We start from the raw sequence: 144,179 nt of genomic DNA on the forward strand, positions 1-144,179 counted from the left end.
CAATTAGGCAAAATTCTTTGATGGCTTCATGTCTATGCTATTGAAAGAAGGACTTAATAGGTGAATTGGGTAACACTAACATACATAATTTTAGAATCAAGCTTAGTATCTGGGAAAAGTGTTTTCTTAAATTCAAGGGTGATCCTAAGATTTCATTTGGAAAAGAATAAAAAATAGAGAAAGGGATGATTATTTCTATTTTATTTACTGACAGGAATTAATTAGCACTTTAAAAAACTCTAGTCAAGACAAAGCTAGTTGCAGAGAAAGTGACTTGAGTCAATACTGGAACACAGGATCACTCTAATATGTGACAAAAAGCTACTTGCCTTATCTTGACCACAGTTTCAGAAGGCTTTCATTGGATTCAGTTCTACACAGCTTTTGGCTGCACTGGAAGATTGTCTGAGTATAAATCAAGATTTAAATGCAGTGTGAAATGCCATTTTAGTCCCAGAGTAAGTTTCCTTACTGTGGTTTGGCTACCTGTTTGCAGTTTCGCTATGGGAAAAATTAAAAACAAACAAACAAACATAACTCCCTCCATATTGCACAGGAAAATTACAGTTAATATGAAGGCCTATTTTTTCTGATGCGTAAGTTTAACTGTACTTGTGCATCACAATAATATACTTAGCAAAAAATTAATGTATAGACCATACTTATATGAATACCTTTACTTTTTCATGTACTAAAATAGACAACTGTAATACTACAGTGAGTTGTTAAAAGTTTTCTATAAAACTGTAGCATTAAAAAAATAAGAAAAATAAAAAATGCAATAGACAAAAAAAGGCCATGTTAGTTATCTGAGGAAAAGCACTACACTTGCAGAAACATTTCTTGGCCAGAACAAATGTGTCTGGTTTTGCCAGCATAGCAGAGCTGGATAGATTTTTCTGATTTATTTTTCATGCTTTATCTGACATATGCTGCAAAACTTTCTGGAAGAGTCCAGGCCAAAGTCTTCCCAGAGTCTTAGCTAGGATAGTTTAGATCTCTTTTACTCCTCTGCCTTCTCTTTTCTCCCCATGTATGTTCCTTTTACTTCCAATTAATTTAAAACTTGAGTCTTGCTTATATATAACCATGATCTTATGGTGAGTATTGTGGTTAGTATTTTGTTTTAATGATTAAATTGGTGTATTATCTATCACTAGATTTTTTTTAAGGCAGTAGAAATTTAGATAAATGGATTTACAGTCCTTTATCCTGCAGGAACTGCCTCTCTACTGGTAGTGCTTCAACAGACATGTTTCAAGTGGCACAATTCAGGGAGATGACAAGGCTTTACGTAGCTCACTTGGCAAAAGAGCAATTTACCACAGGATAAGAGTATGAAATTACAGCAACGTGGTAGCTGCCAGGTGCATGTTCTTATCCCACAGAAAACATGATGGAGCTTACCTCTTACCCGCCAACTTGTCAAACAAGGCACCAGAGCACAATGCACAGTGTGCATTGGATATAAAAATCTTCCCAATAGAAGGGAGAGCAAGCACCTCAGATGAGAAAATCCTCAATCATTACAAGTAACTACAAAACTGCTGGGCTTGCAGCTATCTACAAAGAGGAATGTGAACCAGAGCCTTTTCTTATTTATAAACCTTATGCTTGCTCCTCAGCACACAACTTCTATCACATTTCTTGTGTTGACTTTGATCCAGAAGTTCTTACTGACTGCATAGGAGCTTAAGGAGGCAAACACAAATATGTTTACTCAGGAGTACAGAAGGTATAGCAAGAAAACCAGTTGAATACTATAAAGCAGTCATAAAAGGTCTATTCCCTCCTATAAGTAATATTTTCTCACACTTCCAGCTCCTTCACGTCCATCACATCACTCTACACTCCATTTCACTGCCTTATACTCTTGTAAGTGAGTGTAAGTGGTCTTAAGGTGTCTGACTGAACATAAAGGACTCTAAATTACACACTCTATGCATCACCTCTGAACTTAGCTCATAGTTTTTAAACAAAAGCAGAGTAATAAATCAATAGTTTGGAAGAGGGAGGACATTAAATATATGTCCATTTTGGTTTCTCAGGGTTATCTCTGTATTTCATCAAAATTATAAAATGCTCCTTCCTTTTTGCTTGAAAGATTATTGAACTCAAATTGAGATATGCACAAAATTCTTTAAGAAATTATTTAAGCATTAAGAATCAGAAAAACATGAAGATGCTAAACAAATCAACAGTTGGGTTGTTTGTCTAGGTTTTTTTTCCTTTGTTGGTTTGGATCTGGCCCTGAAAAGAGAAGTTTCAGTGAAAAGCATGCTGTTTTCTGTTTTGAACTATGTGATTAAATTGCTATTGTTAAAACAAATTCTGTTTCCCTGTCAATTTTACAATGGAATACGCATTTAAGTAAATTGCTGATGAGGTTTGTGGCAAAGCTACCAGCCTATGAATAGCATGTCACATTCAGTAAAATACTATTTAGAAACAGTGGAATCTATTTATTACCAGATGACTTACTCCTGAGGTCAATTATTGCTACAAATATTTAAGTTAATGGTGATGTAAATTTGATGAGTCTACTGTTCCTCACTTTGAAACGGTGAATAACAGAACCTTCCCTCCATTATTCCAGTTAAAACTAATTGGTCTTTTAGAAGTCTAGTCATAAAGAGCATGCAAACTCCTCAGTTCATCTTCCCCAGAATATTACCTTCACCAACTGAAAAATCTACTGAGAAGGAGCTTTCTCAAAGCAGAACAGAAGAGCAATGTGATTTACTTTACTAATGGAAAAAACCTGTGGGGGTTATATTTTGCTAAGGAGGGTTCAGGGGGCGGGTTTTGCTTTTGGGGTTTTTTTTACTTTGCTTGAGGGAGGGTTTCTTTAAGGTATGATCAGGTGCTAGAAGGGAAATAGTATTTAAGCTGAGAAACCTGTTATTATTAGTGCTCCACAGTTTTAAAACCAGATTCTGGTATTTATAAGAACGGGAATTACACTGCTCCCTGATAAAAAATTAATTAGATGCCAAGTGCTAAATATCAGATTCAATGCATTCAAAAGGACACTTATGAAACCAAAAGTTTGGCATCCAAATAACCTGTGTTTGCTTCCAGAAACAGTTATTTATTTCAAGGCTTCAAAATAATGACAATCTGTAGAATATAGTACTTAGGTTTTAGAATTCCTATTTCCTCACAAAGATCTTTTATTTCAATTTTAATGAGATTCATTCTTAGAAATGATAATTATACACCAAGTTCACCCTGCCAGCACCACACTGTATAGCTATGAAAATCAAGACTTGCTTTTATGCATTTGCTGAGCCAGAGATTTTCTTGAAATCCCTTTGTTGAAAGCCTGCCTAATATTATGAACCACATGACCTTCCAGTCTTCATTCAGACAACATTTTCAGCTAAATAAAGACATTTTCTGCTATTACAACACACCCCATCAATTCACCCTTAGTTTAAATCACTTCAGCTGGTCAGAGTTAAGAGCAGTCAGAAGAGATGCTGGGAGTCTTGGAACCAGAAAGACACTATAAATTACTTGAATTCTTGAAACACAAATGTTGCGTATGCATCTATTCTGTTTAGCATCTATAAAAACAACCTAAAGGAGATGATGAAGTTGTCTTTCTTCAAGTTTGCAGGTGACATCAAGAAGGCGGGGAAACAGTTGATACAGTTGAGGGTAGAGGGACCCAGACCTGCCCTATCAAATTCAGTAAAGAAAAATGTAAAGTCCTACAGATGGGAAGAGCCTTTTGCAGTGTTACAGGTTGGAAATGGACCGGTTGGGGGTCATTATGATGAAAAGGTCCTGGGGATCATGGTGGGCAGCAAGCTGAACATGAGCTAGCAGTGTGCACCTGCAACAGCAAGGGCCAACTGCATTCTGAACTGTAGGAACAGGAGGAGAACACATTCAGTAAATCAAGAGAAGCATTTATTTCCTTTTACACACTACTCATTAGTCCACTACAAGACCACTTTGCCCAGTTTTGACCCACTCCATACAGTATTGATAAAGATGAATGAGTTCTTCAGGAAGCATCAACATTACTGCGGCTGGATTGCTTGCCCTGTGAAGAGTGGTTGAGGAACCAGGACTTGTTTAGCCTGAAGGATAAAGGGGCCTCGGAGTGACTTAACACCTACATAGAGGGTGTTGAGAAGACAGAGCCAGTCTCTTCACGGTGATGTGTGGTGGGAGGATGAGAGACAAGAAACATAAGCTGAAAGAAGAGTGGTTCACATCATACCTGAAAAAAAAAAAATCCCTATGAGAGCAATCAAGATGAAACAGATTGCCCAGAGAGGTTCTACAGTCTCCACCCTTGAATGTTTTCAAGTTCTGATAGGATAAAGCAACTTAATCTGGCAGTACATTGACCCTGCTTTCAGCAATATGTTTAACTAGAGTAAAGCAGTACTGCAGTAACAGTGGAAAGAACAGCCCAGGAAGAGATAGCCTGGGTGTCAAGTTGTCTCACTAAGGATTTAGTTCTGAACCCCTGTATACCTCTCTAGCAATTCTTCTAGGTACTACTAGAGGTATTAGGCATCATTCTGAATAAACTCTACTTTTCCTCTTCTGTTTTGTGCTCATTTCCCACCAAGAAAATAAGCTAGTCCAGTCAGATAATATTTTGGAATGACTATATCAAAGACATTTGTGCCAGCCAAGCTGTACACATTGGTCAGTCACTTCTTAACATCTCTGTCCATCAGAAGCATATTTAACAAATCTTTGTGATTTCTGGTCTCAAATCTCTGTCTCACTGAATTTCCATTGAATATAACTCTTGCTCTTTTGAGACAGTTTTGGGGGTTTTTACATGTGATCTTTCTTAAAATTTTATTTATCCTTAGTAAAGAGAGTGAGTTAAATTACAATAAAGCCTTGGTTATGAATTTTCAGCCTATTTCTTTTCCATTAGAATTAAAGGGGACATTATTTAGGGGTTAGATAATAATTGCTGAAAATTCCTATCAATCAGCCTGAGTCTCCCAGGTAAATATACCCAGGAAACTCATTTAAATGTCCTTACTAGTAATTAGCATATTTTCCCCATGACGCTATGAAAATATTGCTAGAATGCTTTAAGAAATGAATTTTATTCACCCAGTAGACCAGAAAAATTTCTATGGAATAATTATTCTACTTGGTGTAAATAAATACCTAGTCACATAATGATATTCCTCTTTTTGCCCACATTACATATTTACAGGGTTTTAAAATTCTATTTATCCTTCCACTGCAAGTTAAGCATACCTATGAAAGACAATGTTAAACCTGAGTATTGCTAAAAACGTACAGAAATGTGAATGTACTTCCAGCAGGTACACAACCACTGGATCTGCTGAGATCACAGCAGCAACTTGTTCATAATTCAACTTTTTGCTTACTGTTTCCACTGGCATGCTGCACTCATCTACATGTTTTTATTAAATCTAAAAACTAACACAGTTTCTATCAATGTAAACCCTTTTCTGAGATGTGAAGGATGCAGAACATCTGCCATCTACTTTGTAAGAGGAAGAGCTGAAACTGAGGATTAAATCAGTGAAAACAACAACTGCCTACTTCACAGAAATCCACAACAGAAGGTGAAGGAAACAGCACAGGTTTGGCCATCCCTGAGAAAATATCAAACCTATGCAACATTATTTGTAAGGCTTTCCTGGCTTTTAAGAGATGATATCATGAATTGCTGCAAAAATACTTACTGCTTTTAAGTTCGACAGAAAACACAGGGGAAAAGCTAGTGAGCAATCAAACTTGATCAAATTTTTAATGACTCAAGAGTTGAGATCGTGCAAAGAAACTTGAAGTTTTTGAGGTTTCAACAAAGCAAGCCATTTGTTGCTAGCCTTAATGACTTTTGAGCTGCATGGGGTCTTTTGAATGACTGGTGACTGTAAGGGTTTACCTTCAGCTAATCTTTGTCTTCTGAGAAGACAGAAGACGGGGATTTTCCATTGTGACAATAAGCAAAAGACTCTTTCCCTAGCCAGCATTCAGTGATTCACCACTGAGCAAGACATCCAGAGTAGATGGTCTGACTCACACTGGCTCTAAAGGGCATTACTCTTTCACCATTGCCTAGATGGATTTGAGATAAGTAAAGGACTGACATAATTCCATCATTTCCACTAACCTGAATGCAAGACAGTCCTGTGGTGAGGGGATCCCTTTGCAGAGCACTAACACCAGGTAAGCAAGAGGAAAACATGCCAGGAAGTGATCTTTCCTCTTCTTAGCACTTCCAAAGCCATCTCCCAGATATGCCAGCTGTGCAAGGTGGGAAAGGAGAGCATCTGATCTATTATTAGAGAGCTGAAGACTTGCTTGATCAAAACACACAGGCAGACAAGTTGTATAAATACTGAGTGTGGCTTAAAGATTGTTCCAGTATAGGTAGATCCCTGGCTATACAAATATATTTATTTGTGTGTGCATCCATTTGTACACATGTATATACACATACATTTGTATGCACGAAGATCCCTGCCTATGCTAAAAAGAACCACTAAAAAATTATTTCCACAAAATATTGCATTGGAAAAGGTAATAAAGCACACAATTTTAATTTACATTTAACACTGAAGAGTGATTGGTTTGTCCTGTTGTTTCATGGTTTGAGAAGTACATAGAAACAAAGAAACAAATGGCAGTCTGCTGAATAACAATACACCAAATCTAAATGAATATGAAATAAGTTTTAAATATCCATTGCTCCTAAACTTTCCTCCATCCCTACCTCACACTTTTCAGTTTTAATATCTTTGACTTTCCTTTCAGCCTTCCTTTCACACATCCACTGAATGTTGCATGAATAGTGTAAACTATAGACTGTTCCCTGTATCTATTTATTTAGGGGATTAATTTTGTTAATAGCTTTCAAATCAAGTCTGGTACCACCAGTCATCTTGTCACTCTTTTACCCGAGAGGCAGGAGCTGATCAGGAGAGAGAGGTAACAAACATGCAGTAAGTACAATATCAATCAGATGAACTATTTGGTTGAAGACATCAGTTTGCCTTGTTTTAGAAGGCCCTCATAATCTTATCTTAAAACATGACTAAAATATGGTCACTGCATTCCCAAAATGTAAGATGGGTCACATCCTTCCTTTTTCCACAATGCTTTTGTGCTCTGGTGGATGACCAGAAAGTATTTATTTTCAGTCACAGCATAGGCTTATTGTTACTGGAAGACAGGGAAGGACTTGAGGATATGTGGCCTGAAACACTGTTGGACCCATTCAAAAAAGTCAAAAGTTCTTTCCCCTCAATTTGATTAATGAAGAAGACTCTAAGCGGCAACTCCACAGAGTGGCAGACCCTACTTCTTGATCGGGAATTGCACCACAAGTTCTCTAATACAGTCACAGACTACCCCTGGCTTAGTATCTCTTTAGCTTACAACTGTTTCAGGCTGGTTCCTCTAATAAGCCTCAGTGGCAGTAGTTTGGCACAAATAAAACAGCCAAAAAACATTGAAATTGAGCAGTTACTGTTAGATGGAAGTCTGTAACAATAACCAGCTGAGTGGAGATCAACTCTACACGATGCTGTCAGTCATATAAGCTGGAACAGAATTTTTGCTTTCATCTGCTATTGCTAAGCAGAATTGAGAATGAAGACTGTGGTGGTCCCTAGTACGCCATGTGCTCTGTTTAGGCATAACAAAATACTGGTGGCAACACAGGAGGAGAAAATTTTAAGGGAAGATACATATTGTGGAGAGGATATAGAAGGAAAAAGAAAAAGAAAGAATGCAATTTCTAGAAGATATGTGTGTCTACGGGGCATGGCCATTTCATCTTCCACTTTCACATCGTCTTTGCATGAGGGCAAGTTGGGACAAAGTTGAAAGTTGTTAGCGTTGCTACCTGTCCTGTAGGGGTGAAAATACAGGAGCAGAGATTAACTGGGGGTTTTTCCCTGAGCCTTTTTCACTTCGTTTAGTAAGTTATAACAGCACAGTCTCTCACGCTTATTATATTGCACTTAGTGATTCAGGGCTTGATATTCCAGGATAAGATAACAGGAAGTTAAGAAATGCAAGGGCAAGGAAAGGAGGAGACAAAATGAGTACAAGAAGAGAAAAGTAGGCAGCATAAGAAGAGTTACATCTTTTGAAGCAATAAATAAGTCAAAGTTAAGAACTAATAGTAAGAACTAATAGTAAGAAGTAATTAATCCACAGTATATCTCAGCATAGATGAAAAAAATAACAACCTCAATTACACAAGTGGCAGCACTGGAACAGTCAATCCATTGGCAGAAAGTAGGTGAAAGCTAGCAAAGGTGATCACATGGCAGCAAAGTCAGTCAAAATGTGCTATAGCATTTAGCAAGGAAAATTAAATGGCAGGAACAAACAAGCTGTGAAATGGCTAGATGAGAAAAAACAACAGAATTCGTGATAGAGTAGCAGAGAAGCAGAGAACATGGGAAGCCAGAGGTAAGGTCCTGTCTGTGGTACTGAGGGCCAGGAGAATGGAGGTCCTTCTGGCTGCTGAAGTTGGAAAATGAGTTTTTAACTGGCTACCTATGCAATACCACAAATGTGTTCTATTCCCATTGTGTGGCTAGCTGTTTCTAGTGGAAGTTCAGAAATTTCTCCAGAGCCATGTTATGCTTTATGCTGATGAAGATCAGGAAATATACTAGAAACATAATTCCTCAATCTTTCTAAATTGGATGGCTTCCAGGAGTCTTGGATAAGTACCTATTTCTTGACTGTTTCTTGAGAATGAATTGCAGTACTGATAACAGGTGATGTATTTTGCTGTTTCAGAAGAAAAATGAGACAGTGGCAGTTGGGATGTGTGGGTGGGTAATGCTGTAGTTGACAAGGAACTGGTAACTAACAAAAGAGATGAAAAGAGGAAAAAAAATATTTCTTTACTTAAGAGAATTAAGGAGTTTAATCAATTTTGCTTGTGAAGAGAAGGTTCATGTGTCATTTGATCACTGTTTGTAAGTAGTAGCATGAAGAAAATTATGTACTATCAGCAGTAGGAACCAATGGCTGAAGACAATTAACCAGCATGATAGACTGTCAAGAGTTTAGTTATCTTACTAACCTATATGTTCTTTCTCTGTTAAAATTTAATAGCTTAATACATTTTTAAATCAAATTAAGCATACTCTAGCAATATTATATAGACCTCTCAGATGATTACATTGCTACTTTAAAAATATAACACCTGTTAAAGATTGTTTTGCTTAATTTCATTACACAAACTCTATAAAGATATAAAGTATTTATGGTATTTATAAAATTAATTGAAATTAAAACAGTATATGAAAAGTTGAGAAGGCTAATAAGGTATTTTTCACATTTGTGACAGGGTCTTCTCATTTTAATACTACTTAAGAGTTTGCAAATACTAATTTCTGTTTTAGTTAAAACAGAAAATTAAGTACAGACAGATATGAAATTAAACGGTCTCAGCAGATTTTGAGCAGCCTGGTACTATTTCTAGTCTAAAGTATTACTAAGCACCAATTAGTGTTTGGTTCACCTGAACTCAAGTAAATAAGTTCCCAGGCCTCTGAAACCAGCCTGTATGATGTAATGATACCACAGTGAGATCTGCCTGAATCTCTGTTAAAAGTAAACAAATAAAATCCCCATGGACATTCATGTATTCCTTTAATATAAACCACAATAGTTTCATTGACTTCATTTAAGTTATACCGATGCACATCAGTTAAGAATCTGAAACATGAAGTATATACTATTTTATACTTCTACCGGAAACTTCTGTCTGATAACCTTCAATTACTCATGGAAAAAATTTCCTTGTGAAGGAAATAATGCTCATTTGTCCCATTTTAAAGATAAGGAATACAGTATCTTTACAGCCCATAATGGTTTTAACCTTTATTTCTTTCAAAGTATACCTTTGAAATTTGTGTTCTTCATCTAATTTGCAAATCAGTTTTTAGGACCAATTTTTGCCCGGTATTGCGTATGTGTGAAAAGACAGCTTTGCTGATAACAGTACTGTTTTTTTTTTAACAAATTATGAAACAGGTACCAGGCAAAAGATCTCAAAGACAAGCATAAACACCTACATGGAGAGGAAAAACTAAGGAATCATTTTAATTAAATAAAAATAAAACACAATGCATAATAAAATCAGGAAGGAATCAAAGCCATTAGTAACAGCTCTTACCCACTCCCAGTCACCAATTATCAGCTGTCAATTTTACATCACAAAAGAACCACTAACAACAAGGAATTTGGAGTGCTTTTGAGCTTTAGGCTGTGTCAAGGATGGTGTCCAGACCATAAAAGAGAGACTAGGAAAAAGTGTATAGAGAGCTGTGGCATATAAGAGGTTTTCAATCCTGAGATTTATTCTGCCTTGCTTTGGCACATTCATCTTGTAGACAAACATTAGTGTTAAGAGTATAAACAGTTGTTAAATGTGGAAAAAAAAAGCATTACCAATATTTCTGGGTTGAAAATGCTAGACTATTATAAATACAGCTGGTAATTAAAAAATGTTAAAAGCAGAGAGCAGAAAGCAGCTAGCAATCAGTAATGGATGGTCGAGGAGGAGTAAATAATGAGAAAGAATGCAGACAAGTACAGAAAGACATATAGAGCATTCAAAATGCTAACAGATGACAGACAGTTCAATGCAGAAGAATGAAATGCAATTATGACTTTGATGAGCCCTCATGGTACAAGATTACTCTTTGTTCAAGATAAAATATGACAAATATAGATGAAAACAGATGAAAAAAAAAAATGGGAGACAAGTTATTGTGCATCATTTATGGCTGATAAGAAAAAGAAAGAAGAAAGACAAATCAATGCTTTTAATGAATTTTATTAGTCCAATCATGTGTGTCTGTGGATTCGTATTCACATACTTAATAAAATATGAGTATTTAGAAACATAGTGAGAAACAAAAGCAAGCTTCTTCATGTAAGGTTAAACATAAGGTGTGTCTATCTGAGCACTCAGCTAGAAAAAGATCATCAGTTTCCCTGACTTCTGCTTCTTCATCCATAAATTTTTTAATCAAGATATGTAACTTGAACAATTGGCCAGGTGGTTTATGAATTTTTTTGCGCATTTCTCTAAAATGTCAAACAATGTCATGGCCAGAAGTAGCAGGTTGTTGGCATAGCTATACCAATTTTTTGATTCATGGCATCAAAAGTTGCGCAGTCAGTGTGATATGACCCAGCTGACTTTGCTTTACAAAAGCAGATGACATTTTTTATCCATTTATCTTTCAGAAGTATAGAAACCCAGATTTGTAATCCATACATACGAAATCCATACGAAGAAATTTCATGCCATCTTTTTTAGTACAACTACAGAAGAGATATTCCCAAAGTATCTACTCACGTGTCTCCAAAGACAGATTTCCTAGGAGGTGATAAATTTCTTAATATTAACCCCTGTCAATCTAGAATAAGGCCAGCTGAGCCAAATCAGTTCCATGAAACATATGTGACAGCAGAGCAGGCCTTGAGGCTACAGGCAATGAAGAGTGCACAGGTACTGCAATATGCTCCTTAATCATATGACATAAACATGATTCAACATCTCTAGCCAGTTTAGAATATGAAAAGATAAAAAAAAAGAAAGAAAAAAAAAGGCTAACCAAACAAACTACAACATATAAATACAATCTTAGCAGTAACAAGAAGTGAGATAAAAACAGAACTGCTAGGTCCAATTTTTTCTCAGTCACACAACTGAAAATCATGAGATTCAAAACCTGCATATCTAGAGGAAATCATGATGGCAATCAACAACATGATGTGGAAATATAAAACAACATTGATTAGGAATTTCTTTTTTTCCAGTCTTTACCTTAGCAACTAGTTTGTATTTGCTGGTTGGTGGGTTCATTGGTTTTTTGAATTTTTTTGCAGTCTGGGGATTTGCATTCTTGAAAGTTAGAGACTTTTTTTCCCTTCAAATTAGAGCTGTGACTACTGACTCATTTGCAGTGGGGGATCAGGAAGGTCTGGTTGTTGTTGTTACCTCCCCCGCTTGTCCGCCCCGTTCTTTCCTCATTTTCCCTCACTAGGAAGAGCTGTCCTAAACTGGCAGCAACTCCTGGTAGTTACCAGTTTACAGCCTAACATAAAAAAAATCCCAAAGCTGAAAACTGCCCCCGGTCAGTGCTAGTACATCTTTTGCTGTCAACTGCAGAGGTTCAGGAATACATCTCAGTATTAACTGCTGTGTAAGAAGTACCTACAGGAGCACAGAAAAGAGCTTTGTGCTATAATTGCTTAAACCACCTTAGTTTAAGTGACTACAAAGATCTGAGTGCCTCAAGCAATTGCCCTACCCTAGAAATTAGCTTTGTCAAATTATCATAAATTATAAGGAAAATCATAATACAATTGTTCAAAATTGTAATAATATGTCTCCTGTGTGAGACAGTCCAATCTATGTACAGCAATGAGAAAGACTAAGAAAATACTATCTTCAATAAGCTTAAAAGCTTTCTCATGTGTAGATAAAACAGATCTTTCAAACATTTAATGGAATATACTATCCAGTACAGATTGGTAAAATAATCTCGTTTGAGAAAAGAGCTGCCACTTGTTTGTGAGCTTATGAAACAGCCCTTCAGACAGTTGCTGTTATGTATTAATGAAGCAGTGTTTTTAGTAAGTCAGGTATGCAGTTGTTAGTGGTTATCATAAATGTTAGAGTCCTGGGGGGATCCATAGGCCCTGACCAGGTCCATCCTTCCCTGGGAGCCCACACCCCTCATCTGCTCTTGTGCAGGAGTTCCATGTCAGTTTGGGGCATCCAGACCTAGTTTGATCACTACTGGAGGTGTGCAGATCTCCAGTTTTGATGACTAGGTACACATTGGACAGATATGATAGCCTTCATTCTGGTCCTGTCTCTGGTTTTGAGCGGATCGTGAGACTGACTCTCCACCCTAATGTGTCCAGGACTGTTAATGGACCCTGCCCCCAGCATCCTGCTCTGCCCATCCTACCTCCCTAATGCGAGCCTGGCTGAGAGCACTGCCCCTGCTTAGGGTCAACCTCAGCTTCCAGCTCGTCCTCCCTTGTGGAGCAGCCTTGCTCTTGTTGCTCCCTGACAATAAGTCCAACAATAAGCCAGTTAAGATAAGAATGCCAAGACAGGCCATGCTTAATAGTTAACAGAAAGTCAGAGACCAGAGAAATTCAAGAACAATGACAGTGGGAGTATATAATTAGCATATTTTGTTCAACAGTGGTTGAGGCAAATTGTGTTGAGTGAAAGCACAAAACAAACTACATAGGTGTTCCTATAGTGAAAACCTAGCTTGTCCCTGAGCTTGCAGATATCTGTTCTTCTGCTCAACAAATGGTGACAACTATGCGTGTGCATCAAAAATAAAACACGAGTCAAATCCTTAAAACTCTTCCAAGCTCATTTTGTTTGGAATCACTAAAAGTCAGCAATAAACTACTACAAGCTCAAGTGGCTACTTGGGAGGATTTCAATGCCTTCTCTAACCCTACCAAAAGAATAGCTTAACTTCCTAGCATTCTTTTTGCCTGAGGCACAGAAAGGAAGATCATTATATGATGCAAGTAAAAAGTTCAGTTTATCTCCTGAGGGCATATTCCTGACTCTTCTTCAGAATTACTTTGCTTAGGACACACTAAATGTGGTGTGTTTAACTGAATAAGCCCATGGTTGATTTCAAGTAAAATTTGTCACCACCAAATAAGCTGAATTAACTGAAAACTCACCATGAATTGAGGAAGACTCCATTTGAGTCTAAAGCAAAAAGTAACAGACCACAATTACTTAATTATTGATTCTGCAAGATAATAAACAAAAAAAATATATATATGATCAAGGAAAACCTTCCCATGTGCTGTTACCTCTGCATGCAGCCTTTTTCTTTGCACAAAATGGTCAGCACTGTCTCACGGGCAGAATGAATATAGTACATACAAAGCCAATACAGGTCACTCGCCAGGGACTGTTCAGGGTCTTGAGAACTGCAAAGACTGCAAAATGGAAACCAAGAGGAGTGGAATTTCCTAACAACCACCTATAGTTGAAATGAGCTCACACTAAATTTGCGGTTCTGAAGATGTGTTTTCTCACCAGAAGGTTCCTTCCATATCCCGTTAAGGAAATTAAGTCTTTCCCAGTTCTGCTGTAGTATGGGAATGAAATTAAGAAAAAATCTTCTGGTACTAGCAATAATTATTCTTCATAGCATCAGTGCAGTAAGTAGCCTCATACCTTTCAGCAGTGCATTTCTGCTTCCACATAGCACATATTCCTCATTAAAGCACATCCCTTCTCTTTCTCTGCCAGCAGGCCATGATTACCTGGATGCATGCTGAACTTTTCACTCATTCACTCATCAGAGATCCTAGCTCCTTTTAACAATATTTCCCCTAAATCTAAAAGGCAATGTCTTCTTGTTCAGGAAGACATTATTGAAGAGGTATAAGCTCTCTTTTCCTAGATCTTAAGAAGAAGTTTAGGACTGAACAAAATAAAGCTGATACCCTATGTTTCAAAACTGATGAAGAGTTGTTGACTGCTGTGACACTATTCCTATCCCCCTCACCCTTCACAAATCAGTGACGTGGGTGCTTTGCACTTCTGAAGAGCAAGAGAAATGGTTTCGCAAGATATCTTCACTGCCTCAAAATCCTCTAAGACCTGAAAGCTTACTGCCAATTTATCAGGATTCAAAACAGATACCATCTGCCTAGTCATTCTGCCTGGGCTTTTTTTCTTTCTTTTTTTTTTTTTTTTTCTTTTCTTTCAAGTATCAGTCTGTACCACGGTGACATGCTTTTTTGCCCTTTAATAATAGCCCCAGGAAAGAGAACATTCTGGCTTAGCAGCATGCAAAGACTTGTTCATTTATTTCTCAGAATGGAGGTGTAATGCTACATCTGCTTATTCTTGATCTCAATGCTCAGGGTTGTGTCTTTACACCTTCCTCTTCAGGTAATTGAGACCATTTTTCATTTTCACCTACCCCTTTCACAACACTATGTTTCTAAAACAAATAAACAGGAACAATTAAAAAAGGCTTCACAAAATGGCATCGCCTCTTTATCATAATCAAGGGATTAATCCAGAAAAAGCAAAAATCAATAAATTTCAATAGAAAATCTACATTCTCCTTTGTATCCTATTACACATAATTAGCTTATACTGGAATTGAAAGAGGCTTAACATCACTTATCAGATACAGCTCAAGGTTTTTTAAAACATCTTAGAACAAAGTCTGATAGTCTTGCATAAAGTGATGCATGGAAATCAAGCAGTTATACAGCTATAAGAGTTACGCTATGAGCCCTTTGGTTTATATTATACAATGCAACATTTTTCACAGTATTTCTTTAAATAATACTTTTACCAGGCTAATTGTTTTAAAATACTTTTCTCCAGTTCAACTTTTATGGATCTTTAGAATTCTAAAATCTGCCTATTCATATTTATTGAAAGAAAGCTGAATCCTCTTGGATAATTTAGAGGGATTCTTCCAGAATTGTAACCATCCCCTTGAAAATACGAAAAGTTACAGGAATAAACTTGACAGAGACAAAAGTGAAAGAATTATTTTAGCTGGTTGAAGGTAAGAATGGTAAGAAGATACAAATGAATCTGTTTTTTTCAATCAGTAGAAAATTAGAATGAGTAAACTCTCGAGGTCCTTTGGGAGATAGGGCAGATGGCCTTGTGATCAGAAAGTGATACCTTTTCTAGATTAGATTGATAGTCTGCCTTCTAGCCTTCTCTACTTAGAATAAAAGAAAAGTGATGAATACATAAGAGGCAATTTAATGAATGTGGTGTGACTTTCACTAAGGTGATGTTTCAGTTCTATATAGTGCAGCTAGAGTACATCTGATAGAAGTGCATCGTATTTTATTCCAGAACATTAAAGGTCCAGTTTCAGAACCAGAATTGGAAAAACTTCTTTTATTTTAAAAGCTGGCTTTGTAGATAAGAAGGACAATAACAATTTTAATTGGAATCTGTAAAGGAAACAATTGATATGGTCTATTTGTATGCCATTCACGCCTTCCGATTCAATCACTGTAAGTAGATAGGTCAATCATAAATGAACATTTTTTTTTCGTATGTGTGTTGATTTCAGCCAGTTGCTTTTCTCATCATTTTCTTTTTCTCTCGCATTTTGTACATATGAAAAAAACCCGTAAAGAATCAGTGTGAAATAATGTTTAATGAATGCCACATTCTTATGTCCATTATGATTTAGACATTTCAATTACCTGAATTTCATCAGATATAATTAATTGTTGGAGAAAGTAGTCTATATTTGTGCAACAGTTTTCAGCATGAACATTAAACAAGCAACCAGCAACTTACATTAAGAATTTTGTCCTCCTTGCAGACTTTTTGCTTAAAATAAGATGGCACAATATGTGATGCAATTTGTCATAGTTTACTTGGGTCATGAAGTGTGGTCAGAAAAATATACTTTTTTATTGTTTTAAATATAATAAAATGCTATGGGCCAGCAATCCTGTCTTACATTTTTATGTATCCATTTCCAACTTGTCCATCAGATTGCCTCTCTGTGGATCTATTTTGATTTGAACAAAATTTGACATGAGTCTCTACAGTATTCAGAAGAAAAACAAAAATATTTTCATCAGATTTTGACCAGCTTATTTCCTGGTTTTATTGGAAATCAACTTGACAAAGAGGTTGCAGACAGAACACCTTGGAGCATCCTCCTCAGTATTAAAGACAAAAAAAATCTATAAGACTCCCAGATTTCTCTATCTTCTGGGACAAGATAGGGAAGGATGGCCAAAGGCAATCCATAGAAATAGTTTATCATGGTGCTGTCAAAACCTAAATGCAGAGATTCCTTGAAGGAAAGAAGAGAGAGCCTCTGCTAATGGGCTATGCTAGGGCTATGTAGTGCAGCAACCCAAGTCATTAAGCATACTCTTACAAGGTGATATTTAACATATACAAGTAAAAAAACCCAGTATAATAGTGGGCTGAAGGGAAAGAGAGAGTGAAGAAAGAGCTGATGAGAAACGCAACAAACAAGGAGAGTCTAATGGCATACTTGAGAGTTATTATTAATTTTATTTGGAAAAGAAATCCAATCCCTAGTCTCCAAAATGGTAAAAATGTTTTATTTCAGTCATATTACAAACTGTCAAGGCACATTTCAGCACCAGTGTGGTATTTTCATTTGAAGTTTACTGTAGAAGTGAGAGTTTAGAGAAAAAACATGTTGGGTGTGGGCTTTTCCCACTCTATTGTAGTTCAAGTGCTTAATTTGTTTTGCTACAGTTAAAAAGAATCCATTCACAGTTTCATCGTGTCTAGAACTTGATATAACAATATCTTAATAACTCATTGGTCTGCTAATGTTTCCTTCCCTTTCCTCTTTCCTTCTTTTCCCTTCCTTTTTAAACAAGAAACTGATTTTGCCAAAATTTTATGTAAGGCTCATTTTGTGATTTTTATCTTCTGACAGCTGTGTGAATTCAAGACCCAGTCCAAAATCTGACATTATTAACAAGAAAACTAGACTATTCGGCATGTTTTAGACCAGTCTCCTAGTTACAGAATTACTTTCAGCTCCTTTTACCCTCTCTCTTGCAAGCTTTAGAAATCACTCTAATAATATAGCTAAAGAAAAAAAAAGAAAGACATTTCATTTTTATAATCGTTCTTAATGCTACCCCATTTCACATTCTCTTTAAAATAAGTGAGGTTGTATTATGGATCAGTGGACCATCACTCTAGGCTAGCCATCCTGTACAATCACGGGTAATTTAAAGAGAACACATCTCTACATCCTCCGTTCCGTTTGCAGCTTTCCAACCATGCAAAGCAGTTTACTAATAAATAAATACGTGCTTCACACATTTATAGCGCGCGTGTGTGTGGGGGGAAGGAAGTCGTTAAAGTCCAAGTAATCAGACTATAACCAAGATAGAATAAAAGAGGCGGGGAGGGGGCATGTGTTTAACCGGAGCGCGGCTGGAGGGAGAACGCGGGGGCGGCTCCGCCCGCCTCCGGCCGCCCGAGCGCTGGGCTCTGCTGCCACCTGGGGACCCGCGGAGCGCCCGCTGCGCATCTGCGGCAGCTCCCTCCTGCCTCCAACCCCAGCGCCTGGGGTTTTTAGGGCTGGGGCTAGGGGGATGTTCTTCAAGGAGATTTGTTTGCCTGTTATGGTTAAATTCGAAACTTGAAAATGTGAGTGGGAGGAGAATATTATTTTTTTTCCTGCCCGTATGCTTATTGTAGGATTCCTCTTTCTTGTCCAGCCTTACATATAATGAAACGAGTAATCAGATTCTTCTCCCAAGTGATAGGACGAGAGGAAATGGCCTCAGGCTGCACCAGGGCGAGTTCAGACTGGACATTTGGAAAAATTTATTCACCTAAAGGGTTCTCAGGCACTGGCACGGGCTCACCAGGGAGGTGGTGGAGTCACCATACCGGGAGGTAATTAAAAGACGGGCAGATGAGGTGCTTAGGGATATTATTTAGTAGTGGACAGGTATGGTTGGGCTTGATGATCGTAAAGGTCTCTTCCAACCTATTGATTCTATGATTCCATGATTCTCCTTCACCCGCACCGACCTGTCTCCCTTTCCTTCCAAGTGTGTGACCACTGGGGCTCTGGAAAGATCTCTTGGCAGTCCATCCCACATCCAGGCTCTCAGTGCCATTCAGTTGAAGCTAGAGGTTCCCCTCCTCTTTATTTTTTTTTTTTTTGGGGGGGGGGGAAGGGGAGAGCAGGGCAGATAAGGGTGACAGAAACATCATAATTTACTGAAATAATATATAAAAATGAATGTTAGAAATCCAATAGAGTTTTCTGATTTCTTTGTTTCCTTCTGTATGCTCGTGTCACAGTGCTACAGCGTTGTCTTGACATCAGACTCCGAGCTGGTGGTACTGAGTTTGGAAAGCTTTCATGCACTTCATTTCATCTTTGAATGGCACGTGCTTATTCTCTCATGTTTTAAGGCTCTATTCTACTTCAGAGGCAACGTGTTCCAACGCGCTGCTTGCTAGCGGTAAATATTTCCTTTGAATACAAAGTGCATGTGTGAAAAAGGCTTTTTTTTTTCTTTAATAGAAATACATTTCTTTCTCGCTTGCTCCTTTCTCTGCTGTTATTAATAACCTGTAAACGAGTTGAATCTGGAGGTCTAAGCGAAATAGCACGTTCGGATCTGTACTTCCAGCTACACCACGCTGAGGAAAGTGCAGCAACTCTGTATATACGTGTGTGAGAAAGATTCAGGCGATGCATCTGACAGTTTGCATACCAGACTCGGTGACAAAGTAGGGTCCTCAGGAGATACGCTTTGCCGAGAGGATTTTTCCAGCCTTTAACCACCGAGGACACTTATTCAGTTCTCCAACTGCTCCCCAGAGTTGGCGGTTCTTATTTGCTTCAGCTGGAAATAAGCAGGAATGGAAAATGACACGTAATAGAAAGTCCCCAGCCAAGCACCGCGGCTCCTCTCAAACAAGCGCTGCCCCGCGGGCTGAGGTCCCGGCGCCCGGGCGAGAGAAAGGGCCGCAAAGGGTTAAGCCCCTGACTTGCTTGCTAGGCAAAGTTTGAGAGAGAGTATGTCTGAGGCTGAGTACGCTGCAGCAGCGCGCTTGAAATCCGTCACCCTCACTTAAGAGCTCCGCGTCTCCGGCTGTCACCGGTGAATAACGAGCACACGGCGATAAGATCTCGCCCCGCCGCGCTGCGCCGGAGCCGCCGGGGGAAAGAGACCAAAGGAAATTAGGAGGCGTTTAACCGCTTTCGCGGGGTGTTCCTCAGGGTCAGCGGTGGGTGCCAGGGTCAAATGACCGTCTGGACAGCAGCTTGGAAATCAAGTTTCCTTCCTCCTTTCCTTGAGAGAAATCTCGGGTGATGGTGACCGTTGGCAGCTATGAAAAACAGAGACCTTGGCGCTGATCCTTAGAGCGGTACCATGCCGGAACTCAGCTGTTCTAACACCTTCTCCCCTCTCAACCTGCCGGACCCGGTGGGCTTTGGGTGACCTACCGAGGAGGATCCACCTCCGCAGAACAGGTAACGGCTGGTTAAGTCACATTCTGGATTTACATGATCTTGTTCTGAGGAGCATCTTTCTCTGATTTGAAGTGTGTGCTGGTTGAGGGGCCAGGGGCAGGGAGGAGGACAGGTATAATACTCGCCTAACCTCTCTAAGCCTGTGAGCAGGGCAGCGGGATGCAGCCTTGCAGAAGTTTGTTTTTTTGGTTTTTTTTTGGCGTTCCCATTTCCCTCTGTGATTAGGGGCACGGGGGGCAGAAATGCGATTGACAAAGGCCTGCTGTGCTTTATGTGCTGTCGACAGGTTGCTAATATTGGGGACATGGAGAAGGAAGGGACGGATGGACAAAGGATGAGAAATACTTAGAAGGGGGGGGTGTATTTCACGAGAAAATTCACCGGTCGTCTGTCAGCTTTGGCAAGGAGAGATCTATCACGCGCACTTAAGTGTTCTGAAAAATACGCAGAGTCTTAAAAAAAAAAAAAATAAAAAGGACCCCAAGGGGCTCCTGATCCTTTCATCCCTTGGGACCAGCTGGGAGCTGCAGGCACAGACTCGACTTCACAGCGTCCCGGTTTCCGAGCCGGGGATACAAGCTCCGCCGGAGTCTGACCCGTGCCAGACCCGCTCCTTCCAGACAGGCTGATACCCGCGGAGGGGCCCCGGGCTCCTTCCTCTCCACTCCGGGGTCACAGAGCAGACCCCAGCCCCGAGACAGGTGCCGGGAGGGGACCGGAGACGTCCTCAATTCCCTACCCCTCGACGAGTCCCCCGAGAAATGCCGTGCTACCTGCGCTCTCCTTTCCTTGACCCCCCCCCCCATCCCGCCTATTGCTCTGCGCATCCAGCGTAGTAGGTGCACAACTTCTAGGCTTGGCGCTATCCTTACGGGGGGGGCTCTCCCAGGTCCCCTCGGGGGACACGGGGTGGAGGGGTGCGGGGAGGGTGCAAGGGGCAGCAGCCAAGCCGAGCGCTCCGCGACGGGCTCCTCATCGCGGCGTAATAAACCTTTGGAGGCGTCAATAGTTCAGCTCCCCCGCCCCCGCAACCAAGGGGCGAAGGAGGTGCTGAGACAATGGCGAGTGATTCAGCTTTTGAGGTACGGCTGAGCAGAGCATGCAAGCTAATGAGCAGCCAGTGGTGAAGGGGAAGAAAACCCCGAGGTATTTCAGTCGTCTTTGCTGTTTCCTCGACACATGGTATTGATCAGCTCTCCTCTCCTCCATCCCTCCCCATCCCCTCTCTCAAAAGTAAGTCACGGCAAAAGACGTTTTGTGCGTTTTCTTTACTAATGGAGGAGTTTGAGACAAGTTCTCTTCGCGTACCCCAACACCTACCTTGACAGCTGCATCCTATCGCTCAAGCGCTTCTCGGTATTAAGTAGCGATGCCTTTAAGTGACTTGTCCGAACGAGGCGGTAGCTTTTACTCGGGAACGGGGCGGCGGGGGTCACCCCAAACCAGCGCCCGCAGCCCCAGGTGCACCCACACCCACGCACACACACGAACACTTCCACACACGCGCTGAACGTGCTGCGGGAGGCATCGGGGGTGGAGGGTTGTTAACGCCTTAGGGCAAAAGGTGGTTTCTCCAGCGGTTTTAAAGTCTTTCCGACTGATGATGGAAATCAGACGGAATACTAAAGGAGGTCCGTCTCTTCCCTGAGGGTTGGACTTTCTTTTATTCTATGTTCTATTTATTCCGCGCTGCCATTGCCTACCTAAAAGTTCGCGGGGGGGGGGGGATGGAGAAGAGAGGAAAGGGAAAGAATGGGGTGGGGGAGGCGGGCTTGTCGGTGGCTGCACATGAAATATCGCCATGTTGGTGGAGAGCGCGGCTGTAATTACTGCTAGCGAGGGCATCTCCCAGTTAGGACCGCAGCGAGGAATGGTTTTCAGCTCACTCCGCCCCAACCATCCCTTCCGACACAGAGTCCCCACGGCAGCCCCGCCGCGAAGGGCAGCGACACCCGAGCTGGTCTCTCCCGCAGCCCCGGAGCGCTCCCCGCGGGGAGAGCAGGGGGCAGGGCGACCCCGGAGGGAGCTCGCTCGCTAAGCTGCCCCCAGCAAGCAAGAGGTTAAAAGCAGGAGTGGGGAGCGGGGGAGAAGGAAAGAAAGAGAACGAGAAAACCTAGCCTGACTTTGCCTCTTAGAAAGCTTTAGGATGCAGCCCTGCCTTCCAAGCATTCTTTAAACTAGAAATGTGGGAGGGACTCCAGAAAAGAGAGAGAGAGAGAGCGAGAGAGAGCGAGAGAGAGATGGCTATCAACTGAATTCATTACTGTAAACATCTCCCTGGGGTGTCAGGCGGGGAGGAAAAAAAAGGCACGACTTACATTAGCAGGGAATAGTCAGACCTGAGACATCATTACTGCTAAGATCAGCCCGCAGTCCCGGCTGGAGGCAGGCGCAGGGCTTGGGGAGAGCCAGTCACACGCACTCAACACATATATTCAAACACACGTCCGATGCCTTCTCCGACTACCAAGGGTCCTGGGTCTCCGTGCTTGCTCCTCATGTGATCCTTTCATCACTTCCAGAGGACAGAGAAAAGAAAAAAAAAAAAAAAAGAAAAGAAAGAACCCCCAAGACCAGGCGTATCCGCGATCCTTTCTGGTTTATTTTTTTACCGGAGAAGGAGGAGCGGCGGGGGAGGAGAGAGTGACTGGAGAGGAGAGAAGGCGCTGGGGATGCCAGAGCCGCGGGCTGCGCGCCGGAGGAGGAGGTGGCGGCGGAGCGGGGAGGACGATGCCGCTGCCGCTGCCTCCTAAGGGCGGAGGAAGGCGCGGGGGTCGCTCGGGAGCGGCGGAGGGCGGCGGCCAGCACCGAGGAGCGGCGGAAAAGTTTTGGCGTGGGGGGTCCGAGGGGGATTATAATCGGTGCCGGCGAGGGATTCCCAGACACCGCCAGGTACGGTCGGGATTTCATTTGTCTCTTTTCCTTCCTGGTAATTCTACCCCCGGGCGGTTTAAGGCTCCGGTGCCCTTTGCCTTCTCCGAGAAGGCAAAGTTGACGAGCCGGGATCGGGCTGCGTGTCAGAACCATCGCCCCGCGCCGGGCACCCGGGCGCACGCATTGATGAATGGCCGGCGGCGAGAATTAGCAGGATCCCGGGGTTGTTTGACGCCGGCCCTCCGGGTTAGGGGCGCGACTCGGAGGCTGCGGCTGCAGCCGGGTCCCGGCCCCCTTCCCGTGGCCCCCGGCCGGCGGGGAGAGGCGAGAGCTCCCGCTGCGGGGCCGGAGCGCCCCGGTTAGCCCGGCTGGGATCGGGGAGCTGAAAGGTGAGCGGGGCGGAGGAGGCGCTCGGCTGAGCTCGGCGCTGGCGGGTGTCGAGAGTTGCGGAGGACGGCGGGGAGCAGCGAGGATCTGTCATCCCCACCGGCAGCCTCTGGAACGGGGCTGGAGGCGAGTGGGTGGGGGCGAGGTTGGGAGCGTTAGATCGGGATTTGGGCATAGAACGGAGCCCCTCGCAGAGCTGCTGAGTTAGACGGCGATCTCTCTCAAAATAATAATAAATGCTGCGGGCTGGGAGAGGGGTGAGGAGATGAACAACAGCAACAACAGAAAAACAACGTCAAAAAGGAGTCAAACAGCTGAAACAATCTCTGGAGAGCACGAGATGAAAGCCCGTAAAAGATAAAGAAACGAGCAGCAAAGTCGGAGAGTAAGACTCTCCATCTTCTTTTCAGAGTGGGAATCGGTCAACAGGAGCTTTTAATTAATTTTAATGGAGGAAATCTGTTTTAAGGCTTAAAATAAGCTAATAAATCCGAGGCACAAATCCGTGTAAATTCCTGCACTGCGTGTGAAAGGTACTGATTAGATTTCTTCAGATGCTGCTTTTTGTATTGCAGAGCTCAGCTAAATAGAAAGGAAGAGGTTCCTTGCATGAGCAGGAAAAGACACTAAAGCAAGTCAGACCTCTCTCTACCAGGCAGATGTGCGTACACACACATACACACATGGGTGCACAAAACGACAGGATGTGTATTAAAGAGAGGTTTATTTACTGCATCTAACTTTACAGTGCTTGCAGGGAAAATAAAGCAGTTTAGATCATGACTTGGGTTTAAAAAACCCAACCAACCGGACAAAACACCCCCACAAACTTCCATGGACTTAATTTCTTGCTTCATTCACTGACACGGCCTTTCACTAAGAGCACCTTTATCTATTTGTAGTTTCAGAGGAAATTCATGAATTGTTTTTGGGTATATGTATTTTTGGAAAGAGAAAAATCCATTCTGGCATTTTTTAAAAACACTGAAAAGGGACTGTACCTATATGTCTCTCCACTTTTCTTTCTTTTCTTCCTTTTAAGAGTCAATGCATGCAGTGTTATCACTCAGACATAATCATTGCATAATCAAAAAGATAAAACAGATATTATATAAAAGCCACCATTTCTAAGTGGCAAAAGTGGTGTTAAAATATTAGTATTAATCTTGGCCTGACAGCGATGTGAGAGAAGAGATTTCAAACGTGATTACTATTTGTATGAGGCTTGTTATTTAAGCTCTTTTCTTTATACAGATGTGGTAGCGAAGTGGTTAAAAGTAAGAGAGTGCTGTAGGTGAGGCAAGTCGGAGCACTGTGTAAATACAGTGTCTGTAACTGCCTGTGACTAGTCGGTGTTATCCAAAGTCCAAGGCTGTAGCAAGAAGAAGCAGTGCTGGAATGAACCAAGCATTCTTCAAAGAGTCACTCCTGACATACACGTACATTCTGTACTTTGTTAAGGTGAAGTTATCTGTGTTTGGCTTGCATGGTATGGATCTAATTTGAGCCACTGTTACAAGCAACATTTGTATCCTGGCCTGCTGGATAGTTTGATTTAGGATGTAGACCTATCTCCTCTGCACAACCCTACACTCTCCCAGTTGGAATCTGCATTACATAGTCTATGGTTTCCTTTGACAGTCGAGAATGTGCTTGCCTTTATATGCTTAAAATAGCAGTATCTAAAATGTAGGATATTATTAGGGCTGACTTCCCTACCCTTCCTGCAGAAAAGGAGAGACAGTTTTACACAGTCAAGAAAACAAAAAAGTTCAAACAAGCATCACTATCAGGTTTTTCCTGTACTGCACTTTAAAGGACTAGAAAGAAGGCACACTTAAGATAATATTGTTTCCAGGAAGGTGAGAGCTGTATTTCTTAATGATTTCTGCTACCTCTTTAATCTCAAAATGAGTTCATTTTTCACTAGATTACTTTCATGTAACTTTCAGACTTTGACTGAACAGATTCAAATCCAGTCCATTAGTGACCTCTATCTGTGAGAAGTGTATAGTCAGCGGTGGGTTTTTCCCTTTTTCTTCACCATAGTGAATTGGAAGCACAGGCTATAAATTGTTTTGGTCTTTTATACTTGCAGATCACCTATCTTGTCAGGTTGTCAATGTCACATCCATTACAGACAATGTGATTTACTAGTGTTTTAAACAGGAAAACAAGAAAACCAAATCCAGTTCCAAACATGTATCAAACACTAGAAGGGAATGCTAAATCTGTTCTAGCTATTCCGGTAATAAAACAGTGAACATTTGCAAGAACTAATAATAAAAAAGAAGTATCTGATCTTATTGAACATCAGTGATAAAGGAATTGCGTTTATGTTCATCTGATGGTTTAGTACTTAAAACAGGCTGATTCTATGTGAAATTTTATTATGCCTGAGTGCTTACATAATATCTGAAACTTGAGACAAGCACTCAGACCAGATACACTATAAGTAGACTTTATAGTAGCAGTGTGTTTAAAAATGTAAAAAAAAAAAAAAATCCAGCTGTGTCTATATTAGGAATATATGTCAGAGATCAAGGAAAAGGGGGTCTTTATAAACAGATGGTCTCTTTTAGGGGATTATTAAACCCAGCTTCCCAATACTAATTTGTCTCTTGTTTATATCCACAGCTATATTCCATGTTTTAGTTAGTGATTGTAAATGGCAGTTGAGGTCTTGATCAGCAATATCTTTGGGTAGGTGTATACCATTGTTTGACATTTCCCAGATTGTAGTTGATTACCTCAGTGCTTGGTAATATGATGTTTTTAGGTGTTTCCTTCCATTCCCCTTGGGCAGTCATTTTAGGAGTCTTTCTGCCAATGCTTTTTATTTATTTCCTCAAGAAACTAAAAGAGCTGGAACTTGCCCCAGAGGTATAAAAATATTTGCAGTTTAGCTGTAGTTTAAAAAAAAAACCCAGAAAAGAATAACATATAGTTACTGTTGTAATGAAGGCTAATTCAACATACGGTGAAGATACAAGCTTTAGTTCCCTTACAGCTATGTTTAACATGCACCTTTTCAGTAATTGACTCCTTTTAAAGAAAAACCAACCACAAAATATCATTAAAATATGCTTCTTGACGGGCATGTTTTATTCATTTATTTAAAACAAAGCCAAATCTTAATCCATAAGTAATGCTCATGAAAGAAGCGTTCAAAATAAAAACTATTCTGTGTTTAACAAATTACATTTTAGTCACATCAAACAATGTGTCCCAGGAATAATGCAATTTAATGTGATATTTTCAGCCACTGGTGCAAGGTGTTGGAAACTTCTTATACCTTCCTTTTTTTTATTTATTATTTACTCAGCTGACAGGTTGGTTTTTACTTCTTTGATTACTTCTTTAGAGATGGCGCTTTGAACAGAATCAAAATTAAATACTAGCAACATTTTTAAACAAATCCATCATGCTCTGTTCAGCATTCCTGAAAACTTAATGATGCATAAAGAGGTCTGTAAAAATCTCTCTTCTAAAAAGAAATCTTGTGCTATCTATCAGCTCTACCTGGAAGCAATCCCTTGTATATTTTACTTTAGGCTGTAACTGCTTTATTTATTAATTTGTTTTAAAACAACCCCTTTCTAGCCTGGCTTAATGTGAGTTGTATTTATAAAAGCATACAGCACGGAGAATTGTTGAACATTCAAAGGTACACTGTCATTGAAACTCATCTTTCAGTCCTTGTAGACAAAACTGAATAGGCTTTTGACATAGAGGATCAGATCATTGCTAGAACTGGTCCTGCAGAGTGATGATTTTACTTAGGCCGCTGGTGAGAGGTGACTTGCTTTCAACAGACCTTGGTCAGTATTTTGTAGCATCTGCCCCCGCAAAGCAGAATATTAAAGGTCAGAAATAATATTCTGGCTTGGCTTTCAAGTCAGTAGACTGTTTTCATCACCAACTACCTATTCACAAGGTAATTTATTATTGTAATTTTCTGCAGTAGTCCTGAGCTAAAGACTGCAGTCAAAAAAATTGGAAGTAAAAGAATAATTTTGAAAGGTAGTTCGGACAATATTCTATGGATTACTGTAATAGTCTGCAGTCTGGTTTTACAAATCTCAGCCCAGGTGGGGATGTATCCTGAGCCACAGGATACAGAAGAGGGCATTTAGTTCCTTTTCTCATCATTTATTGTGAAAATATCAAAGTGAAAATGTTTGGATCAAGGGGCAAACGTGCTCTTTGGTCAGAGTTCTTAAATTCTTCAAGTTGTTGTGGGGAATCTAATTATTGTAAAAATGCAAAATCAAATAAACATTAAATCATTTTCTTCCTGAAAACATGGTAGCTGTGACTGAATTAATCTGAAACCATTCTACATTCTTTATTCAGACAAAATTGACAAAATCTGTTTAATGTCAGGGATATTGAGGGAGAATTAGAGGCAAAAGATTTTGGAATTCCATCTCTCTGATTTATTAGCCGTTCACTGGCATGCATTTCTGTGTTCGAGAAGGTTTGGCCAGGCTGATGCTAGACACTTCTCTTGTAGTAAATACTGTAAACTTTACAGAAGTACTACATGACCCATTAAGAGCAGGAAAGGTCAGAGCTCTGAACGAAAAGCCTCATCAGCACCTTCTGCGAACTGAATTCTGTATGCGGCAGTGTCACTCCCAGTGTCTGCTGGCAGCTTTTGTCATTTGTTCATCAAAACCAACAGGGAAAACTAAATTAAAGAGAAGAGTTTTTTCTCGATAGTACTTACTGTCCTGCACCACCTAGTTGCATGAATGGCTCATAACTTACTGGCTGTTCCATAAGAGTTAGCCAGGAGACATCACACGGAAAAGGGTTGCTCATGTGGGGAAAGGACACAGTGCTCCCCCAGCATGTCTTAGCACTGCTAGGAGCCTTCATAGATGCTTATGCACAGTTCCCAGTTTTCATACAGTTTGCAGAGAATGACACCATGGTCAAACTGCAGCCATAGGACCATCAACCACAGGATAGTATGTTCAGAGTTACAAATATTTACTTGTCTTGAGATTTCCTGCATGCTTTTCCAGAGAAAAAGAAATACAATACTAGACCTCTTTTAAAATTGGTATGACATTCACAATGTCATTGTAAATTAATGCAACAAAAAAAATATTTTACATCAACATCTTACTAACAGAATTAGGGATTTAATACACAGTTCTGAAGAAGAAATATAGGATTCACATATGTATATATATACACACATATATAGATACAGAATTTGGATATGTGTTACGTATCTAGGTAAAGGTGTAATCACAGAGGTCTCCCTCAGACCTTTCAAAGCATAATTAATTAATATTCATTGAAAATTAATTTTTTTTGTGAGCTGAAAATTGAATTAATCAAAAAGAAAATCTTACATTTTTCCTTCAGTGTGTTGGAAGTTTCTGAACTGGGTGAAAAAACAAGGTACTCCGAAGAGGTATTGCTCTCAAGGTCCATGGAAAGAGTCTGTAACAGGCTTGTCTGTACTTATGAACTAGAGCTTCATAGCTGAAATACTGCTTTATGAATTAATTTATTTGATTCCAGACTCAATCCTCCTCTCCTTCACTGGCAAGTTAATTTCATAGACACTCTTCTCACGATTGGAGATTACTCATGTGAGTAATAATTTGAATACCCCCAAAATGATGTCATTTAGCTGTAATTGAAGATGATACAACCCTACCAACGTGTCTCTGGTTATACTATTGTACATATACTTTGATTAGTAATTTCTTCATATGTATGTTGGGAAACAAGCTGTGAGGGTAGAACTCATTTAAATGATTATAATTGTATCTGTATTAGGATTGTAGCAGTATATATATTTGTCACAGACAGAGCCTACAAATATATACTTCTGTAGACTAAGCATTGGGTGTGCATATCATTTAATGGATTATGATTTTGGTAAATGAGGCAGTTTAGAAAGCCTGTTGCATGCCTGAAATGCTAGCTGAAGCCATGTGAGGTGTCTCTAAATGATGGAATATTTGTTAGTAGTGTCTTTATATTACCTTATAATTTCATTTATGATCTAGGAAGTTTTTCCTATGTGGTGCATCTTGTGTCACTGAGAGATTTGCATCAAACTAAATATACCCTTTTTAGCAATCTCGTTCGACTGGTTTCACAGGCCATCTCATTGACTGGTTTAGGTTTAACCTTATCTTTAACCACTTAGCTTTGGAGTTAGTTGGAAATGCTCCTAGACAAAACATATTGAGCCATATCAGTTGAAAACTTTCTGTAAATCACTTCGATACCTGAATCCATATGAACATAAACTGGGTGGTTGGAGGACTCCCATTTAATATGTTAATGCTTTATATGCATATCGCATTAGGTTGTACTGATCCATTACTGTAAGCCCCCGCATTATTCATGGAACAAGAGAATCTGGACATGGTAAAGACATAGAAGGCTAACCAACAGTTCACAGTCATGTCTAGTACACTCATAAAATTGTAATTCTTGATTTAAATGTTTTTAAAGATTTATTCTGAGACATTTTATCTTTTGAACTGCCCATACAAAATTAATTTCCAACACAAAATATGTAGACAAAGTAAGACGTCTTGTTATCCACTCAGATAAATTTCTCCTTCTTTAAAAACAAATTTAGCAGGCTAAAAAGAAATTTCCTCCTCCTGAAGATAAGTATACAGTTAGTGACTTCTAAAATTTAGCAAAACATGAACACATACATGCAGTGTTGTTTCCAACTGCATTGCTAAATCCTGTGTATCAAATTGTTATATGCCCAACAGTGATTTTTTGAAATAGCTTGTTCTGGCCCTGTGCCATGCACTTCACTGAAGAGCTGCCTCTTGCAGCAGTTCAGCAGTAAATTGTAAAATGCATTTTGCCAGTGGAAGTTTGGGTTTATTTGTTTTTTTTTTTGTGAGAAATTACATTTGCTGTTTGACAAAATTAATTTCAGAACCTTATTCTTTAGCAGTTGTGCAACAGAATAACAGCCTTTACTCAGAGAGAAAAGTGTCAACCATTATAGCTTTGAAAATACTTAGGCAAGAAAGAAGCAGAATGGATCTCTCTGCCTTTTTTTTTTTTTTTTAATTATGTGCACTTCACAGACAAATCCAAGTCCCTTACCATTGCCCAGATATGCCTAAGCCTCTGTGGCACAGCATCTGACAGTAAAGTTACTGTAACTGCTTTACCCATGTTGTGCCCGATGAAAATCTTTTCTTTATTCATCTGATAATGATGAACACATACATACATGCATGTATAGACACACGCGCACAAATAAAATATCAAAAAAAGGATTTTCTGAGAGAATTAGAGTGGCAGGAAAACACTTCACAAAATCTGTTTCCTTCTGAAGCTTAGTTAGCGTCTTCCTTTTTTTTGTTATTTAACTAGATAGCGGGGCAATTGGAGATTCTGTAGAATTTAAAAATGGAAACTGTATGTGAGTTTTTCTAAGTTTTTTTTACCTTTCTTCCCTGGTGCTTTTTCCTCGTAGTTCATATAGAACTGCTTTCACAAGTACTTTAATACAATTTTTTAAATAATCATGCAATTGGATTTTTTCTTTTTCTTTTGAATGATGGCTATTGGGTGCTGAACCCATGCTCTTACACTATTGGTTTAGTTTTTAATTATGTATAATTCTAGTAAAATGCAGTGATTTAAAATTAAAAGAAAGGAAAAAATCCAAAAGAAACAAAAATGCAAAAGCAGAACCAAAGGAAAATCAAACCCACACCCCAGCAACTATGGAAATCTCAGTGCTAGCAATATGGTTGCTTTCTATCCCACATTGGATAATCTTATCAGTATCTATTTAACTTAATATTTAGTAGCAAATACAGCTTTCAACTAGATAGTCTGTTATCACAAAAATCAAACACTCAGCTCTATCCTCTGATCAGCACAGTGGATCTTTATAAATCTGGAATAAATGAGATGTTAGAATTGCTGCCAGCAGCTCTGGCAACAGAACTGTTGATCTGCCCAGATTCTCTTTGCTGAAAAAATTTCTTATCAGCAGATCCACACATCCTACATGGTGCAACTGTGTATCTGCAGATAAGAGGACAGAATGATTGAAAGCGGATGGATGGCATGAGCGTAAATAGGTCATGAGTTACCAACTGCAGAGCTTGATCCTGAGCTCTGGGAGGGACGATATAAATTTCAGAACTTCTCTAAGGATGAGGAGCGCTTTAGGTAGAAGGGCTTGGTGTTAAGTCTTCGCCCTTCATTTGTCCAAAGTTGGAAGTGCATAAATCAGTCTGTACGAGAAGAAATAACTCTGAAATTCATAACTCTCATCTTTGTGACATTGATGGAAACTCTATTGGATCAAATGCATAGGTGTTCTAATTATGAACCTCTGATATTCTGAAATTCCCGTAGGCCATCAATATCTCATATGCAATTATATTTTACAAGCTGTCAAATGATTGTCTGGTTATGCATGTGCTGACCAAGTGAAGACCTCTTAGAGTCTAGCCAACCAGCTGCAGAAAGATGATCCTCTTTAAGCACTAGAAGAATCAACACCTTCAACTTTGAGATAACATCAGTATGCATTACTACTCAGGTCTTGTGAGTAAATATTTGGTGATCTTGGGAAGGGGTGTTTAAGTATAGCCTTGCACATTGTTTGTGTTATATGATAACCACATTTAGCAGAAAATCATTAATTTTAACTCCTTAAATGCTATGCTAAAAGAGCATCCTCTTTTTATTAGGAGCAGAAATAATGCAAAGACCTGTAGCCTTGTTATGAGATTTGCACTCCTTTCCACTATCTTTTATCGATGTGCATTTATATTCTGGTAGCAGCACACTTTCGTTCCTGTTTCTTTCTCATGCTATCTCCTTATTTCTTGAATACATGTGGCAGCTCAGGCTGAATCAGAATTTTTAGTTAGCTCTTCAGCTAAGAAGGAACCCTCTTTTAACCTGGAGTTCATTCTGTTATGTCTTTCATGTCAGGTGCACTGAGGACATGAAGTATCTTAAAGATACTATCAAAACTAAAAAAAGCAATAATGCTGATATGGTGGAAGCCTTTATTTTTATTTAAATATTTCCCATATTATTTTTGCAGGTCAAGTATTGCAGTACTGTGCAGAGGGAAGATAAAGGCAGGAAAGGAAAAGTGACTATAAAATAAGTGGGGGAAAAACAGGATGAAAGTGAGTAATCAAAATTGTCCAGACTGAATGAGGTGTAGAGATAAACAATTACATTTAACTGCAGCAGGAAATCAGTTTCCTAATGCTCACAATTTTAACCAGCCAAGCTGTTATTCATCTGAGTGGAAAACAATCCGCTTCTGTGAAAGGGAGAGGTAGGGCAATTCACAACCTAGGAGAGCTGGGAGGGGAAGAAATGATCTCTGAAGTCCTTTTACAGATTCCCACCCCTTTCTGTGGTGAGAATAGCACATGCAGAGTAAATGCTATCTCAGACCATGTTAGCTCTAGAACAGAACCCTTACTGGTTTGGTGAGTCTAGTTTGGTGAATCTGGTTTGGTGAGTCTGGTTTGGTGAGTTTTGGCGTATTCTCTCTTAATTTTATTCCTCATTTTTGTGACCCTAGAAACCGTGCAAGTTAACCATAAGAAAAAACAAGTACAGAGTGAAGATAGGATGAACAAAGCAGTTAGTAACTAGTCTCAAATTTTCCTCTCGGGCACGGGTGTAGACACAGGAAGTCCTCTTTACATAGGTAAATCAAAGTGGAATAATGAACATTATTTGTTATTTAAATAAATAATATAAATCCTGACCTCTCTTATGTTGTTTATTTTTATCTTGCCATTAAACTTCTTACTTGAGAGCTTAGAGATCCACCATATAATGAAAAAAGACTGAATTAGGGAAATACTGGGGATAATACAGCAGGGACAAATAGCACTGAAGAGGGTCTTCGTTATTCTTGGTTGTGAGAAATGTGCTGAAGGAAATCATTATGTACTGCAGCACAGAGACTTGTGATGTTGCTTCTGTGTCGTTAGCACTTTCTTACTGTCCTGTTGATTAAATCACATTAAATCAAACTTTGATCAAACTCTACATTATGGTCTGAACTTGCAGTATGCTCTTTCCCCTTGCAGCTAGAGGCAAGCAGGATTCAACACCGAATTCTAAAACCAGTGAGGAGACAAGAAGTGGTCCACACGGAGGGCTAAACTGGTGGCGCTCACATAAACTCCCTGTATGTGGGTACATATGGGAGAGTTGGCATTTCTCTTCCCCCAGGCACAACAAATGCCCGTAATTATCATCAGCACCAAGTTTGGATGCTTAATATGTAGAAAGGAGATCATTTATTGGAAAGTTTATACTAAAGATATATGCCCTTGCTTTATTAAAGAAAGTATGCAATTTTTTATGATTTCAGCATTCTCCAGTAGTTTTCAGGTCATAGTAATATTTGGGACAATATTAAACTCTACTTGTATGCTCATTTGAAGTCTTGCAGAAAGGCTAGGAAGGAATGTGAATAGAATCCAATTGCCATAACCGTAAAAGAGAAGAAAAAACTCAGTGACAAGATGGCAGCGTATGAGTTAACATGTTAGCCCTTCATTCTTTCAGGTCGAGCTTCCTGTGAGTAATAAAACACAAGTCAGATTAATTTGGCTGGTCTCAGTCAAGCCTCTCATGGATAGTTGCCCACACGGGAATAACCGCTGCATAGATTAGCTCTGTGAATAGTTCCAGGACAGGTGTGGGACTGAACTGCATTGGCAGAACTGCTGCAGAGGGCTTGTGTGTGTTGCTTCACTCAGCGGTGCTGGTCTTCCTTTTCTGGAGCCACTAAAATTCTGCCAAACATGGTTTTTAAATAATTGTTTTCAGGGAGTTGGAGAAAGCTTGTATTTTGTCAGATTTAGAAGTCTTCCATTAGACATTTAGAAATTGGAAGAAATTAAGTACAACTGAAAATTAAAATACCTTGAATTATTTCTTATTCACCAATGTTTTGTTCCTGAGCAGGAACAATATTACAGGTTCTGACCCAGCTTTCATAACAGTCTAAGACAAATAACAAAAATAGAGCAACATTTTTAAAGGTTGAGAGGGGACAGAATGACAGAGGGTTTCTCCTGCTGAATACAAAATCTTTCTGTTTCTGTTTGATATCCAGACAATAGTCTGCAGTGATCTATATGAAATGAAAGGTGGACTCTGGTAAACCCACCACTATTAACTGAGCCTCATTTTTCTAGCCCTTGTCAGAAGTGAAAAGATTTATTAGGTAAGGAGAATGAACTACTCTTTCACCTGCGCATCCTCTTTTTCCTCTGTTCTTATAAAGCAGAACTGAGCCTAAGTCACACTGTAGAAGTCCTTGCGAAAAGCCCGTAGTCAGAAGCAAACTCTGCACTATTTTTCCATACATAAAAAGAGACAATGCAAACAGAGGACAGAAGGGAGAGTTAATTACAGCATTTGATCAAAGGAACACTGATTCACAAGCACATTCAGAAACCTGCTTGATATTAGATGTGTAGCACTCATGTAAATCAGGGCTGGACCAGTTTACAGCAGCCGAATATCCACAAAATCCATATAACTTCTCTGTCAAGTTCCTTGTTAGAGCCATGACTGTAGCCTTCTTTCTTTAGCAGTAAGGGAAAAAGAGAGCTGACACTGTGATGTTTGTGCCTTAGCTGCCTCTGAAACAATAGAGGACCCTGCTCCAAGTCTTTCCAACAGAGTAAATATTTTTTTCTTGATTTTGCTAGTGATATGAGGAAAAGCCTGGGCATACAGTTGTCTAAGGTCAGGTTTACAGCACTGCTCTGGTTATTTCCTGCATAGTTTGGAGTTCTAGATTAATATGGGGACATGGTTATATAATTTACTGACACTTCTGTTTTTACTTCAGTTATGTTTCTTATATCCATCACGTAACTATTGCTATATCCATTGTGACTAAGATATTTTCCATGAGATTTTTCATGCATTCCACCTTTGCTGTATCTAATGGAGCTTGATTTTCACATGCATGTGACCGTTGTAGGCATGTAGTATGGCTCTAAAAAATTTAGCTGCCTAGCCCTCATTTTCTTTTGCTAGAGTATTACAGACATAACACTATTCATCATAGGCCCCTTCTGACAGGAAAATGTTCTGTTCTGTTCTGTTCTATTCTATTCTATTCTATTCTATTCTATTCTATTCTATTCTATTCTATTCTATTCTATTGTAGACTTCTTGCACTTGTATTAAATTTCAATGATGAGTTTCAGTGGGTTAAATAGTTTCTCTTGCACTCTCTACTGCAGGAATGGAGAAAATAATGACGGAAGTTCTGGATCGGTTTTCTAATTTTTTATTTCAACTAAGCCTATAGTTGTTCATATTCTGATGATGGTGTTGTCTAAGAAAGATAAAAACAGTATGAAGAAATTTATTTAATATTACTGGAGCTAATCTTGTCCTGTTGTTTTGCATATGAGTATTTACCTGAGAATCTACAGTAAGACTCTGCACTGTTGTCTCCAAATAGAAACAGTTACCAAAGTGTACGTAGCTTTGCTAGTTGGTAACTGGTGATATCTTTTGATACGTGATTTAGCTGCCTTTTTCCAGTGCAAATTTCAGCAGTACCCTTGGGGCAGTAACTGTCTAAGAGTAAAAATATACATTTTGTTAGTTGTTATTTCCTTTATAGAAATCAGTATACTGTTTTATAACCAGATATAAAGCAATCTGAATAATTATGGGCATGTTCTGTTCTATTTTATTTGGTCTCATATTCTCTCTATGACTGTAGTAGCTTTACACCAGTCTAGAAGTTTAGTGTAAGTTGTCATTAAAAAAGAATTCTGTGGAGTTTGATATTGTCAAATAACTTCATTGCATGCAGAGAATTATTAATACGTAATGTGAGACCTCGTTAGTCAGAATTGCAAAGCTTTAAGTTTCCTTCTGAACACAAAATTCAGGGCACGATTATTTATGAACGTGTGGAACCTATTTGGAACTCCAGTGACTTTACGCATATGAACAATTAGATAAGTAATTAGCAAAATGACATCAATTGTGCTGCGTATTCCAATCACAAATAACTGTGTTGCGAAAGTGATTTCCAAAGAGTCCTTCTTTTAGAAATGTAATATACAGCATCTCTCTCTCTCACCCTTGCTCTATCTCTCTTTTTCTAACTACTATTTCAACCTCCAGTGCCTAAAACCTTAAATAATTGATACCTAGGTCTTCCCACCAAGATTAGAGGGTTGTACTTTCATGGTCCTATGATTCAATCTTATTTTAACATCTCTTATCTGAGAGTGCTACTTTAGGAAGGAGTCTGCAGGTTCACTAATAGATATAGGTACAAAGCTGTCATTTTAGATTGTACGGAAATTAGATTAGAGTCAATCTGACAAGAAGCAAATCTCCCTTCACTCTAGTTCCTTTCTGCCAGGTTGACTTTGTCAGTCCAGTATGTTGTTAGTTTTTCAAGGGATTTCCAGTAGAAAGATTCTTGATATTATAAACAAGTATACATGCTCTATAATTGCAATCACATGGGGATCCTTATTTCTTTCTCTTATATGGATTGCAATGCTGGTAATAAAATATTGTGAACTAAATATCTCAATATCTTGTATTACTGACCTGAAATATAGGAGGATCTTTCTCCATTTGAAGGAATAAGAAGCATCATCTGTTATATTGTTAGATATTTGATAGAGAAATATTTAATTTCAAAATATAATATGACTTAAAATATAAATCTGTGACAGTTTGAAATAAAAGCCTTTTCTGAATACCAAATTTTCTCATGCTGACCTTTTTCTGTTTAATAATTGCTTATTAGTAATAATTATTAGTAATTGCTTATTAGTAATTGCTTATTAGTAATTAGTAATATTGCTTGCAAAGTCCACAAAACAACAGCAATAAGTATAATAATAAAAATGATAAGAGTAGGTAGCAGGTTGGCTGACATAAAACAAGAATTAAAAAGCAATCTCCCTTGTTAAATGTTAGTATGAATTTTTAAATGAAACAGTGGCAAAATATAGTCATTCAAAACCAGTTTTCTTCTAGAGACATGAGAGGATTTAAAATTTGTTTCAAAGGAAAGCTTTTTTGCCTGTCTTCAACATCTCAGTTTGCTTGAATAGAACAACTTGTCTCTGTACTAAAACTTCCCAAATAAGAATGTTTATTGGAATTGGATTTTTGTAATATGAGGTTTATCTAAGCAGTTTCTCATTTAAATCTGAAGTTTCCCTTCTCAAGTGTTTCCTGGAGAGAAAATTCTGTAATATATTTGTGGAAGTGATTCCAGTGGGCTGAAAATATGGTATTGAGTTATTGATTTGATAATTAGTATAACTGACAATGCTAGAATATATACCATAATTTGAATAGACAGATCTGTTCCTTAGCTGATCTGTACTGACGTAATTTTCGTGGGTTTAATTATCTCATCATTAGGTGCGTTATACTAGTTTAGGATTTAAACCAAGGAATGAATGGCCAACTGAATTGTCTGATCTCTAGATTAACTTCCCATATTAGAAAATAATTAAAGAAAATATCTTATCTTAATGATTAGGCCATTCCTTCTAAATTTAACACAAATCTATGAATTTGGTCTTTGACATTATGCTTAGAATTGGCTGAAAATGTTAGAAACATTTAAATAAACTTTGAATAAAAAATTTTGATTTGGTGAAACAAGTTATCTAAAGTTATGCAAAATTACTTATTTGCTTCCCCAAATAATATTTTGATGGGCATAACACCCAGAAATTTAATACCAGAACACAGTTATACGTAATTGATTAATTTGAATATAGACTATATTGAAACACTTCCATGTCTAATAGGACCAAAATAGCCCAGAATAACCATGTGAGTCTCTGCTTAATATAAGTGAATAAAGTTCTTGTAGTCAAAGACCTGGGTGTTGTTTTGGCACTTGACAAAATCCGTAGTAATAATTCCCACTGACATCAGAGGAGTGGGGTTACTTCTTCTGGCTACCCTTTCCATATTCCTTATAGCTAATTACGACTTGATTCAAACACATCATTGGGTATTTGGTAATATTTCTAATATGCGTGTGAGCTCTTTTTGTTTCCTCCATCCAACAAAAGGTAACATATTAACTCTTCATGTGATTGCTAGTTGTAACTGTGCTGTAAAATCCTGCAAGCCACCTGGAAAGGGATATATTCACTGGGCATTGATTGAACACAACTACTGAGACAACCATGCACCCCAGAGTCAGATAAAAAAAGTGTACAGACACCTGGAATCTAAGATAATACATGTAAGTTCTGTGTACAATTCAGCTCAGTATTGGATGTTAGAATCTGTCTGCAAAAACTAAGGAAATTCTGTGAAGTCCAGTGCCAAAATTTATTTCTATTGCTGTTAAGACTACTTGTAACATTCAGTCTTGAATTCTTCACAGATCCTAGTAAACTGCCTTTCTGAAAAGTGTTTTTCTTTGGATAATCAGGTAAAAATTATTGAGAGATCCTGAGTATCCTTTGAGAAACTGGAAATCGTGATGGTGTCTCAGTAGCTGGAATACCTTCTTTATTCTTTTAGTCATTTTTTCAACTAAGCAGAGCATCATGATATTTTTCTAAGAGTAAAATCTATTGCAGAGATCCCAAGAAATTATGGAAGCCTCATTTCTAGGTATAAACAAAAATAGCTTTGAAAAGCACTTATGTATTAGTGTTGAAAATACGTCTGCTGTGACGAAGCTGTACAGCTGGCATAAGGGAACTGTCTCATCATACAAGATAAGTGAATTAACTGAGTTTGGTCATTTGGAATAGCAGAAAGGAATGACCAGGACTGAGTCTTACCATAGCATTCATCGTGTTCTTTGGCAAAGAACGCACTAGCTGCGACATCGTTGTCTTCAATTGGAGCTGTGGGTGAATAATTAAGGAAATAATGGCAACACATGGCACTGAAATAACAGAAGGATTCTATTGGACGCTAGCAGAGTTTTCATCCAGGCACCTATTTATAAGATCTATTATTTATATATCCCAGATCTTATATGCATAGGGCTAATTTGCAAAACCCTTACAAATGTCGAAAATGTCATTCACTTCAGGAAACTACATTCCAATAAGAGAAGTACTTATGTTGCAGCCAATAGTTAAAATTGTGTACTGTAGAAACCTCTGGAAAAGTACTGTGATCATTTATGTTACTGAAATCTGCATGTATCTGGTTCTCCCTCCTTTCCCTAGTCCTCTTTTACTCCCATTGTGCACCTTCTCAAGCTCCTCTTCCTTCCTGGTCGACTTAATTGCAATAAGTAATTTTAAAATAAAACTTACTGCAGCAGAAGTAATGCCTTACTGACATGAACTGCTATGTTGCACACATGATAGGTATATTTTATGCGTGGATACTTCAGGTGGCACTAATAATATCAATATTTATATTGCCATAAGCTGAACTTGCACTAGAGCATGGTTTAGACAGGGTTATGTTTCCTGCAAATATTCTTCCTGTCACATTCAATTCTGGCTTTTTGAAGGTAAGCATACATCAGAACAAAGAAATGTGTATGGAGTTCCAGTATTTTTAATGTTATTAGTATTAAAATAATGACCTTTATGCAGCCATCTGTGGCTCTATGCAATACCTTCAAACTCAGAAGTTCTTAGAGATTATTAATAGCAATAACAGTTATCTCAGTAATGTGAGAACTGTAGCTGTCCAGATTGAATGTCACTGGTAAAACTGCATTGAAAAATATGGCCATCTGTATTGGTTATAAATATAAATATTAAAGACTCACCCCTTCGATTTCAAATATTTCCCAAGCATTCTGAGCAAAATTCTGCAGAGTTACTGTCATCAGAATATTTTTAGGTTTATCAAGAAACTATTGAATATGTTTGAGCTGAACTTCCACTAATTTGTAAGTGTTGCTGTGAAAACCTTGAAAGAAATCTGGTACTTGCAATTTTTTTAATAAGCTTATCAAGTATAGTAATAATAATGACTGAAAGTTATTTTAAGCAAATACCTGAACATCTTTGTTGCTATGAAAAGAAGAAAGAATTCATTCTGCTGGAATATTAAAATTTCTCCAGACTGAACAAAAATACAAGTGTTTTATTTCATTTACATTATTTCATAGTTTCCAAAGATTTAGGATAGAAAATATTATCATTGTTACTGGTATGAGTCCCATACAAATAAGCAAAAGTTGTTAAAGCATTTCTATAATAGATCACATACAGAAACAGCGTATATTATCATCACGTTCTTTGGTGTGCAATGAGATCTGTCTATTTACAGAAATTTTACTTAAAATTTACTGAATTCAATTTTGGTATTATGCTGTCATTTTATTCCCCGTAATAAGGTTCTGCTATGCTGGAATTATTTAAAGGGATTATAGTGTCGGTAAATTTTAAATCATGCTACTTGCTTAAGCTTATATTATTGAAATAATGCATTATGAGAACTTCTGTGAAATCATGTGAAATTAAGTACATTAGTGGGAAAAATCTATCACCAGCATCACCAACAAAAGGGCCTTTAAAAGTTAAGTAACTGAAGAGTGACTTGCCTCAATTGTGCTTTAGCAATTAGAGAAGGGAAAAACATATTACAGAAACCAAAGTGAAATTCTGGCTCTGCAGAAAATGTTGGGAATTTTACATTGGCTTCAAAAGGTTGAGGTTTCACTTTTGGGTCTTATTCCTTCTAACTATGCAACTGACTCACTGAGCTTACTTGGTCAAGTCATTTATGCTTTAGTCCTTTCTGTTTAAAAATACTAACCTATGTCAGAAAGTTTGTTCAAAAGTGTGTTGGTGAATCATCCACTGTCTGTAAAACACTCGGAGATGATAAAGGGAAAAATCTAGACATTTCAACTTTTTCAAAATGCAAGTCAACAGCAAAAGAATTTCCTGTGTTTCGTTTTGTTGGTTTCTGTTTCAAAGGAAAACAGGCATTTTTCGCAACACGAATTGTTAATATCATGAAGAGACACTACACAAAAAAATAAAATACTTAGCTCAGAAGGGAGATGTCCAAAAGTACCTGATATTGTAATGCAAAATTTATTAGGTAGACAGGGAGAAATCAAATATTACAAGGTGTCTTTTTCATTATATCACAACGAAGGTCTATATAAAGAGTACTGTACAAACAGACAAATACTAAAGTGATTTTATTCTCTGCAGGTAGGATCTATCCTGCTGAACTCAGTGCCATAAGATATCCATAAAGTCAAAAGGTTATGATCAGGACAAGTATCAACTATTTATATGGATAACAGGTCATTCTTACTTAGAAAATAAAAACGTTTTATGGATATGAGGATATGTAGCTTTGTAAGGGAGTGAATAAGATAGTTATTAATCACTCAGGGGCTAGTTGGAAGCTTAGAAGCTTGTTTAAAAATATGTGAACAATTGGAGTTTAGGATGTTAGGATTTGGAGTTTAGTGTTTTTGGTCTGGACTGGCTTGCCCTTCTCCCTTCTGTGATGTATAGCATATATTTTCATTATGAAATAATTATTTTTCCTAGTCAGGATCTTGCCACTTACCATATTGTTTAGAACATTATGCTATCTTCTTTTTAATATATTTTTAGCACTAATCCTCTCATTCTGTCTAATACTATGTAGGCTTTTCAATACCTACTTACCAGGTTTAGTGCCGATTAAAGTGAATTTATCAGAGCTACTAGTCTACATTACTGAGCTATATTTTATGAAGATTTTTCATGCATATATGTGCACAAGCACATAAATATTATCTATGCTGTATACATTTTTTATTAGAATTCTTAGCCTATGTATTGTTTTCCATTTCTCATTTGCTTTCATGAATTATGAAGCTATTGTAATAATACTGTAGCAATTTTTGCCACTGTAGGATTAGTCTGTAACAATAGCAATGGCATAGTAACTTATGATAGCATAACAGCAAAAAAATAGACTGTTATGATTTAATTTAGGTGCACTCTTAGAAAATATGTACATAGATGAGAGTTTTTCATCCAGCAGAACCTGTGAGACACCTAAGAGGGTTAGCATTTGGACACTTACTTTATGAGTTCACAGTGTCATTTACTAGTGGTATGATGATGCATTAAGTAGTGCTTTTATCCCTATTGTAGGGAAACAGATGAAGATGGAGGGGTTTGTAACTCCTTCAATGTAAGTTAAATTAGTCTCAGTGTCAGGGTTGGAACTCTGTTATTGAGTTTTCAGTGAAGATGACACAGAAGAATGCAAAGGCAGAAGGGGTAAAGGAAACGTATTTAAAAACTAGTGTTCTTTCATCTGAGAATGCAGCAAGAGTGAAGGACACACACATTTCACTCTGGAAATCTGGAAGATTTGAAATAGTATCTCCTGAGGCATCTGTCAAAGTTGGAGAATAGCTCACAAGGAAGAAGAAAAGGAAGAAGAAAAGCAGGTAGTGATCATCTCTGTTATGGTGGCTTATGGCTCTTTGCCTTTGTCATAAGCAAGGATTATCTATGAAAAATGGGATGGAATGCAATTTATATTTGCCAAAGATAGAGGGAGGAGTCATGCTATCCTGACAGCTGTATTTAACAAGACATCCAGTTTTCTAGAAGAAAATTATAGTTCACCTTTTCTATCTGGATGTCAAGAGAACATTTGATATGGTGAAATTTATCCTGAGAAAGAGACTTAGGAACGTAAAAGACTCAGTAACAATTAATTTTTAAAATCTAAAACAACTAAAAGGAAGAGACATAAAAAGTGGTGCCATTTGTCTCCAGAGATATTATTCAGAGATATTATTACAATTCCTCTAACATTATCTTTGAGGCTGGCAATTATTAACATTTTCATTTAGGAATTTGGTTTATTAGAAATAAAATCAACCAATGACACAACTTTGAGATGGATTCTCATTAGAGTACTGTAATAATATGTGAGAAGTCTTTGACAGTTCTAGGATGCAGAAATAACAGATTTATGATGAAATTCAGTGAAGCAAACAAAGGCATTACGTACTGATACATTTATATTCTTAATCAACAAAAAGCATAACTTGCAGGCTAGGGAATGTATGGGAAGGGGGACTTAGATGTATGAGTCACAAAACACTTCTATGACTTGGCCATGACAGAGTGAAAAAGAGAAAGAAAGGAAGGAAAAGAAAGAAGGAGAGAAAGAATGAGAGAAAGAAGACATCTTAGGATGTATGAAGCGAACTATTTTCAGTAGGCAAAGAAAACTTGAGGGTTAATAGTAGGAATGGTTAAAACTATTTAGAAAATCATAGAGAGTATTAAAAAAAAGATGTTTAAATTGGAGCAGGTACAAAGATCAACTTCTCTGAAATTAGAGGAATGAAGAACCTATTTTACATGACAGGACTGAAATAGCTGGACTTAGCCTAGCAAAATAATAGCTGAGAAAAAGTGTGATTGCTTTCTATAAATAAATGGGGGTTGGGAGAAGGATGAGCTATTTTTTGCCGAAGGACAAGGTTACACAAGAACAAATGAATATAAAGTAGCTATGAATGCATTTATTCTGAAAATTCATAAAAAGGATTTTAAGATGGACCTCAAATGAGATGAATGGGATTATATGACATGATTACTTATGATAGCAGAGAATTGGATTCACTGACCCAGGATGCCTCCTCTAGTTCTACAGCATGTGCTCGTACAAACTGTCATTGTGTGTTCAGACTGGAGGATCACCTATTTCTTTGATTAGTGGCTTCCTCTGTTGAGATCTTGTTCAACATTGTCTGAAGACTCTTCAGCTTTCATTTCCAGCAGTGATGCGGTCAGAGAGACAGTTTCAGATTTGTTTTTTTATGTGTAAGGGAAATAATTCTGCACTTCTGCACTTTCTAGTGAATTTTCAAGTTTTACTTCTTATATTTTTGGCAGAAAAACATATCAGGGTGAGTGATGGTAACAAAGTACATGAAAGGTAGGTGGTAAACTTTCTGCGCAGGAATTATTTATGAATAGGTATGAACAACAACCAGTTTTACAGCTGCTGTAGCACTGCTTCAAATACGAGCAGTAATTTATACACACATTGCACTTAATTTTTATATAAAGGCATTAAGCGCTACTTTGATTTAACATTGAAGATGTATTTTATTTTTACAGACATTTACGAAATTCAGATATGGATCTGTAAATATTTCTCTATAGATTGTTTTTTGTTATGTTCACTGCTTCATTCCACAGAATTTTCTTGCTCTCCCAGTTCACTGAGCAGCTGCTGTGAGTGACCTGATGCCTTAAAGTGGCATATCAGCTCAGGTGACTTGGACAGTCAAGGTGCATCTTCTCATCTCCATGACTCAGATTTCTTTTTTTATGAATGCTGTAGACAGAATTCTATTTCCAAGCATAGGCATTCTTGATAATTTACCTAGAATGACCCATGTAAGCTACAGCTTTCACGACTATGTAGCAGCTATGGACAGCTTCTCAGCTAAGTAAAACTGTCCGTTGAGCCTTGAAGAATTAGCTCTATAATCTTTGGCCATGATGTTGCAAGAACTTATTAGCCAGAGGAAAACCGTATAAAAAATCTCATCTTTAGTAGACAGAAAGTTTCTCATTGCTTTCATTTGAATTTGAAAAAGAAGTAAGGAAATCTTTGGAATGGGTGAATGATTTGCGAAAGTGGTAGCGGAAAGAATAGAAATTCTAGAAAGAGCTAAACAAATGCTAAACTTATTCATCCAGTGTGAGCTGAGAGGGCTGGCAAGTCAGACATAAATCAGTCACAATGTTCAGAATTTAATCTCTGTCTTCGTGATGCTGCTTATGTGCTGGATCTGACTATGGTATTTCCAGGCACGTTAGAAAAATATCAAAGGAGTATAAGAGCAGGAATGCAGAAAAAATTCAGACTTGTGTGTTGCATTATGCCCTGTCAGTCACAGTGAATGTGGCCTGATACAGCATGGTATTTGTACCCGGATGGTCTTAAAGGCTTAAAATTCTTAAAAGGAATTTTTTTCCTGAGCTAAGTTGTTAAGAATTTCATCTAAATAAGGAATGAAGGATATGGCCCTTTAGAAACAGTGGTGTCCTGAGAGATTCCTAAGTCTTTGTCAATTTAAAATGATGACAAGTAGTAGCAGCATATTTATTGTACAGCAGTAACTATATTAATAGCCATCACATAACAGCTGAAAAACATTCCTTTTCTGTCTGGGCATGTCGCCTTGCTACATTAGCAAAGGTTCCAGAACAGAGGATGACAGGCTTTCATAGAGAATCACGCTGTTAAAATAACATTCTCTCCTGTGCCATAGCTTCCGGCACTGGAACCCACCATGCCATCATAAATTGCTGACCTCAGCATAGTACAGCATTGCTATTGTGTCTTTAACCCCTTTGATACTATTTCTCTGTGTAAACCTGTATCAGATTTAGAAGGAAGGGAGAAAACTACAGGAAAATATATACAAACACACTCATACACACTATTTATTGCAGACAAATTTCAGAACGTAGACTTCAGAGCTTTAGAATGCTCATCACTTCTTCAGAGTGATGGCATTAATGGTGATAGTTCTTTAATGTTCATTTATAAGTGAAAAAGAAATTAGATCCCATATATTTAAAGTGTAATCCTTCAGAAATTCCTGAAAAAGCCTATCTACATCAATATGCTAATTTCACTAATAACAAAGCTTAATGGGAGGGAGAAGCACTCTTTACCTGTTCCAGTAGAGTTTTCTTTTGTTTTGGTGACTGTAACTCCTTTCCTTATATCAATCCTACATCACAATTCTTCTGTCTTTAATTTTATGCAACTTCTAGTTTACATCTGGTACTGTGAAATACAGTCCTTTTCATTTTTTTGTAGCTGTTTTGCTCTGCTGATTCTTGATCTGTCTTAACTACAGATGTAACTGAATGGAAAGTAAGAAGACAGCTAGAATGGACACAGAGTAAGCCAACATTTCTTGGTTTGCAAGCAGGCCAAACTGCGGTGTTAATTTACAAGTTATGGATAAATTTGTGACTTCACTGCAGCTGAAAGAGGAGTGAAAGACAAGTTGTGGTTATTAAATTGAATGACTATACAAGGGTCTTGCACATTTGTTGAAAACGGGCAACACAGGTAATCTATTGTTTCTTAACCTAGAATCACAATGCTAATCACTACTCAAGAGAACAGTCTCTTAAATGTTAAATATTGGAATTTATTTTTTTTCTATTCAACTCCTTAAGAAGCTGGCCATTTTTCTGTAGTACCAAGTAAATAACTCTTTCATTCATTTCATCTTTGACCTGTGTAAGTACCCTGCTCTATAGCAGAGCTCTTCCAGGTGTAAAAAGTCTTATACCCTGTACTGGAGATCCCCAGTCACAGTAGGGTCAGACTGCTTTAAACTCACCTTCTCTTCTGCCTTTCAGATGTTTTTTTCATTTAATATCAGTGCCTTTGCACACACACCCCAGCATGGAAATGATGCATTCCAAAGTTTGTTTGTCTATGATTAAAGTCAGAGATGATAAAACAGTAATTACTAGATTTTCTATTTCTGTCACCTATTCACTGGCAGAACTTCTGTTATATTCAGTTTGGCCGAAAATTATTCTTGATGTAATTACATTAAATCTTGCTTTCTGTTTACATCAAATTCTACTCTTACGTAGGGGCTCTGATTTGATGTGGGATTTAACTTACAAGATGTGGGATAAGAGAACAGAAGTTGTTATAAGATACAATAACTTAGATTGCCAAGAGTGACATAGTCACCGCTGAATGTGTCTCATTTTCTTTCAATGCACATACAGTGTGAGGAGACAGAGGAAAAGTGAAAGAATGAACTTTTATGCTGCAAAATTCTATTTAATAGGTAGCCAGCTATAACAAGAGCTCATCTGGTTTACGATATTATTTTTGCTTTTGTTTGCTTGGAAAAACACGGAGTTGTTCATATTTATTTTCTTCCATGTTCCTTTTACTAAAACAAGGACAGGTAGATTTCTTTCCAAGAACTTGGCATTTTACTTTCCCACTAACAAAACACAGTATACAGAAGGAAAGTAGATTCAACCCGTGAAAATAATACCATATCTTCCATTCTGCACCATCGTGGAGGCATAGGCCACTATTTCTGGAGGTGATGATAGACCACTGAGCTTCCTAAGCTGCTTAGGCTTCTGTCACTCCTTTTCACACCAGATCTATTTTTACCTTTTCAGGACCCTGTTGGAATCCAGTAACTCCATTCCTTTGCAAACTACAAACTTCTACAGTCCATTTGCTGTCCCCTATTGCTATTCCAGTTAGTTTAATTTTTGCTGATTTTTTTTTTTTCCCATGATTGTTAGGTCTTACTTAACCGTCTTTTCAGTTCTTCCCTAAATTATAAAGGGTAAAACGGCTTGGGGATTTAGCTGATGGCTCCCATTAATGTTAGTGGACATTGCATATAAATCTGTGTGCATCTCAAAGAAATCATTCCCCCCTTTTTTTTTTTTTGGTGAAGGGTGTTATAAATGTGATTAATTCATCTTTGATACTATATTAATAAAGACAAGAATAAAGGTATTTAAATGGCTTTTCATTTTAATACAAAGTAGAAAATATATTGATGCCTATACTTTGTTCTGTATTTACCTATCTTGTGATTTTAGTGAGCAGAAAAGGTTTATTTTAAACATTTTCACTGATTAATTGTTGTAGTGCTGGTTTATCAGACTCAAAGCCTTGAAGAATGAAAGTCTCAGATTATTTATAGACGAGATATAGCATAAGAACTATGGAAGTGTGAGCCATGCTTTTATCCCCCTTTCACACATACATATTGTTTCACTCTATCCCTCAACTTAGCCCAGAGGGACCTTTCAGTGAATAAGTGGATAATTTCATGTCTATGTTGATTTTTTTTTTTTTTTTGCCTCACAAAGGGTCCGTTGTTGCAAATAGGAATTGTGAGTTTTTTGCTGTGCACACCTGCCCAATGATAACTGTTGGAATCTACTTATTTCATACAGAACTTTATAAGCTGACAACCACTGTTGGATCCAGCTGATAATGATTTGAAATAATATGCTAAAGTTTGAGGGATCTTGTATTCTATCTTCAAGTTTTTCAACTAAATATCTCCTCATAATTATATTAATCTAATACCGTGTGCACAATCTGTGTTCTTTTTGAGACAGTGTTTCCAATCTAAACTTTGGTAGGCTGAAACTAGGAGTAGGTCATGCAGAAACTATTACAAATCGGTCTGACTTTTATGTGAAAGCTAGAGTTAATTGCATTTGACCCCTACTTCCTTGGGACAGATCTGCATTCTCCTAGATCTAAAATCTGATCATTTTCTACTTGTCTCTCCAAAACAAACTTGTGAAAATAAGAATTATATTGAATTTTATAATTTTAGAATATATTTTGTTCTTTAACAGTAATGACATATAGAACTCTTGAGAATTTCCAAAGCATCTCACTTCAGCTTAAAAAAATATTTTTTCCAGGCATTTAAGTTAATTAATGCTAGTTTGTCTCTCATTGGTAATGGTGACACCTGCACCTGACTGCTTGAACATGGCTATAGCACCTTCTTGCCCAAGTACATGCCCAGAAGGAAGACTGAATCCACTTCTGTGTACATTCAGGTGCACCTTTTCTCCCTTCCTCTCTCCAGAGAGCCAGAGTAGGCTGTGGAAACCTGGCGAAAAGGAGGAGCAGTAGCTAATTCCCTGTTACGTGCGTGAAGAAGTGTGAGACTGGTTGGAATCAACCTATCTGGAGTCATCTGGTTCCAGATCAGCAGTAAGAAGATGCTAGTTTGTATGAACAATCAAAATATCAGTCGTAGAAGTATAGAATGGTCTGGGTTGGAAGGGACTTCTAAAATTATCTAGTTCCAATGCCCCTGCCATGGGTAGGGACACATCCCACTAGACTAGATTGCTCAAGGCCCCGTCCAGCCTGGCTTTGAACACTTCCACGGGTGGGGCATCCACAACTTCACTGGGCAACCTGTACCAGTGCCTCACCACGCTCAGTAAAGAACTTCTTCTTAGTGTCTAATCTGAATCTTTCCTCTTCCAATGTAAAGCCATTCTGTGTATCTATTCTATCCTATCACTACATGCCCTTTGTAAAAAGTCGGCTCCCCAGCTTTCTTGTACACCCCCTTCAGGTACTGGAAGGTTGCTATGAGGTGTCTCCGGAGCCTTCTCTTCTCCAGCCTGAACACCCTTACCTCTCTCAGCCTTTCCTCATAGCAGAGGTGCTCCAGCCCTCTGATCATCTTCCTGGCCCTCCTCTGGACCCATTCCAATCACATTCTTCTTATGTTGGGGATTCCAGAACTGGACACAAGACTCCAGGTGTGTTCTCATGAGAGAGGAGTAGAGGGGAAGAATTACGTCCTTGACCTTCTGGCCATGATTCTTTTGATGCATCCCAGGATATAGCTGGTCTTCTGGGCTGTGAGTGCACATTGCTGGCTCATGTCAAGCTTCTCCTCAATCAGCACCCCCAAGTCTGTCTCCGCAGGGCTGCTCTCAATCACATCATCTCCCATCCTGTATTAAACCCGTGAATTGACCTGACCCAAGTGTAGGACCTTGCACTTGGATTTGCTGAACCTCACCTTCTTCTGGTGTGACAGCTGCACCCTTCAGCTTGGTGTCATCTGCAAACTTGCTGAGGGTGCACTGGATTTTGCTGTCTGTGTAATCGTTAATTATTTAAACAGCACTGGTTCCAGTATGGCCACCTGAGGGACACCACTTATCACGGATCTCCATATAGACTTTGAGCCACTGAACAAACAGCTGAACAGTTTTTAAATTCAATTTACACTTAAACATCTAATGAAAGCAATACAGTAAAAATCTTTTCAACGTCACTGACAGAGGATTTTCAAACAGAAGATAGGCACTGCTGAAAAATAAATACCAGTCAAGTACTAAGCATCTAAAATCCAATTAGAAATCAGACTACCTGTGGTTGCTCAGAATCTCCAAAATACAATTCTTCCACTTTCTGTTTAAACTAGTCTGTCTATTGTATTTATCTACCCTACAGAATACTTTGGTGACATTTTTATGTTTACAACATAGTTTTAAATGTAAAAAGACATGTAAATCATGTGTTGCTGTGATGCATGTGCTTCTAACAGTGCTTAGCCTGAAAAATTTCATGATCTCACTTAGGACTCGACTGCCATACATCTAAGTTTCATTATTTTTTGACAGTCCTTCCTGAGGTTAAAATCTTATTTTCTTTGTATAATCACAGCCTTTAAATGGTAGGAATAATGATTTGGTATTTAGAAAACACTCAGATATTAACATTGTTATGATGGTGTGATTCAAAACAAGGGACTTTGTTAAAATACTCAAACAGTTGCTTTTGGAATGTAGTCCTGGTATTGGCTGCCTTTAACTTTTTGTTAAATAGAATTAGAGATTTTTATGTTTTCATTCTTTCTTTCTCTTCATATCAGGGTTTTGATTCCATGATTGTAGTGGGAACTAATTGCAAACTCTATATTTAAGTTGGCTAGCAATTCCTTTACAAAGGATTATTGTGAGCTCTTTCAGCAGAAGCTTTCACATCTCTCTTATTTACAGAAGACATCTGATGTTAGACAAGAAATAGCCCAATGGCTTTGTCCCAAACAATTCAATTTCTGGTTTGCTTGCAACGCAAAGCATTACACTTTGTAATTTCTACTCTTCTGCTTGTGAGTCTATAATAAGTATTCTTAGCCAAAGTACAGGCTACACCTTGTCCAGTCTATCAGAAGCTGCTGGTAATATTCTGAGTATATACTTCTTTTCTAACAGTGGCCACAAATAGCTGGGTTGGGGATGAAGGCCAGAGTTTTCACATATATACAGATACAGATACAGATACAGATACAGATACAGATACAGATACAGATACAGATACACTCGATGATCCTGGGGGTCTTTTCCAACCTAGTGATTCTGTGATTCTTTGATATACATTATATATACATTTCTTCCTCATTAGTCTAAAAGGAGGCATGTGTGCTGAACACTCCGTCACTGAGACTGAGGATATACTTGAGCCCTGCACAAAGACTCCTGTGTCTGATGTATAGCCCAGTCCTAGTCTACTGAAACAGTCAATGGAGCAAGTGAGATAGCATGACTCTAACAATGAAACACCTAGAGTCTTATTGACCAAAACGTGACAGTAAGTCTCAGTAAGATTCATGGGCAAGGAAGCTGTCAGTAGTGCGTTGTTCATCCTGGTGAATTCAGATGAACCAGGGCCTAGCTACCCTCATCACTAATCCCATCACCTATTCTTAAGGGAGAAAAAACAAGTGGGGAAAATGAAAACTCCTTCATCATTGCCCATGGGGAAACAGCCTGCATGATCATCAAGATTAATTTATAGACACCTGTGTAGCTTCTTTTGAGCAGTTCTTCATATTGACTTAAAAACACTTATTGACTAAAAACACTAAATACTTCAATAATTTTTAATGCATATGTTGCTTACTTAAAAAGAAATGTTGAGAACATGTCTTGAAGTCTAGCTTTCCACTGGGAGAACAAAACAAAAGAAAAACTAGTACTGCTTATTCCCAGTTGACAATTCCACCACTAGCCTGGCCACAAAAACTGGGTTACCCTGAGGGTCAGATGGACCAGAGCCAAGCGTTTACCAGAGGAAACCACTTGGCATCTGCTTAAAATTGCTCTCAGATGGCAAATGGCTGTGCAGAGGCTGCTACCAGCCAGAAGGGTTTATAGTAATCTGAAGTGCCTCTAAATTTTGCAAGTACCAGAGCTACTTTAAAGCAACAGAGCAGGCATTATTGTAGAGCAAGAATCATCTAAACGTATATCTTCTGAGAACCTGGGATTTGCAAACCCTTTGTGGCAGCATTGTATGCCTGCTACGTTCAGTAAAGATGTGAGGAGAATACTGATTCTGCAGCAGTATCATCATTATTGGTAGAAAAATGTTACAAGGAGCCTTGCAATCATTCTGTATTTAGTTCATATCATTTTCTTTGTTTACAATCATATGCTACAAGCCAGAAAACACATTTGAAAGCCCAGTTTAAGATGAAATGTCATAGAATCATTTAATCGCCAGGCTGGAAAAGACTTCTTGATCTGCTTCTTCCTATCTGCCACTAAACATGTCCTATAGCACTTCATTTACCTGTCTTTTAAACACCTCCAGGGATGGTAACTCAACCACCTACCTGGGCAGCCTGTTCCAGTGCCCAATGACCCTTTCTGTGAAAATTTTTTTTCCTGATATCCAGCCTAAACCTTCCCTGGTGCTGCTAGAGACCATTCCCCCTTATTCTGTCCCCTTGCCACTTGGAGAAGAGGCCAGCACCCTCCTCCCTACAACCTCCTTTCAGGTAGTTGTAGAGAGCAATGAGGTCTCCCCTCAGCCTCCACTTCTCCAGGCTAAACAACCCCAGCTGCTCCTCATAAGACTTGTTCTCCAGCCCCTTCACCAGCTTCATTGTTCTTCTCTGGACACGCTCCAGAACCTCAATATCCTTCTTGTGGTGAGGGGCCCAGATCTGAACACAGTATTCAAGGTGCGGTCTCACCAGTGCCAAGTACAGGGCCAGAATGACCTCCCTGGACCTGCTGGTCACATCGTTTCTGATACAAGCCCAGATGCCATTGGCCTTCTTGGCCACCTGGGCAAACTGCTGGCTCATGTTCAGTCAGCTACCAACCAACACCCCCAGGTCCTTCTCCATTTCTGGCAGTAGGCATAACGTAAGATTTAGAAGTAAGAGTAACTGCTTACTTGTGAATTTATTGGAGGGAACTCTGATGTGAGCGTAGGACATGAAACATTACCCACGCTAGGTAGGATAACAAATAGTGCCCTCTCCCCAAATACAGTTGTGAGTGAGAAAATACTTGCTTTTAAACCCAAACCTGACAACAGGTTTAATTCAAAACATGTTTTTCAGTCATACATTTAATAGGCTGTATTGCTGCTAAGAACACAAGAACAGTGCCAGGGAAAAGAGGGTAAGGTGCATTCACTCCCCCTCCACTTTGCTAGTGTTGTCCAGCAGCCAACAAAGGAAAATGTCCTGAATCATGAATTGTTCATCAAGGCAGGTGAACAAATAGCTTTTCCTTTCCCATAAGAGACCATCAAAGCCCTGAAATAAACATGATGTGATCAAGAAATTTATTTAATCTCTTTGAACCCTTGGAGGTAGTAACATGCTGAGTAATCCAGGACTTTTATCACAACTTTGTTGTTTGCATCTAGAAATTGTCTATTATGATTTGAGGCCTTATTGATGTACAATTCTCTTTTTTTACATATTTTTGCAATGGTCCCAATTACGGTTGTGTAGGGAAGTCTATTTGTAGATATTTTATTTGTAACTATAGGAGATGTTTCATGATATATTCTTTCTGTACTTCTTGAGTCTTTGTCCACTTTTTTTCTTCTTGATTCCTGAACTCCCCTTATGCAATCTGTTCCTGATGAATTATCACATACCAATATTTAAAAGTGACTTTAATAATTTATTTATTCAACTTATTAGACGTAAATATATATACTTCCTGGATATCCAGTATTTCTTCTTTCACACCTAGAATCCCCAAACCCAAACATTTAATTAAAAAAAAGCATTTGAAGCAAGGTTTTTATTAAAAGCGGTAGATCAAGAGATTCTTTGCACATTCAGCTCTCAGCAGGGGAGGATCTGCTGGATATTATAGTTAAAGGTGAAATCAAGTTAAACTGAACTTAACAAATTGGATGAGTTTCATGTCTGGGGTTTATAGGTTTTCTAGTGTTGATTGCTTTCTTAATTATCTGTTCACTGGTTTATTGTTGGACTGGTGCTTCACTATACAATGTTGCTACTATTGTTGAGAGATGAAAAGTCATTTAGCAGAAAAGTACATTTACTGGAAGTGCTAAATGTTCTTATTATCTGCTGTGGGCAAAGCCTGGACATCCTTAAATCCATTTGTTTATCAGAAAAGACCTCTTGCAAGAAAAACGGGTTTATTTTCTATGTTTTTTTTCATTGATGCCATTTTGATAAAAATGATAAAATATCAACAAGCCAAAAGAAACAAAAAGTTCAGTTCACCAATCTAAGGGGAACTTAGTTGGAGCTGCTGGAGACTCAATTGCTTTGATATTAAAGAGGGAGAAAAACAAGTATTCAGTTTCCAACCAAATATAGTCCTTTCAAAAATCCAGATACCATTTAATTAATGTAGGTCACGGGAGGGAGAGAGAATGTTGTTCAGAAGCCAGTCCATCGTTGCTGAAATACAGAAACCTCCTGGAGCGGCCCATTCTTCACCTTGGGGAGGGGGGAAATGAGCGAGAAAGAATGTAGACCAAACACCCAGAAGGGAGAAAGAAATGATGGAAGTACAGACGTGTGTCTGTGTTTATGTCTGTATATTTCTGTGTATGTAATTCAGTTTAACTTACGTTCTTTTTACAGAATAGAGGAAGGAATATCCAGTATATGGTTCCAGTTGAGTTCTTAATTGGCATTTCAGTGGTACCAATGATACCTTCATTAAGAATGGGCAGGATTGGGGGGAAAGAAGAAGGTCTTTAGAAATGTAACTGACAATAAATGCAACACATTGATTTTTCAGAAAGGTGTGAGAATAAAAGTAAAAAGTATAGTGCCTGGAATGAATTAAAATCTTGGCTGATCATCATCAGTGGAGCTGCTGTAACTTGCAGTGGTGTTTTTATCTTGACTTCAAATTAAAACAAACAATGGCTGCTAGATTTTACACAGTGTATGATGGTGCTTTGCATCACTGGATGAAACTTTGGGATAAATTTTGATTTTGTAAAGTGAATTAGACACTTAAATATCCTATGGAGATGGTGGAGCTCATTATCTTGTTTGTTATTCAGATGTTTAAAAAATCCCATGCTGCAGCAATAAAACAAAGTTTCAGATACTTTCTTTAAAATATTGCCATTACACTTAATGTCATTCAGAACAGTCCCAAGAAACTTGGAGAAAATTGCCTCTTTGCCTAACGTACTGAAGACACTGTCTTGCAGTCTTATGTCCTTGCCATTCCAGAAAGTATTAACTGGGTTTTTCTAGTGACCTGCCATTGTTAGCAATATAACTATTGCATAAGCTGAAGACCTGTATATCTTGAGTTATGAAGTGCAATAGAGAAATCAAGTGGTGGGATTGTCATTCCATGCAGTTAAAATAATATAGCACTGTAAGTGGTGCTGTTGGGTCCAGCCCTTCAGGCTTATTGACTTCAGTAACTTTGTCTACTCATGTACATAAAAATTCTTTTAAGATCACATCCAAGGTTAAATAATGGGAACTTGGAAATGAGAAACTTTTAAAAATATTTCTGAAAAATAAAACAAAAGGCCAACTGAAACTAATGGGAAATTTTCCATTGACTTCAAAGGCGGTAGAATAGAATCAGAGCCATGAAGCTTTGTACATGGGAAAGGAATTTGTGACTATGATTTTGTACTAGTTTCTCAAAACTATACTTTCATTACAGACCACCTTCTTTTACCAATTTTAATCATATTTAGTTTCTCTTGAAATAAAGCACGTAGTCTTGCAGTCTAGTACAAACAAACCTATATCCCCTTCAAAAATATTAAATAAATATGGGACGTAATGTATTATAGAACTTGAATATTTAAAATTAAGCAATAAAATAACTATCATTCACAATGAAGTCTATTTTGTATTCTACTTACAAGATCAATCCTAATTTTGTTGAGAAAGCATATAGGACTAGATGTTATTCTAACATATTAGCGTAAGATATTGGAAAGAAGGTCAAAATAGGGACTTTTTTGTTTAGGTTTTTTTTTTTAAAGAGAAGAACTTTCATATTCTCAAATTTCATTACCAGATTGTGGCATCAGTATTAAAAAATAATTATGTCTCCACAACCCTTGGATATATTTAGAATCAAATCTTTAAAAGGTGCTAAGAATTATGCAGCTGCTTTTTTTACTTGTCTCTTAAAATGTCCATGTAATCCCTTAGTCAGACTTCGGTTTGAAATGTCAAAATATTGTACAGTATGTTCTCTGACAGAGAAACAAATAAAATGCCTTGTTTTCATCCACTGAGAATTTGGCCCTGGAAGCAGAAATTCCTGAAAACGGGAGAGATGCATTTGCATTTCTTTTTTTTTTGGTGTTTGGGAACATTTGCATGAGTTTTGAGAAGGCTTTGAAAAGTGAATTGTAAGCTGTTGTGTTGAGCTTGTCTTACATATCTTTCTGTGAACATTTCCACCAGAAGATCAACCATAGGAATTTGGAGCACTGAATATGAAACCAGAAGATCTCTGTATAACTAATGCAACCAACTGCAAATAGTGACACTTCCAATAATAATCCATCTCATTGCTGTGATTTGCAAAATATTGTATTGTATAATTCCAAATAATTAGTATATTTTAGAAAAGCATGATACTTGAATCAGGAGCACTCCAGCAACAGAGTAAGAGGTGATATTTTCAGTTAGCTATTGCATTTTTTTATCTCAATCTGAAGACTAAGATGATTTCCTCAATCTTGTGTCAATAGAAGTGCAAGAAGGGCAAAGATTATTTATTTTGGCACAAGATAGTCCACGTGATATTGCTGAATCAAGAGACTGCGATAATCTGCCTACATGGAGTGTCCTGGATTACCAACAGGAGGTGTATTTTTTGCTTCTGAAGTAAAATAACTGCTATGAATTTTACCATGTCTCATTCTGGCTACAACCTGGATGCCATAAAATCTTACTTCATATGGGTTTCCACACTCCAGGTTTATATTTGCTTTCTACACTGCATAGTTGACACAGTATGTGCAGCTATTCTTTCTGACTGTGTCCACAGTGCCATTCAAAAACCACAAAGACAAATTGTATCTGTAATTTAGAAAAGGGAGACTTGCAACTTCAGCTTTTAAAAGGACTTTTGTCACCCACTGTCAGAGAAACAAGGTAAAACCAGCATGGTCACTTTAATAGTTGGTACTTAAAACAAAGATGGATTTGAATAGTTGCTGTGGCTTTTGGCAGTCCATGTTTGTGCTGTTCTGTCACACAGCTCAACAGTTTCCAAGCCGTCTTAACCACAGCATCAGGGGAAGCTGTGTACTTGTTTTCTTGTAACCTTGTAAATCATACTGTCCATTTAGATGCTTTCAATGAAAAAAGAATTTCTGCAAGTGCTTTCATTGAATGGAGTTCCCCGCTGTGACACTACACTTCTGCCCTATACTTGCATTGAATGACCCTGTCTGAGGTTGGTAATAAAGGCTGAAGGGAAAAATACCAAACGAAAATAACAAAACTGGAACAGCAAAACGTCAGGCTATGACGGGCCACATCCTCAAAGCTGGATGTCTAAGCAGAGAGTATATGTGATTTCATTGATTGAATGCAGAATAGGAGACTGAAACTTGTAACTTCTAATTTTACCTGTGCTCGCGGCTCACTTTGCAACCCTTAAGCAACTTTCCTTCTTCCGAGGAAGACCTGGCATTGCCTTCTTTAGAGTCACAACACAAATCCTGAATGCCAAGGGAGACTTAAGACATGCTTTGAGTTGTCCTCATTTGTGGCTACTCCAAGGGTGCAAGAAGTCCTCCTGAAAGAAGTTCAGAATAACCTCCCAGTATAGTACACTTACTTACATAACATCCAAAGCCCTCAGCCTTACTCCTTTACATCCCATGTACCGGGTCTTATCCTGCATTTCTTGGAAAAGCCTGAGCTGCTTTCGATATTGACTGTGCCAGAGCAGTTTCCTCTGAGGTCACTAAAGGTTTTCTGTAGTTCCTCTGTTCTGCCACAATGCTGTGTGGAGTCCACAGCTGAACCCAAACCACACAGCTGCAGTGTCTCAATTTCTTGATCTAAACTGAAAAATAAGACCGCTTTTTGAATTCCAGGAGGAGGTTTATAATGCTTGTCATACCATGATTTTGCAATGTATTGTTAGCTAGCCCTGGGAACAAAAGCTGCTGAAGCATAAGGTCTTATCTCTCAGGAGAAAATGGAAGAGCCATGAAAGGATTCACAGCAGGAAGAACAAACTATACATCAGCTCCTAGCTAATGTATTACCTTTCAATGACAGGGCTGCCTGCGATAGCGGGGATCTGACTTAATGACTCAGGAGGTCAGTCCCAGACCCATATTCCCATAACACACAAATAAACCAGGGAATTATCTCTTCTCCTGCTGGCAACCATCTGGTCAGAAAGATGGTCAATGTCGTTTCAGGGCAGAGTTCTCAAATCCCAAACTGGCGCATGTAAATAAGCGTCGAGGCAAATATAATAAATGATATCTTGTATTGCCAAAAAAATACCTTCACAAAACCAGCATATGAATATATGAGGCCTTGCCATTTGACTCCTTATTTTGAAAATGGAAATACAAAATTTGACAAGTTTTTTAAAAAAAGATATCAGAAAGTTGCCTTTGTTTCTGTCATTGCACTGGCTCAATGAAGCCTGTGGTACTGCCACAGACCCTGTTTTTTTTGTCTGTTGAACACAAGTCAGCAAGGACACTTAATCTTGTTTATTTTTATCAACTTTGTAGTGAGATATCTGGGACAGCTTACCCATACAGCTTGACTGAGAATGCTGGTTTTAGGTGCTTGGCTTCATTTTACTTTCTGTTCTGCTCGGGCGAGATAGAGTTGTCATTAATAGTCAAGTGGGCAGTCAGGTGGGATAATTGGATTAATCAGTCATATTTACTTAATACTTGCATAGATTTTAAGGAACACATCCACTGGGTTTATGTGTGATTATAGGTTCTGACTTGGAAACTTGCCACTTCTGATTTTGTTGTGAATCTTGAAATACCTAGTATTTCTTTTATAGCTTCTCCCGAAACCTGTGGATCTGGAAGAACTTGAGCTTTTCTTCCCCAAGATTCAAAACTTTGTGATTATAGGGATGTGAACAGCGCTTGCAAATTTGAATGCTAATGACTTTCCAGGGCACAACCACTAAGCGTTTCTTAGAAAAATTAATTATCTCAGCAGTTAAACAACACCAGTTAGAACTTTTATGGGTGCAGGGGGTATTCTACTCAACGTACATTAGGAGAGTAGTCTCATTTTTAATCCTATTTTCATCTACTTCTTGCAACAGTAAGATGGTTTTCACCCAAAGAGCTTGTCAGAGAAGAAATAGTTTCTACAAAGAAGAGAATCTGAAGAGCAGAGGTTTTTTCTATCAATGGTGGGACACGAGTCTCTCCAAGCATCCTTTTTTAGATGCCTGACTGCTTCTGGCTTGGAAATTAATTGAAGTTTTGATGCTGGAGTCAGGAAAAAGACATATGACTGTCTTACATGTAATTGCTTCCTCTTCACACGACTTGAAAATCTACTTCTCCTAAGGAATAGCCACCTCATTTTTCACCATACTCATCACCCATTCTAATGACTGATGGCTGGACACTGCTGACCTAATCTGGATTAGAAAAGTCAATTACAAGGTGAATAATGATGTACACAATGACAAGTATGACTATGGTCAACAGATCACAGGATATAATTATCCTTTAGCAATGAAGCAGTCCTTGAACCTTCATGGCTGTGTTAACACTGTAAAAACACTTTCACTGTGTCCTGCAGTAGCCAATGCAAAATCTGAGCTGATTATCTTAGAGAGAGACTGCAAATACAGCATGGGAAGCAAACTGATCAGTGATCACGAATTTGTTACTGCATTTTTTGGACAAGGAGAAAATAAGCAAGCCTTGTTTGTTAACAGTTACCAAGCATTTGCTGACTGCCAGTACCATAGCTGTCAAAGGGTCATCTCTAGAATTTCTTTTATTTACTTTAACAATTTAAGTCAGCTGAAAAATAGTGTTTGATTTGCAAATAGACTTTAAAAATGTCATTATTATTGCTTACGTTAACAATGGCAGAGAGGAGTGGAAATTTCTGCTCCCAAAAGGGAAGAGGGATTGATTAGGATGAGTGCTGAGTTATTGCTAGTGATCATGGAATGAACCTGAGTGCAGGATCAGAAGAAGCAAAGGTGTGGCTATCTTCTGCTTTTGTTTCTTTTTGTCACTATATTCTGAAATTTTATTTGTCAAAAATATGAAATTTAGAAAGAGCTAACATTTTTTTCTAAAGTATCTTCACACTGAAGCACAGTGAAATTTATGGATTCTGTAGGTTAATGAAAGATAAGGTTCTTTCAAAGTATCTTATCTAAAAGGAGGTGAAGTGAGCTAGTGTGCAAATCCTTCTTACAAAGGACTCTGGCAGTCGGAGCAGTAGTTGAAAGGGAAAAGGCATAACGTAGCACGTTCACAGACTTTATATAAACTTTATAAAGCAGTTGGTCTAATAACCTCTTTTACCAAAGTCTGGGCAGGAGACTGAGAGGAAATATCCCATCTTCATCATACAAAGGATACAAATGTAGTTGAAAAAGAATTTAATGATGTTTCTGCAAAGCTTAGAGAAATAAAAATTACAGATGTGTTCCAACTGAAACCCTAGATTCAAAACACTCTGAGATTCAAGGCAGTGCAATTCTATATACAGACATTGCGGCTTGGGTTTTTCTCTACAGGAAAAGTTCAGAGGTCACTGAAGAGAAGACTCCAAAACATGATAATATGTTTCAATTCCTTCTGTGGTCACTACTTCACTGTAAAAGTTTCTAGTCCTCTAAAGCTAAAGTAGGACATGCTATTTAGGGAAGGAGACTTACTCTAGCCCTTGAAGCAGATTTTTTGCATCATTTTACCATTATATTTTTGTTCTCACTTTAAAAACCCATGGCCTTAAAAGTAGAATAGAGCAGTGAATTCTCCCTTTTCCTTTTTGTTGCATCTGAAATGTTCAGGAGTAAATAATAATTGCCTGAGATGACATTATTTGGTCAGTTATCATTTAATATTACATTTATGGTCATTAGCAGCTATGCAGAGTTTCAAAATGCAGAATTTGAGTGGTGTCAATGACTTTTGAGCTATCAGATACATTACAGTATGGTACTGTATTTAATTTGACTCAAATAATGTGTATTTGAGGCAGCAGTGTGCCCAGGTGGCCAAGACGGCCAATGGCATCTTGACTTGTATCAGAAACGGTGTGATCAGCAGGTCCAGGGAGGTTGTCTTGCCTCTATATTCGGCACTGGTGAGACTGCACCTCGAATACCGTGTTCAGTTCTGGGCCCCTCACCACAAGAAGGATGTTGAGGCTCTGGAGCGAGTCCAGAGAAGAAGAGAAGAGCAATGAAGCTGGTGAAGGGGCTGGAGAACAAGTCTTACGAGGAGCAGTTGAGGGAGCTGGGGTTGTTTAGCCAGGAGAAGAGGAGGCTGAGGAGAAACCTCATTGCTCTCTACAACTACCTGAAAAGAAGTTGTGGAGAGGACGGAGCTGGCCTTTTCTCCAAGTGACAGGTTATAGGACAAGGGGGAACGGCCTCAAGCTGCACCAGGGAAGGTTCAGGCTGGATATCAGAAAAAGATTTTCACGGAAGGGGTCATTGGGCACTGGCACAGGCTGCCCAGGGACGTAGTTGAGTCACCATCCCTGGAGGTATTTAAAAGATGGGTGGATGAGGTGTTGACGGGCATGGTTTAGTGTTTGATAGGAATGGTTAGACTCGATGATCCTGTGGGTCTTTTCCAACCTAGTGATTCTGTGATTCAAGTGCAGTGGGTAGGTCTATGCATATCAGATTTCCGCTGGTGTGCTCAGTCTCTACCTCTGGCCTTGAAAAAGTGTAACTCGCTAAAACACAAGCAATTCCCAAGTGAAATAGACCAGCAGTCCATCTAGCTCAGAGTTTTGTCCACGGCCAAGGCAAGAAATTGTTGGAGTTGCTTTATGCCACCCATTCTCTCTACATTCCTCCAGCAGTTCCTGAAATAGTGGAACTAGGAATATTGAAGGGTACATCCCTTCCTTTTCACTATACAGGAACTTGTTAAAGACTGTGAAATTGTTGAATCCTTTTGTGAATCTGGGAATTTTTTGTTTGCTCCGCAAACACCTATGGTAGCAAATTTCACTTCTCTGTCTCCTGTTGAGTACATTGTATTACCTGTTTGAAACACGTCTTACTAATCTTAATGAATTTCAGTGGCTCTTGGTATTGAAAGTATGACTTTCATGCAGGAATTCAGTGCTTGTTGTCAGGCAATGGGAATCAGTAGCTTTCCAGATGAAGACTGATGCTTGTGAATTTACGAATAGTTTGGACAGGTGCCTATGCAAATCACCTGAAATTTTCTTCTTTTATAGTGTATCTCAATGATTTGTGGGAAGTGGACTCGGGAAGTGACCAGAACAGCCAGAGTAAATGTGTTTAAACATTCAGTGCGTAGTCACACCTTATCTGTGCTCCAAAAGTAGTTGGTTATTAGTAATAATAATGAACAATATTGCTTTGGCAAACCTTCCTCCTTCATATAAGACCTACACAGAAAATTTGAGTACATTTTTTGAGGAAGGAGCGTTAATACTTAAAATATTTGCAGTCAGCATGGAAAGTTTTGATTTGTGGTTTGTTTTTTTTTTTCATCTTGAATACAAGATGGTTTTCTGCTTCACTGGAACAGAGGAGGGCAAAATCTCCCCACAGGCTCAAAAGCCTTGAAGATAATTGCTGCCAGGGTGGGTTAGTTTAAGCCTGTGTTTGGATGTGGCAGTATCTCTCAGGACATATGTTATTAGGAAATGCAGTTCATTTTGATTGAACTAGCAAGGAAAGAATTTCTAAAATAATATTATATAGAAAATACACTCCACTGCTGTGGGCTGTGCTCATTCAAGCTCTTAGGAGTCAGTAAATTTGTTCTCCACTGGAATAGCTTCATGTTTCATTTTTTGTCCTTCTATATTTCACACTACTTTTTTAATTAAAGTCAGCTATTTAGTCTAATGTGTCAGAGGTCTAGATAGATCTGGAATGAAATGTCTGATAAATTCCTGCTGTATCCAGACTGAAGTGTGGGGAGGTGGGTGTGTGTGGGTGTGTGTAAGTTCAGGTGACATGTCTGTGTGTGTGTCTATGAAGGCTCAGGTTACGTCTCCCCTTCATATTTATTCTAATCCTCAGTGCCACGTCTTTTATATAGGCTGTATGTCCTGAATAACACAACGTAAATGCAGTAGCCTAAAGACAGAGGTGGAGTAAAGAGGCCTTTGTGCTATAAGAAAATATACTTTGTGTAATCAAAGTAACAGCTACAGCTGCTCCAGTTCTCATAGACCCTTTTTTCCAGGCTGCTTATAGGCTCTGCTGCCATTCATCTATCTATAAAGCAGAGGATTTGGTTGTTTGGGTTTCTGGTTTTATGTATCCTTCTACATCTGCATGTAAGTATCCAATATGAAACAAATGGGAAGATGCAAGCCTATGCCTCCTGCTGTGCATATATGCAGCAGGAATGTTTCGCTGGACGTCAAAGCTGATTTGCTGTTTAGTTACCTTGTCTTATAGGCCCCAATACAAAAGAATTGTGTAGAGATCAGAACAGACTAGCAGAGATAAAGTTCCTGAAAATACCATTAATTGAATGTAAAGTTAACACTGGCTTTATACCGTACATCACTAGGTTACAACAAATATATATCTTATTAGCAAAAGTAGAAGCAAGAACACCTGTGCCTCCAGTATTGAAAATCTTGGTGTAGGTCAAGATCCAAGAGTTCCCATACTTGCAAAAATACTTGTACTAGGAACCCACTCAGTTTTTTAGCAAAAAAAAAAACATCAGCAGACCCTCAAATCCCATAGCAGAACTTCATATGAGGTCCATTTAAAGCACCCAGAAGTCTACACAGGAAACATAAAAGCATGCCTTCTTATTTGATTCATGCAGTGACCTGAATAGATAGAGTGCTCTGCAAACAGAAGAAAACTGTAATTGCATTTTTGAGTAGGCATATTTTGCTGCCTGTAGAATAGCTTAAAACTCTATCTCACTTTTTTTTTTTTTTTTTTTTTACTACTATTCCTCCCTCTGGCCCTCTCTCAGGTTTTATTGTTTGCTGCCTCTCTACCTTCCTAAACTCATTTAAGATGTCTGGTTTTGTACAAGCACAAAATGCTGATAAGAATACTGCTGTGATTCCTTGCAGTGACTACTGTGCTAAAAAGTAGCACAAGGACATGTATTGATAAGGAGTCCACTGCCTGAAATGCTTTGGCTCATGTCAGATGGAATTTGCTTTTGGGCTGTAGCCAACTCCAGGCTTCTGCACCTTAGAGGACCCACTTAAAAGCTATTAGGAGAGCTTAAGTGGTGTGCAAGTCTCTTGTCGGCTGTCTGCACAGGGCTAAAGATTGCCCACTGTGAAGCATTAACAGCAGAGGACTATGTTTTTTGCTCTGCTGCTTGTAGGTGTCATTTGTGGTCCTGCTGACAATTTTGATCTTACTGATGCAACCACACACAGACCTCAAAAGCAAAAGGGAGAACCGTGAAAAAGAAGTTGAAGTGCTTTCTGTGCCAGGATTCATTCAGCATAAAGGCTTTGAACTTCGTAAGTGAAATAAGCTTAGGAGACCTATTTCGAAAAGCTTTAGTGCAGTTATTGAGAAAATATAATGACAGAAACTTTAGGACAGAATACCAGCAGTTTATTTTGCTGAGAGATGCTTCTTCATAAACACACACAGACGGCAGTCTCTTTCCTGTCACTCTGTACATTGTGGATAAAATTAGATTTACTGCCATTACTGTATCCTTTTTCCTCTGTTCATGGTTAGAAGACTTGTAATGCTTAAACTGTTCACACAGAATATTCTGTCCTGCAGCCATCAGCATGGGGCAGAATTAAAATTGACTGTGGTATCACATTTCCAGCTTCTGGAAACGTGGTGTCCATTTGGCTCTGCTTTTTCACTTTGTCACCCTGTGCTGGCAGCATCCCTGCTCCTTCAAAGAAAGAGTATAGTAGGAGGAAGGCTGAGAAGTGGCTTCAATCATAGCTACAGATGTAAACACCATTTCTTCCATCAGCTCTGTCTTTTCTTCCCCAGGGAATTGAGCTGCTGCCAGAAATTTAAGGCAGCTAGTAGTTCCTTGGTTGATGTAAACTGTTGAGCAGCCAGTGTTTAAACATGTAATCTGTACTCCTTCATCCTGCAGGGGCAGTACTCTTGCTGGCTGACAGGGTCTTTATTTCTTACTTTGTGATCCCTTAAGGGCTCTCATGATCTTCTTGTGGTTTTAATTCCACAGCTGAGAACCATTGGGTTAGAAATGTCTGTTTACTATTCCTAGCTTGTTATTATTTCTACTTTTACCTAAAACTGAAGCTGCCCTGTGTTAAGTTCTGTGCAGTTCCATGCAGCCTCCCTTTCTCAAAGAATTTTGAAGTTAAATTGAAAATCTGAATGACTGCCGGGGAAAGGTAGTATTGTACCTTTCACTAAAGGAGGACCAAACCATAGCAAAGTGCCAAAAAACTTTCCTTTTCAGGACTCAGAGATTCATGTCGTCATTGCACCAAACAAATTATGTAATCCCTCTACCTATCATATTTTCTTTAATCCTGTTATTCTACAGATGTGTACTTTCTTAGGATATGTGCTTGTCCCTTCTCACTGGGAACAGCTATGGTACAGTGTTACTGGAATATTGATAAAATTGAGCAAACACTACATGGCAAAACCAAACAAAATTAACTGAAAAAAAGAAGGAATTTGTAAATGGTCCATATCCTTTGTAAACCATTCTTCCCTACTGCCTCGGGTGTTTCTTTCCTCTTTCTAGTCTTAAGGGAAATCACCACTTTTAATGGGGTCCAGGTAAACAGTGTACTTTGAAAGAATATCTCCACATGCTGGATGCTTTTCTACTGCTATGAAATAGGTACTGTTATATTTTTAGTGTCTCATATTGCTGTAAAATAACATTTTTTATTTTCATGATAGGTGGGAGCATAAAATGTTTCCTATATGAAGTGCTCCAGTGTCATTCATGGATGAGTAAGATTATTACACTTTCTTCACCTGTGCATACAGAAAGGTGTAATTGGATCACTGAGAAAAGATAAATCCAGATCTCCAGACCCTTGTCAGGCCCTATTGATGCTAAGAAATTGTTCAATTAATCATTCAGGTATTTAGCTGAACAGGGATTTCAGATGCCTAGCTGTACCTTCTTCATCCATCATTTTAGTATCTTTCCTCTTTAATGTTAACTGGAGATCTGATTACAGTAATTAAAAATGTTTGCTAACCTTCTGTTTGCCTGTTACAAGGGTTATCTCATATAAGCTGGGGAACATCTCTATCTGGGCAAAATCTTCTCTTCAGTCATCCCGTAAGTTACTAAACCATGTATGACATGTTTTCTCAAGCAGTTAGGGTACTTTAACTTTGTTAATCTTTCTTGATGACTTCTTATCAGTGTTTATGGCATGGTTCTTGGTACTGTGAAGAAGCGGCACACTAAGTAGTGTTAAAAGGGGAAGGAGAGATCTCCATCTGGCTTTGTTGGAAAGATGAACATACGATGATACTTCCAGGTTTATTTATGTCAAGGTGCCTAAGAGGTTGAGAAGCAGCTAGTGCTGTATTTTCTCTCTGGACCATATGCTACAAATAGGGAAGATAAGAACACGGCAGCCCACACTTATTTGTGTAGGACCCAAAATGAATAATACCCCACAAGGTAATGTGACACTATGCAGAATCTCATTTAAAATGTGTCAAGATGTTTTCTTCACAGAAGCAATGTTCAGCCTTTTAGGTCACTAGAAACAGCTTTTTCAAATTATCCACAGACATTTTGCCAGGCTGCTACATATCTCTAGATAAAATCAAACTGTTTGCTTCACAGTGTAGAATAATTTATAGGTAGGGACCAATTTGCTTGCAAAGTAACAGCAGGCTGCCTTCATTTTTTCGTAGTACAAAATGCATTATGCTAAACACAGTTCAGAACATTTGTGTTCCAAAAGGGGAATTATTTTAAATTAGTTTAGCTTTATTAGTTTTTCTCAAACAGACGTGTCCAGTTTTTGTCACAGAAAGTGGTAAGCTCTCTGGAAAAGGATCAAGAAAGCAAAAAAAGAATGTATTTCTTTTCCTATTGCCATATTAAGCACAGCTATCCAGAGGGAGATAATTCATAGAATCATAGAATCACCAGGTTGGAAGACAACCACCAGATCGAGTCCAACCATTCCTATCAAACACTAAACCATGCCCCTCAACACCTCATCCACCCGTGCCTTAAACACCTCCAGGGAAGGGGATTCAACCACCTCCCTGGGCAGCCTGTGCCAGTGCCCAATGACCCTTTCTGTGAAAAATTTTTTCCTAATGTCCAGCCTGAACCTCCCCTGGTGGAGCTTGAGGCCATTCCCTCTTGTCCTGTCCCCTGTCACTTGGGAGAAGAGGCCAGCTCCTTCCTCTCCACAACCTCCTTTCAGGTAGTTGTAGAGAGCAATGAGGTCTCCCCTCAGCCTCCTCTTCTCCAGGCTGAACAACCCCAGCTCTCTCAGCCGTTCCTCATAAGGCCTGTTCTCCAGCCCCTTCACCAGCTTCATTGCTCTTCTCTGGACTCGCTCCAGAGCCTCAACATCCTTCTTGTGGTGAGGGGCCCAGAACTGAACACAGGATTCAAGGTGCGGTCTCACCAGTGCCGAGTACAGAGGGAGAATAACCTCCCTGGACCTGCTGGTCACACCGTTTCTGATACAAGCCAAGATGCCATTGGCCTTCTTGGCCACCTGGGCACACTGCCGGCTCACGTTCAACCAACACCCCCAGGTCCCTCTCCTCCAGGCAGCTTTCTAGACCACAACTTTCCACCACAACTTTCAACATTTTAAAATTTGGAACATAAACACTATTTTATGAAGGCTTTCATGAGACGAAATTAATCAAAATCTACCTTTTTGGGTAAAAAGCTCAATATTTTACTCTTCTTATATTCTTTTTTCTCTCTGCCTGTGGTCATAAATGATCAGAAAGCATTGGACCTTAGGCACATTTCGTATTGAAAATATAATCAAAACTGACATATCTCCATGAAGCATTTTGGCTTCGGTGAAATCATATATTGTAATGAAAATGTATTTTTAAAAAATGTTCTGGACAGCTCCTCATGCAAGGTTTTTTTCATATGCCATTTCCAGCTTTCTTAGTCCAGCGTTGCATCATTACATAGTACATAGCTTAGTTTATGGAATCATAGATGTAATCCATCAAAATCATTTCACCTAAGATATGAGATCAGTTCTTTGGGGATAAAAGACTAGGGAATTAATTCACCATCATACTAAATAGATTGCTCTCATTTTTTCACAAGTTTGTTAAGTTTTGAAGAGAGCAGCATTAGACTGGTGAAAAATTAGACTAGACCTCGGGGGAAGGTTAATAATGACATCAGTAGTCTTTTGCTAGTAGGCACAGTACTCCATTTAATATGAGTCCTGGAGGTGACCATGTGTTGCTCTTTACCCACTGGAGTGAAAATATCATGATGGTCACCATCTGGAGTAACTTTTCAACATAACAATTTTATAATGAAGGCAGGAATATTTCCTTATAAACAGATGCTTGGGCTATCAATGACTTTGGTCTGCCTTGAAATCCGATACAACTAGGAAGCTCAAATTAGGTAACAACGAGGAGTTCTGCATGTTTCTATCTCCCTTGTGTAGTATGAGGGAGTCCTACCTGCTTCTGCAGGCAATTAAAGTCCTTTTTTAATTTGCAGTTAGTGTACTCATTATCTTATACTTTGACAGCTACAGCTACCTGAAATAGTTGGTTTTGACAATTCATACATTAGAATTCAGGACTCCACATACAGGAAGCAACTCCACAGTGGAAGTTTTCATTTCTAGATTTTTTTTGGATCTGCCAGAAGCTGAAACAATAAATAGCAAAGTTCTGTTGAGGACCGATCCATGCAGACAGACATTCAGATTGGACTGGATCATGTGACAAACCAAAAGTTAAATTTGGATAGATAGCACAACGGTGTCCACTAATGTAGCTTGCCGTAGAAAATGTCCTTTTTCTTTTATATTTTCTGTTAGATATTCTATAGTTTTTCATTTCTGAAATTAAAAGGCTTTTTTTACTGCTAAAAATAATTATATTTCTAGATGTATACTGGCTATGACGAAACATTGTATTAACCTGTAGGGCATCTATGTGCAGGAGCAGGGATGAATGATTTTGTCACAGACTGGAAAAGCAAATGCTTCTTTACTCTGAGATTTATTAATTATCACAGGTGATGTCATCTTGATTTAGTTATGCAACATGAAATTTTGAGAATAACTTTCTTCTATCATAAATAAATAACTGTTAAACAAAGGAACAAAGATATGTTAGTCTAGGCAGGCTGTATTTTCCACATCTGAACTTTGGCACTTCAACACCCACTTATGGACAAGTTGGAGAAGATGAGTAGGATGTGTGGCACAGCATTGTGCCTGTCAAGAATGACAGCCTTGAATTCATGGCTCCATCTGAAGCCTTTATGCCATTGTTCTTGTTGCTATTTCAACCCTGCTTCCTGGAGTACAGTGGTCACTCTAGTGATTATGTCTCACAGTTTGTTCTCTCTGGCACTGGTTCCTACCAATCTGTAAAAGAAGAGATATCTGTTGTATCTGAGCTGTATCCCTCATTAGTCTCTTTCTCTTCCTTTTGCATTGCTAACGCTCTTTCCCTTTGTCCCCTTTGCATGCCTCGTCATATCTACACAATAGTTACGCTCTGTGGTAACCCACAAGTCAAAACCAGTCTTGAACCATGAAGCAAGTTCAAGCTGGGAATCATGCTCATTATTAGAATACAAAAATATTAAGTTTCCCAGAAACAAAGTGTTCTACTGCTCAAACAGTTTGTCAGGCATGTAAATAGAGGTCCTGTCAAACAAGCCAGCAATCACTGGTGATTCCAGAGGTGCAAGAAAGGAGAAGTGTGTGCATGTGTATTTGTTTGTTTTGGGGAGGGAGCATTTCCTGCTGTCTTAGCTCCCCCTCCTGGTGGTCAGGAATTGGGCTCTGTCAGATTGCTGTTGACTGACAAGAACCTATACACTACCCAAATTACCAAAGACAAAACTTTTAGTGTTTATATTATCATGCCTTTGAAAAGGGATTTCCTGAAGCCAGCATCCTTCCTGAAGCCAGCATCCTAGTTGGAAATGTATCTGCTTAGTAATTGACAGGAATATTGCTGGAAATAGATAAAAGACTTGGAAGATAAGAATGGCAAATTGCATCTTTACATTCATTATTGCAAGATGTACCATTCTCTGAACTTACTCCTGCCTCCTCCAAGGCAGGTCCAAATCCATTTCACTTGCCTTCAGCAAACTGCCTGATCTCAGCTTTTGAGAAGAACTGCAAGTGCAAACTGAGAGGTAAAACAAACCAGAAACATCCTGATCAGAGCAGAAAAGAATACATGAAGGAAGAGCTCATATATGTACACTTGATGAATCATTTTACCAACGGTGTTGCAAAAGCAATGTCTTTCTCTGCCAAAATCTGTCGATATAGACTTCATAGTGTCTCTAACTGTACAGACAGACTTTACGGTTTCTTTCTAGTATTAGCTACTATTATTGTCCTGACATCAATATTCACTTTAGAAGACGGCAGAAAGGATGGTTTCTCCTCTTCCTTTTCACCTTTTGCTCTTCCTCACCTCTTCTTCTTAAGCAATATACACCCATAACTATGAATCAGCCACAGCAGCAGGCATGCAAAAGTGCTTCCTGTAAAAGCATTTTGGTTTGTTTGGGTCATTTTCTCTGCACCTTTGATGCAGAGTTTATAGCCTTATATTACATTTTCAACACAAAGTTCAAAACCAAGTAACTCATAGAAAAACATATACAGTAAAGCATCACTTAGGCTCCTAATCAGTTAGTAAAACCCCCATATTGTTCATTCATGTGCAGACGTAAACTCTACTTATGAGGAAAAAAGGGATTTGTCAGTTATTCTTCCATACTTGTTTTTGTTACCATATCACAGAAATACAAGGGCATTTTCCTTAAGCACTAGGAACTCTGTACTAGGTTTCAGAAGAGTGGAATTAGATCGGATTAATTTCCAGTCATTATAGCCTTGTACATACTCTGTATTATAATTACGTAGAGTAAGAGTATGACTTGATTATGACCTCGGTCTGCGGTAAAGCCAAGAAAATTCATAGTGGATGGTGTGCAAAATCAAAGTCACTGACTGGTAGTAGTGAAAAGAGTAGATTTTGGTTTTGCTTGCCTTTCAATTTATGTCACATGGTACTCAGGTTCAGATAAATGGGTGGTGGTGAGTGGTGAGAATGTCAGAAAAAAAAAAGATTCCAAGGACTATTTTTTATTATTTTCAGGATTCCTTGAAGGAAAGAATATCCAAGTGTTGTTGATTTTATTCCCTAATAAAATAATAATAGCCTTAATACAAAACATGTAAAGACTAATTAAAACAAATACCATCACTTTAGCACCACAAGAAAACTCCTGTGCTTATAACATACAGCTGTAAGTAAATCTGTGCTCCATGTGCTGTCTCCTCCCTTGATTCTCTGTAATCTACCCTAAACTTTACTAGGTTCTCTGGTAGCCACAGTGACCTTGACTGCTATGCCTGGAACTGCATGTTTTGAAGACTGCAGCATGATAGCACAAATTTGTGACTGAGTAGCATTATCAGCAATATATTAATTATTGAAACATGTTTGTTCATTGAAGCTAAACTATTTCATGGCTATACACAGCAGGGTAACTAAAGCTTGAAATTGTGAATATGATTCCAACCAGTGAAGGGGAAACTAAAAAAACCTTCACCTTCCCAACTTGCAGCCAGATGCTTCAGCCTTTAAATACCTGTATTCAAAATATCTTAAAGGAGCTGCTCAGTCCAGGTATTGAACAAATGCAAATTTGAAATTTTTATCCAGGGCACAGAGCCAGAATTGTTCTTCTCCAGCTAGCATTAGTCATGCCAAAGAGAATGAAAATTAGGCAGGTTTGAAAAAAGATGATGAGATTAAAAAAGTTGTTCAGAAACTCCTCTTAAGATATGAAAGGGAACGTTTCCATTGATGTCAGGAACTTTGATGTCATTAAGCCAGATTTTCAGAAATGTCCACCTAAATTGTTGTGTTCTCATCTATCCCAATGTGCTTTTCTCAATGTTATTATATTGTTCCTTAAATCCTCATGTGATTTAATATCCTGACTACAGTAAGACAGGAAATGTCCTACACACTTGGAAGATATGGCTTGTGCTCCAAGGAGAATGTAATGAGAAAAATAGATATCAAGTATGCAGGATAATGAAACAGAAATTACCAAGGTGATGATGGGCTGATGTGTGATTGAGATGTTTGCTTGTTGATTTCTTTAATTCTAGGGTAATTGCGACAGATACCCTTACCTTCATCTTCTCTTCCTAAATTGTTTTTCAGAACTGTCTGGGTTCACAATAAGCAAAGTCACTGCCATCTGTAGTTTATGGGTCAACTGCCAGGTTTTACTATCATGAAAGTTAAGGGGTACCCTTAACTCCTTCACTTTCAAAGATCAGTTTATTTGCAGAGACACTCAGTTCAGTTCTTGTACAAATACTGAAAATCAAGAGCTTGCTTTAGGGAGCCAGTATGTCCAGGATGTGGAGAAAGCTCAATTACTCTACCAATTACTCTACCTGCCTTCAGTTTTGGCAATTTGCTAAAAAATAAACCTTTTCCTTTTTTTACAGCCTTTTGGAATTTGCTGAGGATGCTTTTCCTTCGCAGAGTTCCTTTTTTAAATCAAGCAGTTTTTTTCAGTTCTTCAATCTTTTTAAAGTCTTTGGGGCAGAGATTTCCAACACAGGGATGCAGCTCACTTTTGCTTTAGGGGCCTTGAGATTTGCTGAAAAATACTGCAACTATGAGTTATTACTAAACAGTCGTAAAAGACTACTGCGGTAAAGCTTTTCCCCAGAAAAATATTGTAAAACTTTAAATTGTATCCTTATTTGCTTATTCCTTCCCTCTGTCACACCACAGTCAGTTCTGAAGTAAAAAATACTTAATTAGATTTGTCCTTGTGTTCTTGCTTAGTACAATTGACAGTAGTTACCAATGCATTTTTTCAGTACTGAGTTTTATAGTATCAGTTTAGTAAGGACTGATAGATAGAGATTAGGATACTAGCATTAATAAAAGGACTCCCTTTCTCATCATCATCATGAGAGAAAAGAGTAGGAATGTTTTAACAGATTTCTAAAGGCAAAATCCATGTACCAATAAAGAGAGAAACTCCAGAGTGTCAGCTTACAAAGTGCTGAAATGCTTGAGTGACTGTCCAGTCAAAGCTGTTTTACTTGTAATAAGCAATGATAAGTGCTGCATTTGACCCAATTTGCTGAAGTCTTTTATTCAGGTGGCACATAGATAGGTGAGAGGTACACTGTGCAGAGTCCTAGATTAAGGTAAATGCTTGAGTCAGTTTTAATATGACATTTACTCCTTGAGAGATTCCCAACAAAAGAGGAACTGCGTGGCCTGTGGCTGCACATCTTTAGCTGGGCTTTCTATCATACCCATGAATCAAATAAAACCTAATCAGCAGTCGGAAAGGGAGCTCAGTGCAGAGTATTTGCCCTGTTAGGAGGTACAGGCTGTGTCTTTCTGATGATGGAAAGGGAGTAAAAGAACCACTGTTATTATTCTGTGTGGTCCCAAGCATCTCAGGAGGCCCTGCAAGTCCTTTCTTATTTTACAAAGACAGTGTCATGATGGATCAGAGCAGAAAGACCTAGATTGGAGCCAGGTCATATTAAAGGTGGATAAACTGTCACACCTAGGCTCATGTTAGAATGTAATCATGTTAGAGTTTCTCTGCAGTATCACATCATCTTACATAATTGAAAAGAAACCACTACTGACTGAAATGTGCCTGTAAGATAGAAAACCTTGAACGGTGGGGTAGCCAATCTTACTCTTTCTAGAAAAGGACAACACAGAATATAGGCTGTGTTACAGTATGCATACATGCACCATTTGAATTCATAATGAGAAGCTGCAGGACATTTCAGGGTCTAACTTTTTATCTCCAGCTGTTCTAGCCTTGAGCCTGATACCTGATTAATGTAGTAATCTACAAGTACAAGGTTGCAGGATTCTAACTGTTTGAGTCCTAACGCGACTTTCTACACTGTCAGTCATGGGGTTCCCAAGAGCAGCATTTGGGACATAATAAACTGCACAGCTGTAGAACAAGCTTTCATGTACTCCTGAGTTACTTTTCTTTCTGTTTACCTGGATGGTGTTCAAACCAATTAAACATAGGGAAAAAGGTTCTTAAACATGATTTCTGTTCACTGAAATTATATTTTCCTGAAATCCCAGCCAACGACCTCTGACCTGGGTAAACAAAATCTGGAAAATATTTTACTTATGTGAATGCAGTTCAAGACCCTGAGATGTACAGATACTTGCTACTTGTCACGGCTTATATACTTCATTAAGTTGAAATAAGTAAAATGTGGATGTCTTTTTCAGTTATTGGAAACATGTAATGAGACACTGTAACAATTATTTCATAGAATCATAGAATAACCAGGTTGGAAGAGACCCACCGGATCATCGAGTCCAACCATTCCTATCAAACACTAAACCATACCCCTTAGCACCTCGTCCACCCGTGCCTTAAACACCTCCAGGGAAGGGGACTCAACCACCTCCTTGGGCAGCCTGTGCCAGTGCCCAATGACCCTTTCTGTGAAGAATTTTTTCCTAATGTCCAGCCTAAACCTCCCCTGGTGGAGTTTGAGGCCATTCCCTCTTGTCCTGTCCCCTGTCACTTGGGAGAAGAGGCCAGCACCCTCCTCTCTACAACCTGCTTTCAGGTAGTTGTAGAGAGCAATGAGGTCTCCCCTCAGCCTCCTCTTCTCCAAGCTAAACAACCGCAGCTCTCTCAGCCGTTCCTCATAAGGCCTGTTCTCCAGCCCCTTCACCAGCTTCGTTGCTCTTTTCTGGACTCGCTGCAGAGCCTCAACATCCTTCTTGTGGTGAGGGGCCCAGAACTGAACACAGTATTCAAGGAGCAGTCTCACCAGTGCCGAGTACAGAGGGAGAATAACCTCCCTGGACCTGCTGGTCACGCCGTTTCTGTTACAAGCCAAGATATTTGATAGGAACGGTTGGACTCGATGATCTGGTGGGTCTTTTCCAGCCTGGTTATTCTGTGATTCTGTGATTCTGTGATATCTTCCATTGCATGCTTTAGAGAGTTGAATTGTTTGGTTATAGATCTGAATAATAAATAGCTGAGAATATTGGAAATATAGAAGTTTAAAAGTACACTTAAAAGCTGAAAATATGCATTAAAGCACTCATCTATACTAAAGCTAACAAATTTGTTTATGTAGCTATTCAAGATAACTGTGTAACTGAACTAAAAGACGTATCTAACCTTTATGGTTTCAAAGAAAGTGTGCTCCTGCAAAATCTCTGTAGCTTGAGCCAATATCCTAAACCAATAACTTAGCAGATGTGAGCATGTTTCATTTAGTGAAAAGCTAATTCTGAAGTCTCTTGACAGCACAGTTCACATCAGAAACAATGTCAAGATGGTAGTTTTAGCAAATACATGTGTTACAGCAGGGTATCTTGAACTTGTGTATTACCATACTTTTTAAAAAGAGTCTCCTCATAAGTAGCTAACTCACTGTAGTGAGGTGCAATAATCTGGCAATGTGCATTAGGTTGGAGGCTATACATAATGGCATTACAGAAATAGAAGCAGAACATTCCAGAGTCTGGTAGGAAATGAAAAAAATTACAGTGTAATTAAATAATACAGCCCAGACTCTACTCTTTCAGGCATCAGTGAATAGCATTCATTGAAGTCAGTGGTTCTGCAAAAGTGAAAAAATACCTGAGCAAAAATTCCCAGTTAAATGGTTTAGCTTTAGGTTTGTAAAATGTTTTAGGTTTAGGATTTTAAACAGACTGTAACAGGACAAAGACTGAAGGTACAATATGCAAATACAAGTGACAGATATAGCCTTCACTGAAGTCACTGAAAGTCCTTCGGTCCCTGCAGTGACTTTGCATCAAATCTATTTCAAGACTATTTAACACAAGTATTAAGCTGATGTTTAATATTAATGCCTCTTTTCCCAGAAAGCCGTAAAGAGCATAGTCTTAGAATAGTCTTCCAATGGACTTGATCTTCCCTATTAAACATTTCATGCTATTCAGCTCATTCTTTTCTCTTTTCTTTTACAGGCAAGCGAGATCTGGCAGATAGCTGGTATGAGGACTTGGCTGACTTCAGAAAGCTGAGTGTAAAACCAACAGACTTCAGTGAAAGGAAATATCCTTCCAAGCAACTCAAAACCAGATGACTTTTGGTGGCTTTAAATTAACCTGTTGTTTACCTGTAAAGACGTGGCTATTGTTTCTTTCAGCACACATGGAGGAAGGCAGCAAGCTTTGTAACCCTGGCTAATAAGACTGTGGCTTTCTTATCAAAACTAGGAGGTATACCAGTTATAAAAGGATTATTTTATACTTAGCCTCGTGGACTTTAACTCTGGACATAATTATAAGCCAATTTTAATTACTTGAGATTTTGCTACCTGTGCTTTATTATTGTTATTGGTTCTTTAACACTTTGATACTATATTTCTTTAAATTAGAAATGGGTTCATGGACTAGAATGAGGCCCACAGACTGGGCTGTTCTCATGAAATCATGGCTTATCTTTTCCCTGGGGCTCTACATGCAGGTCTCCAAAACTTTAGCCTGCCCAAAAGTGTGCCGCTGTGATCGAAACTTTGTCTACTGTAATGAGCGAAGCTTGACCTCAGTGCCTCTTGGAATACCAGAGGGTGTAACCGTCCTCTACCTCCATAATAACCAAATTAATAATGCTGGATTTCCTGCAGAACTGCACAATGTCCAGTCTGTGCACACAGTCTACCTGTATGGCAACCAGTTGGATGAATTCCCCATGAACCTGCCCAAGAATGTCAGGGTTCTCCACCTGCAGGAAAACAACATTCAGACCATTTCTCGGGCTGCCCTAGCTCAGCTTTTGAAGCTGGAAGAGCTACACCTGGATGACAACTCCATCTCCACTGTTGGTGTTGAGGATGGGGCATTTCGGGAAGCCATCAGCCTCAAGCTTCTATTCTTGTCCAAGAATCACTTAAGCAGTGTACCAGTAGGCCTTCCGGTGGACTTACAAGAACTTCGAGTAGATGAAAACCGAATTGCTGTCATTTCAGACCTGGCCTTCCAGAATCTTACAAGTCTGGAGCGTCTGATTTTAGATGGCAATCTCCTTACTAATAAAGGCATAGCTGAAGGCACCTTTAGCCACCTGTCCAAGCTCAAGGAATTCTCAATAGTACGGAATTCACTGACCTACCCTCCTCCTGATCTTCCAGGTACACATCTATTAAGGCTCTACTTGCAGGACAACCAGATAAACCATATACCACTTACAGCCTTTTCAAACCTCCACAAGCTCGAACGTCTTGATATTTCCAACAATCAACTTCGGATGTTGGTAAAGGGAGTATTTGATAATCTCCACAACCTGAGACAACTCACTGTAAGGAATAATCCCTGGTTGTGTGACTGTAGTATTAAGTGGGTCACCGAATGGCTCAAATTTGTTCCCAGTTCAATCAATGTACGGGGTTTTATGTGCCAAGGACCAGAGCAGGTCCGAGGTATGGCAGTCAGGGAGCTCAATATGAATATGCTGTCATGCCCCACCACCACTCCTGGTCTGCCATTTATTATCACCCCAGTCCCAGCTACCACCATGCCAACTACATTAGTTTCCACCTCATCAGTTCCTCCCCCAAGTAGCAAATACAATCCTCTCACTCCCACCATAGCCACACTTCCCACTGTGCCTGAAAGGGAGGATAGGGAAAGGGTGACACCTCCTGTATCCGAACGGATTCAACTCTCCATCCATTTTGTGAATGACACTTGCATCCAAGTTAACTGGATGTCTGTTTTTACCATGATGGCATATAAACTCACTTGGGTTAAAATGGGCCATAGTCTGGTAGGAGGAATTGTTCAGGAACAAATAGTTAGTGGCGAGAAGCAACACTTAAACTTGGTAAATCTAGAGCCCAAATCCACCTATCGGATTTGTTTGGTGCCACTGGATACTTACAATTTCCGAACTGGAGAAGACAGTGTCTGTTCAGAGGCCACAACCAAGGCTTCCTTTTTGAGCAATGGCAGCAACATCCCCTCTAGCCATGAACAGACGACTTCTCAAAACCTGGGCTCCCCATTTCTGCTGGCAGGGTTGATTGGGGGTGCAGTGATATTTGTCCTCGTGGTCCTGCTCAGCATATTTTGCTGGCACATGCACAAAAAAGGGCGTTACACCTCCCAGAAGTGGAAATATAACCGAGGCCGTCGGAAAGATGACTACTGCGAGGCAGGGACAAAGAAGGACAACTCCATCCTGGAGATGACTGAAACCAGCTTCCAGATTGTCTCCTTAAATAATGATCAACTCCTTAAAGGAGATTTCAGACTGCAGCCCATTTATACCCCAAACGGGGGCATTAACTACACAGACTGCCACATCCCCAACAACATGCGATACTGCAACAGCAATGTCTCAGACCTGGAGCACTGTCATACGTGATAGTGAAGGGAGATGGGGGTGCTGGGACAAAGAGAAAAAACTCTGGAAAAAATAACCCCCCAGCAACAATGAAAAAATTACATTTGATAAATGTTACACAGATGCATTTATGCATTTGAATACTCTGTAATTTATACGGTGTACTATATAATGGGATTTAAAAAAAAAAGTGCTATCTTTTCTATTTCAAGTTAATTGCAAATGGTTTTGTAACTCTTTGCTTTTTAAAATCTTTAAAAAGTATTGCTAAGTACTGTACAGGGTTGTACAATAAGAACCCAATGTCATGGCAAAGGAAGGAATGCCTCATTCTTCAAACATTAACCACTTTGCTGTCGAAGCTGTCTGAGGGATGTTAAGTTTCTAGGTGTGCTGTAGTACAAAAATATAAATAAGTGAATACTAAACCAGGGTCACTAGGAACAGATAAACACAATCCAGATAAAAATGGGTACAACCCTTATGACTTAAACCTGTCAGTTGGTATTGAGTTTCAAACAACTAGAAATACTTTTTTTTCCCCTTTGTCAGTTCTGCATTTCCTACCTCCAAATGAAAACTGGAGTTCTGAGTGCTACCAAACAATTTACTTCCTTGATGGATGAGTTTTCTCAATATACTTGGAATAGGAAAGGTAGACAGAGCTCAGTGTCAAACTGAAAGTGACCTTTATTCCTAATTGTGAAAACTACTATGAAAATGTCCCCCAATACTATATACTTTTATGATAGAAACTGTGCCTGGTTTTCATTGTGATTAAGAAGCTTTAGGCATTCTCTGACCCTTCTCAGTGGGAGATGAAGGTTATCAGTATGTAACAGATAGCTGTCATTAAATTGCACCTCTGTTTAATAGAGCAGCATTTGTTGACACAGCATGTTCAGGTAAAGCTTGAATGAGGGAAATTCTGAGTGCTCCCAGCTCTGCAGTACTGAAGTAAAATTTGGAATCTAAAAATGTAAATTGCTGAAAACACTATGTAAAATATGATGCCAATGGAAAGGTTGCCATTGACTTTTATTGTTCAAGCTCTGTTTGATTTAGGGGTCTGAGTTATTTTCAGTATGAAGAAGTATAAAAACAAAAAGATAAACAGAAAGCAAATAGGAAAGATCTGTTTAAAAAATTAATTATTATTGGAAAGATCTCCAGGCCTGATGTGAACTGAAATATGTTCAGCAGGGGAAATTGTGTGTAAATTCTAGTTCTTTGGGGTTTGGGTTTTTTACCCATTCAAGAATACAGAAATGGACATTAACTGAGCATCTGGTTAGTTAAGGAATTTTGAGAACACACAGATACTTTGGCCTTCTAAATTATCCTTCCTTCATCTCAAGCTTTTGGATGTTTTCTGAAATGATCTGTGCTTTATAAGCAGCAGGTGGGCTTAGGATTTGCTTTTTTATTTCCTGTAATTCTTTATCTGGAATATCTTCTGAGTCTTTGAGCTTTACATGCATTATGTGAAACATCATGCTTGTATTAAAACCATGATGCTGCTCTTAAAGTTATAGAATTTTCCAGCCACTCCATTGATTGTGTGACTGCCAAGAACTCAGGATTTCTTGCCAGCTCAGTGGTGGAATCCAATTCTTCCTTTCTTTGAGTTTGTTTGGTTTTGTTTGTTTGTTTTTTTTTTTAATTCAGCTCACTTTGTCCTGAGCTCGAGAACGAGAAAAAGTTCACAACAAAGAGGAAAAGAGGGAGACAAAACTTTCCTGAGAGACTAGGGAACCAAAGAGAAAACTTTTTACAGTAACCAACTAGGGTCAAGGAGAAGTTGTTAGAAGTGGACTGGAGGTAGAGGCTAAAGCACTTTCACTGTGGAATGCTTAGATTTTTCACTTTATGAGGCTACTTAAGTTGGGGGAGAGGTTTTTAATCCTTTCCTTTGCTCATTTCACTCAACCTGTTCTTGACACTCAGCAACCTATGAGTGTGCAGTTCCTGAAATTCAAATCAAATGATAACATTCATTATCTGCAATGGCAAAATGAATCCAGTTATGATTGATGGCAAAGTACAATCACTGTATAAGAAACCGCATCCTCCCCCAACACCTTTTATAATCACATTTTGAAATTCCAGTCTGTGTTCTGTATATTTGCTATTTTGTCCAGCTATAAGTTACTTTAGGCAGCCTGTGTGGCTACTGTAATAGTAAAGTCACTGAAATTTTGCTGAATAAAAGGTTGCCATATGATTTCAAATGTTGTAATTCTAGGTAGAAACGTCTATGCAAAATGTTTTTTTCTGTTACCTCTTTACTGAAGATTATGATGGGAAGATTGATACTTCTGGTTTTTTTGTTTAATATGTTTTAGGTGCCAAAGCCCACAAGACAAGCAGCAAATAGTTGTGCTTCTGCACGCTTCCATTGCATGCTGGAGTTTTTTTGAAGTTAAGTAAAGTCAGATATCCCCATTGGGTGTGGATGTAGTATTTAATTTCACTGAAATAACTAGCTGTATGTTTGATTTCAAAAGGCATCCTTTTAAAGTAGACACTAGAATTTCATACTTCAGTGACTGATGCTGGAGAAATCTTTGTCCTCTGTGATGAGCATTCTCAGTTCTGCGCTTCAGGATACCATAGGTTCAAGATGAGCTAGGCACCTTATTTGTAGCAAATTACTTATTCGGGGAGTTCAATTGTACTGCAGGTGAATGATCCACAAGTCCAAAATGATGACAACAAACGTGGTTACTCTATTACTAGGGTGAAAAAAGAAGGCATTCACAAACTTTATTTTTATCTTGGATGATGAATTACATATTTATCTGTGGACTACTGCTCAGCTAGATCAAAAATCAAAATGATATTAAAGATAGTATACTTTATGTTTCTTTCCAGTATGAAGAAAAATATATATATATTTGCATTGGATACTGACAAACTTTTCGATAAATACTCTTCTGACAAAACGTAGCAAGCATGTGACAAAATTTGTGGAGAGAGCTGGGAGTATTATCTAAACAAGCTCACAGTTGTAGTGAAGTGAAAGTTAGTATGTTTCATTTGAAGAAAGTTTCTCCCAATTTTAATTGCTATTCAGCTTTGAAATAGTTGATGTATTTCTACCTACAAAAGGGTTTGGGATTTTTCAAAGTGTCAGTCTAATGAACAGCTGAAACTTCATTTCAGGTCACAAATAGATAAGTACATGATTTCCCTAGGTAAAGTATTTGGAAAAAGTCAGAGGTCAAAATGGACAATGATCTTTCGGTAATGTAAAATTCAACATTAGGGGCTTTTTTCTTGAGCTTCATAAAAATTATCATCTTCACTTAGTTCAAATATCAAACCACAGATACTGAAGACTGTAGAGCAGAGGTCCCAAATGTGTACATATAAAACTCATCTGAAATACTCACTTCCAGGTTCTGATTTCAACTGGCATAAATGTACAGAAAAGATTGGTGAGTGGAATATAATCAGAGTTGAAGTGAAATTATATTAAAGCGGTATCACAACACTGCTGTGCCCAGTGCTTGGATTCCTTCTGAAGACTTACTTTTACAAACAGGTCCTTGTTTTCACAGATTCTGTCACTATAAAAAGTGTGTCTTGCATGTAGTTTGCTGGCAGAAACAGACACCTGATGAATGCATGAACTTTTTTTTAAGAAGTTTTTATTGGAAATATTATCATTGAATTTCTTCACAAAAATATTTAGGGATTGGTTACTTTAGTCTGAAAAGATAGTAGCATTTTTCCCTGTAAGCCGGTTAAGGACTACAGTGGATGTCGTGTAAAACAGGAAAATGAAGTAGCGTATGCCATTTGCTACTCAAGTAGTTCAACTGTATTTTTCTTTCAAACATTTTCTCTTTTCATGAGAGAAAATTCTATCCCTCTAAGAAATGTATTGATTTTTATTCTGCAAGAAAAAGAACTTTATGCATAGTGTATTGTTGTTATGATTTTAAAGGTCTATGTAAGGCACTTTATTAATGACTTTGAAGTGAAAGTTCAGTCTCAGCTTTTGACAGTGAAGTGGTTAATTCCCATTGAATCCTCCATTTACAGTACTTCTTCACCTTAAATTATAACATGGAGATTATTAAAGTTTTTTTTTATGTAGAACATGAGAATAATGGTTTTACTTATGACTTATCTTTCTAGCTCAGTGGAAAAACAAAATAGAAATGGGTGCCAAAATGAAAACTTTCTGGCTCTGAGCCTCATCAAATCCTGTCTGATGCTCTCTTCTAAACACAGAGATAATCCTAGGAAGCTGATGATCACTACTTCCCTGAACTCTACTGAACAGGGCACTTTTGTATCCCAGGTAATACTACAGGCAATAGTGAAACATTTGGAATTAAACTTTTATGTAACAGAGAGTGTCTTGCTCTTTAAAAGGACATTGGCTACTTGTCCCTTTGGAAAACAGTACAAAAGAGATTTGGCAGGCCTTTATTATACTGGGGCTCTGTGGATATGTGCCTCATGAGAGCTGATTTCTGATCCTCTCAGAAACAGACAAGCTACTAAACAAATTGTTATCATCACTTGGTCCCAAATGTCTGAAGATAATCTTTCATATAATTGATTTTAACTGAGACATGCACACTTGGTTCTGTTCTGTGTTTGGTATACTTTCTGTCTTTCACATGGAAAAATAGATGGTTTGAAGTCTGCATTATCTGTTTTCTGCAATCTGCCATGTTGCACGCATTGTTAACTTCAAAGCCTCACTATACACTATATATTATCTTGTTGGCATATTCAGTAAAGAGTTATTTAAAAAAATACAATAATCCTGCTGTATTTATGTGAGCAAGTAAATTAAAATAAGGATATGAATATCTGAAAGGGAAAACAGAAAAAATCCAAAAATATCAGTCTTCTGTACTTTCATTCCTGGAAGCATTTTCAAATGTTCTACTGTATGTCCACCCTCTCTTCGGAATCTAAAAGACAAAGATTTTCATTTTCTGTCTCTCAGAAAGTTAAACCATTTTTTACTTCAATTTTTCAGGTTTAATCTTATCATTATAAGATTATCTCCTTCTTATATACTTATAGGAAAGCACTGTAAAACAAGAACAGATTGTATTCCAGTGTTTGCAATTAATAGGTACACTTAAGCAGCTACACACGTCTGTAACACATATATATGTGGAAACTGTGTCCCATTATATGCATAGTCATTTGATAAACGAGTTTGACATTCATCCTTGACAATCTTAAATCTGCCTTTTACCTGTCATTGTCTATTTAATGCTTCCTTAAAATGAAGTGTGATTTTTTTCCTCCAATTCTCCCTTAAAATTATTCTTGAATTTTCAGAATGCACAACATTCAGAAATAGGCCTTAATAATTTTTTTGTCTATCTTATACTTAAAATATATGGTAATATATACAGTATATATAAAGAGATGCTTCAGCTACTTAGAAATGAAGAATACTCCTCTTCTAGTTGCATATAGAAGAACTAATTCTTGGCTTTGCCAGAACCTGAAATATGGAATGCTACAAGCTGTGTCACTGCAAAGCTCTGAAATTAATATTGCAGAGTGTCACAATTCCTCTAAAAATTATTTTATTCTCTGTCTTAACACTGTATATATACCAAGTAAAACTCCTGAGAGCTAATGTTTCTTCTGATCCATATTAGACTCTGGAAACTAAACCTTCTTGCCTTACAACAGTAAGGTGGACAACAGAGGTAAAGTAAATTATAAACACTTGAATCATTTATGTATTTCTGGCAAAAATTATAACAATATCATTTTCAATCTGCAATTTTGTTTTCCTTCTCTCAAAAGAAGTCGACAAACACTGACGACTTCATCAGCTAACCTTTTAATAACCCCAAATGGTTTATCTTAGTAGAGATCAATCTTTATATTTACTTTTTATACTTCTAAACTCTGTTATCTGGAGCTGTTCACACACGTGTGTGTATAAATTCCTGGGGTTGTGTATAGAGGGATTAGCTACAAAGAAGAGTAGCACTGAAATAGACTTCACAGAAAATGAGGGGAGAGAGAGCCATGTGACGTATCCACATTTAAAGCCACGAACAGGCTGCTGAGCACAGCAAGAACATTCTTTTACACATAAATACACACATTTTCTACTTAGAGCTCCATATTAGGGCTACCATATGTGACTGCAAAAATTTATGTACAAATATTGAGAGCTTATGGTATAGGTAGACTTGAGTGTGGACATCTTACACAGCATAAGAAGAATCTTGACTCTGTCTTCTGCACTGGGTCTATTATTTACCTTCCTCCGTACAAAAAGGATTCATATGCAGAAGGAAATAATGAAGAACTTCAGTCAGTCTGATTACACTACTCTAAGTGTAGAATGCCTTGAAGAATGAAGACACTGTATAAGCTATTATGGAAAATCCAACTCAAAATACACACGTGTTTACAACTTCAACATGCTCTGTGCAAAAGTGAGAATTCTCTGTGCTGGGTAATAGAGTGCTAAGCTGAACACAATCATTCTTGACAAGCACAATTGCCAGAAAGATTTTGTTAAAATGTTGTATTTCTTGAGTGAAATCAGTATTTCCCCTCCTATAGACTTTGAGCAGGTCATCACACAGATAAATAAAATTCTTTGCAATGAGTTTCGAACAGTATGTCTGAATATAAAATGCGGTAATTTTCATACTTTGAAACTTCCTGTTTGTGATGAAGAGAAGCAGATTTCATTCTTGAAGATTAAATATAGCAATAATGATGGACAGAATATAGAGATACTCCTCTTTACTGCCATGTCATGGACATGAAAAAGGACACATACAGATGCTCTATACATATATCGTTGTGTCATAATTTTAAACACTCTCTACAATCTTCAGACTTTCAAATGAGGTCCAGTTTTAACACGTGTACAATATGCCAAAACATCTAAATCCTCAGAAATGACTGCAATCCCATTCAGTTAGCAGAATCAAGAAAATAGGATAAAGTGAATACACAAGAAAGAGCACAGTACTTTCTCAAACCATTAGCTGTGTTGTAAGAAAGAGGAAAATAAGAAATACTAGGGTTGAACTAGAATAGGTTTTTATTTCTATGTAGATAATAAGTCCTTCCAAATTTGTAAGACACTCACTTGAATGTCAGACTTTGGTTCAAATTGAAAATCAAATAATTTAAATGACAGTGTTGTAAGCTTGACCTCATATAGCTTCACAAACAGGTTTCAGCATTCACAGTTCAGGAATCACTATGTAATTCATTGCTCTCTGACTTACAATGTGGATGTTAGGAATTTTTCCTCATTAAAGAAACATGTTAAGAAAATTTGAGCGTTGCTGTCAAGTACTGCTGTGTATGTTAATATGAGCAATTTTCTTTATTCAAGCAAGACATTACCATGTTTTATTAAGTGAGGACTGCAGAAGTAAGGCATGCACATGAATTCTATATCATTTTCAAGAAAACTTTTCTTGTGAGTGGTAGACACTACTTCTAGCTGGCAAACAGCACATATAACTTGGCAAGCATATATGACTTAAGAAAAAAAAAGAAGAAGGAAATCTGGGAAAGGGGAGATAGTGCAAATTACTATAGTTATTCTAACAGTATACAGCTGAGTACTTTAAGGAATTTTAAAAAAATCTCATCAAAATATCGAAGCTTATCATAGTAAGTGTCCCTGGCAAGCATATATTCTATTTCCTTTTTACAAGAAATGAGTTCTAGGAGCTTTTTACTCACGTCTGTGTTGTAGATTACTTTTGAAGTCAATATTTGCTTTTTTTTTCCATGATTACAGTGAGTAGCGTAGGGTTCATGGTATTTTCAGATCTAATTGGTCATGATTTTCACTTGGAAGTCTGTCTGTGCATTGCTTTACTATGAAAAGTTTGATATAGGCTACTTGGTGTATAATACTTCCCTTCACAACAAATTTGTAGTTAACTCTATTTCTACACTTTTTTGCTTTGGTTTTGGCTTTCCTTATGTTACATTACGAAGAAGTGAATTATTTTCTGCTACAATTATGGCAATGGTAAGACTGTGTCTTCATTTTAACAAAAGACAAAATTTAAAAGTACTGTGGTAAGAAAGAAATTATCTTAAAGAGTTTTGCTATGAATTTTATGTTGAATTAAGTATTTTACAACATTTATTTACAACAGTCATACTAGGAAGTTGAGCTGGTGTCATGTTAAACAAAGGTGAGATTCTGACAGGAGGCTTAGGTGCCCCTCCCCTCAAGTCACAAGGCAGAAAGATGCTCACACTTGCTTTTTCACCATCCCCTCAGAGAGGATCCCAGGTGTGGCTGGAACCATTTTTAGTCTCAGACTTGGCTGATGGTTTATGACTAAAGGATTATGTGTGTGTGCTTATGTGTGTTTTTGGCACAAGTCAGCATCCCGTTACCTCTGAGAGTCTCCTTAGAGACCGGTATCCACAGGGTTAGTATGTGTGATTGGTGGCCCAAAGTGGATGGCCAGCGGCCATTTGCAGCAGTGCCCATCAGAGACGATAAGCAATTTAATTCAAGGGACAGATTAAAAAAAGTTCTGTATTGCCTTGATAAATTCACTGCTGTATTAGCGCTTAAACACTTTTAAATGGTTAGCAATTAGTGCATATATATAGATATCTGTATCTGTATATATGTATGTATGTATGAAACAAGTAACAATAAAAAAAAATTGAGTTAGCAGTTGTTTTCCTTGGGAAAAATCTGACAGAGTCAGAGGCATGTAAATCTTATGAAGACATTTTTTCTTGGTCGAGGAAGAGAGGTCCAGGTCCATCATGTAAGTTGGTCATGTTTTCTTCCTCAAAGAAAAGAGTTTTCAGGTATCAGTTTTATCCCTTTTGTAAACCTCTTTTTGGCCCCTTTTGGTGAGGTGGGGACTAAGTCAGTTAGTATGTGTTGATTGGCCCTTGGCGAGGTCACTTGTATCATCAGAAGCTGGGATTTGGCCCTTTGCCACCCCTGTGAGGTGGGGAGCTCAGTACGTGGGTTTTGTGGTGTTTCTGCTCTTAACTGAATTAATACAAGGCTGTGATGCCTCCATCTCACCCCAGGTGTCCTTGGCTGGTGTGACTGTTAAGCCACCATCTAATCTATCTGTTTCACCAGATGCAGTTGTCCATTGCTGGCCGCTCCCTTTGCCAACCGCTCTCTTTTGCAAAAAACTGCTTATTTTGCAGAAATGAGCTCACCTTTGCCAACTCGCAATGTCACAGGGCCTAGCCAGTCCATACTACAGCTGGGAAGACTGGATAAACTCAGGTTTGCGGTTATAGAAACGTCGTGTTTATATATTCAGTTTTACAGATTATTGGTAGTAGCTGCCCAAAGAGAACGAGGCACATGTTTCTTCTTCCTTACTCAGGTACAACAGGTTCCTTTCTTTAGCAATCAAGGAAGAAGGTAGCTACTTTTCAGAGATTTCCCTCAAAAAACAAGATGTCCAGAACAGAGGAAAAATAACTGGAGTCATGACATTTCTCTTTGTCAGCAGCAGCATCTGGTAGAAGCAGAACTGTTATCATTTTATGAAGTATGCAAGAAGTTACAGGTGTTCTGTGGCATATAGGATCTTTGTTTTGTACAGGACCCTGCTGAGGTACCTTCAATGAGGTGCATCCTCTTGGGGGTATTTAACAAAATGTACAACCCATGCCTATGAAAGTCGAGAAGGATTTGAGGTGGGTTTGTTTTGTTTTGTTTTTTGGTTGGTTTTTTTTTTTTGTGGGCCTTTAATTACCATTTCCTTTAATTTCTGGAGTTCCAGGTCTACCTCTGTGTTCAAAAAGGAGTGTGTAACAATGCAAGTTTTGAACATCATGTTTTTGATGACTCTCCTATTGTCAATGGACATACTAGAAACGTGCTTGCGACAAAATTCCAAACCGCAATGGATCATTGTGTTAATGGTCAGATCAGCTACTTCTACTTTCAGTTTAGATATATATTATTTTCTCCATTATTCCTTGTCCAATTTATTGTTCTCTTAACATTTGAAATTAAGTAGATTGTACTATTGCTTTTTTGTCAAAATGCAAGGAAAAAGTCTACGCAAAACCGTTACACCAAATGTGATGAAGACTACCCAACAAAGCTAAGCTATAGAAATGCTGGCACTACAGTGAACCATTAGTCAGAAAGTAAAGATCTTCCACTATGTTATCAATTCACTTTATACATAACTACGAAAAATCCAGAAGCACAAGTTTCACAATATCATGCATTTGTATAATTTATTCTATGCCATATCAACTTTCTCTAGCATGATTGGCTTAGAAGACAGATTGCTGTTTGCTGCCTCTTGTGATAATGTAGTTGGTAAGAGTTTACATTTAGCACTTTTAAATTTACACTTATTGTTTACATTTGTGTTTCCACTATTTGTTTCTCACCATTTTTACACATAGATAAGACACACACGAACATACACACAAGCACATTGTATTTGTATATCTTTTATGTGTGTGTGTGTGTATATTTAGACACTCAGACATACACATAAGCATAGACATAGACATATGCTATGTGTATCTGTATGTATAAATATGAATCAGTCTAGATTGAGTGCCATACTGATCTTTTGCTCTGGATTTATGCATTATTTCAGTTCCATTTAAGCTTCTGAAAGGGAGAAAAGATGTAAAATAGCATGAATTTTTTTTTAAGAACTATATTGTCAGTATTGGTGAGAGCATTTTTTCAATAATGTATATGCTTTGGCAGCCTGTGCACTAAAAGTTGAATAAGAGAGAGAAGATAAACTGTAGATAGAGGAGAATGTGGGAAAAGACAGTATACAAATAAAACTCAGTAAGAAACAGAAAGGAAAATTTCAGATTTTTACATCATGGTCATTACAATTGATTTTTTCTATGTCATTTTCTTCTCCATGTCCTTTTTACTTCCTCTGTATTTGACAGTATTTCCGTCTTAGGTGAACTGCTTTTTAACTCACTCTTCACTTTATGCTTTATGAAGAACCCTTTGTTATGTGGGACTTTTGTGTAATGCCTGAATTGAGAGCCTCTCTCATGCATGAGGGGATATATTTGCACATCACAGCCCATATAACAGCCCATATAACAGCAGTGTTCATTGTCACTGTTCCTCCTCAATTATCTAACTGTTTCAAAAAGGTCTGGCTGACATGAGCCACACAAAGAAAATTGGCATTCAGCAATAGCCTTCTCTGCCTCACCAATAGTGAGCTGCATCTTTCCCTTTGTTTCCTGCCATTCCACTAGCACCTGGCTGCTGACTTGAAACAGTAAAAGCCCACAGTTTTCTCCGATTGCTCATACACAGCTTAGGTATCCTAACATCACAATTAAAAGACATGAAAAATCACATGTCAAATTCAAGGACTAGGAATGGGAGCTGCAGAGCTCTGGGCCATGACTGTGTGTCTGGACATGTAGGTAGCATATAGATAGCCTATAAGCCAAATGCTCTGTATTCCATACATGACTCCAGTCATCTCTACAGCACTTGCTGAGACAGCTCTGTTGTAAAGAGATTCTTTACAACAGAAAGATCTGTTCTTCTAGATCTACCAATCTATCCATCCTTTCCTGAGGTCATAATTTGTAGAGCTTCTCCCATGGTGAGGAGGAAAGTTTGAGAGATGTATCTCCACCCATTTCTCCAAATAAAGGGCAAGTCATCCATGAAATGGTCTAAGAATGGGCTCCCTTACTGGCTAGACACAGTTCCCTTGTGCTAACCAAGATCCACACCTTGTAGTACCCCCAGCTACTCTCCTTCTCCCAGATACGTTAACTCTGTAGTTAAAATGACTACTTTACATGCTTATACTGTAGTTCTGGACAGTCAGAACCTCAGAACCTCCATGTTTTACTATAATTTTTAGTGGGTAGTTCACGTACTTTGTTTCTGATAGGACTCCTGACTTACTAATTGCTCAAGATGGAAACAAAACAGGGTATTGTTTCATGCAGAGTATTGTTTCATGCGGAGTGAACCTGATGTTTCCTCCTTTCAAATACCTGCCTTTACAATTTAAAACATATTTTACTATGGGTTTTCAGGTTTTGTTTTTAATCTTTAATATTGCATACATGTTACTGAATAAATCTCTGGTATTTAGGAATACAAAAGCATAAAGAGTGCATATTATCCTAGAATTTATTAGTAAACTTTGTTTTCAAGCTAGAGATCATCCCTGCTAGTAAATGAAATGACACAAGTAATAAAGTTCCTTCTAGTTTCTGAAGTTTCTGTAAGAGACTACTCTGAGCTTCAAAGTAATATATGGAAGAGGGGTGAAGAAAGAATTAGGAAATTGAAAGGCAGTAATTGTGCCATGTATTTTAAATAAACATGGGCCAAAACATAGAAATTCTGTCCAGATTTGGTGTATATAGATAGAAATGCAGTAAATATAAGGATAGAAAAGTTCCTTATCTGAGCAATGTTCTGTCTTTATGGGATTTAATTATGACAGCTCTTTTTTTAAGAGCCTGATTTAATAGACCTTTGCTATTATTTTTGCCTGGGTTGAGAAAAAAAACATTAATTACATACATTTTCCAACTATTTCTTTTTTAAGATTTGAATAACTCCCAGTTCCTTTTTACCTTTTTTCCCCCAAAGACACCAATATCTGATAAGTTACATTGGATTTGGAAAGCTGTATGGTTTTCTGTTAAAAGAAAACAAACCAAAATTTCTCAGCAAACATTCCTCTACCTTATTATAGAAGATGAATTGTTTAGAAATAAAGTTCTGCAAGCCCAAATAATCCAGCAAAAAGAGTTTGATCAGGAGACAAGACTTATCTGTGCTTCAAAGGCTGATCTTAGTTTGAAATTGTAGAGAAATGCACTGTCAGATGAACGCCTTCTCTGCATTGATTCTAAGAGTTGACATGTATTCATTTGGATTTATCTTTTGACAGCTGATGAAGAATGACAGTGAAATACCCATAGCAAATAGAAAATTTATAAGTAAAACACTAACAGCATTACTCTGTGAGTACGGAGTATTGTATGCCTGATATAACATGAATTTCCTTATTTTAGAATTTACTGCTTGCTGTAAAATACAGTTGTATTTTCTAATGAACATTATGGCCTTCAAAATGTTACACTATTTTTCTTATAATTATTTAAAAATTGTGTTTCAGAAACAATCCACTTCAGAAAGGTCTTTTTTCCTATGCTAAATACCAGTCATCTGGTGTATTAACTGCTTCCAGCCCTGACAGGTCTTTAGTTATGCTTCCTTATATTTGCTGCAGGATTTGTCCTTTTGTTTTTCCTACTTGACTACCCTGCCTGGAGCAGATCATGTGGAGTATATGTCATATTTTCCATGTGCATGTTTTTCTCATGGTAGCCAGCCAAGAGAGAAGAGGCAAAATAGGACAAATCCAAGAGTCAACCAAGAGAAGTTTTCTGGGTACCTCTGCATGCACAGCTAATGCTGAGGGAGGCTTCCAGCAGCATGATGGACCATCACCATGTCTGTCACTTCTCAGTGTCACACTACTCACCACATGTGCCTCCAACATTCAATCTGATTCATGTATAACAGCAAATAGATCCCTACTGAGTGACCTGAAATGTGTTCAAGAGCCATTTGGGCAACATGAATGATATACAGGAAGCTAAAATCTGGCTTCTGAGTTTAGCTCCATGTTCTCCAGTTCCCATTCCTGAACTGCACACATTACATTCTTAAAAAAATGTTAGGATGATAAATAAAACTGAAAAAATCCAAAGCTCTTGGAACTTAAGGGGAAATCAAAGTTAATCTAAAGGCTCCAGTTTTTAAATATTATATAATAATGTATAGTCATCTTTTGAAAGTAGTTTAATGCATCTCTCTTTAATTAGGATATTAGGATCTTAGCAAATGCAGCTATATGACCTCTGCTGCAAAAAAAAAAAAAAAATTTGCCTAGAGACATCTTAGTAGGAGGTAAGAATCGGGTTTAGCATTTTAAAAAAGAGTATTCTTTAACTTAATACACAGGTTCCACAATATTTCAATAAAGGCATACAAGCTTCATTGTAATTATATCGTCCCAATATCCATGATTTTGCTTGAAAACATTATAGGTAAAAAAGGAAACAATGGTTATATGTAAAGCTAGGAGTTTGTCATTAGTATAAATGCAATCTTAACAGTCTAATTAGAGAGTTAGTCAACATCTAACTATAACAGACAAGAAAACAAGGAACATAAAGAAAAGGTTACAACCATATAAAAAAAAAATCAATCCAAACAAACAAAAATACCCCTCAGTAATAATACATTTAGAGTTGTATCGTACATTTCCTAGATGTTATGTTCCTATTTCCTTGGTAGTGTTCTTACCCTTCTGCTGTCCCTCAGAATCCTTCCATCTTTTAAGGTAGAATATGATGAGTCATTAGCAACCCAATTCCTTGACTGAGAAGACTATAGAATCATAGAATCCCCAGGTTGGAAGAGAACCACCAGATCATCGAGTCCAACCATTCCTATCAAACACTAAGCCATGCCCCTCAGCACCTTGTCCACCCCTGCCTTAAACACCTCCAGGGAAGGTGACTCAACCACCTCCCTGGGCAGCCTGTGCCAGTGCCCAATGATGCTTTCTGTAAAATTTTTTTCCTAATGTTCAGCCTAAACCTCTCCTGGCGGAGCTTGAGGCCATTTCCTCTTGTCCTGTCCCCTGTCGCTTGTCCTGTGCCTCCTCTTCTCAAGGCCTCTGCTGTCATACTGGGCCTATATTTCTCTTTGTTTCTTCATTACAGTAGAGCCACAATATCTCATTCATATATATATGTTCTGTATACAGAACAACTCCTTATTACAACTCTATATAAAACTATGCTCATACCATAAGAAGACAAGTCATTTTGAAATCAATTATGCATGTAATTTGATTATGAGAGAAAAATACTGTTATAGCTAAACCAGGTCAAAGCAAAGTTCCAGGCGATCAAGAAAAGTCAGCCTTACCCGTTGTAGTCATGAGGCCTCATAAACTCAGTATAAGTACTGCGATCAGTTCCTGGCAATGGAAATACTGTATTGCTGAGCTATAATCTAGGACAGATAATACATGTGTTAGAAGTGCTGTAACAGAGTCCTTGTACGTCCTCTTTAATCTAGTTTAGAGACTAGTATCTGAACTATTATAGGAAAGAAATCTGTTTAAGAACAAAAAACATTATTTCAGTAGTAGGACTACCTATAAAGTGTCTTAAAGTGTTTGGAGATTTAATCAAAATTATGGTTTAAAAATTATTTTTCTTTAGTTTTCTGCTACTACCTCTCTACAACTTAAGGTTAATTATTTAGTCTAAATAAAGATATTTTGGATAGAGAAAGTACTGTGCAAACCCATGCCAAAGTAGGAAATAGTTTCTGCAGTGATTCAGCAATCTTAACCTAGATAGGAAAAATCTGTTTCTGAGAAATCTTTACAAGCTGTCAATTCCACTTTAGAAGACACTGTCCTTCTCAGTGTGATAGTTGGCTTCTCTAATAAGATTACATTCCTCATAAAACTTTCCTCAAGTCTTGTTCTTATGCTCTGGCTATTTTTTTCTTTTTTATTTTTCTGAATAGAGTCTGAACATTTAACTTTGGAAACATTTAAATTAGTTGACTAATCAAGTCTTGTATTGAGCTATCAGCCTCTAAGTTTAAAATTCAGTGAATAATTGCTTGTTCTTAACAGCGTAGATACTCCACATCACTCAATACTTCTCTAAGAAGCACAGCTTCATTTGATTGTATTTTATGTGCCTATCCCTCACTCATGTGAGGATCTTAAATCCAGCTGAAAGTCAAATGAAATACTAAACAGATATTAAAAGCAGTTCTATCACATCTAAATGGGATGTTTTACCACATCTTTGTTGTATAGGGCACCTCTCATGTTTTTATTATTTAAAAAGAATTCTTAGTAGGCTCCCATAAGGATACAGCCTGGTCCCCATTACTTAAATCAAAGACATCCTCCATGACAGGATTTCTCCTTTTCTTTTTTTGAAAGCCAATCTTTCCTTTATCTCTTTCTTTTTTGGTGGGGATCAAATTATATCTTGTCCCTCCTACTGTATCAGCCATGCCTACTTGATGTATTTGTATATTTATAGAGGAATAATAGGCTTTGTTTTAAACTGATGAAGGGTTGTCAAGTGGTTAAAAGCAAATAACCTTTACAAAAATGAAAAATCTTCCTCTTTTGTAGGAGGAAAACCCTCAGTCTTAAAAGAAAACATTTTCTATATTATCATTTCATTATTGCTACACAGACTTTCTTCTGCTAAACAAAAGAACACTGAATAGTGTTGCAATGAATAAACCTTCATAAAAACTGTTTTCTGTTAAATTTTCAAACAGCTAACATACTGAAGGCATATATGTACTTCAGGTCTAAACTTGCTTATGTTGAATTTAAAAAAAAAATAGAGAAAGGAAATGCCAATATCATTTGATAGAAAAGCCTACCCGTGTTGCTTTCATTCCTCAAATGATCAAATGAAACAATGTGGTTCCCAAGCCAGAGTTTTAATATAGCAAAAACAAGTTCCTGAACGAACTCTTTGCCTCTGATCACTGCTCAGCCAGATGTCCTCCCTATCCCTTTTCTCTTTTGTTCTTGAATATGACTTGCTTTTCAAGCCCAGATATGATAAAGAAAAAAAAGTTTTTTAAGATGAGAGAATTCTGGTTTTAACTAGTGGAAGAAAGCATCCTAGTCATACCTCTGTGCCCTTCCTATCCCTCTAAATCCAACTATAAACAGCATTAGATCATTTTCTCAGTTTATCTGACAAGGATTTCTTTGCAGTTTATTTTCTAAAGCTTTGCTTAGTCTTAAGCATTTCTCGGCCATGCTACTGCATCTAAATGTTAGCTGTTTTAATTGTTTTATTTTTCTCAAAGAAAAAGTCTGTTTATTAGCAACCTTTTCCTCTTTGTACTTCTGTGATTTCCCTTCTGCTTACTATTCACACAGTTTATATGTGGAAGATGTGTTATTCCAAGTACAGAGAAGTATTACAAGTCTGTAACTCTTTCCTTTCATACTTCTGTTCTTTCCACTCCTTCCTTCTCCTTTGTGGCTTCTTTTAATTAATTCTAATTCTGTAGAATATTTAAGTGAACATATTACAGAATTGTCCCTCAAAAGGTACTCCAAGCTGCTGAAAAGTACAAGTTCCTAGCCAGGGTTCTCTCTCCACAATAAAATTATTGAATGAGGGAGTAAAGAAACTGAGCTGCTATGAATTTATTTAATATGTCCCATATCCTTCTCCATTCTTATTTTCTCTCCTTTTTCACATACATTTCCACTGTGTCCCTTCTTTGGTTTAGGGCCCACGTGTAGTGCAATACCTCTGTTGTGCCTGCGCAGCACTTTCAACTCCTTCCACACGACCTATCATCATTTAAACATGGAGTTAGCTGTGTAACAGACAAAAGATGCTGTAGATGACTGAAAGAGAGCAGTGTTGTAGTGACAAATCAGTGCAGGGCTGTGCATTTCTCAGCTGATTGTGCTCTAAGGATGGGCATTTATAGTCTTTGCAATCTACCTAGTCACCAATTTTCACACATTTTTGAGCATTTGTCTATCTCTGTGACATTTTATACTCCTACTTGCTTAAAAACTACCAATAAATTAAAAAAAAAGGCAAGCAAGGCCAGCCCCCAAACAACCCAAACAAGCATGACTAACAATCTAACAGGCAGATACAGGAAACAAAGTGTTTGTTTTCTTAAGAAAGCAATGGTGATGCTTCAAGGAAATCACCTAAGGAATTATACTAAATCAGCTGAATAAGGAACAAAAGGGTATGGCTATGATAAAAGACCAAGAAAATCAAGCAAGTTTCATTTATATTTGTTTTAACAGCAGTGCCACATACTAGAAAGGAAAGGGTGACTGCATAAACTGCACTTAGGGATGAATTCTGAAAGCTTTAAATCCAAAAAGGGTGAGAAGAATAAAAGGAACAAACAGTATCAGAGGTTGCAATTCACCCATTGCATCGGCTTGTTCTTTTAAAACTTTAACAGATGGGCAGTTTTTATGAAAGCCTTTTTCACAGAATCACAGAATCACAGAATAACCAGGTTGGAAGAGACCCACCGGATCACCGAGTCCAACCGTTCCTACCAAACACTAAACCATATCCCTCAGCACCTCGTCCACCCGTGCCTTAAACGCCTCCAGGGAAGGTGACTCAACCACCTCCCTGGGCAGCCTGTGCCAGTGCCCAATGACCCTTTCTGTAAAGAATTTTTTCCTAACGTCTAGCCTAAACCTCCCCTGGCGGAGCTTGAAGCCATTCCCTCTTGTCCTGTCCCCTGTCACTTGGGAGAAGAGGCCAGCACCCTCCTCTCTACAACGTCCTTTCAGGTAGTTGTAGAGAGCAATGAGGTCACCCCTCAGCCTCCTCTTCTCCAGGCTAAACAACCCCAGCTCTCTCAGCCGCTCCTCATAAGGCCTGTTCTCCAGCCCTTTCACCAGCTTTGTTGCTCTTCTCTGGACTCTCTCCAGAGCCTCAACATCCTTCTTGTGGTGAGGGGCCCAGAACTGAACACAGTATTCGAGGAGCGGTCTCACCAGTGCCGAGTACAGAGGGAGGATAACCTCCCTGGACCTGCTGGTCACGCCGTTTCTGATACAAGCCAAGATGCCATTGGCCTTCTTGGCCACCTGGGCACACTGCTGGCTCATATTCAGTCGGCTGTCAACCAACACCCCCAGGTCCCTCTCCTCCAGGCAGCTTTCTAGACAGACTTCTCCCAGTCTGTAGCACTGCATAGGGTTGTTGTGCCCCAAGTGCAGGACCCGGCATTTGGCCTTGTTAAACCTCATGCCGTTGGACTCAGCCCAGCGGTCCAGCCTGTTCAGATCCCTTTGCAGAGCCTCCCGACCCTCCAGCAGATCGACACTTCCACCCAGCTTAGTGTCATCTCCAAATTGCTCAGGGTGCACTCAATGCCTTCATCCAGATCATTGATGAAGACATTGAACAGGGCTGGACCCAGCACTGAGCCCGGGGGAACCCCACTTGTCACTGGCCTCCAGCTGGATTTCACACCATTTACCACCACTCTCTGGGCCTGGCCATCCAACCAGTTTTCAACCAGTTTTTGCATTTAAGAAGACATTTTGCAAAGTAACATTAAAGCCTATATTTAAGCAAAACAAATGGGCCCCAAATGGTAAGATTTAAGTGTAGGTTTGAAAAGCCCATGCTTTGAAGGGTCTCTCAACAGGTTTGATATGAAGCTATGCTGAAAACCACTTTATTGTACTATGGTGTGTAACAGAGCATTGAATGGAAGTCCATTTTCTGTACTTAACAATATGTGCACATTTCTGGGTTTTATTTATTCAGTAACAGCCCTTCTAGAGAAAAAAACCAAATCATTATGTTAAATTTTCAAAATTTTACATATTTTCTGAAAAACAAAATTTAAGTTTATGTCTGCCATACTGCATCAGGATTGATTTTGCTAAACATGGTTCGGCCTTCATAAAAAGAGCTAAATCCTAGAACAGACTTCTGTTCTTGAATGACTTTCCTTTCATTGATGATAAGCACATCTGACAAAAGAGGGTTTTGGAGTCCCTTCTCCTTCCTACAAGCTATGTTTACATCTGTAACATGCTTTCAAATTATGAATGTGTACAATTTGTGATAGAGCTTGACAGCATAATTTCCAGAAACTATAAGTAGATTCATTAACCTGTTAATTACCTTGAAGACTTGACTCCCAATAATTTTGCGTCTTAAAGTAGCTTTCAAGCATTAGGGCTAACCCTAAATTCTCCACTTCAAAAGAATTCGGGAAACTATTTCAGTTGTACCCCTTCCTCTAGGTCCTTTGGCCTGGCTGTTTATCGTATTTTGTTGCATCAAATGTAATGCGTATTTCAAATCACCATATAATACTCTAATACTCTGAATAGAATAGAATAGAATAGAATAGAATAGAATAGAATAGAATAGAATAGAATAGAATAGAATAGAATAGAATAGAATAGAATAGAATAGAATGCTCCTTTAGTCTAGCACTTCTTCACAAAAAATATCCATTGAGAACTGAAGATTTATGTGTTTTTTTTCTGTATGGGTGTATGAACTGATGAACCACACAGATTCCTGAAGTACCTTGTAGCAGTCAGAGGTTAAATAAGATAATATTATGCTGCCATTCCAATCTTTTTGTTGCATACATTTTCAATTTAGTCTTAAGCACTTCAATTAAAATACCTATTAAACAATTAAAGGAGACAAATATAATAATTTTATAATTCTTAATAAGATCATAAAAGTTGTCTTTTCAGGTGTTATCTGAAAGGATAAAGCACCTGCTTTAAGATATTATGTAGTAAAATTTCTTGTCAGGATTAGAGGCAGGGTGTTTTCCTCCATCTAGCCTGATCCATAATGACAATGAAGATCATTCAAAATGGCTGTTTGACAATCTGAGAGTGGAACTTACTGGGGCTTTCTTGGAAGCAAATATTCTTTTCAACTTTTGAGGTCTAGTCACAGAAGCTGGAGCAGTCCTTACTTCACCCTGCCTGCTAAGATGAATAATAATAATTTCTTGGACACCTCAGATCTTGGGTATTCTTGATCCTAAATTAAGACAGTAATGTGCTAGCTGTAAGGGCATATCATGTGTTGAACAGTCTACAGGTCTCTTTCTAACAAAGTACTTCGTCTTTGAGTTACCTCCTTGTATAGTCAAAATCATTCATGAGATTTTTTTATTTTTATTTTATGCCTGCAATAGCACATTAAAACAAAGTCTTCTGCATAGAAAGAGCTTATTTTCTGATGTGTAATATCTTCTTGTTGTGCTGGTGTTCTCATTAAGCAGTGTGGATCTTCACCCCATCACTCCTCTGACTTCCCAATATGTGTGTCAGTGAGCGGATCCCAGTCCTTAGCTACCTGGCTTTCTGGCATTGACAGCTCTTTTTGTGCTGTCGTCTGCAATGGTTTTATCCATTCTAGGTTTATGATAGAAGAAGAATCATTATTTCAGACTTGCAGTGTGCCTGCAAGTAAGTAGTAGCACCCACCAGTGAGAGACCTCCTACATGTTCCCAGTGAAGGATAAATTCCTACTTTTCCCCAGCTGATTCCTCTAAGTGCATCATCTTAACGCACCCCATTCTTTATGACATATTCCAGGCTTATAAAAACTTCTGCCTGTTCTGGCTTTTTTTGTCACCTCTACAGTCCATGTATGTTCTGAACAGGCATATTACGTCTTGCTTAACTGCTGTGAAAAGACACTGGTTGTTTCTATGTTTGCAGTTATGGCTCTGGCTGTGTATGTTCTCTAGGATATAGCAGTCCTTAGTCAGGCAAGGGATATTTTATTCTACAAATTCCCTGCGCTGCCTTGGTTTTTAATCTCCAACAGAAACCTACTGGTTGAACCTTGCTCTTTTTTTCTCTCATGCACTCAGTAAAGTGAACCTCTCTTCTCTATAGAACCTTCAAAACACATATTCCAGCTCATTTAATGGACACATTCAAGTAGTTGGGCAGTAGGAACACAAACTACCTTGATACAACACTCTTGAACAATTCCTCTGGGACCTTCAGGCTTCAATTATCCTGCTCACTGCAGTGCCACATAGTAACTACTGAAAAATATTTCTTTCTCCCTCAATCTCATGATATGGTTTCTCATCCATGCAGTTTACATGGTAGTATAGATTATTTTTTACCTCTTGAATTTCTTGCATCAATATTTAGGGAAGTTGTGAACTTGGTAAGAATCCAGTACTAAGGATCACTACATCTGTTAAAGTAGAACAGTGTCCTGTTAACCATAAGTATTTTAGTTGCCACGGACTACATTAAAATGTAAATGAAAAGTATTTAAACCTTTAAATATACAACAATGTTATAGATGCTTATAAAGTATAAAGAACGAATGGACTTTACTTTATGGAATTACACTAACATCAGTTTTTTTTCTATTAACAGCATTCAGCTGGCAATTATCTCATTCAAAATATTCACAAATAATATAAATTATAGAGATAGTTTTGGCATTCTTCCTATTAAATTATAGAATGGTATTTTTATTTTTTGGAAACGCAAAGTCACGTGTTCTCAAATTGCTTGTTAACATCTCTGGGACTCTTCTAGCAGCAAGGTGCTTTCTTCAACATTTGATAACTAAATGTATAGTTTCCAGTGTGAAGTATCTTCACATATAAAACCTTAAATTTAATACCAACATGTAAACAGGAAAACATATTTAATTCAAGGTTACAAATGGAAAAACTGCCTGCCGTTCATTACTAGCTCTTAACTGAGCTCAGGCATGGCATTAATCAGCACTTTGGAATGATAATGGCCTGGTATGAATGTTGCCCAAATTAGTCTTTGAGGAATAGTGTAATAATTTCCAACAAATACTGGATCAGTGCTTCCAATGAGAAAACAAACAGCTATTTGGTTGGAAGTGTTATAATTAAAGTCATAACTGAACTGTTATACAGGTATTGAGATTAGATGATTGGATTAAAATACCTGAACTGGAACTTTAAACATGTAGGTATAATTAGTGAATTACAGAAAATTAGTCTGAGAAGGATATTCTAAGCCCTCTAACCCTTCCATGTCTTCTAACTCATGACATTCCAGATAGGTGTCTGTTCAATGCTTTATTTTTGTTGATAAATGCTACCTCCCATGGAACTGCACCTGGAGTTCAGATAAAGTTTCCCAACACAAAGGTCTAAACCCTTGCTAAAACTTAAGTCCATTATTATTTATCCTACTAGCCCTGGCCATGAAGAATGAAATAAAATTTATTATTTGTTTCTAAATGGCATTTTAAATTTTATGAAATATTCGATTTTCAGACCTCTAGCACATCTTTCGTGACTAAGCAAAGTCTGATCCTCCAGTCATTTCTTGTAATTTGTACTTGCAAGACCTTTTGTTTTGCTTCTTTTCTTTCCTGTTGACTGTGTCCAAGCAGTTTGCTTGTTTTTTTCAAGTGCATCACAACAAAACTGCATATAATATTGAGATGCTTCCAGTGCTAAGGAAATTGGAATTGTATCACTCTTACAGTTTTTGTACCGGTTTGACATTTTCCTTTTCACAACACAGCATTACTCTGCTGACTCCTGTTCAGCTTTTGATAACATCCTCTCCTCATGATTTATCCATAAGTTAAGTGGTCCATGAAAGACCGCTGCTAGCTCCGTGACACCCACAATTTAATTTCCAAAGATGATACCGTCCTTCCCTTGTATATGATGTTCACTATTAGTTCTATTTATTTTTATACTTTGTCTTCTAGCATGGAAGTCAGATGTGTTGGTCCTTAGCTGTGTCAGTCCCTAAGAGCATGTTTTTAAATAATTTGTATTCGTTTTTGTGAAGCACATTTTTAACTTACTACATTTCAAAATCTTCATTTCTAAGTCCCTGTAGAACTCATAAGTTAATTTTGCATGGGTTAGCTATTTATTAATATTAATTTTCTGTGTTTATTCTAAAAATTCAATTTGATGCTCAGTTCAAAATAATTCCATGTTTTGTAAGAAGCTTCTGAACTCACATGCTCTGATCCATCTAAACTATTTTCTTGTCTGCATGTTGTGAATATGGATAAGAATATGAAACATCACTACATTCATGCAAGTTCTCATTGTGCCACTTTGTCCTTCTCTGCACTCTGTGTGTTGCTGAAAGCTCTGAGTGTGAAAACAGTTTTGCATCTCTCCTACTGTGGTTCTATTATTTTTCCCTAGTTTGTTGATCAAAATGCTGTGTGAGACAAATGCTTCACAGAAAAAAAAATTCTGCTTCTTCATCTGCATTGAATATTCCATCATAGACAGAAATTAGTGCTTGATGGTCAAAACTGGCCAATATTCATCATCACATTTTCCTCAAGTGGTTACAAATCTGATTTATTTGCTGTTAATATTCATAGTAGTTGAAACCAAACTAGTTCTGCTGTGCTCATATTCTCACCTTCTTGTAGTTTTGAGATGTGTGGAAAGGAATCAGTTAAGTAAGATTTACAGCCCCTACAACATACATCTAACAAGAAAATGTAACAGAGAATCAGAGAATATTGCCAGCTACATGTTTAGCAAAGCTTGATTGCCCTCTTCTGTGACCTACCTGCAGAAAATGCATACCAAAGTGACACCGTTGTTTGTGGAGACAGAGAGGACGTAGGAGATGAGCAGCCTGTGCACCTTCAGATGTCTTCTTTAAAATCTTCTAATCAGTTAACAGGACATGGTTTCTTCATTACACTCATTAGCAATGGACATGTGAAATGATGCTTTCTTATTCAGTCTTTGCTTTCTGGAAATAGAATCAACATTTGAAAGATTCTGAGGAAATACTTGTTTTTTCACTTCAGAACCCAGCTCTGGCTCTTATTTCATTTAGTCACCTGAAATCTAAAAATAGAAAGCAAAACCTGCCCCTCAGGAAGCAGGATTTTTAACAGGACTGGTAGATGAGGTTGTCATACAAGCTCTACTGATTTGAAGATGGGAAAATCATAGTTTCAGGAATGTGTTGTCCTATTTGCGGCAAGAGCTATAAATCACAGTCTGCATTTAGGTCTCAGTTTCTAGAGCAGTTCCAAATAGAAAGTGTGAAAGTAGGCAGTCAGCTTATCATGCTCTAAAGAAAAGGAAAGAAAACCGAAGTTTTATTGTCTGGCAAAAATCTGATACTGTAAAAAGTTGCAATGAAATCCTCAAACCTTGGAAGTCAAGAAGAATGTCATACAAAGAAATCTTAAGTCCTAAGGGATATCAGTGGAATTGAGATTTCATGAATAAAAAAAAAATAGTGGTTTTTTTTCCTGAGCTGAGCTGGTCTTCTCAATTATATGACTTCTTCTATGAATCCTTAAAGGCAAAGCTATTTTAATGAAATAATCTTGAAAACAGTTTAAACTAATTCATTCTATTCTAGTCTAAGGTAGGATTCAAGTAAGCAGATCATCTGTTACCACCACTCAGTTTCTGAACTTGCATTACAGACGTAATATTAGGCAGACGCGTGAGCTGTGACTGTAACATCTGAAACTGTTCTGGTAGCTATGGGTAGTTGTGGTAGTTGTAGCATATAAGAGAGACTACTGAGTTTTTGCTGGTCGTGTTAGAACTAAGGCTTATGTGATATTGAATCCGTTTGAGAATGCTGATCTATGTGCCAAAGATCTTTGATACAGAAACTAAGGAAGGGCTAGTTCTTCTCTTTAAAGTACAGCTCTCTCACAGGAGATAGCGTTCTAACTTCAAAACCACACTGGTCAGACTATTTCCTGAGAGAAATTGTTGGTTCTTCCAGTGCTAGAAACAGCTTGCTGAAGATTTTAGAATCACAGATTGGCAAGTCTTATAGCAGTCAGGCAGAAAGCAGACCCATTAAGCTATTCCATAACTTTCTTTGAACTGTACCAATTTAACTTTATTATTCTGTCTTAAAGAATGTCATTTTAAAATTACCAGCATGATCTAAAATGCATGTTTAATATTTATACAGCAACAAAAAATGCTCCTCCTCTAGACAAATTATTAAAATTCAGAGGCTGTTTTTCAACCACTTATTTTCATTAATAACACATTTCTATCAAATGCAGATGCTATAGTTCCACAATGTAGAACTGGAGTTGTGTTAGTTTTGTCTTTCTTGAGATTATACTGAGGGACAATTTAGCAGATGTCCGAATTACATTTTGTTAATAACAGGGGCAATGCATTATTTGAAGAGATGTCTTTAAGAGTAATTTTTGGATTAAGACCTAAACAAACAGAGAAAAGGCCTTATGCAAATCCAAGAAATAAAAAAGATAATAAATTGGGTACAAGGGCCCATATGCTGTGTACAAACCAGGTCTATTACATTTGCTTACCTCATGGCAGAGAGATAATTTATAAACCATCTTTATTGCTTAGCAGAGACACAAACTGTATGTTAACGGTACATTATAGCTTATCTTTTGCAAACAGGGGAGCAGCTCTTTCTTTAGGAAAAAAACCCCTCACAATACAAAAACAATTAGGTGCGTATATTTACCATGTTTACTTAATTGCGACACAGGGCAAACAGAGCTAACAAAGAACATCACCTTCTTCTTTGCAGACACTGTGTATCCCATCTGCTCACCCTGAGCAATACCAGCTCAGCACCCGCCACCTGAATATTAGAATTCAATCGTACTGCAAAATTATTAAATCAAAAGGCCAAAAGGGTCAAAACTAATATCCCTTGAGGCTGAAAAATGTCCAGGGTAGCTCAGCAGCTGGTTGCTTGAAATATATTTAATGATTAGAATGAAGGTTGGGTTGGTTGGTTTTGGGTTTTTTATTTCATTTCTTTGATTGTTTTAATATAACATTTCTGGGATTTCAAAAGTCTTCCTACTTTCAGGTATGCTGTTGTGTACAGGAAATGATCCTGCTCCTAGCTATGGGAAAAAGCAATTTCACCCAAGCTTTTCTGATGGTGTTTTAATGTGATCTTGCTTGCACTGTCATCTTCATTATTCAAAGTCAATCAAAGTTGATGACAGAGTGATAAACATTGGGGCATTAAATCTTTCAGTTTTTTTCATTAGCAGAGGCAGATCTTGTGGTTAGAAACAACACAAAATGTGGGAAAACTGCTGGACTATCATCTTGTTTCTCTTACATATTTCCTGTGTTGGTTTAGCCAACTCACTCAAACTCTTACTGTAGTATAAAATCTAGTATTAGTGTGTATGATAATGTATTGATGTGGTAACGTGCAGTGATCTTTATTATTTTTTTTATTGGATTTTTTGTTTGTAAAACAGGGATGAGCCAGTCATATGCAGTGTAAATGAGCTATAAAGTGAGATCTCTTAACATCTAGATTATAACATAAAATACCTTCATTACATCATCTGTCTGTGTGTACCTCACTATACAAGTACTCCCAGTATCTGCTTCTTACAGCATAATGCAATACTAACCCTTTAAAGGAAACTATTTTGATTTGGATTAATAAATCTTTTTCACTTGTAGTTTTAGTTTTGGAAAAATTCCCATCTTGATCTAAGCATACCAGCATACTGGAAAGCTAACTGTAATGCTTACCAACTATACCTAACAGTCAACAAACACACCTGTGATGGAAGGATTATTTGTTATTCTGTACAATAAATTATTTATATTATGTTCCATTAAAAAATGTAACTGAACAGCACAAAAAAGGAATCCCTGTTTCACTTCTCCTTGCTGCAGAATTCTAGATCCCTTTTGGAGATTATGCCTTTTTAAGAGTAGGAATGCCTGTAGAAGTGCCACAGTGTGTGTGAGGGGTTAGCTGGGACTGAAAGAAGGGACAAGCTGGGAACATCCAACAGCAGCAGAGATGAGGAGGCTCCTGAGAGCAGTAGGAAGCAAATACATGGCCAATTCAAAGAAACATGGAGTGAGGATTTTGTGGAGTGTACTACAGCTCTGGAAATTGCTGGAATAAGAGAAAGCAAGAAAGGAGGAAAAATTCACCCTCATCACCCTCATTCACCATCATCTTTACTATGCATTTTGTATGTTCTTCACATTCTTAAAAAATTATGTGTTTAGGCCTTGTCAGTGGAGTTTAGCGAAAGAACAAGAAGCATTCAGCACAAATCAAACCAGAAGAAAATCCATTTAAACATTTAAAAAACAGGGATTTTTTCCTATGAGGGTGGTTGAACAGTGGAACAGATTGTCCAGCAAGGGTGCGGAATCTCCATCCTTTGAGATGTTCAAAACATAACTAGACACAGGGCTGAGGAGCCTGCCCTGGGTGACCTTGCTTTGAGTGAGAGGTTGGACAAGGCCAACCTTAACCATTCTGTGGTTCTGTCTTGGGAGACGTTGTTTAGGGGGGAAGTTGTCATATTTATTTAACTTAAAAAATATTGTTTCCTGTGTTTATTTAAGGGAAAAATCCTGATATATCTGTTGCTAATCCTTGGCTGAAATATTTTTCCACAACAGAAACTTAGTAGTAGCTAACATACACGTAAATATGCTGCTGCATCAGTAGATCCAGGTGACTTCCACAAACTGAAGGTGCAGGGACAGAGAGGGCAGAAAAAGCCACTAGGGGTCACAAAAAAGTATTTAAAGTAACATAAACTGTGTAATTTATACTGCACTTGGGAGTTTTCCCTTTACACCTATTCCCCTTGCTGGTGGTCTCAGGTCATCTCCCTCCTAAAAGTAAGGTATGTTTAGCTTCTTTTCTTCCTGAGCCTGATCTTCAGCTCTGGTTTAGTCATGTGGAGATGATATCACTTTATGGAGAAAATTCCACTGTGATCACAGGCCATGAAAATGTCAAAGGCTAGTAAAAAAATATAATCTCATGCTGGCTGAGAAATGTTTCCCTTGTGTTCCAAATATGGTCTTAGTGAGTGAGCAAGACAGAGTATGTGAGAATGAAGGTGAGCAGCAATAACAATAGTATTCATCTTCCTCAAACAAATTTAGCAATTGGCTTTACAGTTTCCAAGATCCTTTTCACTGGCTTTTATAACAGGAGCTCAGATGAAAGAGAGTCTTTAATGATGACACTGCCTCATGCAAAATGGTATCGTTACTTTCACTCCACTTTATTATCCAGTCTCCTAACTTTAAAATTTGCTGTTTATTTTTTTGCTACTGTCCCTTCTTTGCATTTGACTGGTCTTTCACATGTGGATGCAGATGGAGAAATAAGGTTTCAAATGGAAATACTCTTAGTTTAAGGTCATTTTTCTGTTTGTTATGGTCATTCCTCACCCCCCGTCTTATTTACCTTTTTTGCCTAGAATGGCTGTCTATGGGGTTTTATTTGATTCAATATGTCAAACTGCTTCCTTCAGTCAGGGCAAAGGAATACGTGTATGGAACAAAGAAGATAGAGCTCTGCAGACTTGCCAAGAGCTGCAATGTTCAATCTCATCATTCAGTGTACAAAATAGCTAAAAATTCTATTTGGAAGCAAATTAACAAAAAAACTCAGACAAACAGGATTATTTTTATCCTCTGCTTTGTTTTAGCTGTAGTTACCCTTTGTCAAGAACATCCCTCATAATTAGTTCTCCAGAAATCGAGTCAAGATTCTTTTCATTCCTATTCCTTCTTAAATACTTTTAGGCAAGTTACACCAGCTAGCCCCATGTCTCATATGCTAAATATGGTATTTCTCTACCTCAGTGGAATGATAACAATGACTGAATATGATGGTACTGATGATGAGGGTTGTACAGCGCGTGGTGGATGAAATATGGCTTTAATATAGTATGAAGATAAATGTTCTGGAACACTGAAAGCTACTCATTAGTACAAGCCATTTTTGTTTGCTCTGTTTATAAAGAACAGGGAGAAAGAGAGAGAGCACCCACAAAAAACAGAGAACGGTTAACAATGAAGAACACCTGGCAACCAGAGTTTTTCTATGGTCTGAATTAAGGCTGGAATCTGAACTTCCTGCTGTCCTTAACCAAGGCAAAATCTCTAAATACAAGACCTCTTAAATTAGTTCCTCTCTAGCTTCTCAGTTTAAGCTTCTTCACATTGGATTTTGCAGAAGCATAGAATAACTTCGATATAAAAACATCTGTGTCATATCCTTTAATATATTTTGTGCAGTGACCACAGCAGAATAATTCTTTTGCTGAAGCCCCCTGTAAGAAATCTAATGATCCATTAAAACATCTCTACTTTAATGCATGCTCTGTCTTGCATCACAGAAATTCCCAGAGGAGGGACGAAAGAGCACAGGATTTAGTTTTATGCAGCAAGAAACAATGGGACATGCATTAATTTCCTTCCCCCCTCTAACAAGGGCCTTTGGATATCATAATGACAAGGAATTTGCAATGAAAATTTGAAGAATGAGTTGATTACATATGGCAGGTTACAAGATGTTTTTTAGTTAAACAGTTAATTAAGGTAAAAGTAGTTGTATGAGTTATGAGTTGCAGATTTGTAGTTTCCTCTATAACCAGAAGAAGCAGTCTAAGAGACTATACAGCTGGATGAAACTTCTTTTTTAACATAAATCACTTAATATATGAGCTGTCTTGGTACGTAGGACCCAGCTTAAAGAATGTATTTTGGATGCAGTTGCTTATGCATGTTAGACAATTCCTATTCCCTCCCTTCCTTTCTCTCTCTCATTCTCTCTGTCCTTAATTTTCCCTCCATCTCCTCCTTCCTTTCTTCTTTACTTCTTTCGTTCCTCCATTCCTCTTCTCCTTCCTTTCTCCATAATTTTTCCTTCCTTGGTTCCTTCGTTCGTTCGTTCCTTCCTTCCTTTGTTGGTTCGTTCATTCCTTCCTTCCTGCCTTTCTTCCCTTCAGTTCTTTCTCTTTCTTCTGCAAAATCTCAGTTTGTGGCCAACATAGAAATTACACTTTATCATTTTTCAGAAAAAAAAAGGAGTTAAAAATTCAGGATATAATTTTGGAAATCTAATCTCTTTAGAGTAATTACTTTGTTAATCTGTTACCAGGAAAGTTTAGTTTTGTGCAGGCTCCTGAGTTTTGGATAGGGTGACTGAGGGAAGTGACCCTGCACAATCTGTAATATCCAACAGCATGATGTGAAGCAGGGTAAATGTATTTTTTGTGGAGGCAGAATGATGAGAAGATGAATGCTATTTGTGTGAGGGATGGTTCAGATGATCTCATTACTCTTTCATTTTATGTATTCTGGTTTCAAAGGCAGACAAAAGTGATTTAGAATGCACAAATGACAGGAAGGCTAGTGTCTGACCACTGAAGCTACAAAAAAGCACAGTATAAAGTTTGTTTAAGTGTCACATTGAGTTGTTATCCCTGGCTCCGAAGAACCTTGCAGCTGGACTTGAGACTGGAAATAAGCAAGATCCTCACTTTTAAGTCCAGACAAGAAATATTATTAGGATGTTCCATTAGGGTGTGTTACTAGGATTCCTAAATTACAGGAGGATGTGCATAGATGCTTTGCTACCTGAGACACTCTGCAGACAGAAATCCAGAATAGCATGATATAGGGCTCTATGTATTACTGGAAGTGTTCTACTGCTAGTGCTCAATTATTTCTGCATATTGCATGCAATAATTTTGGGAACAATCATATTATTCCCTTATAGTCCTACTCTTGTACTAGTGATGAGGGCTTTAATTTTACTTCCATTCATACCCTCTCTTTTTTGAAACCCCCAAACAAGGTTGTGCTTGAGCTTTATAGCTTCCCCTCTCCCCCTGGCATTGAGTTACTGGGTCAAGGCACCTCTGGAGACAGAGTAAGCATTTACATGGAATGGCTGTTCTCTGTGGGGCAGAAAAAATTTCTACATCTAAGATCTTTAAACATCAAAGTGGTCACAGTGGAAAAAATGTTTCATTATGACCTATCAGAAATCAGCCAGAAATATCTATTTTACCTACAAATAATCCCCCTGAAAGTTCTAGGAAGTAGCCGAGCTCTTGTAAATATCTGAAGAACCATGTTTAGCTCATATTTAGTAATAAGTTGGATATCAGGCTTACTGTGTCCCTTTACTTTCATTCAGTACAACCACGTCCTGTGTACTTTTAAGGAGCTGCATAATTTCCACAGCCAGATAAGAGACTACAGATTTATGAACTACTTTATTAACTACTGGCTTGTGCCTTTAATACAACAGGAGCTATACCCAGTATGACTGTTGAAACATTTCTTCAGAGCTATCTTGGCATACCTTATTTACAGCAGGGCTCAAGAGACCACATTCTGCACTCTTCTCTAAAAATAATCCTGTTCATCTGTATGATAGGTAAGTAATACTTTATGGTAAGCCCAATGATGCTGTGAGCTTTAATCATTGTTTGCAAAATATTCAGAGAGAACTGGTTTAAAGGAAGTGTGTAAAATGATACTGGCTGCTATTATGAGTGGTATCTCCCTGCAGATGCATATACCAAATCCTGCTAACAAAAAATCTAGAATACAGTGATGCAAGAAGGACTTCCTCCAATGAATTATTATTTATTACATTATTTTCTTAATCAAAAAATATATACAGTATATGAATGGGTAATGTTGATGCACCTACCTTTTTTGTTTCAAAATATTTTAAATTAGTTTATGATAAACACATTGATTGATTTTACCATGGATGGAATTAAATGTCCTAAGTTAGTAAGTCTTTATTTCTATTAAAGAAATTTGCACCAACAAAACTTTGTCAATGTGTGTATTCTACAGATATTTTTTGTAAAAGAAGAGATGTGCACTTTTCTTAGAGCACATGGTTAAAAATGTGATAAAAACAGGATAATCGATTTGTTTGGTCCTTCTAAGGAGCATCAAACAGTAGAAATCTGTGGTGGGTATTTAAGTTACAGTAGTATAGAATTCATGAGCAAAGACAGAGCTTTTGTAACTATATTACAAGCATTTTTAACATGTATATGATCATTCTTTTCCTGCAAATCTATAAGCGAAAAGGAGGCTAATGAAACATGATAGAGAAAAGAATCTATAGGTAGTGGAGAATGGATTGATAGTATACCTGAAGAGAAGGACTTGAGTACACTGGTGGACAAGAAGCTGAACATAAGCCCAGAAAGCCACAGAATCACAGAATCACAAAATGACCTGATTTGGAAGGGAACCACAAGGATCATCAAGTTCCACTCCTACCCCTGCATAGGACAACCCCCAAATTCTCACTATGTGTCTCAGGGTGTTGTCCCAATGCTTCTTTAGTATTATGAGGCTTGGCGCCATGCTTATTTCCCTGGGGAAGCCAGTCCCAGTGCTCCACCACTCTCTGAGTGAAGAACCATTTCCTAATATCCAACCTAAACCTCCCCTGGCACATCTTCCTGCTGTTACCTTGGGTCCTATCATTGGTCGCCAGAGAGAGGAGATCAGCATCTGCTCCTCCTCCTTCCCTTGTGAGGAAGCAGTAAACTGCAACAAAGCATCCTCTCAGTCTCTTCCAAGCTGAACAGACCAAGTGACTTCAGCCACTCCTCATAAAACTTCCCCTCTAGACCTTTCATCCACTTTGTGGCCCTCCTCTGGAAACTCTCCAGCAGCTTGGTATCTTTTTTATACTGCGGCACTCAGAACTGTACACAATACTCAAGGTGAGGCCACACCAGTGTGGAGAAGAGTGGGACAATCACCTCCCTTGACTGGTTAGCAATGCTGTGCTTGATGCATCCCAAAACACAGTTGGCTTTCCTGGCTACCAGGGCACACTGTTGGCTCATGTTCAATTTGCCATCAGCCAGAACCCCCAGATCCCTTTCTGCAGGGCTGCTCTCCAGTCTCTCACTCCCCAGTCTTTATGTATATCCAGAGTCCCCATGTCCTAGGTGCAAAATCCAGCACTTGCCCTTGTTAAACTTCATGTGGTTGGCAGTAGCTCAGCTCTCCAATTTGTCTAGCTCCCACTGTAGGGCCTCTGTATGTTCAAGAGTGTCAACAGCTCCCTCCAGTTTTGTGCCATCAGTGAACTTGGTTAGCAAAGTGTCAAATCCTGTATCCAGATCATTTATGAAGTACTGGTTTTAAGACGGATTCCTGCAGATCCCTACTACTGACTTGCCACCAGCCTGATGCAACCCCATTCACTATGAGGCTTTGAGTCTGACCCATCAGCCACTGCTTTGTGTGTTTATCCTTCTGTATGCTGGACATTTGTTTAGGAGGATACTGTGAGAGACAGTATCAAAGGCCTCACTGAAATCTGGAAAGATTACATCAACTGGTTTTCCTTGGTCAACTAAGTGGGTAACTTTCTCACAGAAGGAGATTAATTTTGTCAGCAGGACCTTCCCTTTATAAACCTGTGCTGGATGGGACCAATGACTAAGTTGTCTTTCAGGTACTTTTCAATAGCTCCCAGAATAATCTTTTCTATAATCTCACCAGACACTGAAGTGATACTAGCAGGCCTGTAGTTACTGGGGTCATCCCTTCTGCCCTTCTTGAAGATTGTCTGGAGAACTCATGGAAGCCCCATTCCTGGATGTGTTCAAGGTCAGGGTGGATAAGCCTTTGAGCAACCTGAACTAGTGGAAGGGGTTGGTCTTTAAGGACTTTTACAATCCAAATCATTCTACAATTCTATGATTCTGTAATCAAACAAATTCATAGAAACCCTTCTTCTCTCTCCTTCTCCCTTATTATTTTTGTCATATGCACATACACACACACAGAGAATGATTTTTTGTAATGCATTCACGGAATTATAAAATATATGCCATATGCTCTGAAAGGAAACATTTTTTCTCTCTGTCTTTCACTGTGGTAAAAAACCAGGCTACTAACAAGAGGAATTAAGAAATTTTTAGATATTTATAAAAAATTCTGCATGGCAAAAATAATGGCTTAGCATAGCATTCTACCTGTCAGAATCCTGTCAGTGTGCTTTGTATGTTATATAGAGACATATCTTTACTGAGTAGATACTATTTTGCAATGTCACTGGGTTTCACAGTCAAGTGGATGACCTGCAGAGAAGCTTGCATACCCAATTAACCCCTTTTAACTCTATGCAATTACTATTCACATCCGTTACACTTTTGATGAAGAACAAGCATTAACAATCACACCATGAGCCAGTACAAAATTAAAACTTTAGCAGCGGTGGTGCAGCTGTTGCCAGAATATAAGAAAGTACTAAGGGTACGATATAGAGTCATCATATCACTCCGTACAGAAGTTTTACAAAATGAAAGAGGTTATGCACCACTGGGCTGATAGTGCAAGTGAAGAGGGTATACAAGGAAATGGAGTTTTATTCTGTAGCTCAGGCACAGGCTAGACTGCCTGCTGTCATAAATTCATCTATATTAAATCTAATTGCTATCTTATATTCATGCATTGTTAGGTAAGTAGTGCATTGTTCCTATTAGAATCCAGAATAGAAAACGCCCCTAAGACTTGGGTTCTTGGTTACTCTCTCTTTGTGATGAATTCAGCTGCTGAGAATAGAGTATATTAGAAAAGTAGTCTAACATACCATGTCTTGCATGCCTTGTTTATTCTTTTGAGTACAGTTCTCAGTTTCTGAGGAGAATCAAATAAATATCCAATGTCTATCTAAAAGCAAGATGAACTTATCAAACCCCTCACATAAGACAATGTCAGAAATAAATTGCTTACTTTGAAACCAGACTGCAGCAAAAGAGCAGCAATAAAACAGAAGTTTATCTGTTGTTTTCTGATTTTCAGCAGTGAAAAAATGAGACATATCCCGAGAATGGGAGTCCAAAACCTCTCTATCTGAGGAATCCAGGCTAGCAATTTGATGGTCTTAGACAGAAATTTTGGGTGCTGCACACATGGATACTAAGAACAAGGCAGAAAGTGTGGCAAACTTAAGAATATCTCCACTGTGACTAGTATGTTCAGTGTACATCATGCTAGTAGGTCAGGACAAGGAGGGTTGCAGTTAGCACTTTCACTGTGCTGTCAGGAAAATCTGCAGGAAATCTGCAGGAAGTCTGCAGGAAATCTCTTCAATACAAAAGATACGGAGATTGCTATGAAATTTTAGAAAGACTTAAAAGAACCAAAATCTTTGAGGGTATGTTGCTCCACAGAAGTATCAGAACATTTTTGTACTTGTCTTTCTATTGAGTCAGGTTACTCTGACTCAGTTGAGTCAACTTGCCCTGTAGCTGCATCGTCATCAGACCTGACACAAGGTAAACTGCAATAGTGTATGCTTAGGAGCATGGGGGGAGATTTTCCTATTAGCTGTTGTATCAAACTGAATTAAATTCGTATTTTAGAAACAAACAAACAAAAAAAGTAAATGAGAAGTCCTAGAATAGAAGTCTGCAAGTATTACTCTGCAAAGCAGAAAGAGCTCAACCACTCTACAGCAAATAAAACAAGTTAGTAAATGCTTAAAAGCAATTAAATCAACTTGGTACATTAAAGCTACACTTGCATCCAGAAAACTGATATCAGCTAAGTAGAATTATGCATAAAATAAGAAAGAAATTATGTCCATGACATTTTCTGGTGATCAGGAAAAGAACTGGTAGGTATATAGATATTGTAGAGTTACCACTGACTGCACATTCCAGAGAGCATTCTTTGTAAACCGCAGCTTCTGCTCAGCTAGAGCAACATAGGAGAGCCAGAAAAGCTTTTAAAAAAGCCACATATGGAAGTGTAATATGAGCCTGCAAATTAAAGACGTACTTCACTTATCTCATACAAATTTACAGAAAATGAAAATAACAGAGAAAAAATAAAGACAAGGAAGTTTGGAAGAAAAGCTAGTAGAAATGAAAAATGTTGCATTTTAATCTTTAAAAAGAAAGAATAAAATGGTGGCTTATTCCAAACCAGTTTCTGTTGATTTTGGAATGTAGATGGCAAAATGCTGACTGAGAGTGCCTTACACTGAATGATAAAAACAAAGGGTGAAAGTGCATCCAGAGAATCAGGAGAAATTTGATCAGCTTATTTCACAGCTGCACTGAAGGTGGACAATATTCAATTTGAAGTAGAAGTCATAATTCAAACTTTCATATACTAAGCCTTTCAGATAGGTTTGAAGCCTGACCTGAATTATGTGTTATTGTAGGATAAGTACACTCCAGGACAGTCTTTCTGTGTGCATACTTAAGTATTAGAGTAGTGTATGTTTGTAATTCGTTGTTGTTAAAACATAGTTGTTAATTCATCTTATGCCAAGTGGCCTACCCTGCTGTGAGCACTGAGACCAAATCAACAACTATAAAAGATTTTTTTTCAAGAAAAAGGAAAAAAAAAACCCCATAGATAAATAAGATCAAGAGACAAAGTCTTGTAAATTATATTTTTTCCCTCTTCTTTCCTTTATTTTATTTTATTTTATTTAAATACACTATAGGTGTTATCATTCAGACAAAAATAACTTTGCACCACACAGGTGCTTCAAAAATAAATAAATTGGCCGAAATCTTACCAGTGAATGCATATAAGTAATCAGCTACTACAAAACTAAAAAAAAAATAATTAAAAATCTGCATATGCATTGTCAGGTAAACTTTATTTGATCATCTATTTCATAACTGTGCCTTAATTAGATTGTAAGAGCCTCAGGGACAGTGTTAATTTTTTAATAAGTTTGTAGAACCTGGCCTGCATATTAAATAGACCTTCAGCATAGTACTGTGATAAGAGTATCAGGAAGAGACATCAGTATTAATTACCATAATAAATGGAAGAGTTTCTCCAACTATATATTAGAAACTTACAAGCCTGAAGGAAATCAGGCAGAATGAATGACATGGGAATCTGGACATATTTGCTCCCACTCAAATAAGGCTACCTCTGCAGGTAGGAGCCTGAGGTCATTAGAAGTTACCAGAATGTAATCACAGTCTAGTACCATTCCCTTTTTCTTACATACCCTTTTTTTGAGTGTTGTCACGTGATAAAAAAGGTTATTCTGATAAGTCGGTATCACCAGAATTATTTTCAACTCTCAGCTAAGCCAGTATTCAGGGAACTTGGGATTCACAAGGCCAGTACAAAGTTACCTTGACAGCCACAGGAATGAGACTTACCCAAGTGTAAGAGATATTACAGCAAAGTGAAGAGTCTCTCCCTCTTCCTTAGTGACTTGGGCAACAAATAAGTTGTGTAGAGTAAATTGCAAGTCCTTTGATGGCTTCATTGACTTGCAGCTGCCCCACCAACTGGAAGAATGACATGTGCTACATGTTACAGTCTTGGCTTCTTTGCAGCTGCAGTCGCATTTCTTTACATTATTGTACTTTGGCACTAGAAAAAGATTATAATAAATGAAGTGTTGCTTTCAAAGTTTCAGACACCAAGATTTTTTTTTTTTTAATCCTGTTTGGCAAAGGTGGCTTTAATTTGACTTGCACAAGTGCAAAAACCTGTCCCCTCAGAAGTTGGTCAAGCTATTAATTTTATAGCAAGGACAACAGAGTACAGTAAAACCTTTTAACAAAGCCAAACAGCTTAACCTAATTAAATTGCTGTTTTGACAGGTGGTTTATAGTGGAATGAATGCTATTGAGAATGGCTACAGAATCATATATGATGAGTGTCTGTGTGTTTATGTGTGCAGGTGAAAATGTGACTGTGCAGGGGGTGACAATAGATCTGTCTCCATAAAGCATTTTTTTCCCCAAAAAGCTGCAGCTGTTCAAGATTTATAGATTTATTTCAATTAATTGTGTCAGATATATTGACTCAGGTGAATGACTTCACTTGGACTACAGTAAAAGAAAGATGTTTATGAAGGTATAAGATGTCATGCATCAGGGAAAATGAGTTGTGCATTTTACAAGGGGAAATGACCCTTGTAGTAAATGTATAAACATTGTCATTAGAGATCTGATTTCTGGTTCTGCTCAATATCACAAAATATCTTTGCCCCACTAAGATGGTGTGTTTGTAATAAGAGGTAATGAACATTTAGGTCTCCAAAAGTATGCTGATTGGGCTCTGAATCCATCAGGGTTTCAGCAGTTTGACACAGTGAGCCAGGTTAGCAGTTTCAAACCTGCACACAGAAGTCCCCCCTGCCATACACCTCTCTGCATCAATTCCCAGACTCCCTTGTGCAACTGCTATACATGCAAGTCTGGCTTGCAGAGAGCTAGCCAGATATTGTCAAATCAATGAGGGACTGAGAGTCTAAACTGCTATGTAGTCTTTCTATCTACCTCTGTTTAGTTCATATATGTCCCTAGTATTTAATCTTGATCTGTAAAGTCTTGTGTTCTCAAGTATTTTGATGCTGTGTTTACTGACTTCTAATAGCAAGGAAGAAACTCTGCACCTTCAAGGAACATCAACTGTTGCCATAAAGTGATGACAATTCAGTTTTAGTATCAGAACAAATACACTGTAAACAAGGTAACCTGCCGAAACTGGTACAATTTTGGCTGAGTCCACCTATCAGGCTAAGAAAGTAGGTTTCCTTCTGGAAAAGTAAAACTGTTACACCAATTATATTTGTGCCTTTGAAGATTCTGTTTGGATCTGTTGAGCTTTGTTTGTTCGCTTTATATAGTGCTTGCACTCCTGTAGTTGTGCAATGGAAACACTACAGCATATCTTTATTAAGCTTCATTTTTTAATATTTGCCTGGAATATTACTGACAGGCTGAGTAAGCTGGAATTTTTCAGCCTGGCGAAGAGAAGGCTCTGTGGAGGCCTTATAGCCACCTTCCATTACCTGAAGGGTGTCTACAAGCAAGCTGGGGAGGGACTTTTTACAAGGGCGTGTAGTGATAGGATGAGCGGTTATGACTTTACATGGGAAGGGAAAAGATTTAGATTGGATATTAGGAAGAAATTCTTCATGATGAGGATAGTGAGGCACTGTGAAAGGTTGCCCAGGGAAGTTGTGGATGCCCCCTCCCTAAAAGTGTTCAAGGCCAGGTTAGATGGGCCATGGGCAGCCTGGTCTGGTGTGACATGTCCCTGCCCATGGCAGGAGGGTTGGAAGTATCTGTAAAGTCCCTTCCAACCCAAACTATTCTATGATTCTATGGTTCTATGATTATAATTAATTTTGAAGAATAAGCAGCCTTCTTTAGGTTCACACTCAGTCTTCCATACTCAGATTCTCAATCTGCTGATATTTACAGAATTCTGTAGCTAATTCTGCATTAGTTGTGGTATCTGTTATGACACTGAGACAGAAGAAATCCTTCATTAATTAAACATTGCTCTCATAGGTCTGATGGTTATTTCTTTTTTCTTGTTTGAATGTCAAAGGAGAGTTATACAACAGAGCCTGATGGATTTGAAGCAAGGAGAGAATCCACAGACCTGACCATCAGTGGTTTTGTAACTATCCACCTGGGTGATTTCAGGTCTACCTTCAATATCCCCTCTTCACATTTCATGTAGATGCTTTCATTCTTTCTTCATATTTAGAAAGTATTCTCTATAAAGATTCACCAAATTACTTCAGCATGTGTCCATTTACAGCACATTTGTAAGTATTTTGTACTATGATGCCTACAAGAAACTTTAAAACTCAGGCTGCTGCTATCAGTGAAAACCGCCTACCAAGTTAATCAATAGTCTTACTGTTTCTTCATGCTCCTTAGCCTTGCACCTATAATCTATAAATTGTCCCTGTGGCTATGTCTCTCTTTTCTGCTCTTAGATGTGCTTAGCACAACAGTGTGCCAAGGAGCAGAACTCTGAAGTTCATAAGGGACACGGAAAGTAATCAATTTTCTTATATGTGCCTCAGTTTTGCCCATGCAAAAATGAGAATAATACAAGATCATTAATAAAAGCATTCTGAAGTGCACTGAAAAAAGGCTTATTCATCCTAGGGATAATTCTCAGTGTGATCGATAGTAAAAACCCAATTTCCACCCATCAGTCAAAATTCCTATGTACACAGACCCTACTTATGTAATAAGCTAGACATGTCTTGCTGAATTATTTCCAAAATAAATAAAATTAAAATATAAGGAAGTCTATCAGGACTTTTTTTTCTAGGAAAAGGTATAATAAGAGAAGTACCAGCTTATCTAAAACACTTCACTAAGTTTCAGAAACCTTGCAAAACATGTTAAATCAGGCTCCTCAGTTGTTCAATCCTAAGTCTTTACCAGTTCTGTCAGATAAAGAGAGAATTTCAGTGGCAAACACTACTTGTGAACTTTCAGATAACATCTGAAAACTAGTCACTCATTTGCCACAACTGTATCACATGTTAAGTGTTTTTTAGGTTATTGGAGTTTTGAATCAAGTTAGTGATTAAAATGGAAGACTGTAAGCAAATGAAAGAAGAAATCTTTTGTACAAACGATCAAAGGGAGACAGGAAAGAAAATTTAGACTTATATTAACTGAAACATTGTATAATCTCATACAGCAGAGGAAGAAGATTCTAAATTCTAGATATTTCTCATTTACATATACACATAAAGCTACTTCTTTTTTTTATAACTACGTCTGAATATTTCACTCTTGGTCTGGCTATTAATCATTCTCTTCTACCTCACACTGCCATTTGGCTCTTCTCCAAGACATTTCAGCATTTTTTTCTCTGTGAGTTTGTGAAGATAAAAATCATTTGTATAAAGAGGCAAAATTTCCACATTCTTTTCATGATAATTGGCAGCACCTATTTTTCACTCAGTGCTGAGAGAGCTCTAATAATAATAAAGTCTGAAGAAAACCCAAGAAGAATAGTGGGATTAATAACCTGAGTTTTGTTATATCCCTGGCTGATCCAGCAGATGAACACAAGTCACCAACAGGATAGAAAGCCCAGGTACTATCTTTCATTATACCTGAATCCAGGAAATTATGTTGTCCACTTCAGTGACTGGAGAAAACTTTTTTTGCCCAAACTTGGCTGAAGTTCATGGGCAGCTAGTATTCCTAAAAGAGTCTTTAACAGAAAAGTGTGTTAGTTATGCAGTGCATCTGCAGGGCCTTAGGCATAATGAAAGATTGGGAGAAAGCAGAAGTTAATACAGGAAAAGTGGAGAAGAAAGGAAGCAAGGACAGAGTCAGGATTTTTACCTATTTCCAACAGCGATACAAGTGAAGGGGATCAACGGAATCCACTGCTTTATTGCCAGTGCTTGGGGAGTTGACTGGAGTAATCCTACAGTATGAACATGCTGGCAAGGAGCATTGAAGACTCTCAATTCATAGAGTCATAAAATCATTGAATCACCAGGTTGGAAAAGACCCCCTGGATCATTGAGTCCAACCATTCCTATCAATCACTAAACTATGCCCCTGAGCACCTTGTCTACCCGTCCCTTAAACAACTCCAGGGAGGGTGACTCAACCACCTCCCTGGGCAGCCTGTTCCAGTGCCCAATGACCCTCATCCTCATCCTCAGGGTTGGATTCCACCTGCAGCGCTTCATATTTGTTCATCAGAGGGATCTAGGGTTTTGTTGTCTGGGTGAGGGGAGCTGGTTTCCTTCGTCTGGCAGGAACTTGCTGCCATTTCCCATCTCTTGTTCCCCCAACCTTGCAGTTTGCAGGTGGATGGTGCTCAGACACACCAGCTCCAGCAGCCCGCTGAGTTAGTGAGAGGGCACTGCTCCACTGGTCTATCTCCCTCTCACATTCCCTGATGGTCCTCAGCCTCTTTACCTCCTCCCTTAGCTCTTCCACTATACAAAGGAGTTCCCCTACACGAGTGCAGCTTCCACAAGTGGAGCCAGTAACAGAGGCACGAGCTGGTGTGGGAGGGGGCGCTGCCCCCAGGGTCTGGGGAGCTGCCTGCACCCACTGCAGCTCTGGCTGGGTGGCAGCATCCATCCTGCCTGTTGCTGCACCCGGTGCGGCTTTAATCTTCTGCCGGGTGGCCACCATGGCCTTCAGTGTCTTCTGGCTAGTCTCTAGCCCCTCTCTGTGCCCTGCCTGCTCAAACTGCCGCTCAAACTGCCCCGCACCTCTTTGCCCTGCTCTGGGTCACTGTGCTCCCAAGGGCCCATGCGGTACCGGCCATTGCCGGCTGTCAGGGGCCCAGCGCCACCCACCCCACTCCTGCCTGGGTTTTCCTGGGATTTTCCTGGCTCAGGGAAGCCCCCACCACGTCAAAATGTCCACCCCACCACAGAACTCACCGTCCTGCTGCCGGGTCCTGCCAAAGAAGCAGTGTTACCACTCAAGACAACCTGTTCCATGACTTTCCCTGGCACTGAGGTCAGACTGACAGGCCTGTAGTTCCCTGGATCCTCTCTGCAACCCTTCTTGTAGATGGGCACAACGTCAGCCAGCCTCCAGTCCAGTGGAACTTTCCCAGTCTTCCAGGACTGTTGGAAGATGATGGAAACCCTTTCCACTCATCTCAGTCCTTCAGTACTGGAAGGGTGGGAAGTTCCCATCGGACCGGAGGCTGGCTGAAGTTGTGTGCCTATCTGCAAGCAAGGGCTCTGACCACCGCCGAGGATCATGGGAGCCTCATTCTGTTCCTCTAGCTCCTGGGTTTGTACACAGATGGAACAACTTTCCTTACAATTAAAGGAAGGGAAAAGGAAGTCAGAATCCCTGAGCAAGATAGATGCAGGTAACTACCACCACCACGAATCCAGCGATGTGCAGTTGGCTTGGTCTTGGTGCAGGTGATGGTGCTTCAAGCTCCAGAGGGGACACGAAAAAAAAAAAGAGAAGGAGAAGGAAAGAAATCCTCCCAAAGCCGCGTTTGCCGTGATGGACGGGGCTGGTGTGGGTGGTGTGGCGGGTTTGGGGAGAAGAGCCACAGTGGTTGCATGTTGTGGCTGGAGATCTCATTGGTCAACCCAACGTAGTTGTGCGAACCCAAGAAAGTGACACGCTGGAGACGCACCATGATGATCTGCACCATGTGCAACAAGCTCTCGGAGTACTTCTCGAAGATGGCTGAGAAGGCTTCAACCGGCAGCTGGAGCACGGTGGAGTCCTCTGCCGCCCGGGCACACACCGTCCGGTAGGGTCCCTCGTGGCCCGTGATGACATCAAGGATGCTGAGCAGGCTGTGCACACTGTTCCCAGGGAAGACCCCCTTCATCACCGTCTCCTTCCCATCTGGCTCCTTGAGGAACAGCTCCAGCTTCCCATCCTGGAGGACGTAGATGCTGGTGTCCAGTTGTCCAGGATGGAAGATGTAGTCTCCTTGTTGGCATTGCTGGAAAACCATGTCCTTGCAAAGCTCCAGGAACAATGGCTTCTCAAAGTGACCCAGCACCCGGACATTCTTGAGCATGTGTAGGAACCAGTGATACCAAGGTAGACCTGTTTGATACTTTTGACTTGGGATCTTTGAACTGACCTTGGGTTGTAAGAGTGGGAAGCTGAACAAAGAGGTGAACATCAGAGATGCAAATCAGGGTGGAGACAGCATTTAGGGGCAGCGCGTGGGGTTTTGGAGGTCAACCAACCAAATGTTGATGCTGGTGATTGCAAGCGTGTGGACAATAGGCCTGGGCCAATCAGGATGCTATGGGAAGTGCGTGGACAGATGAGCAAAGGTATATAAACCTGTAAGTTGCAATAAAAAGGTCTCCGCTTTACATCTATCTGGAGTCCGTCTCGTCGTTTCATTCCTGCAAGCTTGTAGAGGACCTCGGAGGGCAGGTGGGAATTGGCCACATCAAACTCGGTCAAGTCAGCTTCCAACACCAAGGGTGGCAGCTCCTTTATCTTCAGTGTGGGCAGCTCCTTCTGGATACGGAGGAACTTCTTGGCAATGTTGAGCATCTCGAGCTTCTTCTTCAGCGGTTTGGAGTCAGAGGCTGGCATGGCCCTCCTGGCATAGCTCCCCATCAGGACACAGCAGGACAAGTTTAAGACAGTAAACAGCTGTGCAGACAGAAGATCACAAGACTCCTGTGACTGCACCCCTCAGAGGAGAAGAGGACATTAAATAGTGTAGGAGATGAACCAGAGATGATATCACCCAGTAAAGCCCCAGGATCAGCCCCATGCCTGGCTGATTAGCCAGTGAAATGGGTGCGCGACTCCAGCCTGTGGGAAGCTTGTGGTCGAGTAGTTTCTTCTGCTTAATGAGTCTCTCTTTCCTGCCACCCCTGCACCCCCATCAAGGCCCTCTGGATTACAGGCTTCCCCATTAGAGTAGAGACACTGCAGCCCACAGGCCAGAGCTGGCCCCCATCCAGGCGTGTGTGGCCGCCTGCCCAGCACTTGCATACTGATCGGCTCGGCTGTGGCTGAGTGGGGAGAGGCATTCCTATGGGTATCAAACAATAACAAGGAAATTTCAGGACAACACAGACTTGGAACCTACTGTGTTCACTGACAAGTTAATTCAGAAAAAAAAATTGTTTCTGCTTAAAGATATAAGCTGTCTTCTGTTTTCTATGGCTTCAAGTTCTACTGGTAATGAAAATGAGAATGTTTAACTGTAGAGGGAAAGGTTGGAATCTGCTGGAATCTTGGCCTACGTGTAAGGAAAAACAAATATTAAATGGGGCAAGACCAAGGCCAGAACTGCAGGTAAGAGGTCTAGAGAAAGGACTCTCAAGGAGAAAATACAAATCCTTGAACTTGGACTATCTGCACCTTGCCAAGGAACTGGGCTATAATCAGACAGAAATGTCACCATTTGTCTGCAATTAACTATAAAGACCAGAAGTACTACAGTTTAAAAAATTCACTGAACATCTCCTTTTGACATAGTTTCAAATGTGTTCTGTTAGAGCAAATCTAAAAGACTCCTTAAAAATTTACCACCAAAACATATTTTCCTCAAGAGGATTGAACACCCATCCATGATAAATAACATGATTTTTTCTGTTTTTCATTTGTCATTGTAAATCAGCTATAACTGCTCTACAGTTAGGAAAGGTTAAAGGTCTTATTTTCTGCCAGCCACCTTTCAGATAATCCCTTTTACAACCTGCTCCAAACCCAATCTTTCCGATACTTAGCAGGCCTCATCACAGTTTCTCCAAATATTAAAAGAACAAACAAGCAAGGCATTTTTAATTGATTGCATGTAATAAAATGCATCTATCTTATATTTAAAACAGATTTATCCCAACTATTCTACCTTCAAAAACTGTTTTCCTTTCAAATCCTACATTTGTGTTCCTGGCACTGATTAATCTTTGAACAGGATACTGTAGGAGGTAGAAAGATACAAGGAGACAAAGAAATATTTTTTCATATATATAGAGCAACAGTTGAAAGAAAAATCCCCTCCAATGTAACAGGCCTGATTTTCATTTACACAGCTCTGGCAGTATAAAAAAGCTTAGAGTGGGCATAAATTTTATTTAAATACACTTTATGGTTCCTTTCTGTTGCCAAAACGGGCCTTTATGTAAATAAGAAACAGGGCTGATGTGTTTCAGGATTGTGTTTCTTTGGAAATCTTTACTGTACCTAAATTCCTCATATTTTGACTTCTGGGGCCAGTCACAGGTTTAGTGTATGAGATTTTTAGTCTGAATCAACGAGTGAAATCATCTATATACATCCTACACCCTATTTCCATTACAGAATAAAAGAAATTGAGAAAGATTGGGCTGGTAGACCTGACATTTTCAAGAAAGTAGGAAAATTATTTTGATTTGGAATACTTAGCAATTCTGAGACACTTCTTAAGAGGCAAGTTAGGTACCAGCAACATTTCTGCCATTTCCCATACTATTACCATATTAATTTCTTCCAATAGAACTTTAACAAATGGGAAAAAAAAAAGACAAATGGAAAGAACTGAGAAGTTTCCCAAAATTCGTAATCATTTCTGCTAATAAAAGAAGTTTCATAGTAACCCTGAAAAAAATGCATTATTTTGATGAAACATTTAAGGAAACATGATGAGCAATCATAATGACTGAAATTTATGTAGTAACTTGTCTCTGTCTTATTAGAATTCAAATTGTGAGGTAGCCACATTAAGTTCTGAAGGTCTTTCCTCTGTCATAAAGGATGAGGAACCTGCTGTATCTTCCAGGTAAAATTCATTATTCTTCTATTTTAGTATATTTTATATTAATATCACCTGAAAGTATCACTAATTATTTTCTCTGTGGGCTTAATAATAATCTAGCTGTTGATTTTTATTAATGCTAACCTACGATGTGCAATTAATTATATTTTTCTGAAGGTTTGTTTTTTTTTTTCCAGGCACATCTCAGTAATAATGCAAGTGAGTATGTTCTCCATGCAATAGCAACACTAAATGACCCAGTCAGGTTTTTAATTTAACAATTGTAAAATTAATCATATTTTAAAAGTTGGTATAAAAGCATAGTAACTTTTTGCAAGGAACAAAAAATTTTTTAGAAATTTTGAATAATTATGATTAAACAGAAATGTGCTCCTATAATAACAAAAAAGGGAAAAAAAAGGAGAAAAGGATGCAATGCAGCTTAAAATGATACTTGATGGTATTAATATTGCAATATATTGAAGAATTTGTTAGTAACAGGGTTCCTGGATGTCCGTAATGAAACTGGGAATATTTGATCTCTGAAGACACACTTCTGAATCTCAATCCTTGGTTCCAATGTCAGGGATTCTAGCAGCGGTTACAAGAACCAATTAGGGTGGTCTGTCTGAAATGAATCACGTTGCTTCATCTGGGAGTGAATTCACAAGAGCATATAACACTCACCTGCAAACTACCTAGTCAAACATCCAAATGTTAAACACCTTCTTAGTGCTTAACAGGATCCCAAATGCTAGATGATGGACCTTGGCTTCCCTTGTGGTGTATAAGGAGAATCATCTGTCACCAAGTCACAGTGTGATCTGTCCTCACCCACTCCCTTTCCCTTCACACAAAGTATGAAGTTGGTGAAGCCCAAGATAGCTAATAAAAACTGCTGTATCCTTAGCTCTAGAGTTCTGGGTAGAGGTAGGGTTACAGTTGAGAAAAATAGAGCTCCAGCTGGATCAAAGCAGAAAAGTGAATGCCAAAGGAAGGATTCAGCTGCAAAGTGAAATGTCCTTTGGATGCCCCTTTTGTGCGCCCAACTCCAGCTGGAACTCTTGGCTTTCTCCTTCAACCCAAGCTTTAATCCCAACCCTAAACCTGACTGAAGGCTGAGCCAGACAAAATGTTAGGGTTGATCTCCCCAGACAAAAATGTTAGTGTAGGAGTAGGAAGGTCTCAGGACCCATAGATACCATTGTGCTGAGAAGAGGTTGCCGAAATAAAGTGAAGGCTGTTACAGGAGTTCCACAAAAACCAAAACTGATGTTAGGAGTACTCACATTTGTATACACAGACATGTTACCCTTGGACTTCTTTAAGGGAATATCTGTGTGGAACTTGTAATACACTGAAGTAAGTGAAAATTCATTGTAATCAAGCTGCCTTACAGTACCTGCAGGGCATTGAGTACTAGGGTGCATTGGCTACTTCTATGACCTGTGGATATTTGTTTCCCTATGATAACTTTTTTAATTGGTTCGTTGAAGGTAGAAGATTTCCACTACTTTTTCTCTCTCAGGCATTGCTGAATGCTGAAATAATTTCCCTCAGCCAGGGCAAGAAAGGACCAAATTGCCTATGTATGTAGCAGAGATATAGACAATTTTAAGAATATACATATCCTAAATCAGATCCATGACTACATTTTTTCATAAAGACTCATTTCTGAGCAGGCACCATGGGCAATGGTGTGGATCTGTACTTCTTTCTGCTCAAGCTTAATAGATTTAACAAATACATAATTAATGCATGGCAAAATGCTGTAAGTGATGCAATCATTATTACACCTATTTCAAAATGACCCTTGCAATATTTGAATGTCTAGGCAAAGGTGAAATTCAGTGACAGCTCAGGGAGCAAAATCCAGTTCCCTGGACAAGAACCCTTTGCTCTAACTGTAGAAAAAAATTGTAAATGTAACCACTAGAGGGTACCTTTGTTCAAAGTCACTACACACAATTTCCAGGGCTTTGAGCGGCGCTAAACGACACACACAAATCTTGCATTCAGATACACTAAGTTAGATGAAGGAGGAGAATAATAAACTGCCATGGCCTTGACTGGCTATCTTCTTCATATATTCTTCTGCAGATTCTTGGCTGTCTTGCCTAAAAGAAACTGTCCCTGCTGGAAGAAAAATAAATGATTTCACTATAAATACTCATTATAATATATTGATATATATTGATTCCTGTCGGCTGTATTATTTAACATCACAATGAAGGATTGATACTATTTACTGCGTTTCTAAGTTAACCCTTTATATATCCACAGCTATAACCTTCCAAGGTATGTTAGCCTTGAAGCTTAAGCCACTTAAGCAGTCAAAGTTATTAAGAAGGTCAAATAAATACACGTGTAGTATTTATTTGTTAGATGCTTCCTGCTTCTTGAGTGCTATTTTGAGTTCTGATTTTGAGGTCTTGTCTGGATCCATGTGTAGCAAACTAAGGAGAAGCTGTAAATGGTGGAAAAATGTTACTTTCATGATGATTTTAAACCTATCCCACATCTAATAAATAAAATGTGAGCACAATATCCACATTCTCTACAATACATTTTATGGAAAATCATGAGCTTACAAACTTCTTATCTCTATCTTAGTTTCCTCAGCTAAAAAACTAGTAATGTTATTTAATTAGTCTACAGGATGATATTATAATGAGACAGTTGTTGTGCTTTCAGTCCTTTGAAGATACTGTCTACAACAATGCATATTGTCAAAATTCATATTTGAAAGGCCATACAGCATCCTAAATCCTCTTACCAAAAATATCCAAGGGAGTGACGAGGCTTTCTCCACTTTCTGACCAACTTTGTCTTCCCAGATCAAATAGCGCAAAATCTATTTGTCAATGAGCAAACTGGACATAGCTTGTAATACAGGTATAGATCAATGCTTAAACTCAGTCAAACAAGGATTCATAGATGGTCATGTTGCAAACTTGGAACTTAAGTCACCTGAGGCATAGTATGACTTGGTAGGTACTGTGGCACAATATTATAAAAGATGCAAGGATAATTCTTTTTCTGATTGTGTAAGTGAAAAGATTTAGAATGAGGCAGGTGAACCATGACAAATTATACTGAATTTCTCCCCTCAAGTTACAGTGACTTGGAGGATGTGTTTTGGTCAAACACAGTTCTGAAGAATCTGGTTCCACAAATGCAAGTTTATTTTCCTGGCATGTTCCCCAGCACAACCTTGTTTTAGCCTCTGTTCTGCAGAGAAGATTTAGCAGAACACAAACCCCAAGGCTTTTTTCTGTGGGACCACTGAACGTTTTGATTCCAACTTCAGGAAAGCATTCATTGTAACTACTTAGTGACATTTATGTCATGAAGTTTCCTGTGCTTTGTTGCGGTCTAACATTACATCAAATATCTGGCTTCATTGAAGCTGAACTTTCTGAAGCCAAGCTCTCTCACTACCCAACCTCAATTAGGGTTCTTTACTATTTTGTTGCACTGTTACATAAAATCCCTTTACTCTGGCTTAAAAAAAAGCCCCAGGATTAATATATTGCCAGGTCAACAGAAAGTTCACAGTGAGCAGCCACTGAAATTTAACAGCCGAGTGCTTTATTTCTTTAAACCTAAAAGCAACTGACTCTGCTTCCTAAATTATAATTAATCATAACTGATTTTTAAGAAGAAATATTGTGCAAATAATCACGTGAATCAAACAAAATATACCAGGATCTGGATACAGTCTTATCAAATTCCTTTATTTGATAAAAAATACTGTCATTAGAAGCAGGTGCATCCTGAGATGGGTTTTATCTCCGCCAGCTCTTAATGTTTCCTTTTGGGTGGCTGGTATAAATGCTAATTTAAGACATGCTGAGCATTAAGGAGATAATTAAATATTTAGGAAACTGTAGTAGGAGTTGGCATTAGATGGGCTGAAGTTATAAAGGGCTTGCAGCCAATTTGATAGACCTGCTTTAACCTTGGATTGAACATGAGCCACCATAACCAAAAGAAGAGAGTAAGGGTAATGCATAAAGTTAAGAAGAAAGATTAAAGAATCAGTTTGGAGTCAGATTTATTTAGTACCCCAATTTCCTATTTGAAAAAGGCAATAAATCATAAGATTCAAGACTATTTTTTTGGTGTTGAACGTACACAGCAAGTCAAAACTTAGGAGAGAGAAAATAGCCTGGAATAAGTAGTCAGCATATGGAACAGACTGATTTAAAAATTGTGGTTAAGATATGTAATCAAAAAGCCTCAGGTTCCACTGAGAAGATGATTGTAAGCTTTGGCTCCATGAGTACTTCGAAAAATCTGGACAATTCATGTTGATGCCTATATGAGACTGACCTCTTTCAAAAATGTGACCATTGACCTCAGGGGACAACCTAACTGAATTAAGATACTTAACTCACCCTGGAAATAGTGTAATATGCTTACAGAGAAACAAGACAAAACTTAGATATTCTATTTAACAGCACAATCTTGCAAGCAGAAAAGCCCGAGGAGATACAGGTAACAGGGACAGGAATAAAAATTATTGCATTTAATGCTGAATGAAAGATGAAAAGAACAGGGAAATATGAGACATTTTAGGGAAAGATCATATTGGTAGACTCTTCTGCAATATGCTTCAATAATAATTAAACAATAATTGAACTCTATTTATAAACCATCTCACCTGGAAAGGCACTTAGCATTCTGAATAACAGTTATAATGCCATGCCTGACAGACAAAACCCTGAAGACCTTATGTATACCTCTAAATCTTTCATGAAACCAAAGCCACACTGTTATTGTGATAAAGAGAACTTCACAGTTTTACCCAAGCAAACAGTAAGGGCTAATGAACTTGACAGATAAGACAGAAAAAGAGACAGCGGGATGATTCCCAGGAAAATCAAGATAATTTTTTAGAAGATGCATGGAAAATTACTTTAGATGCAAGTAGCCTAGTTAAATACTGATTGGAGAACAGAAAAAATACTATAATATCTTGTTTTTCATAGTGCAACTTTTTCATAGATGACTTTTGGAAATACATGTTAGAGTCTATTAATCAGTGACATGCAGATGAAAGACAATTAGATAGAAGAAATATATTTGCCTTTCAGATTGCTGTCAGTGACTCAACAGAACAACTATAATCTCTTGCTTTCAATGTTGTCTACCTGCATTCTGTTTTCTTAGTGTTTCACAATGCTTGTTACCAAAACAATTGCTGGCATCTTCTGTGCACTGGTTATCTCCTCTTCTCCATTACTTTTTCATCCAAACTAAGATGGGCTCATGTCTTACTTTTGTCTTTCTGGAATCATAGAATCACCAGGTTGGAAGAGACCCACCGGATCATCGAGTCAAACCATTCCCATCAAACACTAACCATGTCCCTCAGCACCTCGTCCACCCGTCCCTTAAACACCTCCAAGGAAGGTGACTCAACCACCTCCCTGGGCAGCCTCTGCCACTGCCCAATGACCCTTTCCCTGGAATTTTTTTTCCTGATGTCCAGCCTGAACCTCCCCTTGTGGAGCTTGAGGCCATTCCCTCTCGTCCTGTCCCCTGTCACTTCGCAGAAGAACCCAGCTCCTTCCTCTTCACAACCTCCTCTCAGGTAGTTGGAGAGAACAATGAGGTCTCCCCTCAGCCTCCTCTTGTCCAGGCTAAACATCCCCAGCTCTCTCAGCCGCTCCTCTTGTTCTCCAGTCCCCTCACCAGCTTTGTTGCTCTTCTCTGGACTCACTCCAGAGCCTCAATATCCTTCTTGTGGTGAGGGGCCAGAACTGACCCCAGGATTCGAGGAGCAGTCTCACCAGTGCCGAGTCCAGAGGGAGAAGAACTTCCCTGGACCTGCTGGCCATGCCGCGTCTGATCCGAGCCAAGACACCCTTGGCCTTCTTGGCCACCTGGGCCGCTGCTGGCTCATGTTCAACCAACACTCCCAGGTCCTTCTCCTCCGGGCAGCTTTCCAGCCAGACTTCTCCTAGTCTGTAGCACTGCACAGGGTTGTTGTGCCCCAAGTGCAGGACCCAACATTTGACCTTGTTAAACCTCATCCCAGTGGTCTCATCCCAGTGGTCCAGCCTGTTCAGATCCCTTTGCAGAGCCTCCCTACCCTCCAACAGATCCACACTTCCACCCAGCTACAATGTCTTTTCCCAGTGTCTACATACCTGCTTCTAAGACAATATGGGTTTATTTTTTTACAAAAGGATATTCAATAGCTTGGATTAGTCTCAAGATCATAAGAGGGTGGAGTCAGATGAAATTGAGGAAAGGAAAATTTAGTTTGACTATCAGGATACAATTTCTATAATTGAAATTTATGTTGGAAGAAAAATGTCCTAGGGGACTCAATAGAAATAATGCAAAACTCATTTCAGTTATTTGTGGTTGAACTAAACCAGATGACCTAATGGCTATTCACCTCAAATTTATTTTACTTCATGAAGCTGTATTACATGGCCTTTCAAAATAAGTATATCGATAGTATCTTTGTTCAACAGCTTTTTTAACAAAATGCTTACCAAACTGATAAACAGGAGTTACCTCATCTATCAATCAAACGCAACAGCTGTACAATAGTAAAAACTCAACAGAATTTTGGACAAGACAGTACTAAGTTATCCCTTTAAAAGTAATCCTTCAGATAGAAGAGAGTGATTATAATTCAACCTGAAATGTAGAGAAGATTCAACCATTACCACTTTTAAAAATAACAGGTTTTCTTTTAAAAAATGTTACTTAATTTTCCAAAAATAAAACACGAGGTCAAAGTTTTCTTGCTTTATAACTGCAGCATCGCACAAAGAGAGCACAATCCTCAAATACTTTCTTCAGAATTAACGTCAAAATGTCAAATCATTTGATGTGGTTCCAGCTGAACATAGATGCCTTTTATCTTTTAATTTTCAGTAATTTATGGATATGAATTTTGATTAATTAAAACAGTCTGGTAAGTTGGTATGATTACATGGAAAATTTTATATTGACTGGATGAAGATCAATTTAACCTATTGAGCATAAGAATATATTTAGTTCATTTTTTTCAGATTTCTATGTATTCTATTGAATTGAAAAACAAATCCATATTTTTTATGTAGTCCTAGTGAATTTATATGAGTGGAAAGTTTGTTTGGTGTGCCATCAAGTTTGGAAAAAAAAAGCTCTATGGGAAAACACAGCAGTACTAAAAGTATTCTTCTAATGGACCTCATTATTTGCAAAAGTAGGAGTGGGGTAAAAAAGTCATCAATTGTTCTGTCAAGAGATGTATTCCTGTAACATGATGCAGAACACAGAACAGACCCCAAATCCTTTGTTATTCGATTGCAGCAGCAGATCCTTTGTTGACACCTTGTAAGACGCTCCTGCAGATACTGCAGCTCTAGATGCCTCCTCAGAAGAATTATCATATGCATTCTTTATGGACAGGTTAGTAATATAAATGAAATGTCAGTCTAGAGTGATGGAATAATTCTCTTGCTCTTTTCTGATCTCTGTCACTTTTTTATTATTCTTATTAAATTTCTCCTTGTCTGCTGTCTAACTTCCCAATCAGCAAAAAGTTTCAGAAGACAATTATAGTTGACACTTTGTGTTTAATATTTGTTACCCTGTAGATAATCAGATTCATATTCCATTAAAATCTTATAATTAGATCCTGTCTAATTCTCTCTGCAGTTTTCTGTTGAAATTTCATTCTGTTTTTGTTCAAACTCAATTAGTTTATTGACATTCTCTGAGATTTTCATATTTCCTATGTGAGGGGCATTGAATGGATTATTATTTACGATTGCAATTTTCTCTGCCCAGGATATGATTGGTTTTGTGACCCCATATTCCACAGGCATAAGCTGGAGGTACAACAGTTTGTCCTCCTGCTAATTCATTTCAGCCTCTCATACAATAAGATAAATTATTCTCACATGGGATTAATTAACTTAATATAAGAGATTAATTAAGTTGATATATTGTAAGTTTATTATACAGACATCTTGGATAGAACATGCAATACATTTTTACCACAGCTTTGATGCCACGGAGGCAGAAGTCATCACTTGCATCACTCCCTTTCCTTCCTGAAAAGCATCCTGATTCTTCTTTGGTACTTTCTTATCACCTCTCATCATATCCAAACTACATCACATCCTATTTATCTTTGTTAAATCTCAGACTAACATTCACCATAATGAAAGCTAAACTCTCTTGGGCTGTATTTACACTCATGTCCATATTGTGTAATTAACTAACACATTTAGGACAATAATACTGCAGAAGGTATTATTATTAACACTGACCTGCCACTTATGTCAATAAGCATCTTTTAGCAAATGTGTACGTTGCAGGCAGGGCAGGGATATGTAAGAACATCTGTCTGCCTGTCTGCCCTAGAATATCACTGTGTTCAGCAATATTTACTCCTACATGATTTTAAAGGAAGTTTAAAGCTAGAAATATTCTATTAAAAATGCATTTCTTCAAGTAGAACAGAAATTTATTAAAAAAAACCTCAGCTATTTGAAAGCATTTAATTACCTATTTGGCCACAATTTCAATTACACTGCTATCAAGCGCTAAGCAAATTGGTTGTATGTAGTAAACATTTTGTAGCTGCATGCTCTCATACACTTTGTAAATGAAGTCTAAGGAAATCCTGGAGTAAATGAATAATCATTAGCATATTATGTTTCTTTATACTTAGAGATATATATATAAAAAATACTTTTGAGAATTACTAATGCGAATGGCATAGTCATTGAAGTCATAGAAGTCATTGAATGTATAAATATGGATTTCAGGGAACTGGAGACCTATACTTCATGCTTTTGAAAAATCTTTGTCACATGATTTTTTTCTGCTTCAGATATATTCTTTTATATGTCATATTTTATGTAAAGTGCTGATTCAATATTCTGTCACTTGATGCAGGACATGTGCAACAAGAGTTACTAAAACAGATATGCATATATATACTTAATTTAAAGCCCCTTGTGACATTAGATACAGATTATAGCTACCCTACTGCTGCCCAGAATCTGGTAGTTCTCATTCCTAACTTCATACAGGGAGTTTCTGGTTTAGAAGCAATATAGTTATGCTCATCTGACATTGTGCTTATGACTGTGACCTTCACAATGTTTGAAGAAATAGCAATCCTGATTTTGAATTTATCCAAATTAGTTTTCAGAGTACTACATGTTTGGTCCCACTGCCTTTGATTTGAATTCAGATGTGAGCATCTCCGAAGATATATGAGATATTTGTATCTGGATACAGCTCACTGGTCCTTCACCCAATACTCCTGAAAATAATATGCATGAAGAATTTCTGTTGTTCCTAGATCTCAGGCTATTTGTTGCATGTATTTTGAGCCTTTGTGCAATACAGTCAAGAGCTTCCCATCAAAAGTGACTGCAGGATACAGAAATAATAGGAAAAGGATGGGAAATACCTTAACATCAAGAGGACTGCAAACCTATATTGTAAGTTTTCAGTATGCTATACTCTCTCTATATGGATATTTTGATAATGGATAGAATTATAAATTGACCTATAGCAAATCCATAGATCCAAAGATCCTTTATTTCGGATATATTCAGAATCTGGAACTAGAGTTCTCAAATGTTTCTTACTGTTTAGTGTTTGGTAAATGAAATCATCTTTACAGTAAGATCAGTTTCTGGTAAGTATAAGATGAATAAATGAAATGATCTAGAGCAAGTTAAGAAAAATGTCCAAGTAACACTTCAAATAAATGCCTAAGTGACAAACAAAATTTAAAAAATTATGTCACTATTCCTCTCTTCTTATCACAAGACAGATAAATGCTGTCTATATATTATAGTTATTATCATGAATGCTGAGGGAGCTAAAGGACATTGCACCTGGAGAAATTCTGCCCAGCTTCCAGTTCAAGTGCAACCAGAGTGTGGAGCAGCCAAAACAAGTTTCATTGTCAGACTATTGGGAAACAAAACAGAAACTGGAGAAGTGAAACATGAATACTCTTTGAGTGTATTTTTCCACCATGCCAACAATGCAGGGCCAGGAAAGAATTAGATTTATCACTAAAAAAGTAATTCCTTAAACTCCTCTGGCAGTAACAGTGAATGAAGCATTAAAGGCACCTCAACACTCAGCAGCAGATATCTTTTTTTCAGCTCCTTCTACACAGTATCAAATGTGACATTATGTATGAAGGAGGACAGGTAGCTGGAAGAATACCAGGAAGCCTTGGTGTGGAAGAATCATGGAAGCAAAATCACTGCTTGCTCTTCTCTGCTGCACGTGGAGCCCACATTTTTACAGAATAATCTATGCAGTAAATTCCTAAAAGCTGATCTCAGTAAATGGGAGATATGGGACAGAAAATAACCCGATAGGAGCAGAAATGATAAAATTTCTTTTCTTTAACATTTTAATGCAACTTTCAAGGAAGGAGCATAGTGGGTTGATTAGGAAGATCCATATGTATTTGTTCTTTATTTGTGAGAGTTATTTATTTCCCTCTGCTTTTCAAATACAGTAATGTCTTTTACAGCTTCCTATTCTCCACATCTGAATGTCAGAAAATATGTTGCTCCCTAATCAATAATTCTGTGATATCTTCACTGCTTCCTGAATTGAAAATAAATAAATAAAATTTCTTCCTGCATGCATTTGTCCTCCAATCACATTATTCAAAATTCTTTGCTTGATAAAATCATAAAGCTCCATTCCGGTGCTCAAGATTAGATAATATTACATCTTATCATTACTACCATAGAAATATTAGGATGAAAGTACCTTATGATGTCAGATATGCCACCCCTTGAGGGAGGATCAATTATTTCTGTGCTATTTTTGGCCACATTTTATCTGTCTTTCTTTTGAAGATCCCAGTATCTAGATTTGTCAGTCTTCTGTTAATCCTGCACTTGCTTAGTTATGGTGAAAGTAAGAACTTCCTTCATGTACAGTGTAGCTTTCTTAACACACAGTTTAAGTCTTCCTGAAAACTATGTTGATTACTATTTTGTTCTACTGTGGCAGACATGGATAATGGTTGGCTACTGTCTTTTGTATAAGAATATGTTACAGTTTCAAACGTTGTCATATCTGTGTGTTTCTTACAAACCAAATACTTCTGACAATTTTTAATTATTTTTTCCTAAGAGATAATGTTTTCTGAATTCTTTAACTGTTCTTTTTTTAAAAAATTTCTTTTTTAGTTTTTGCTTTAGGTGAAGAGCCCAATGCTGGAAACAATATTGTAACAGAGGCTTTGCTTGGTCTGGGTAGGGAAAGGTAATTAATCATGTGGTAGGTAAGCGACATGGTACACCTTCACTCCTCTGTTACAAAATAACACTTGAGTTTTATTTATTTACTTTTGCAAAACCACCATTGCATCAACATATTTTTCTCCATCTCCCATTTACTTTTTGCTAATAGCTAGCAATATTTGCCCTTTAGTCCATTTTAGATATCCTTCTAATAAGAATGTTTGGATTTTTCTTCCTCAGTATATATCCTTCCACTGAGATTCCTCTTCTGTGTTTCAGACTATTTATCATTATATTGCTTTTTGGATTCCAGACCCTGAAATATATATCGAAAATGTTAGTTGCAATTTGTTTCCTGTTCCATAAGACTGAAGGAATAGATACAATCATAACCAAAGCTTAATGTGTCTAGCCTGTTATTTTTCTGTTTACTGTACTAAATTCCTGCTGTGTCTTATGTTTGTGTCTCATGTTTCTACCACTTTGTTAACAGCCAAAATTCATAGAGATATAACATTAGAAGCACTAAAAACTAGATACTATTTGAAAAAAAATTATATTAATTTGTTGTTTATTCATGAACTATAAAGATCTGCTTTAAAATAAGATTATATAGTTGAACTCCCAGTAAACAAAGGGATCTTATCAGGACCTTGTAGCTTGTAGGCCTGTCTCCTAGTATTTCTTTTTGAGCTGAGTATTGAAAATGTATCATACAAAGTTAGCTCAAGGTCATCTACCTATTATGAGAATTTAAATAAATAATTTTGTCAAATTGTCTGTAGACTTTCTCATACACTAGAACTGGGAATCAAAATCATTTATTCATTTAAATTTTTGATGATTTAAAAAAGTTTCGCGTTTCCTAGAGGCTAGAGTTTTACTTAACTTGTAGGTGAAACTTCCTAAACAACCTCTCATTAATTCTTCTAGCTTATATAGGGAAAATCAATTAGTAGCCAGACAGCATATCTGCATTTTAAAACGTGCCAATTATAGTTTAGGACCCCTAAGACAGGCTGCCCCAATCTCCTTTACAGTTGGTGGTGATGTCAGGAGATGATGCTTTCTCGGGTGGCACTGAGTCAATAAAGCTCTCCAAAGATGATCTTAGAAGCATAAATCAGTTTTATCCATGATGTTAGGTTCCAGGACAGTGTTATTTGAGGAGTCCCTACGCAGATGCAGTAAATTCAAAATGGTCTACTGATGGTGAAGTCCAAGATGAAAATTTTCTTAGTTTTTCTAGAGTTCATAGACTCAGTAGGGTGGTTGTGTTATGCAGCCTCATGTGTGATCTGGTTGCACCTGTATGCCATTATGGCAAGGACAGTTTTAGCAGGGATTGCAAAAGAGTCCTTAGGGCTAGCATCTGCAGCCACTGGTAGGACTATCACGCTCAAAGTATATGCAGCATAACCTCTGAGCCTCTGGGAGTGGTGGTATGTCACATGGGAGACTGATTCTCTGCTTACACTACCACAATTGCTTTTTTTCCTGCTGCTGAGCAGAGAGTTTAGATAACAACCTGAAGAACACTACCATGGCTGGTTTTCACCTGGCGGTCAGCTGGGTGACAGAGTCAGAAACAGCTGCGGCTATAACATGCTTTGAACTAAGATAGAAACTCTTGGATTATTCAGAAAAGGATATTCAGAAGATACATGGTGAGATATAACCTCCAGTGACAACTAAGCTGGCAGATAAGACTTTCAGAGAACCAGAGTCACTCCAACACCTTGTGTTCCTACTTTTCCACAGACATAAGGAGGACAGCAGAGAGTGAATAAAAAAGCAAACACCTAATCTTCAAAACATGCCTTTAAAGGAGGGAAAGCAAGAATCTGCTGAATTGAAATAGATCTCAAGAATCTTTTATGATTTGGAATAGATGGGTAGGAAGGATTAATTGTAATAAAGAGCAGACTAATTGCCCATCCTGTTAGTCCATGAGCAACAAATCTCTTTTCATTATACAAATCTGGAAAAACTCCAAATTAAATAGCATTTTATAGCATTATTAATGCTTTAGTGGACATCTGATTTTACTTAGTTTGTTTATTGTAAAAAGAGCTTTCTGTATTGTCATTTGAGGTGATAGAATAACTAATAATTCTTTTGGCAATGTGATAATTTTCTGGCATTTTAGTAGGCAAGTAACATACCTTGTATTGTTTCTGAGGGAAATAGCTGAGCTTTGATTATAATGTTTCTTACTAATTATGTTGGCAGAGAAAAAAAGATTGCCAACATGAAAGACTGAAAATGCCAGAATTATTCCTTAGAAAGTTTTGAGACAAAATCATCACACTCCTAACTCATGGTAGTCTTGCTATTTTTCATTCTTTCTTCTGTTTTGAATTTTCACAAATTTCAGGTTTTATATTTTCTTTCTTTCCCAAAGAATATAAAAAAGAAGTGAAATGTGTCTTATTGCAGAATCCAAAAGGGAATCCTTAAGAAAAGGTCAGATTCATGTCAAGCTCAAAATAACTATTTCTATAGTAACCAAAGCCATCTTCAAGCTGGTGGAGTGTAGTAAGTCAAAGTTACACCTGCAGGGAGGGGTAGACAGGACAGGTGACCCCAAACTGACCAAGAGTATTCCGTCCCATATATATCATACTCGGTATAAACTTAAGAGATCACTGTCTTCTGTGGTGGCCAACATCCAGCCAGGACCTCACCTGTCTGTTTGGTCCTGGTGCTGGAACTGTGCATTCCTGAATCCAGTTTCTGGATCCAGCTCTCCTCGGATGCTTTCCCAGCTTGCTGTGCAGCATTTGTTGTGATGTGTAGTCACTGACATGGGAGATGGGTGTGTGATTTCATACATTTATATACATATATATATTTTTTTATTATTTTCTTTATTATTAACATTATTAAACTTGGTTTAGGTTTTTTTCCAGTCACAACCCTTTTTCCTTTCCCCTTTCTCAGTGGACAGAGGTAGGAGGGAGGGAATTTGGAGCCTAACTGCTCCACTTTTGGCAGTTTTACCTGCCAAAAGTGACTTAGCCAAGGCTAAGCTGTGACTGTCAGGTATTTGTTTACCTCATTTCTACTGCTAAGAAGGCATTTTCAGGATTGTCAGTTATGTCAAAAAATTGCTACTTTGCAGAAACATACTTCAGTTTTCATCTTCCTAACTTCCTAACTTCTTCTCAGTCACCTGAAGGTGAAAGGTCGCAGGGAAAGGGTCATTGGGCACTGGAACAGGCTGCCCAGGGAGGTGGTTGAGTCCCCTTCCCTGGAGGTGTTTAAGGCACAGGTGGACGAGGTGCTAAGGGGCATGGTTTAGTGTTTGATGGGAATGGTTGGACTCGATGATCTGGTGGGTCTTTTCCAACCTGCTTATTCTATGATTCTATGAATTCAGGTCGTATTTCGTTATTAAATTGGAATTATATTGTCTGAAAGTAGCACGATTGTGAGCTGGCCTCAATTAAGTAGAAGCCAGAGTGTTGCTGCTGGTCCCAGTTTCCTCTGTGCCAGTGGTACAGCAATCTCGCGGCAGATTCAACCCCCAGTGCAACCCAACAAAACATTATTACTTATACTGCTAGAAGTGTTACCCTTAGGATAAGATACTTGGAATGTGAGTCATATCTTTTGAATGTTCTGAAAAGAGAAAAACTAATGTTTGTGTCTAGGCAACACACTATATAATAAAAGGTTTTCCTTCTAGAAAACTGTATGAGTGAATACTTCACAGTAAACAGCAATGGATAAACCAATATTCATTTCCAAACTGAAAATGTAAAATGTAATAATTATTTTAATTATTAACATAACTTTTGCTTTGTCTGCAACTATTTCTTCTTTGCTAGATTCAGAGTAACACTGGGTACACTGAAAATTGTTACTACCTATGCTCCCTGTTCCTCCACTCAATGATAGATTTATACATTTGATGCAATATTTTCTACTGTATCTGCATACCTCTGTAAATTTAAGGACAGCCAGCAAGACCTCCAGAATGCAACAAGTTACAAAATAAGTCAGTCAAAAAATACATGAAATTTCCATAGATCTTTTTGTTTGGTAGATTTGATTTTTTTTGTAGTGTTTTTTGTTTTTTTGTTTGTTTTTGTCTAAGGATTGAACATATACAACTCATATATTCATGCCATTGCGCACGGTGAGGATTTGGTTGACTATCCATAAGCTCACCAATAAGGTCATGTAGCTACTCTTGAGTGTGAAAAGGAGCACACAGGAGAAAATATTAAGGTATTTATTAGGAAATGGCCATGAAAGCTGAAAAGTCTCTTGTATAGTAGTACCTTCGTAATGAATAACCTATTCTCTTCTTCCCTAGCATCACACACTTCTGAAACTTGCATTATACACATGCACGTGAAAATTATGTATATTCCAAATTTACAGCACTTGTTTTTACAGCACCACTCACCACTGAAAAGCATCACAGCAATCATTGGTTCAGAGAATCAAGTATTTTTATAAATATTGCAGTTTTTACCATGTCGAAAAGTAAATGAAAAGAGAGACCAAGTCAGTTAATTCAACTTATTCATTGCATTTATTTCACATGTTTGGTCATGTTAGTGTGAGGTTTGTAAATTTCTTCTGTTAAGAATCTCTACAAGTAAGGGTGAACAAGCAGGAAGGCTAACGTGTTCAGATTGAATTCAAGGCCATTCATAAAATTCCTCTTATCTTCATGACAATCAGCATCACATCTGAATCCTTCACGAAAACATTCAGCCACCGTCTCTTTCCAGTGTAGGTGTTTCTATTTGTTGATATCTTTTCTTTTAGATGCCTGAAATGGCAATACAGTTACTCTTGTCAACACTGTGTGTGCCTTAAGAAAAAATTATGGTTTGCATCTTCACAATTCTTTTCACTGTGAATAGCTTCGCTGTGGGTAGTCAAGAGAGATTAATGCTGGAAGTGACTGGGGTAAAACATCTACATCACAAGCATTTTTATTTAATCTTGTTAAACTTTGTACAAACTACAACAGCACTTGCACTTTTCCTCTCTGGATTTTCTCTCTGGCAAAAGTATTGTGACGTCCCGTGAGTTCCTTTAAAGCAAACCAAAAATAAATAATAAACCCCTCTCCTTTTCTTATGTCTCTACTGCTTTGAAAACAACAGATATGATCAATTTCCTCTGAAGCCGTCAAAATGAAACATTCATTCAACCTACAGTCAATGCACACATACTAGTACAATCCCATGCAAACCTCGGTCCAAAAGAGCTTATTTCCATGGTCTGATTCAATCAAGAATTCATCTGCCAGGAAAATTCATCATTTCCAAGCTGAAATCTCTGCCAAATGTATAGAACCACACATTAGAGCACATTGCAAATTTAAAGTAATTCCTGGAAAAAAATGAACAAAACCACAAAAACCTTGCTAATACTGCATACTGACTATAATGAGGTATTTCCTTTTAAGATTCATGTATGTTATTAATTTTGGTGTTGGTTTGCAGTAGTGGTAGAAAGAAGATTGACATCACTCTTTCCCGTGTTAATTAAATACACATTTCTGCTAATGAGTTTTGAGTTTGCTATGCCAGTTTATACAGTGCAGGAATTCCTTGTTATTAGATATCTGAGAGTTCCAGTTTCTGCATGACAATTTTAATATGTACAAGCCTTGAATTCTAGAAAAGGCAGGTGAAATAATGCATCATTAAATCTTTTAATTACTTATCCATCTTTGAATAGTGAGGTTAATCTTAAACTTCTAACCCAACATTTTCAAACTCAGATTCTCCTTTGAATCTATAATTTTCACTTACACACTTTAGACAGACATTTTAAAATTTTGCCATTAACCATAAAAAATGCCTTTGTCCTCACCTACACTTTCTCATAGTCATAAAAATTCCGTAGACTAAATCTGTGGGCAGGAGGAGTACCCAAGAGCCAGAACTTGCCAGATAACATCATCGGATTTTAGTTCTCTGTACCCAAGGTTTAGATTCAGACTGTGGATTCAATCTTCTACCTATGCAGGTTTCATGTTATCATCATTCCTGCATGATCATTATGTTTTATAGTCTTTTTGCCATCTAATAAATTTTATTTTATCCTTCATAGTGCAGTTGTCAGTCTGTCTATCAGCAGGCAATAAACTTCTACCTTTTACTCCCTTGCATGTTCTCTCTTAGATGCCAAAGCACACAGCTTATTTTTCCGGAGTTTTTAAAGAAAATGGCATTCTTTCTGATTATTTCTGATAAACAATAATGAATTATCCACTTCACGTAGCTGTATCTTTTCTTGGGTTATAAGTGAATGAATTTTTCCCTTCACTTAACTCTCTTATCTCTTATTGTAATCAGAATTTTCTTTCTTTTTCTATTGCAGATGTCTGATTATTAATAAATGGGAAGAGGAACCGTCACTCCAAATAAAGTGTCAGTTAGAAGTAAGCCAGGGAATGAGATGAATATCAATGGCAAAATTTCATAATCTGTTCTTTTAACTGCCTGATTCAAAAGATGAAGAACTCTTTTAAGAAAATTTGTTTTCACGTATATTCCACAGTCCAAATCCTGGGTATTCTTTTGCATTAGCCAAGATTTCAAACAGTTCTGATCTTGAACACTTGGTGTTCGAAAAAAAAAACCATGGAAAAAAACCCTCAGAACTGTCAAGGTATTTTGTAACCTATGGATTGCTTCCAAAACTATAAGTCTAAAAAGTCTTTGGTTTGAGTCTGAAGGTTTGCTTTTTGGAAAAAAAAAACAAAACCAAAACCTCTATTCCATTAAAAGTATTACTACTTCAGACTTTCTAGAAAACCACAAAAAGCTGCCAGTCTCCCTACCTTCACATCCAATCATGCAATGCTCTGTTGTTGGAAAACATTAAAGTATATATTTCTTGTTCTGTTTATCTTTGAGGAAAGTGAAACCTGTAGTGACAAAAAGTATCTTTTTCTTCACTTTTAAGTTGGCCTAATAAAGGTTGTCCCACTTCCCTGAAAACCTTATTCTCTCTAAGAAACAATGGAACCAAATTGATTATATTTTCCCTTTTATTTATTATCACTCAAAAAATAATAACGTTACTGTTCCTTTCATAATAATTTAGGAAATTACTTAAAGAAAATTACTCCCAGGTCTCTACATTCAGGAGAGGTTCTGGATAAAGTTAAACAGCAGAAGGGGTGTTGAAGGCATCCCAATCGCAAAGGAAACCCAGAACAGTGGGGGAGAGATACAAAGTTCTTAGACTAACTCTGAGCTACCCAAAGAGCCATGCAGTGTGACCCACTGTGTACCAAATACACACAGCAGCATGTGCAGCTTATCTCTGTCGTGTGCAGAGCAGTCTGTGAGCCAACTGGTTGATGTAGTGTAAGATGGAAGAGGACCCTGGGGAGAGGTGCAGAATCAAACAGCAATGTTTTTTTTGCTGCTGACTGCATTCCTTCCGTCTGTTGTTGTTTCTGGCTTTTAATTTTAAACATAGTTGCATTAACTTCTGATGAGATAATAGTTGGTCCATCTCCAGACAGTTATTCTGGGATGATATCTTCTCTTTCTGAACAGTTGACTCACAACTTTATCTTTTACAAAGGAGTGTGAAGGATTGCA

General features: G+C 38.2%; 1 protein-coding gene across 2 annotated transcripts; it reads left to right on the top strand.

Moving 5' to 3' along the window:
- Positions 1 to 19,197: 19,197 nt before the first annotated feature.
- On the top strand, positions 19,198 to 86,305 carry FLRT2 (fibronectin leucine rich transmembrane protein 2). 2 transcript variants are annotated; one of them, XM_069858637.1, is made up of 2 exons: positions 19,198 to 20,067; positions 76,574 to 86,305. In XM_069858637.1, the coding sequence occupies exon 2, from the start codon at positions 76,980 to 76,982 to the stop codon at positions 78,963 to 78,965; it is 1,986 nt and encodes a 661-aa protein (XP_069714738.1). In that variant the 5' UTR covers positions 19,198 to 20,067; positions 76,574 to 76,979; the 3' UTR covers positions 78,966 to 86,305. The 2 variants fall into 2 exon arrangements, with proteins under 2 accessions (XP_069714738.1, XP_069714737.1); XM_069858636.1 differs by lacking the exon at positions 19,198 to 20,067 and adding an exon at positions 22,829 to 22,949 and having other exon boundaries at positions 76,565 to 86,305.
- Positions 86,306 to 144,179: the final 57,874 nt, after the last annotated feature.

The sequence above is a fragment of the Phaenicophaeus curvirostris genome, chromosome 5 (assembly GCF_032191515.1).
Source record: "Phaenicophaeus curvirostris isolate KB17595 chromosome 5, BPBGC_Pcur_1.0, whole genome shotgun sequence".
NCBI classification, from domain to species: domain Eukaryota; kingdom Metazoa; phylum Chordata; class Aves; order Cuculiformes; family Cuculidae; genus Phaenicophaeus; species Phaenicophaeus curvirostris.

Excerpts from the sequence above, each read along its gene's own strand:
- FLRT2 (XM_069858637.1), top strand. The coding sequence starts at position 76,980 with ATGGGTTCATGGACTAGAATGAGGCCCACAGACTGGGCTGTTCTCATG.